Source organism: Cajanus cajan, chromosome 4, assembly GCF_000230855.2.
Source record: "Cajanus cajan strain Asha chromosome 4, NIPB_CcT2T_4, whole genome shotgun sequence".
In the NCBI taxonomy this organism is placed as follows: Eukaryota; Viridiplantae; Streptophyta; class Magnoliopsida; order Fabales; family Fabaceae; genus Cajanus; species Cajanus cajan.
Window position 1 is genome coordinate 6,759,276 of NC_138520.1, and position 144,179 is coordinate 6,903,454.

At 32.9% G+C, this 144,179-nt stretch overlaps 5 protein-coding genes, 2 long non-coding RNA genes and 2 pseudogenes across 8 annotated transcripts in view; 4 read left to right on the forward strand and 5 right to left on the reverse strand.

Moving 5' to 3' along the window:
• The first annotated feature begins 11,707 nt into the window (after positions 1–11,707).
• Positions 11,708–13,085, forward strand: LOC145957588 (polyadenylate-binding protein 2-like; annotated as a pseudogene). The gene is made up of 3 exons (XR_014433627.1): positions 11,708–12,070; positions 12,153–12,271; positions 12,369–13,085. The product of XR_014433627.1 is annotated as a polyadenylate-binding protein 2-like (transcript).
• Positions 13,086–31,627: 18,542 nt separating this feature from the next.
• On the reverse strand, positions 31,628–35,269 carry LOC109792560 (polyadenylate-binding protein 2). The gene is made up of 9 exons (XM_020351981.2): positions 34,865–35,269; positions 34,664–34,782; positions 33,930–34,577; positions 33,757–33,834; positions 33,578–33,667; positions 33,175–33,318; positions 32,803–32,919; positions 32,477–32,608; positions 31,628–32,393 (listed from the first exon to the last, which is right to left on the reverse strand). Exons 1-9 carry the CDS (start codon positions 35,076–35,078, stop codon positions 32,178–32,180), a joined length of 1,758 nt encoding a protein of 585 aa, XP_020207570.2. The 5' UTR covers positions 35,079–35,269; the 3' UTR covers positions 31,628–32,177.
• Positions 35,270–36,801: 1,532 nt separating this feature from the next.
• Positions 36,802–37,436, forward strand: LOC145957124 (uncharacterized). The gene is made up of 2 exons (XM_083073339.1): positions 36,802–36,961; positions 37,087–37,436. The coding sequence occupies exons 1-2, from the start codon at positions 36,802–36,804 to the stop codon at positions 37,434–37,436; spliced, it is 510 nt and encodes a 169-aa protein (XP_082929465.1).
• Positions 37,437–39,148: 1,712 nt separating this feature from the next.
• LOC145957589 (uncharacterized) lies at positions 39,149–40,480 on the reverse strand. Its single transcript, XR_014433628.1, has 3 exons — positions 39,439–40,480; positions 39,287–39,359; positions 39,149–39,206 (listed from the first exon to the last, which is right to left on the reverse strand). It is a non-coding gene; the product is annotated as an uncharacterized LOC145957589 (long non-coding RNA).
• Positions 40,481–45,682: 5,202 nt separating this feature from the next.
• Positions 45,683–46,878, reverse strand: LOC109792561 (WUSCHEL-related homeobox 4). Its single transcript, XM_020351983.3, has 3 exons — positions 46,601–46,878; positions 46,137–46,442; positions 45,683–46,030 (listed from the first exon to the last, which is right to left on the reverse strand). The coding sequence occupies exons 1-3, from the start codon at positions 46,829–46,831 to the stop codon at positions 45,872–45,874; spliced, it is 696 nt and encodes a 231-aa protein (XP_020207572.1). The 5' UTR covers positions 46,832–46,878; the 3' UTR covers positions 45,683–45,871.
• An 18,843-nt stretch (positions 46,879–65,721) lies between these two features.
• LOC145957125 (uncharacterized) lies at positions 65,722–71,908 on the forward strand (annotated as a pseudogene).
• A 21,588-nt stretch (positions 71,909–93,496) lies between these two features.
• Positions 93,497–94,641, reverse strand: LOC109818492 (ethylene-responsive transcription factor RAP2-1). Its single transcript, XM_083074035.1, has one exon. It carries the CDS (start codon positions 94,466–94,468, stop codon positions 94,010–94,012), a length of 459 nt encoding a protein of 152 aa, XP_082930161.1. The 5' UTR covers positions 94,469–94,641; the 3' UTR covers positions 93,497–94,009.
• A 38,509-nt stretch (positions 94,642–133,150) lies between these two features.
• On the reverse strand, positions 133,151–135,034 carry LOC109813365 (uncharacterized). Its single transcript, XR_014433629.1, has 2 exons — positions 134,641–135,034; positions 133,151–133,657 (listed from the first exon to the last, which is right to left on the reverse strand). It is a non-coding gene; the product is annotated as an uncharacterized LOC109813365 (long non-coding RNA).
• Positions 135,035–142,689: 7,655 nt separating this feature from the next.
• LOC109818490 (uncharacterized) overlaps positions 142,690–144,179 on the forward strand; it is a 2,788-nt gene continuing 1,298 nt past the window's right edge. Inside the window, exon 1 of the mRNA XM_020383971.3 lies at positions 142,690–143,953. Coding sequence (XP_020239560.2) covers positions 143,023–143,953 — 931 coding nt within the window. The 5' untranslated portion in view covers positions 142,690–143,022. The remainder of the gene's footprint in view (positions 143,954–144,179) is intronic.

Sequence of the window (144,179 nt, forward strand, 5' to 3'; positions counted from 1 at the left end):
GAGAAACCTCAACTCACGCTCTCGGACTCAAAATCCCCAACAAGAGCTATCAAAGCAAGATCGACGACATCCTCAATGGAAGTACGATCACCCAAGCAGAATATCCAAGTCAAAGGACTTAAACTTCCTCAGTGAAGATAGCTCTCCAACTCAAGTGTCGAGTGAGGCTAAGCCTGTAGAGGCTTCCTAAATAATACTCTGGGATACATAAGATCCCCAAATCCCCAGTCGCCTACTCAAGAGGCATCCCTGCAGAAGGAGAAGAAAATAAAAATCAATAATCATTCCCCAAGTGGAATCTGGCTCTCAGCCAATCATTGAACGTCAAGCTGATATGCCTAACAGAAGAGGCTAATCAAAATCAACGACAATATCCCCCAGTGGATAACAGCCTACACAGAGGCAGCAAAATCAGAAAACCAAAAGAGACACCCGAACAAGGATAACCGGGATACTCCACCAACGTCGAAAGGACGTCAGCCAATCATAAGGCACCGCTCACATCAGAAAGAGCATCTTTGTGTCTGCACCCAAAGGAATCAGAAATTCCCCAGTGGGAACCAACTACGCAATGGAAAGTTGGGACACAAGAACCTATGAGTAACTGCACATCCCCTAGACGGATCCCTGCGTTATCCAGCCCTTAGTGGCACAAAATCAAAAAAAAAAAAAAAAAAAAAAAAAAACAACCGTCGAAGCAGCATCGTGGACTGTGGAGACAAAATCATCACGAATCCCTGGAAAGGAGATATTCACGCTACCCCGTCGTCACAAACACGGAGGTATGCAGCTTCCGGCTCGGACAATGAGCGAAGCTATCTCTGAAAAAGGGTACTCACCGCCTACCGTTGTCATAAAGGTACTTAGCTTCCGGCTCAAACAAAGAGTAAAGCTAAGCCTGGAGAGACGGTACTTACAGCTTCCAGCTTGGGCAACAAGCAAAGCAAGGCCTGGAGAGGCAAAACTCATACTGCTCACCGTCGTCACAAAGGTGTTTAGCTTCCGGCTCGAACAAAGAGTGAAGTTAAGCCTGGAGAGACGGTACTCACAGCTTCCAGCTTGGGCAACAAGCAAAGCAAGGCCTGGAGAGGCAAAACTCACACTGCTCACCGTCGTCGTAAAGGTGCTTGGTTTCCGGCTCGAACAAAGAGTGAAGCTAAGCCTGGAGAGGCGGTACTCAACCATCAGCGTCATCAGAGGCGCGTTGATGTCCAACTTCCAGCTCGAGCGTCGAGTGAAGTTGACCTTGGAGAAGGTAAACTCAGCTACCGAGGATGTCAAAAGCGCCGAGGTATGCACCCACCTGGAGAGGCTACTCAACATTTTTCCACCGGAAGACGCTACAAGTCAGAAGGTCGGCACAATACCCGGACAATTGGGTCAACTCCTTTACTTGTCAGCCGATACACCAAAAGGCCGTCCGACTAAGTAAAGGGGGGGCAGCTGTAGACCCCTAAAATTGTCCGGGTCGGAAATAAAGCTTGAAGACTCTCGAAGACTGAAGGATAATCAGCCAGAAGGACTCCTGGAAAGCCCTAGGAGGGTTCTCTGTAGGTCTAGAGGTCTTAGAATAGCTAAAAATAAGGAAGTGGAGGGAAAAAGCCCAATACGGCCGTACTGAACTTAATACGGCCGTATTGAAGCTTCAATACGGCCGTACTGAAGTCAGTACGACCGTATTGACACTTCAATACGACCGCTGCGAACTCAATACGGGCGTATTGAAATTTCTGACTTTCAATACGACCGTATTGAACTCCAATACGACCGTATTGAAGTTCAAAAATTTCAATACGGCCGTATTGGCCCTGTAGGCCGTACTGCGCCTATTCCCTATAAATATGACGTCAATTGGACGTCATTCGACACTTTTACACACAGTTTTGACTCCCTCCTTGAGTATTCTGGGGTTTTTGAGCAGTGTTCTGCCCTAGAAATCTCTCTGGGAGTCGATCCGACGAAGTTCTTGAGCCCCGAGTCATTTTGCTTGAGGATCGAACCTAGTCGAGGGGAAATCTCTTTGATTCCCTTAGTTAAAATTTTGTTCTAGGAGAGCGAGGAGCGGGCTTGTAGAGCGAGGGAACGCCAAAACGCTTCCCAATTCATTTTTATAAAAGCACGCTTCAAGAGGTTTCCCTTCAATCCTTCCTTTTACTGCTTTCTGTGTGAATATTTAAACTGTCATCATGTAGATAGTCAATTTATAATTGCTTAGAATAAATAGGGGTAATTTAGTAATTTTATACTGTTCTGTTAAAAATAATCTGTCATAGGGAACCCGAAAGGGGCGCTGTGGGGTGCTAACACCTTCCCCACGCGTAACCGACTCCCTTACCCAACTCTGGTTGTAGTGGCCAAAGTTGATTTTTAAATCAATTGCCTTATCCCTTTTTCCAATGTTTTGAGTAAAACATTGGTGGCGACTCCACGAACCCTCCTTTTATGAAAACCACTAATCCATGGAGGGTCCCGCTTGGGATTAATATGGATTAGTGAGCCTTTTAATAAAATTGCTCGTTTGACGAGGTCTCAGTTTGAGAATAAGTCATTCTAGCAATCCACATTTTTCAAACAAATAAACGAGTCCAACCATCCTTCGCGAATGCCGAAAGCCCGTTTCGGGCCGGTGGCGACAAACGTTACCTACGGAATTTTTCGTAGATAACCCACGAATAATAATAATAACAATAATAATAATAATAATAATAATAATAATAATAGTATAAGTATGAGATTGTATAGTTGAGGATGACTTAAATGAATTAATTTGTACTACATATACTAATAACATGCATTTGCTTTTCGGTAGCTTATCTCATCAGAACTCCACAGTTTAATGTGCTTGACTTGAAGTAATATAGGGATGGTTAATCTTCTGGAAAGTTTCCCAGAAAATGTGCAGTAAGGACAAAACACGTTGAAAAGTAAAGTGTCATGAAATAACATCCTTGAGAGGCCAAATATGAGGATTGTTACATTAATAAATTTATTAAAATTAAACAAAAATTTTACGAAAGTTATCTACGGATAAAATCCGTAGATAACAACTTTCGTGAGTTATCTACAGAAAATTCCGTAGGTAACGTTATCTACAACCTTATTACCTACAGATTTTTTTCCGTAGATAATCTGTAGATAGTTGACAGTTACCTACGGATTTTCATGATTATCTATGGAAATTTTCGTAGGTAATGTTGATTTTTCTTGTAGTGTGTTATAGTCACCTGCATGTACTCGCTTCTACCTTACCTCTTGTGATGATTTTCCAAAGATGATATTGGGTGGACTTGATAAACATCTATATCCTGTCTTTCTTATATGAGTAGTCTACTCCATTAAAGGTTGGTGGTCTTGTAAGAAAAGCTCCTTCAAGTAGGTACTAACGTTCACTACTTCCCATCTTATGATTGTTTCCTTTAACATAGTTAGATGTTCAACCCTATCAAAGGTTGAACTCTGATATCAAATTTAAAAAAATAAAGACACTAGAAAAGGGGCGTTAAATAATGTCAATTTAATACTCAACACTTTTTTAAAATAATGAAGTAGCTAAAAAAACCTTACGAGTATAGACGAATAGTTAAGAAAAAGAACACGGTATTTTTATATTAGTTCATTGAGACTACATCTACTTATTGATCAATTCGATCAAGTTTTACTATCTTCTACAAAGATACAAGTATTCTTTCACAAGTCACTTCAGACTCAACCTAAATATTCTTTAACTTGCCTCTTCAAACAACTACCTAGATATTCTTTAAACACAAAGTCTCTCCAAGCTTGAATAATCAAGTATTCTTTTACAGTTAAGTCTCTTCAAACTCAACCAAATATTCTTTTACAATCAACCCTCTTTAGGCACCAATAATCAAGTATATTCCTTTACAGTCAAGTCTCTTCAAGGTCAAAGAAAGAATACAAAGTTAAAGCTAGGAAATCACTTTGTTGTTTCATCTTACTATCAAGACATGGTACAACCTATTAAGTACAAAGCTTTTACAGAATGAATGTATATACTTTTTTACAATTGATGTTCTCTTTTCGTATATGTCTCTCTCTTTCTTTGTTCTTTCTGAATCTTCAAGTTTTATTATATATGTTTCATGAAGATGACTATTACAAATCCTTAAGCCTCACAGATATTTGTTTCCTATGTCTTCATCATCTTTGTTCCTTATGGAGAGAAGTGTCTATTGATGCATTAAATGTGAGCAATAAACGTGTCTCACCAAATTGTCACTTCTTATTTGATTAAAGAATCTACTTATCACCTTTTAGGTACCAAAAGAGAGAAATTGTTGCATAAGTCAGTCAAAAATAACTTTTTCTAAGACTTTGCATACTTCAAAGAATTTGTTTTTCCATTCTATGATGTAAAGTATGTTTGTGTTCCTTTTTAGTGTAAGTACCAAAAAAAAGCTTTCTATTCCTTTTGATATGTTAAGGAATAGAAAATTTAGTTATTAGACATCATAAATGATATATATTAAATATTTTTGCCTTATAAACAAAAACATTATTTTCAATAACATTAGATGATAAAAAATATATTAAACCCATTATTGTATATTTTAATTTATAATTATCTATAAAAAAATTTCTATTACAAATTAAAAATAAAAATAATTTAAACTTATCAAAATATAGTTAAATACATTAAACTAATAAACACATAATTTTTTATTATATTTATAAATTATTACCATAGTAGATGTGTTTTAAATTAAATAGCTCGTGCATTACCTGAGTAATAAACTTATTTCTGGAGTAATCAATTATCACTCAAAATAATCGATTAAATTGTTGTTGGTGGATTTTCATATTTGCGAATAACAAAATAATCAATTATTCATAACAATAATAAATTATTTTAGTAAGAAAACTTTATATATACTGGTTTTCATTCTCAAAACTTCTTAAGAATTGAAACTTTGTGAAATTAACTTCTGAGTGAGCTCTAGAAAAGGAATTTCATAAAGGGAGGTTTGAAACCCTTTGTGGGATTTTCAAGTATAAATCAAGAGTGAATTATCGTCATCATCACCTACTTGAAGATATTGGCTAAGTAATTTGGTTTGATTCACTTACTCTTATTTGTTTTGTACTATAGGTGAAATATTTCCTTCATTTTTTTGTGTATAGTAGATAAATTCCTAAAGTAGGTTTCTCAAGAAAGAAAGAAAAAAGAGTTTGGATGCTACAAGAAAGTGTTTTTTGGTATGCAATAAGCAGTTTCTTTAATGATGTAGGAGTAAATTGCATGTGATATTGTGATCGTAAATCTTTTGACATTAATGATTAGTGAAAATCTCAATCAAGTTAATTAAGAAATAGATGTAGGTCACAAGTAGATGTTGTGACACCCTCTACCCCAACATATATATATATATAATAATAAAAAGAAATATCTTATTGGATAAAAAAATATTTAAAATTGAAACGACAATTTCAATAATCATGTGAGTAGAGAATTCACATTCATGTACTTAATCCAAATAGCAAATAAAATTACAAAGAATAAAAATTAAAATTTCCAAAATATATACTTTAATAAAACATAAACAACATCATATTCTAATTCTATCTATGTCCCGATGTCACATGTTCTATCAGAGCAAAGCCCTACTCTGAAGCCTAAGCTTCATCACCTACATCCTCAACCTCATGCTGATAATGGTCTCCTGTACGTAACAGCCCAATTTTCACTGGGCCGTGGGCCCAATTCGTTTCCCGGAACGGGCCGTTTCAAAAGTGAAACGGGTCGTTCTGGAATAAAGAATTTGCCTAAAAATGTATTTGAGAACGGGCCGTTTTGGTTGGAGAACGGGCCGTTCTGGTTTGGAGAACGGGCCGTTCTGGAAGTGGCACGGGCCGTTCTGCTGGGATTGAGAATGGGTCGTTCCGGTTTTGGAACGGGCCGTTCCAGTTGAGAATTTTGCGTAATTTCGAAGGGCCCAGAATGGCCGTTCCACTTTTGGAACGGGCCGTTCCGGTAGGTGAGCCTGAAATCCTATAAATAGCGCCCCTCACCTCTCATTTTCACACATCTCTCATTCTCTCTTCCTATTATTTTTGTTCTCTCTTCTTTCCCTCTTCTTCTCTCTGAAGACCAAGGGGAATTTAGAGGAGGAGACCAAGAGATCCCTGTTTTAGTTCAACTGCTGTTTATCCAGGTACGGGAGAAAAAGGGAATTATTTATATGTAGAGTTGCATGAGGGAATTGGGTAGAGAAGAACCCTTAAGATTTTGAGTAATTTTATAATTATTTCTGTTTGGAGAATTATTGGTCTTATGTGATTCTGTATTAATTTTAGATTATGAATATATATTTTATTTGGAAAAATGATGCTCTGGGAGAGAGAACGAAATTATAGAAAAATGTCTGTTAGTTAGGTTGTGAAAAATTAGATGATTTCTGTTTGAGGAATTGATGATCCCATTAGATTCTATATGTGTTGAGGATTATAAATATGCTAATAATTTGTAAGAATGATGACCAGGAAGAGAGAACGAAATTGTAAAAAAGTGCCTGTGAGCTAGGTTTTGGAACAATTAGGGGTTTTGCTGTTTATGTTGAAATCATATTAAATTGATAATTCTATTGATTATTTTATTAATTTATGAATGTTATTGTTATGAATTGATGATCTAGATGTGAATTGCTTGAAGGGTGTCTAAACCCATTATTTTGAACTTATCTGATATGGAATTGAACTATGAGATGTTGTGTGGATATGATTATGATTTTGACTGTGGTACCTCACATCAATGACCAGGGATGGCACGACCCCTGGGTAAGTGATGCTACAGGGAGGGCGTGACCCTGACATGGTGTGGGATGAGTGAGACAGTTAACACGTATCACTTATGTCAAATATGGCAGCCCTGGCATAGGGTTAATTGCAAGAGATTGTGTGGATTGTGATGTGATTGTGGTTCCTCACATCAATGACTAGGGATGGCACGACCCCTGGGTAAGTGATGCTACAGGGAAGGCGTGACCTTGGCATGATGTGGGATGAGTGAGGCAATTAACCCATATCACTTGTGTCAGTTGTGGCGTGGTCTTGACATAGTATTAATTGTAAGATTTATATGGATTGTGATAGATTGATGTGATTATGATTGTGATGTGATTGTGGTTCCTCACATTATGACTAGGGGTGGAACGACCTTGGGCAAAGAGATGCTACAGGCGTGACCTTAGTATAGTGTAGGATGTGTGATTTCTCATGCTTATGTCGGGGGTGGCACGGCCTTGGGCAAAGAGATGCTACAGGCGTGACCTTGGCATAAGGTGGGATGTGTGAGGCAATTAATACTTGTGTCGGGGGTGGCACGACCTTAGGCAAGAGATGCTATAGGCGTGACCTTGGCATAGGGTTGATTGCAAGATTTTTGATGATTGTTGTGATTGCGAATTGTGACGTGATGACGATGCGTGATTGATAAAGTTATGATACATTGAAATGTTTATGAATATTTTGTTAAGTATCGAGATATAATGAGATGACATGTTGTGTGTTTGCATGTACTTTTCATATAAATGTTTTCTTTTCTCACCGTACAATTTTGTGAATGTTTTAGGTGAAGAAGATCCGGCTGCGAGTGGCATCTAGAATGCCAACAGTTAAAATAGGGGTATGCTCTGATATTGTGACATCGGGGCAGAGGACTTTTAGAACAAATTTTTTATATGGATTTAGAATTGTAAATATCATTTTGAAAATAATTTGTAAATTCTTGTGTTTCATTTTCTAAATCTTTATTATTGTGATTATTAAAGAATGATTTTTGAAGTTTTTCATGTGAACCCTTTTACCGAAATTTAAAATATTTATTTGTAAAGTTACAATATGTGTTGGGGTAGTAAGAGTGTCACACTGTATATCAAACAAGAGAAACAACACAAAAGAAGGGAGTGAGAAACATCTCACTTTGGCTCACGGTGTAGGAACGCACATTGGATAGCCAAACACAAACAATACAGTTACCTCATAGATCAATCAACAACAATAGCTTATCTAATCATCCAAGTCATACAAATAGTAATTTATCACCATTTAATAATAAGAATGTACATGCATGGACACAGACTTCACATTATCATGCATGTGGTGCCAGTAAAATATCACATGGCATATTGCCGCTAGCAATACACGAAGAGTAGTCTAGGAGTACATGCCGGGTCACACCCTCTGCACACTCTCACTAGAAGGATATACTACCAGAGTCTCATCGGGATAGTTAAGCCGCGCAAGATACATCCCATGCACACAATGGGCGAGACTAGGACTTCCAAACCGAGCTATCCCCAAGGACTAATGTAACGAGCATAAGGCTAAGGAGGGGAACCAAAGCTTTTACACTAAGGGGCCTTCTCTGGCGGTGTATTCCATATCGTATCCTTAAAAACATTTATGCATATGATGCATGTCAATCAAGACTCCATGTTTTTCTCATATCACATTTTCATGTCTCAACACATCTCATCATCACATATCATTACATTTCATCATCACATTTCATCATCACATTCGCATTATCACATCATATTCACAATTTTTACAGAGCACTTTTATTCATATCAGAACTCATCTATTTGCGAAAGTAAACATATACTCATACATCTCATACAACAAGGAATACAACAGAACAATCAGAAGGTAAAACAAAAAATATTATAAATATGCCTGTTTCTCATAGGGTTCCCACAGGAACCCACAGAGCATTCAAATTCATATCAAAACTTCTTTGTTTTCAAAATTAGACACATATTTACACTCAGCAAATATCAAGAAACACAATAGAAAACTCAGAAGGTAAAACAGAAAACATTTAGAATTTGCCTCTTACAATTATCAATACATTCTCTTAGGGTTTCTCATAGGAACCCATAGATCTCAATTCATACAATTAATTACATATAAGAAAATAATAGGCAAAACAGATACAATTGGGGAAAATCCCTCATACATAAGCATACAAAAATACAACAAATATAAGATTGGGGGCCAATCCCACTACCCAGAATACAATCCCACACCTAGAGCGAGGTTTCTCACTCCCCCCTTACCTCGATAAACAGGGGTTGAAACTGAAGCAGGATCTCCTCCTCCGGGTTCCCCTTGGTCTCTAGAAAGTGTGGAAGAAAAAGGTTAAAAGTGACAAATGCATTTTTCTGAAGTGCCAGAACGCATTTATAGGCATCAGGATTTGTCCAGAACGGCCCATTCTGAGTCAAGACTTTGTTCTTTAAAACCACATCCGGAACGACCCGTTCCGGGGCTATGAAAATCCATAATTAGTAATTAATAAATAAATTAATAATATATATATATATATATAATATTAATACAATTTAAAACATGATTTTCTTCAAATAATAATTATAACAAAATATCATAATTAATAATATTATACAAAATAATTTTCATAAATGAGTATTAATAAAAACCTTTAAAAATTCAATCAAACCCATTTAATTAATCAAAATAATTATAAGGAAATAATCTTCATAAATACAAAAATAAATAATAATTATTCGTAGTATTAGTAGAAAAATTCGGGGTGTTACAGATGTGGCTGAATCAGTATAGAATATTGTGCAATTTTCTCTTATTCTTACACTTGTTTTTACATTATTGCAAATCTAATAGCATGTTGAGTAATGTGTTATAATTTATAAACAATGCATGTAGAATAATTATATTCTAATAAACGCACATTATCAACAACCTTCAACATAATATCTCACATAGGTCAAAAATCAATTTGAATCATTAGAAAGTTTTTGTCAAAGAAAATTGAATATTTTTTTGTAAAATCCAATTCACCCTCTCTTAGACCAACCATCTTTTCTAACACATAGCACCTGCATAAAGTACATAAAATATGAAGGCTCTCATGATCTATGTTATACCAATTAATGGTCATTTAGACAACTTTTCCACAATAGGTATATTAAGATCAATTTCATACACACCCTTGCAAATCGACCTTTATTCATGTTTAAAATATCGAGGTCAACTCTGATGGGTTTCCCAACTAACAATGGTATATAGTGAGGTGGATATTCTCATCATAGAAAACTCTCTTAGACTAGGAATGCAAATCCATATACAAGATTTTTCTCCACTTTTGCTTTCATAGCATAAATTATAAATGTGATTTAACAAACTGTAAAAATATATTTTATTAATTAAAATAATCATATTTATTCAATTGAAATTAATTATGAGTCGATTATTAACATGGGTAAAACCTTTTAATAAAATAATATTATATTTTAGAGCACCCAATAAAACATAAAGTTATCTATAAAAGTCAATTATATTTATTTAGTTATTAAATTAAATTCTAAAAGTTGACAAGGAGATTAACTTTTGAAAATTATGTTATATGTTTTACTTTAGTACTCTCACAAGAATACTTAAGAAGTAATTATATTTTTTCATGTTGTATAATAATAATATAATTGAAGTAATTACATATATTGTAGTGTGTTTTACTTTGTAAATATTGCAGTAATAATAATTACTAAATGATATTCTTTTTTCTTCTATAAAATAATAGTAAATAATTACAAAAGCAAAAGTGTTGGTTGGACAACATTTCAAAATTCATGAAGAAATCAATTTTTAAAGATCATCTTATTGTCCTTTATTAATTATAGAAATTAGAAAATAGAAGTAAAATCCTTATAATTCTCTCCATAATATAAGTTTAAATTTAGTAGGTCTAATAAAAATAAATCAATTAAAATAAGTAAAAATTTTCATCAATAGCTATCAAAGAAAATAAAATGCATATACAAATACACATTAATCTATTTTACATAACATGTATTACACAAATAAATTTGGATATAATATATCAGTATAAAGTTATTAAATGTTTTTAAAAAAAATTAAGGGAAAATTGTGTTGACTTTTCCTCGGGTCTTAATCACACACACCTTAGTTATAGTTTTCAAGTGAACATTAATATCTCTTATTTATTTATCTAAGTGGCACATATAACCCCTTATATTCAATAATATCATTTGTACACTATTAATAGAAAATAAGTTATTAATATAAGTGACGATGACACTTGATCTCTTATTTTTAAGTTTCAAATTATAATTAAATATCATGTGTGTTGATTTAAAAATATACCAACTTTAATAAACAATTTCAAAGAGAAAACTGAGAAATTATTATTTTTTAAATTGAAGAATAATGAAAATTTTCTTAAAGAAATCATAATATTATTCGTAATTCAAAAATAAAGGAGAAACATGTATATGATAATAAAATACGAATTAATTTTTTTTTTGTTTTCTTACTTTTTAAAAAAACAATAACATTATTAGTAATTCAAAAATAATAAAGATACATGTATATGATTATTAAAATATAAATTAAATATTATTTTTTTTTCTCATTTTCTTACCATAACTAATGATACTATTTTAAAGGTAATGAATGATTTTTAAATGTGTCATTTAAACACATGAGAGAAAAAGTGAGTGCAATTTTCCAAAAATAAAAAAATTAAAAATTAAAATAACCCGTAGAACAAGTCAACCAACTAATCGGTACATAAATAGTTACACCCTTATTTTCATTAGGGCATCCGCCTAGAGCGGGTATTTTTTTTTAAATATATATATATATATATATATATATATATATATATATATAAAGTATAAACCAAAAAATATTCGTTCCTTGATAAATTCTTGGAAAAGAATTTGTCTATAAATGCTTCCGTTTCTTGATAGTTATGTCATACCAACCAGTGTTTGAACCTATCATTGCATTGAATACTCAAGAAAAAAAAAATAAAGAAATTAACAAAGATAGCAATGGCGCATGCAAACTCAAGAAGTTTCCGGTGCAAACCACTGGCAGCAGACCAACACCGCTATGTATGTCGGCGATCTTCACCGCAACGTCACCAAATGCCAGTTCTACAATCTCTTCAACCAGATTGGCAAAGTTTCTTCCGTTAAGATATGCAAGAACATGTTAACCAGAGAATCTCTCAGTTACGGCTACGTCAATTTCACTGACCCGCTCATCGGTTACTTTCTTTTTACATTCGTACCATTATTCTCGTTTCTTTCTTGCTTATCACTATTTTAACCTTTGTTACAATCATGCAGCGGATAAAGCAATATAAGAACTGAATTTCTCTCCGCTGAATGGTAAACCTATTAGGATAATGCACTCTAACCGGGACCCTAGCGTTCGGAACAATGATGAAGCTAATCTTTTTGTGAAGGTGACCCTTTTGTTCATTCTTGAACCTTTTTTGTATGATCAAGGAACTTTGAAACTTTCTTGTTGAATCTTGATTGGTGGTGCGAAATTTGAATTAGGCAGTGGATCACAAGGGTTTTTGGGATATGTTTTCGCCCTTTGGGACTATTGTTTCTAAAAAGACTGCGACAGATGATTCTAGCGAGTCAAAAGGCTATGGTTTTGTGCAATTTGAGAGTGAACAATCTGCTAAAAACACAACTTACATGCTAAGCGGCACCATGATGAATGGTAAACAGGTGTATGTGGGTCCTTTAATTTCGTGCGGAAGGAGAGTAGAGGGAGTACTAGTGCTCCAAGTTGCGACAACTTTAGCAATGTCTATGTGAAAAGCCTGTCCAACTCAACTACGGGTAATGACTTGAAGAGAATTTTTGGAGAATATGGAGCTATTACAAGTGCTGTAGTGATGACAAATTCAGAAGGTGTACCGAAATGTTTTGGTTTCGTCAATTTTGCAAGGGCAGACGATACCGCTAAAGTCGTGGGGGAACTAAATGGAAAGAGATTTGATGGTAAAGAGTGATATGTTGGAAAAGCCATGAGAAAACCTGAAAGGCTGCTTGAATTGAAAGAAAAATACGGGGGGAGTAAGGAGGAGAGTGGTACAAACTTGTATGTAAAGAACTTGAACGATTGTATTGGTGATGTAAACTCAAGGAACTGTTTTTTGAATTTGGTATGATAACCTCGTGCAAGGTGTGAATATGGTCTTTTTCGTCCAATCTTCATCTTTAATACGTAAAATGTGTTTCTTTTTATCTTTGTACGTAAAATGTGTGTTTCTTTTCCCTTATCCGCATGTTATGTGAGATGAAAAAGGAATTAGTAGAGGATCAGGATTTGTTGCATTTTCGACTCACATGGAAGCAATTCAGGCTGTAAGTATAAAATTGACAAGAAACTTTATTGCTCGTATACAACATATTGACACTTTGTAGCTTGCTATGATGAACGGTACAATCGTTGCGGGCAAACCTCTCTATGTTTCCTTTGCAAAGAGAAAAGCAAGATTGCAGGTTATATACCATGCGACAACAGGCCAACTATAAATTTTATTAATACATTGTGGTAATCTTTAAGATCAAAATTTTCTATCATTAGGTCCATAATTAATTGTATAAGATATGGAAGTGACAAGCAGCAGACCTTAGGTATGATAGGGCCAAACTTTTCTAAATTTATATATATATATATATATATATATATATATATATATATTAATATTATATTTATATATTATCATATTATTAATTATAATAAAACTAAAAAAATTAAATAAAAAAATTATATTATTTTTTTAATTAATAAAAAATCTAATTTATAATTATATATATATATAAATAATTTGACACTCCCAAATTTTTTATTCTAATTCCATCACTGGAAGTGACTCCTAAGATATTATCTGAGACACATTAGAAACATTATTATAAGATACGATTGTTGATAACATGAGATATATATATATATATATATATATATATATATATATATATATATATATATATATATATGTTGGTCAAAAGTTGCGGTGCCAACTTTCCAACTTTCGATGGCTCAAATTTTCAGCCAAACTCGGTGCAGCTTTCTTTGAATACAACATATTGTGTTCACACACATTTTCTTCATTTGTTGCTTGATTCTCGGTGCATTCTTTGCCTATAAAAGGCACTCATTGCTCACCACAATACACACCGAAGTTGAGAGAAAAAAAGGAGAGTTTTTTACTCATCTTAATATCTTTCTAGTTCCATTTGAGAGAGTATTTTTAGTCAGAAAATTTGAGAGATCATTTTTGTTTTAAGTCTTCATATTATTGGGGATTTATTAACTTTCTGTTCTCATCATATTAGAGAACTTTCTTGTACTCTCCTTTTTACATAGTGAAATAATTTTGCTCTCGTTCTTCCATGGTTTTTCTCCAAATTGAGAGTTTTCCACGTAAATATTTTGTGTCAATATTTTTGTCTCTCTACTTCCTTCTCATTATCTCCAATTGACGCGATCCAGCGCTTCCGTATCACGCTGATTACATAACAAGTGGTATCAGAGCTGCTTGTTCAATTGGAGATTCAAGATGTCTACAGTCACCAAATTTGACATTGAGAAGTTTGACGGCAAAATTAGCTTTTCTATTTGGAAAGTCCAAATGAGAGCCGTTCTTATCCAGAACGGATTAAGGAAAGCTTTATATGGAAAGTCAGAAAAACTGGATTCCATGACAGATGAGCAATGGGACGAGTTGGATGAAAAGGCGCTTTCAGCAATCCAATTATGTTTGTCTAAGGAGGTTCTCCGTGAAGTAGCCAACGAAACCACCGCTGCTGCTTTGTGGTTAAAGTTGGAATCTCTATATATGACTAAAAGTCTCGCAAACAAACTTCGTCTCAAAGAACGACTATACACACTCCGTATGATCGAAGGTACTTCTATTCAATCTCATCTTGATGAATTTAACTCTATTATTATGGATCTGGAAAATATCGATATTAAAATCGATGATGAAGATAAAGCTGTTTTGTTGGTTGTCTCTTTACCTTCTACCTATAAACACTTTAAAGAAATTATGTTGTATAGCAACAATGATACCTTATCCTTTGAAGATGTTAAATCTAATTTATTGTCTAAGGAAAAGTTTGATCTTGATATTCATTCTGAGGACAAGGGTGAGGGATTAAGTGTCAGAGGTAGAACTCAAGAAAAAGGGAGTACCAGTAACAAGAAGAGCAGATCCAAATCTAGAGGGCGTAAATCCAACAAAACCTGTCACTATTGCAAGAAATATGGGCATGATATCTCTAATTGTTTTATCTTGAAAAAGAAACAAGAAAAACAAGAGAAAAATAAACAACCTGCTGAAGCTGCTAATATTGAAACTGATTCCGATGGTGATGTTATGTTCTCTGTCTCTTCTGATAAGAGGAGCAAAAATGAGTGGATTCTTGATTCTGGATGTACTTTTCACATGTGTCCTTATAAGGACTTATTTACCACTCTTGAACCTGTTGATAGTGGTATTGTCTTAATGGGTAATGATACCCAATGCAAGATTGCAGGAATTGGTACCATTCAGATCAAGACTCATGATGGCATTGTTAGGACTCTTTCCAAAGTTCGCTTTATTCCTGACTTAAAGTGGAATCTAATTTCTCTTGGCACCCTCGAATCACTTGGGTGCAAGTATTCAGCTGAAGGTGGAGTACTAAAAGTATCTAAAGGTGCCCTTACCTTATTAAAAGCTAACCGTGTTGGTAGTTTGTATATCTTGCAAGGATCTGTAGTGACAGGATCAGCAGCTGTTTCATCTTCTATGCATGATAAAGATGTCACCAAATTATGGCACATGCGCCTAGGCCATATGAGTGAAAAAGGCATGCACCTTCTGAGCAAGCAAGGTCTTCTTGGTAATCAAGGTATCGGTAAGTTGGAGTTTTGTGAACATTGTGTCTTTGGGAAGCAGAAAAGAGTTAGCTTCTCCACTGCAACTCACCGTACAAAAGGTATCCTTGATTACATTCATTCTGATCTTTGGGGACCTTCTAAAGTTCCTTCTTATGGAGGACGTCGCTATATGATGACCATTATTGATGATTTTTCTCGAAAAGTCTGGGTTTATTTTCTAAGGCATAAAAATGAGACCTTCCCCACTTTCAAGAAGTGGAAAACTCTTGTTGAAACTCAGACAGGAAAGAAAGTCAAGAAGCTCAGAACAGATAATGGTTTGGAGTTCTGTGAAGGTGACTTTAATGAGTTCTGCGCAAATCATGGTATTGCTAGACACAAAACCATTCCAGGCAAACCCCAGCAGAATGGTGTTGCAGAACGTTTGAACAGAACTATCCTTGAGAGAGCTCGTTGTATGCTTTCAAATGCTGGGTTGTGGCATCAACTTGAGTTGTGGGTTGAGGCAGCATCCACAGCTTGCTACTTGATCAACCGATCACCACACTCCTCACTTAACTTCAAAATTCCAGAAGAAATTTGGTCAGGTAATCCTGTTGATTATTCTAATTTAAGAATTTTTGGATGTCCTGCATATGCACATGTCAATGATGGAAAATTAGCTCCAAGAGCTATTAAGTGCATATTTCTTGGTTATGCATCTGAATCCAAAGGATATCGTTTATGGTGTTCAGATCCTAAGTCACGAAAAATAATTCTTAGTAGAGATGTGACTTTTAATGAGGATGCATTATTATCTTCTGGGAAACAATCTTCTGTCTCTTCTTCTAGTACTAATAATCTACAGGGTACTAGCGAGAAGGTGGAGTTGGAATTGAAGTCTGCAGCTCCTAATGTTGATGTTTCATCTTCCTCTACCACTGAGTCTAGCACTGATGATCATATTGATGATCACACTACTCATCCTATTCAACAACAGGATGATTATAATATTGCTCGAGATAGGCCAAGAAGACAAATCAAAAGGCCAGCTAGATACACTGGCGATGATAATTTGACTGCTTATGCATTGTCTATTGCACAAGAAGTAAATGATGATATTGAACCTGCCAGCTATACTGAAGCTGTTTCTTGTGCTGATTCGTCTAAGTGGCTAGTGGCTATGAATGAAGAAATTGAAAGTCTTCATAAGAACAACACTTGGAGTTTGACAAAGCTCCCTGAAGGCAAACGACCTCTAAGGTGCAAATGGATCTATAAAAAGAAAGATGGTATTCCTGGTGTTGAAGATCCTAGATGCAAGGCACGATTAGTTGTCAAAGGCTTTTATCAAAAGGAAGGCATTGACTTTAATGAGATCTTCTCACCTGTTGTACGTCATACCTCCATTCGTGTTTTGCTTGCTTTTGTTGCTCTGTTTGATTTAGAATTGGAGCAACTTGATGTAAAGACAGCTTTTCTACATGGAAAGCTGGAAGAAGAAATTTATATGCATCAGCCTGAGGGATTTGTTGTTCCTGGTAAGGAGCATCTTGTTTGTCGATTGAAGAAATCTTTATATGGACTCAAGCAAGCTCCTAGACAATGGTACAAAAGGTTTGATTCCTTTATGCTTCGGCAAGGTTATTCCAGGAGTCAATATGATGACTGTATATATTTCCAACAATTTTCTGATGGAACTTTCATATACTTGTTACTTTATGTTGATGATATGTTGATTGCATCACGTGATAAGTCTTTGATCAGGAAATTGAAAGCTCAACTCAACAATGAGTTTGAGATGAAGGAATTAGGTGCAGCTAAGAAAATTCTTGGCATGGAGATTCACAGGGATCGTCAAGCTGGTAAATTGATCTTATCTCAACAAAAATATATTGAGAGATTGCTTGACAGATTTAATATGAGCAACAGCAAACCTGTTTCCACTCCACTTGCTGCACATTTCAAGTTATCATCAGACCTTTGTCCAGAAACAAAAGAAGAGATGGAGCGTATGTCACACATTCCATATGCTAGTGCAGTTGGCAGTTTAATGTATGCTATGGTGTGCACTAGACCTGATATAGCATATGCTGTCAGCGTGGTGAGCAGATACATGCATAATCCTGGAAAGGATCACTGGAGTGCTGTCAAATGGATTTTTCGGTATCTTAAAAGTACTACAGATATTTGCTTGGTATTTGATAGATGCAAAGCTACAACCAATGATGTTCCAGGTTTTGTTGATTCAGATTATGGTGGTAATCTTGATAGAAGAAGATCTCTTTCTGGTTACATCTTTACTCTCTGCAATTCTGCTATTAGTTGGAAAGCATCACTTCAATCTATTGCTGCATTGTCAACAACTGAAGCAGAATATATTTCTGCAACAGAGGGTGTGAAAGAGGCTCTTTGGATTCGAGGTTTGGTCAATGAACTTGGTCTCACACAAAAGGTTCTTATTGTGTTTTGTGATAGCCAAAGTGCTATTCATTTGACCAAGAATAGTCGTTATCATGACAAGACCAAACACATAGATGTAAAACATCACTTTATCCGAGATATTGTTACTGTTGGTGAAGTTGTAGTAAAAAAGATTCATACTTCTGATAATCCAGCAGATATGCTTACTAAGCCACTTCCAAATGCTAAGTTTCAACATTGTTTGAACTTAGTTGGTCTTTACAGCACTTGAATATCCTTTGGGACTTTATCTTACGATGAGCAACTTATCAAATTTGAGCCAAGGTGGAGATTGTTGGTCAAAAGTTGCGGTGCCAACTTTCCAACTTTCGATGGCTCAAATTTTCAGCCAAACTCGGTGCAGCTTTCTTTGAATACAACATATTGTGTTCACACACATTTTCTTCATTTGTTGCTTGATTCTCGGTGCATTCTTTGCCTATAAAAGGCACTCATTGCTCACCACAATACACACCGAAGTTGAGAGAAAAAAGGAGAGTTTTTTACTCATCTTAATATCTTTCTAGTTCCATTTGAGAGAGTATTTTTAGTCAGAAAATTTGAGAGATCATTTTTGTTTTAAGTCTTCATATTATTGGGGATTTATTAACTTTCTGTTCTCATCATATTAGAGAACTTTCTTGTACTCTCCTTTTTACATAGTGAAATAATTTTGCTCTCGTTCTTCCGTGGTTTTTCTCCAAATTGAGAGTTTTCCACGTAAATATTTTGTGTCAATATTTTTGTCTCTCTACTTCCTTCTCATTATCTCCAATTGACGCGATCCAGCGCTTCCGTATCACGCTGATTACATAACAATATATATATTATTTTTATATGTAATGAATTGAATGAACTACCTTACTAGATACATATGTTATGCATTAAAAATGTTCACAAATGAGGCCAATTCCAATGGCCGCTTCAGTTGCACCTCGACTGCTACCACAATATTTGTATGGGCCTCCATTCTTGAACCTCAACGTCCATTAATTAAAAACAATTTACTTATGTTGTTTTCACTATTGAATTTGATGATATCATGTCTTAGAATAAGCTTGTGAATTCTCCACAGTTCAGTTGGTTTTAAGTTTTCACTCGTTCATAGGGCCTAAAACAGCGTACCTACATTTGAAGTTTTAATGTTTGAGTTGGTTTTATTGTTGTGGTTTTCGGATGCTTCCTGGTCCAGTGGCTTATGGCACAGGTGGATAGGCAATGTCCTTTCAGCGCTTGGCCACTGCCCTAATCAATGCTAGTCCTGAAGAGCAGATTATTACACATGCAGTAGGAAATTTTGATACCTACTCTCTTATGAATGGTTTTGTTTTATAGATGCTTGGTGAAGCTTTATACACGTTAGTAGAAAAGGTGGCGCATGACTCAACCTCAACAGCAAGGCTACTGGTATGCTTTTAGACTTGGACCAGCCTGAGGTATTATTTTTTTATCTGCTTGAGGCACTAGATGCTCTCAGGATCAAAGTTGACAAGGCCATAAATACCTTCAGAAACAAAACAATTGATGAACTCAATTCACTCTCTTTCTTTGATTAATTTACAGGATAGTTGGAATACCTTTTTCGATTCTCTTCTATACTATATATAACATTTCTTCATTAAAAAAAGAAAAGGAGTAGATTTCACCCATTTACCCTGTTTCATGATAACTTTAATTCCCCATGTTTCATTTGTTTATGGTTAGCAGAGTTTATAAAAAAAAATTAAAATTAAAAATAAAAAAAGGAAGAGGGAGAGAAGGGGAACAAGGCAATATTTTAAACCCAAAAATAATATACCAAGATTAATCTGGTATAATATTTATGCATATGAAATAAGTTTATATATATATATATATATATATATATATATATATATATATATATATATATTGTACCTGTTTAAGGGCACACTCGTAGTCTTCTAGTAACTGGAGGGCCGAACGAGAGCTTCGGGTTGATGCTTCAGAGGGGGGAAGTACCTGCAAAAGGCACTCCGACGCTCAAGTCAGGACAAACATAATTTTCGAGAGTAATAAATGAACTGTCATACCTCGTTTCGTGTGACTTATTTATACTACCTGTCATGGGCCTGAGCGGGGTGGGCCTTCCCTGACATTTACCAAATTAGGTAATACGATGTTAATCGGCTGGTTACGCCTTAATTGCATGTTGTCTTTCGTTAACCATGATTATCATCCTAACTATTCTCTTGATGGAGCTAAGTTGAAGACGATTGATGAACTTCAACTCCTCCATGCTTGGACCGAATGTTCTTGAGGTTAATCCCTTGGTGAAACTTGAATCTCCATGAAAGAAGCTTCCATGGAGGGGAAGCCTTGAAGAGGAGGTTCGGCCACTTCCTAAAACTTGTGAAGGAAGATTGTTGAACCAAGGCAAAGTTGAAGAACTTTGCTAGAAACCTTAGAGTGTAGGTGCTCACGGTTTTGGTGACTCTTGTTTGAGAGAGAAAATTCAGATTTTATTTCTCATATTTGACAAAAGTGAGTACAAGTGTAGGAAAATCAAATATATAGGGGAAGGTAGCTTGTAGGAGAAGCTAACCTTAACCATGGTTCACTAGGAACCATGGTAGGGTTAGTTAAACTCCCACGGTTTAGCTAGCTGTAGGAGAAGCTAATCATTGACCATGGTTCACTTAAGAACCATGGTAAGGTAAGCTAACCTTACTTGAGTTTAGAAGCTTGCAAGACAAGCTTCAAAACTCAAGAAGGTTTACTTAAGAAATTCGGCCAAAGAGAAAGAATGAGCTAGGCGGCCCATGGTTCAAAATGCTCCATGAATTAATTTGAAAATCTTTGATTTGGTTTAGTTAGGTTCATCATATGATGATGAAACCTAGCTAAATCAAATCTATGAAAAATTAGGAGCAAAATGAGTCCAATATGCAAAATTTTGCCTAGGCCCAACTCAGGCCCAATTTCTAAGCACACCCTCAAGCATTGCTAAATGTCACCCCCTTTTCCCTACTGAAAAGATACAAAATGAAAGTATCAACTAGGGAGGTTAAATGGAGTTAAACTCTCCAAGTAGCCCACCTTAAAATCAATATACAAACACTAGAAAAAGCAAGTAAAGTGTCTCACAAATACAAAGGCAAAAATAACCTATACAAAAGACTATGTACAAAATATATGAAAAAGGTCTTTAAGATCATCCCATTCCTCTTGGTTCTTTTAAGGTATCACCTCTTGGATTCCTTGGCCTGGGCCATAGTCTATCATCCCCTCCCTCTTGAAAAGGATTTGACCTCAAATCTCGAGGGTCTTCATGATTATTGGCCACACCTACAAATATATAATAAAATTCATGAGAGGTGATATTTTCAACAAATAAATGTGAAAGGTATATCCTAATAGGAATCCTTTCACGGAACCTAAAGAAATCTATGATACTAGACCTACTAACATAATGAATAGGATCCTCTCCTAAACATAGACTAGGTATATTTCTAAATCCTAAAAATGTGCTAAAACTAAAACTATAGCACACTAAAGACTTAATCCTAAAAACTAAAATATCTTGCCTAAAGTACCCTATGTGGTAACCTAGGCATTTCTTAGAAAATAAGGAAAATACTACTAAGAAATTTCCTAAACAATTTTGGATTATATTATTTGTTGGATAGTTATGAAAAGAATTGGTCACAAGGAACCTTGAAGGTTCATATGTTATATCCGACAAATAATATATTCCATAAATTGGGTGCATTATTGACACAACTAAGGTAGGACAAGTCCTACAAAAAGGAAGGCTATCTACCTTGGGCACCACCAAGGAAGTAGCATGAGAAGTAGAACTAAATGAAGTCCACTTCTCCTTCACAAAATCTTGAGGTTGAGATTATTTTTCTTTAAAAATAATGGATTTGTGAATCTCTTCTTCAAGACTAGTGGCAGCGTGAGGGTAAGAGTTAAGGTCTTTATGAATAAAGAGAATAGTTTTCATAGGTTCTTTAGTGATAAAGCAATTCTCTTTAGACATAATTCCCTTAGAGGATATTTCTTCCTCTTTACTCTTCCCTACCTTTTCTCCTTTTCTTTTGTTTTTCATTTGTTCTTGATCCTCAGCCACTTGTTGAGGTGAGAGAGGATAAAGTACAAATTTCTTTTCCTTGTGAGTGAAGGAAATTTCATTAGTAAGACCATTATGTTTAGTTTTCTTTTCAAATTGCCATGGTCTTCCTAACAAAATATGACAAGCTTCCATTGGTACTATATCACATAAAGCTTGGTCCTCATACTTCCCAATGGAAAACTTGACCTTCACTTGTTGGTCAACTACTATGTCACCATCCTTATTAAGCCATTGCAAATGATAAGGTTGAGGATGTGGCATAGTAATTAAACTCAACTTTTTAACCAACCTAGTGCTACAACAGTTGCACCATGAACCACTATCAACAATGAGAGAACAAGCATTATTTAAAACATTACATCTTGTATGAAAGATGTTCTCTCTTTGTGATAGGGTACCACTAGGTTGATTATGAAGGATTCTCCTAAGCATTAGGAGCTCTCCTTCATAAGGATAAATTGGCTCCACTTTGGATCTTTGAAGCTTTGTTTCAACCTCACTCTCACTAGAAGAGGAGGTAGTAGTCTCTTCTTGACTACTATAAGTGTCATGCCCCCTTAAGATCATGACTTTCTTTGTAGGGCATTGAGAAGCAATGTGGCCTCTCCCTAGACACTTGAAACATTTAATATCACTAGTCTTTGTGCTAGTGTGTGGAGTGATGAGATCTTTATCCTTATCTTTATTTTTCTCTTTCCTCTTAGCCAATTCTTTGGAGGGTTCTGAAATAATTTTCTTTTCAAAAGGTTTTTCTTCCTCCATGTAGTCTTTCTTAAGAGATCTAGAGTGGGAGCTTTCTCTTTTAGAAGATTTTCTCAATATTTGTTGTTCTACCCTTACACAAAGTTGGACCAAGTCATTTAGGTCCCTGTAGGGTAGTAACTCCACTTGGTCTCTAATCTCTAAGTTAAGACCACTCATGAATCTGGCTACTGTAGTGGCTTCCTCTTCCCTTATACAAGCCCTCATCATGTAAAGCTCCATTTGTTTCCTGTATTGTTCTACAGACATATCTTTTTGTTGGAGCCTTTGGAGCTTATTCATAAGCTCCCTGCCATAGTAAGAGGGAATGTGTCTCCTCCTCAATGCACTCCTAAGATCATTCCAATATTGGATAGGAGGATCATTGTGGAGACGTCTTTCTCTTTCCAAAGAGGTCCACCAATACATTGCATGCCCTTGAAAGCTAAAGGTTGCAAGAGGAACTTTCCTTTCTTCACTTACCCTATGGCAAGCAAAGAGTTGTTCTACCTTCATCTCCCAATCAAGGTAGGCCTCCACATCATCCCTCCCAAAAAATTGAGGGAGATCCACCTTGGATTCCCTAGGTTTAATAGTTCTTTTTGGGGAAGGTTGATAATGGTTACCTACATTAAGGCTTTCATTAGGAGATGTGTATTGTGAATGTGAACCCCTACTCTTTTTTCTATGTTTCTTCATATCTTCTTTCAATTTTTCTTCCTCTTGCCTTAAAATTCTCAATTCTTCCTCAAGATAAGCAAGTTGCCCTTCTCTTTCAATTCTTTCCTTCTCTCTTTGAATGGACTCTTGCTTTTTCCATAGTTTAAGTGATTTAAGCTCTTTAGTGATGTAAGAAAGACTTTTTGGAGAGCCATCACTTTCACTATTGGAGGAATTTTGAGACATTTTAATTCAAGAGATTTTTCCAAACAAAAATAGTTTTTATGAAAATAAAATTTTTGAAGTGCTTAGACTTGGCACTTGGAGGTCTAAGAGTACAAATTGAACTTTGGAGGGAGGTGAGCTACTAAAGAACCAGTTAATAACCAAGCCTCTTCAAGTAAAAATCTCTAAACCCCCTTGTACTTTTGTCTTGCACAAAACAATTTTCACAAAGAACTTTTCTTGAAGAAAAATAACAAACAAGTGCCTATTTGTACAATTTATAAGATGCTTGAAAACATAAAGAGCATGAAAACATAAATTGCTTGAAAACTTAAATGACTGAAAACATAAATTGCTTAAAACATAAACTAGTCGTTGAAAGCAATTAAACCTAAGTGAGAGCTTGAAAGGCACCAAAGACCTTCAAGGACCACTCTCACAAGTACTACACGTGATTAGCTATAAGAGTTCTTAAGGAGAGATGGAGATACACCAAAGGCACTCCAAGACACTCCTTAATAAAGGCCTTGTACAAAAATTTAGAAGACAAAAATTTACAAGGAAAATGAAATTCAAATTTTCTTCAAATGAAATGTAAATTCACACTCCAAATGAAATGTAAATTTACTCTCAAATGAATTTAGTGGCTGCACTTAAATTCAAAGAAAACAAATTAGCCACTAATTTAGAACAAATTTAGAGACGGATTTTTGTAAGGAAAACTAGTTTTAGTAACCAAAATTTCCGTCACTAAATTTAGTTCTAAATTTTCACAAAAATTTTCACAATTAGTTTCACTCATTCTTGCTCCAATTCAGCCACCAACTGCAGCCTCACAAGGTGTTTCACTCCTTTTAGAAGCAACCTTGATGTTAGTCACTTCTAGGTGTTTCCAAGAGCCTAGCCACCAAGAGAGAACAAACTCCCTAAGCAACCACCAAAGCCTTCAAGTGGATGTCCTTTGCTTTGGCCTCCTACACCTTTTAAGAAGCACTCAACCACCTTCAAGACTGAATATTAGTGCTAAAAACTGAAAAAGAACAATTTAGGAAAGCTACACCAATTGGTAGAAGAGAAATGAGACAAAACTAAAAAGAGTTCCACAAAATTGACAAGCAAAAAAAATTAAGGCAAGTTTAGAAAGCTAGCACACAAAAGAATAACCTATGAATGGCACTAGAATGGATTACCAAATCAAAAGCTAAGATTAGAAAACAAAATAAGACTCAATGATATGGCTGGACCAATGCAAACATGTCACAAAAATTTTCCAAATCCGAGAGCACACAACACCAAATTTTCACTCCTATGGCTTTTTCTTTTGCTATTTTCTTTCTTTTTCTTTTGCAAAATATTTTTCTCTTATTTTTATTTTGATGTTCAGGAGTTTCAATGCCTTTTAAACACTTATAAGTCTCGGATTTAATGTAGAAAAACTGCAGCAAAATTTCTACACAAAACAAAGGTGTTCACATGCATGTTTCTTTTCTAGTGCTTCACAATTTTGTAGTATTTTAGGTCAAATTTTTAAGCACTTTTTCCTTTGTTTTTCTCATGCATTTAAGACACTCACACCTCTGTTTTGGCTCTGTTTTAAGGCTAAAAAAATTGCACAAAGTTTCAGCCACAACACAAGACACAAGGAAACCTAATAGGAAAGTGTTTAACAATTTAATTTGACAAAAACTTTTAATATGACATAATAGAAACCTAACTCTAGGAAATTTGCTAGAACTAATAGCAAATTAAGAACTCAAACATGTAAAGCAAAAGCACATATAGGAAGGTTCGGATTTAATAAGAAAATACACAAAAATTTCGGACTCAAGAACACAAAACAAAAATTAGGTTAAAACAAGCTAGTCTAGGATTCAATGACATTCAAAGGACTACACATGACTCTAGACAAAACATATGATTCAAAAACAAAAACATACACTAAGTATTGTCAATGTCCAATCACGGACTCATGCTTATAGGAATAGAGAGACTCAAGCAAAAATAAAAGCACAAGCACATGAACCTAAAGCACAAACCGAATTGATTCAAGGAATTAGGAACAAGCAAAAATCATGAATCAATCATTTCATATGTGACATAAGGATCCATCAAAATTTTAGAAAACCTAGATCCATACAGAAAACACAACAAGACATGTAATAGGAGGAAGATACAACACGGATTCTATTTGAAAAAAATTAGAGACAAAAACCTCAAGAGCACTAGGCTCTAGATACCAAAAATGATGGAGCTAAGTTGAAGAAGATTGATGAACTTCAACTCCTCCATGCTTGGACCGAATGTTCTTGAGGTTAATCCCTTGGTGAAACTTGAATCTCCATGAAAGAAGCTTCCATGGAGGAGAAGCCTTGAAGAGGAGGTTCGGCCACTTCCTAAAACTTGTGAAGGAAGATTGTTGAACCAAGGCAAAGTTGAAGAACTTTGCTAGAAACCTTAGAGTGTAGGTGCTCACGGTTTTGGTGACTCTTGTTTGAGAGAGAAAATTCAGATTTTATTTCTCATATTTGACAAAAGTGAGTACAAGTGTAGGAAAATCAAATATATAGGGGAAGGTAGCTTGTAGGAGAAGCTAACCTTAACCATGGTTCACTAGGAACCATGGTAGGGTTAGTTAAACTCCCACGATTTAGCTAGCTTGTAGGAGAAGCTAATCCTTGACCATGGTTCACTTAAGAACCATGGTAAGGTAAGCTAACCTTACTTGAGTTTAGAAGCTTGCAAGACAAGCTTCAAAACTCAAGAAGGTTTACTTAAGAAATTCGGCCAAAGAGAAAGAATGAGCTAGGCGGCCCATGGTTCAAAATGCTCCATGAATTAATTTGAAAATCTTTGATTTGGTTTAGTTAGGTTCATCATATGATGATGAAACCTAGCTAAATCAAATCTATGAAAAATTAGGAGCAAAATGAGTCCAATATGCAAAATTTTGCCTAGGCCCAACTCAGGCCCAATTTCTAAGCACACCCTCAAGCATTGCTAAATGTCACCCCCTTTTCCCTACTGAAAAGATACAAAATGAAAGTATCAACTAGGGAGGTTAAATGGAGTTAAACTCTCCAAGTAGCCCACCTTAAAATCAATATACAAACACTAGAAAAAGCAAGTAAAGTGCCTCACAAATACAAAGGCAAAAATAACCTATACAAAAGACTATGTACAAAATATATGAAAAAGGTCTTTAAGATCATCCCATTCCTCTTGGTTCTTTTAAGGTATCACCTCTTGGATTCCTTGGCCTGGGCCATAGTCTATCATCTCTATTGGTCCTTGGCCGAGCCGACAGAGCACGGCCGAGACAACCTCTTTGGCCGAGCCGATAGGGAACGACCGAGACAATCTCTGGCCGAGCCAACAGAGCACGACTGAGACAACCTACTGAGACAACCTCTCTGGTCAAACCGATAGGAAGAGAGTTGAATTCTCCATGGTTCTCGGCCCCTTACCGAGCCCAAGTAGTGTCCAAACTACGTCAATATCTGATAGGACATGATGTATCGGTCCATGTGGCCTTAATCGCGTGCTTCCCCTTGTTAATCATGATCATCGTCCTAACTACTGTCTGGCTCTGTCGGCCTTAGTCGAGCCGATAGGAAAAGGTCGGGACAACCTCTTCGTTCTCGGCCTTTGGCCGAGCCGATAGAAAAAGGGTTGGGTTGTCCCTAGTTTTCGGCCCTCTGCCGAGCCGAGGTCGTGCCGAGAATTGTGTTAAAGTCCAACAAGACATCACATGTCGATCCTCGTGCCCGATAGGACCCTTCTGGTACACAAGCCCCCCAGCCTTGAGGAGCGAAGCGACGTAGAGGGTAATACTTGTCTGGGAGGTACACTCGTAATCTTCTCGTAATCTGAAGGCCGAATAGGTTTAGGCTGCCGAGGATGCCGAACAGGTTCAGGTTGTCGATGGTGCCGAAACGGGTTCAGGCTGTCGAAGGTGCCGAATAGGTTTGAGTTGCCGAGGGTGCCAAAACGCTGCTGAAGGTGCCGAACAGGTTTAGGTTGCCGAGGCTGCCAAACGGGTTTAGGCTACCGAAGGTGCCGAACGGGTTCAGGCTGTCGAGGGTGCCGAACGGGTTCAGGCTGCCGAAGGTGTTGAAGGGGTTCAGGCTACCGAGGGTGCTGAATAGGTTGAGCCTGCCGAGGGTGCCGAACGGGTTCAGGCTACCGAAGGCGCCGAACAGGTTCAAGCTGCCTAAGGAGTCTTTCAATGGTAACCGAACGGCGAACTGAGTGACGACTCAGTAGGGAAACCTTTTCAAAAAATCCAAAGGTACATCCTTGGCTGAGTGACGACTCGGGAGGGAAACCTTTTTAGGAAAATCGAAGGTACATCCTTGGCCGAGTGACGACTCGGGAGGGAAACCTTCAAGAAATCCAAAGGTACATCCTTGGCCGAGTGACGACTCGGGAGGGAAACCTTTTCAAGAAATCCAAAGGTACATCCTTGGCCGAGTGACGACTCGGGAGGGAAACCTTCAAGAAATCCAAAGGTACATCCTTGGCCGAGTGACGATTCGAGAGGGAAACCTTAATAAGAAAAATCGAAAGTACATCCTTGGCCAAGTGAGGACTCAGGAGGAAAACCTTTTCAAGAAATCCAAAGGTACATCCTTGGCCGAGTGACGACTCGGGAGGGAAACCTTTTCAGGAAAATCGAAGGTACATCCTTGGCCGAGTGACGACTCGGGAGGGAAACCTTAATAAGAAAAATCGAAGGTACGTCTTTGGCCGAGTGACGACTCGGGAGGGAAGCCTTCTTAGTTAATATTCGAGCAAACAGTAAAGAAGAAAGTCCTGAATGAGAGTGAATTGTACTTCATTGATTGGTGTCTCGTTAAAAACCTTGTCGGCCAAAATCCCTTTTCACATATTTATAAGGGTAGAAATGACCGATCAAGGAAAAGAGTGCACCTTTGTGTATACATATCATTTCAAACATACATCAGCTTCTCTGTCTCTCCCATAATTTCAGCTCGAGCTTGGTTGCGGAAATCAGCTAGCTCTTCCATTTGCATGTACTTGTCGACTCGTCGTCGTAAGTCGTCCATGTCGGTCGGTGGCTTCTTGCAGATACTGTTGGCAAAAGGTCCCGGCTTCAACGCTGTGGTGAGGTGGTGAAGTGCCACCGCCGGGTTCAGGTCTCGGATTTCCAATGCCGCTTTATTGAATCGGCTCATGAAAGTCCGGAGAGATTCCTTCTTCTCTTGCCGAATGCTCACCAATGCCAGGGAGGTCAATTGATGAGGCCGGCTAGTGGCGAATTGAATGGTAAATTGGGAGGCCAACGTGTTGAAAGAGTCAATCGAGTTGGCCGGGAGTCGAGTGAACCAGCTTAATGCTCGGCCCTTTAGCGATGTTGGAAAGATTTGGCACAGGGCAACGTCATCGATAGTGCTAGGGTAACTTGGGTCAAAAAGATGTCGACATGCTCGTCTGGATCGGTCGTCCCGTCATACTTGTCTAACGGTAGGGACTTCCAATGATCAAGAAGTGAAGATTGCATGATGTTTGGGGTGAAAGGGGTGTCGGTGTGCTCCGGCCGGCACGGTGTGCATGGGTCAGCCAGGTGCCTGAGCAGTCGAGGCATGGTTTCCCGGGGCGGCAGTAGAAGTACGAGGGATGGAGGTATGATGTCTGAGTGAGTGGAATGACCCCTAAGTGTGGGTTGGCTCGGAGGGTTTCCACGTGGGATCTTGATTTTGGTGTTTCAGGGCGGCGTTCTCTTCCCTCAAGGCGGCCATTTCGCGAGCATCCTTCTCTCGTTGTTGCTTCATGGCGGCCATTTCCTCCTTCATCTGCCGTACCACTTCGGCCATGTTTGTCTCGTCAACTATCTCGGTATTGTCTGCCTCGGATCGGTGTTCGTCTTCGGATCGGTGGTCTTCGGTGTTGGCCTTCCTTGTCTTTGCCATAATGCTCTCACTCAGTTGGTCTTCTTAAGTCTCTCGGCTCGGCCCCACGGTGGGCGCCAAAATGTACCTGTCTAAGGGCACACTCGTAGTCTTCTAGTAACTGGAGGGCCGAACGAGAGCTTCGGGTTGATGCTTCAGAGGGGGGAGGTACCTGCAAAAGGCACTCCGACGCTCAAGTCAGGACAAGCATAGTTCTCGAGAGTAATAAATGAACCGTCATACCTCGTTTCGTGTGACTTATTTATACTACCTGTCATGGGCCTGAGCGGGGTGGGCCTTCCCTGACATTTACCAAATTAGGTAATACGATGTTAATCGGTTGGTTACGCCTTAATTGCATGTTGTCTTTCGTTAACCATGATTATCATCCTAACTATTCTCTATTGGTCCTTGGCCGAGCCTACAGGGCACGGCCGAGACAACCTCTTTGGCCGAGCCGATAGGGAACGACCGAGACAACCTCTGGCCGAGCCGACAGAGCACGACTGAGACAACCTACCGAGACAACCTCTCTGGTCGAACCGATAGGAAGAGGGTTGAATTCTCCATGGTTCTCGACCCCTTACCGAGCCGAAGTAGTGTCCAAACTACGTCAATATCTGATAGGACATGATGTGTCGGTCCACGTGGCCTTAATCGCGTGCTTCCCCTTGTTAATCATGATCATCGTCCTAACTACTGTCTGGCTCTGTCGGCCTTAGCCGAGCCGATAGGAAAAGGTCAGGACAACCTCTTCGTTCTCGGCCTTTGGCCGAGCCAATAGAAAAAAGGTTGGGTTGTCCCTTGTTTTCGGTCCTCTGCCGAGCCGAGGTCATGCCGAGAATTGTGTCAAAGTCCAATAGGACATCACATGTCGGTCCTCGTGGCCGATAAGACCCTTCCGGTACATATATATTTACAAATTTGTTATATAGATATATTAACTGACAAAATCATTAATAGAATATAACAACAAAATACATAAAATTCTAGTTCCAAATCAATGCTTCCCCTTCCTTCATGGCCTACGTATGATGACACTTTTCCATCAAATTTGTTGGCATAGCCACTTTTAACCGCCACCGCTTTCCCCATTCATTAACAAGTGAGGCAAGCTTCTTGTAAAGAAGTCCCTCCTGGATGTAGTGCGGAGACAGCATATGCATGGTATCCCAAGGTGTTAAATTGCATAGTTGGTTGGACTTGGACTCTGTTGGACGATGTGAATTCAAGTAGTCACACTGAATTCAAATTTGTGTCGCATAGAGCTTAGAGGTGTACATACCCTGTTATAAAACACTTGAAACACTCATAATTTACTTTTTGAGGTCAACAATTTAAATTAACCACAAAAATTTAATAGGAATTTAAAAGATACCCATACAGAATTGTGAGTCAATGGCAACCATAATGATAAAATTGCTACCGATATTTGTTTTAATTGAGGATAACATTTTAGAAAATATCACTTTTTTTAGAGTAGTCAATAACTTATTTCAGAAATTGTGTCAAACATGATAATATGACATTCACTTCATAAATAATGTTAAAAATTAAAATAACGTTACTTCAATTCAACTTCTTTAGAGACATGTAAACCGTAAAGTAGAAAATCAATCTATTATTAATCCAAAACGAGTTAAAGAGGAAATTTAATGAAGTTTTCACCCAGAGAGGGAGATTTGGTTGATACAGTGAATTTTCAAGTCTACTCCAGAAATTTGTTTCTTTTTAGTCTTAAAGGAATCTGGTTTTCATTGATTTAGAGAAAATGGAAAGTGGATTTGCAGATCTTGTTTGGAAAATGGATTTACAAATCTGGATAACTAGAAAAGAGAAAAAAAAAAAAAAAAAAAAAAAAAAAAAAAAAAAAAGATAAGAGAGGGAAAAGGCGTTCATGAATGATGAATCACCTCTCGTCGTGCAAAACAAAAATATAAATTAATAAAAATATCTATATATTCTCCATTTGGAACCAGACAGGGAAATACGTGGAGGTATCCTATTGTGCCTCTTCTACGGTGATACACACGAGACGAAGTTCAGTACTTTTCATAAAATTTTTTTTTTCATATGTATAAATATTATACCAGATTAATCTTCTGATATATTATTTCTGGGTTTAAAAAATATTGCCTTGTTCCCCCCCGCCCTCTCTCTTTTGTTTTTAATTCTCCTAACCATAAACAAAGGAAACATGGGAAATTAAAGTTAGCATGAAACAGCGTAAAAGGGTGAAATCTACTCGTTTTCTTTTTTTCAATGAAGAAATGTTACATAGAGTATAGAAGAGAAACGAAAAAGGTACTCCAAGAAGTGTTAGTACTATACTACAAGTCTACAACTAATCCTACAAAGAGACAGAAACATAAATGTGACTATCCTGTAAATTAATCAAGGATAGAGATTGACTTGAGTCTATCAATTGTTTTGTCTCTCAAGGTATTTATCATCTCGTCAACTTTGATCCTGAAAGCATTTGGTTCCTCAAGCAGATGTAATACCTCAGGCTGGTCCAAGTCTAAAAGCATACCAGTAACCCTTCCTGTTGTGGTTGAGTCATGCACCAGATTTTCTACTAACGGGTATAAAGCATCACCAAGGATCTATAAAACACAACCATTCATTCACAAGAGAGTAGGTATCACAATTTCCTACTGCATGTGTAAATGAAACAAACAGCTCTTACCTGTCTCTGCATTTCAGGACTAGCATTGGCAAGGGCCGTGACCAAGCTCTGAAAGGGCATTGCCTGTCCACCCGTGCCATAAGCCACCGGACCATGAGCATGATGATAGACAAAGGGTCCCCTTGGAAGCATCTGAAAACCACAGCAATAACTGTTCTTATAACGTGTATATGAGTCTAACTCACTTTACAAAATCATATAAGGTGTTTTCTCTAATCGAATATATTATTTTGTTCCTCTTCCTCTCGTTGACATTGGACATGGCAAATACAAGGGGTTAACAAAGAAAAACAGTACAGAATCAACCAAGGTGTGCATAATAAGACCTGTTGTTGCACCAATGGTTGAAGTGGCATTGGAGCACCTGCTCCTCCGTGTCCTCCTGGCTCCTGACCAACTAGTCTCATTCCAGGAACACAATGCTGCTGGTAACCAAATTCACCCTGTAATCAAGGTCAAATGTTCATCTAATATTGCATTGCAACATTAGTAATGCAAGAGGAACAGAATACAACACAACCAACTCAAACATTAAAACTTCAAATGTAGGTACGCTGTTGTAGGCCCTGTGAATGAGTAAAAACTTAAAACTAACTGAACCGTGGAGAATTCACAAGATTATTCTAGGACATGATAACATCAAACTCAAAAATGAAAAAAAAAAAAAAAAAAAACATAAACAAATTGTTTTGAATTACTTGACGTGGTATGATGAATGGAGGTGTTTGCCCGTACAAATATTCTTCCCCCATCGAGTGAGACCCCAGGGGGAATGGTAGCAGTCGAGGTGCAAGTGCAACATGAGGGGCCGTTTGAGTTGGCCTCATTTGTGAAAAGTTTTGCTGCATGAAAAAAATTACCATACGTATATAATAAGTTAATTCATTCGAGTCAATACATATAAAAAAAATATTTATATATCTCATGTTATGAACAATCGTATTTTATAGTTTTCAATGTGTCTGCGATGATATCTTAGGAGAGTGACTTCCATATCTTATACAATTAATTATGGACCTAATGATAGAAATTTCTGATCTTAAAGAAGACCACAATGTATTAATAAAATTTATAGTTGGCCTATTGTTGCATGTATATTACCTGCAACCTTGCTTTTCTCTCTGCTTTTCTCTCTGCAAAGGAAACATAGAGACGTTTGCCCGCAACGATTGAACCGCTCATCAAAGCAATCTACAAAGTATCAACATGCTGTATATGAGCAATAAAGTTTCTTCTGAAATATTAAAGGATAGTCCCTAACCTAACAGTATTATACTTACAGCCTGAATTGCTTCCCTCTGCTTCGAAAATGCAACAAATCCTGATCCTCTACTGAAGCCTTTTTCATCTTGCATAACCTGCGGATAAGGGAAAAGAAACACATTTTACGTACAAAGATAAAAAGAAACACACTTTTAGAAGATGAAGATTGGACGAAAAAGACCATACTCACCTTGCACGAGGTTATCGTACCAAATTTTAAGAACAGGTCCTTGAGTTCTGCATCACCAATAGAATCGTTCAAGTTCTTTACATACAAGTTTGCAGCACTCTCCTTCTCACTTCCCCCGTATTTTTCTTTCAATTCAAGCAGCCTTTCAGATTTTTTCATGGCTTTTCCAACATACCACTCTTTACCATCAAATGTCTTTCCATTTAGTTCCCCCACGGCTTTAGCGGCATCGTCTGCACTTGCAAAATTGATGAAACCAAAACATTTCGATACACCTTCTGAATTTTTCATCACTACAGCACTTGTAATAGCTCCATACTCTCCAAAAATTCTCTTCAAGTCATCAGCCGTAGTTGAAATGGACAGGCTTTTCACATAGACATTGGTAAACTTGTCGCCACTTGCAGCACTCGTACTCTCTCTATTCTCCTTCCGCACGAAAGGACCCACGTACACCTGTTTACCATTCATCATGGTACCATTTAACGAGTAAGTTGCGTTTTTAGCAGATTGTTCAGTCTCGAACTGCACAAAACCAAATCCTTTTGACTCGCCAGAATCATCTGTTGCAATCTTGTAAGAAACAATAGTCCCAAAGGGAGAAAACATATCACGTAAAGCCTTGTGATCCACTGCCTTATCCAAATTCTGCACCACCAATCAAAAGATTCAACAAGCAAGTTTCAAAGTTCGTTGATCATAAAGAAAGGTTCAAGAATGAACAAAAGTGTCACCTTTACAAAAAGATTAGCTGCATCATTGTTCCGAACTCTAGGGTCCCGGTTACAGTTCATTATTCTAATAGGTTTACCATACAACGGAGTGAAATTCAGCTCTTCTATTGCTTTATCCGCTGCATGATTGTAACAAAGTTCAGAATAGTGATAAGCAAGAAAGAAGCGAGAATAATGGTATGAATGTAAAAAGAAAGTAACCGATGAGTGGGTCAGAGAAATTGACGTAGCCGTAACCGAGAGATTCTCCGGTTAAGTTGTTCTCGCATATCTTAACGGAAGAAACATTGCCAATCTGGTTGAAGAGATTGTAGAGCTCGTCTTTGGTGACGTTGCGGTGAAGATCGCCGACATACAAAGCGGTGTTGGTCTGCAGCCGGTGGTTTGCACCGGAAACTTCTTGAGTTTGCGCCATTCTATCTTTGTTAATTTCTTTATTTTTTTTTTCTTGAGTATTCAATGCAATGATAGGTTCACACACAGCTTGATATGAATTAACTTTTAGAAAAGCATTTATAAGCAAATTCTATTCAGATAAACGGGTTTTTTTGGGTTTATATATATTTTTTTGAATAAACCCGCTCCGGTGAGGCTGTGGCGGTAACGGAAATAAGGTATAGCTATTTATGAACTAGTAATACCTGTCTTTAAAGTTTTCTTTCTAGAATTGTATTTTAGGAAATATTGTTTATAAAATCTCAATTAAATAAAAATATAGATTCATACTATGTAAGATAAAAGTTATTTACATATTTATATAAGCATTACATAATATTTCTTCTTATGTGTAGCTTACTTATATATAGAGATATAACATTATTTATATGCTGAATGTTTATATTCTTTGTTTTTAATTTATGTTCTAATAAACTAGTTGGTAAAAATATACTTTGAAAAATGATTTACAATCTCATGATTGATATTTTTAGCAACTTTCCTAATTATTGTCCTAAAAAAACAGCTATTATAATAATTAGATAAAAGATTAAATAATATTAATTATGTTCATGTTATTTGTTTTGGACTCGTGAACAATAATATTTTGTGTTTATATATTGTGTCATGATAATTTTCCTCCATACTAATATCTAATTTACACGAGTGTGTTCATAAATTTGTTTCTACTGTTACTGTCCAAAAAAAAAAGTGTTTCTATTATTGACATCAATCAATACTCTTGTGACTAGCTAGCACTAATACCGTGTAAGGGGCCAATAGATCAGGTCACTATAGATGAGCCTAAAACCCAATTTTTAACAGAAAAATATGACAAACTTTTTTTTTAAATGATGTGGAATAACTCTTATTATAAATTCATTCAGAGAAAAAAAATTATAATAACGAAAGATTTTCCATTTTTAGTTCAATATTATGAGATTTTACTATCACAAAAAGATGGTAGGGACAAATTTAGAGAGATGGGCTTACCTTTTCCCTTGAGTATTTTTTCAATATATGTGTAGTTAGGTTTTTAAACTATATTGCAGGCATGAATTCTTTACTCTAACTATATGTATTATTGTATTATATTAATAGTATCCTGGGTGTACAGAAGCCAGATGGAAAAAGATATTGAATTGATGAACTTTCGTGTGCAAAATGAATTGGGTTAGAGAGAGAGACTGATGAACTTTCATGTACAGAATCCAAATTTGACATATACGAATCTATGGATTCACCTGATTCGATCCAATGGAAAATGAATTGGGTTACCTTTCAGTTCTTGGGTTTGGAAATCCTAGGCCCCAAGGCTCAATTTCGACAGGCTTGCCACGGGATGTGAAAATCTTTACGAGGCGTTTGTCTTTGCAAGTGATAGGTGCCCAGGCCCAGATGGCATAAACTTCAAGTTTATCAAGAAATTTTGGGACATTATGAAAAAGGACTTGGTGCTCTTTGTCCAACAGTTCCATGAAAATAGCAAATTACCTCGAGGGACCAACTCCTCTTTTATTTCTTTGATTCCAAAGGTTAATACACCGCAAAGTCTAAATGAGTATAAGCCTATTTCTTTGATAGGATGAATGTATAAGATACTCGCAAAGATTCTAGCACTTAGACTCAAAGTAGTGCTTCCTTATTTAGTCGATGAGAGGCAGATGAGCTTTGTGGAAGGAATGGGATTATTACAAGGCGCTATGGTTCTTAATGAGACGCTTGATGAGGTTAGGCGAAAAAAGAAGTCATGCATGTACTTCAAGGTTGATTTTGAGAAGACGTATGATTCAGTTTTATGGAGCTTTGTGTTATATATGCTAAGGCGCTTTGGGTTTCAAGATAAGTGGATAGGTTGGATTGGTGAGTGCTTAAGAACCTCTTCCATGTCAGTTCTGGTTAATGGAAGCCCTACAACTGAATTTTCCATGCAAAAAGGATTAGGCAAGGGGATTCGCTAGCCCCTTTCCTATTTGTTTTGGTTGCAGAGGGACTTACTGGCCTGGTTAGAGAAGCTTCGAATTCAAATTTGTTCAGAGGTGTTAAAGTGGGATCGAAAGGTGAATTAGTTAACATCCTCCAATATGCAGATGATATAATCTTTGTGGGAGAAGCATTGGTGGAAAATGTGAGGACCTTGAACGTAATATTGCTGAGTTTTGAATTGGCAAGTGGTCTTAAAGTTAACTTTTACAAGAGCTGTTTAGGAGCTATTAGCGTGGGGAGAGAGACCTTAATTTCCTTTGTAGAGATATTACATTGCAAGTTGTCCAACATTCTATTTGTATATTTGGGCATACCTATTGGGGCCAACCCAAGAAGAAGTAGAACTTGGTAGCCTGTGGTCTCGAGTTTTTAAAAAAAGTTGTCGTCTTGGAGAGCATCAACATTGTCCATTGCGGGAAGGATTTGCTTGATAAATTTGGTGTTGACCTCCTTGCCATTATACATTATGTCATTCTATAGAATGCCTAAGATGGTCACCAAGCAACTGACAACTATTCAACGCAACTTTCTATGGGTGGTAAGCTGGATGAGAAGAAAATGGCATGGGTACCTTGGGAGAAAATTTGTCGACCTAAGAAGGAAGGGGGTCTGGGAATTAAGAAGCTGGATGCTTTTAATGAGGCGCTATTAGCTAAGTGGCGCTAGGGACTTTTTCAGCAACTAGAGTCAATGTGGGGTAGAATTCTCTTATCTAAGTACGGTGATAGAATCATGCACAATACTCGTCTGAGAAGAAGCTCAAATTCTATGTGGTGGGGTGATGTATTGAAGGCTTCGGGTGAGGACACCAGTGACTCTTGGTTTATGAATTCATTGTCATGGAGGTTGGGGGTGGGTGACCGAATCCGATTCTAGTTTGATGCATGGGCGGAGGCAGAGCCTCTAGCGAATAGATTCCCAAGGATTTTCTCGAATTCACTGCAAAAGTCAAGTGTGGTGGTGGATATGGGTCATTGGAGTAGGGGAAGTTGGCAATGGAGATTTCAGTGGAGAAGAGCTTGGTTCACTTGGGAATTAAATGATGTGCAACAGTTCATGAATCTAGTGGAGGCAGGGGTACTAAGAGAGGGTGTACAGTAAGACTCAAGGCTTTGGACACTGGATAATTCGGGATGCTTCTCAGTAAGATCTAGGTATCGGGCTTTGATGGATCGTGGCTCTTCATCACAGTTTCCAAAGGTTGTTGCTGTAGCTTGGGACATAAAAGTTCCACCTAAAGTTAAATGCTTCATTTGGAGGTTATTTATGGGTGCTTTGCCTCACTAGTACACAAAGGGTCTTTTACGTCGGGTATTTTGAGCCTTTTACGTCGGAAAAGGTTTCGACGTTAATACGGAAGACGTAAATTTACGTCGCCTCTAAAACGTGACGTAAATTTACGTCGGATATTATCCCAGCCCGACGTAAAAAGGGACAAAAAACATGCCATAGTTTTACGTCGGACATGGCTTGTTCGACGTAAATTTACGTCGGCCATTGCAAGACCCAACTTAAATTTACGTCGGACAGGCCATGTCCAACGTAAAATTATGGGGTTTTTTTTTAAAACGTTTATAAATTTTTTATATACCCAACACCTACATATATATAGTCCAGAATACCAAATCTAAACCAGGCAGTCCAGAATAGAAATTCAAATTATATTTTAAAATTGAATGACAAAAAGAAAATAATATATAAATCTTAAAAAGCATAAATTATGACAATGTAAATCGTATTATCCTAAGAAAGCTATAAAACATATGTTTGTCAATGCTATCTAACTAACTAAACTAACTAACTATCAAACTATAAACATAATATCTAACTAACTAAACTTAGAAATCTAACTATTATATACTTTGAAGAAAAAAAGTTGCCCATTGTTCTCTTATCTTGAGCATCTCATCTTCGGGCAATGGAGATGGATCTTGAAAGACCTTAAACATTAATTTAAGTGTCATTAATATGCAATCTTAATTATCCTAAAGGTAAATATACTTAAATAAATTTTGATATGAATTACCTGCGCCCAAGAATCAATAATACCCGCAGAAACTATGACTCTCATCCAATACATGATGTAATAGCCACATTCAAACGAGTCTTGTTGCCTATTACACTAAAATGAGAAACAAATAACTATTATTTCCAAAGTCAATAAATTTAAATATTATTGACTATATGAATTAATTTGCTAACCTTAGGGTATATGAAATGCAATGACTTTGATGATCTGGCTCTTCCACTTAAAATATTAACTCCAGACACGATTCTAATTAATTGAAATAAAAACAAATGTTAGCCAATATATATAATTACAGTTTTAAAACATAATGAAAAAATTTAGTTACCCTTGTAATTGGCATTTAATTTCGTGGCTTGGTTTTCGATGTAGTGAACAAAACCACACCACGGTGTATTCCTTAGGAATGATTATCATTAACTGCCAATGAGACCTACATTGTATGACAAACAAATTAGTTATAAAATTACCATGATTAAAAAACCAATTAAAAAACTAACCCGTCAATGTATAGAGCCATGTATATATCTCTTCTTGAGTCACTCATCCATGTTTGCATATATTGCTGGATCTGGACTTGAGTGTTTCCTGATTTTTGGATGGATTGAGGCTCAATAAATACATATACTTCTGCTTGTGCATGCTCCACACTCAATTTTTCCATGTACCTAACACAAATAATTATTATAAGTTAAATGTAATTATTGTAAATTTAGACTCATAAAAGAAAATATGACTTACATGGCCCACAACTGTATGATAGAAATATTTAACATGGAGTTTCCCCCAACAATCTCTAATGCATCAAGCATAGATATGTATAGTAGAACAGCAGCGCTATCAACTCCAAAAACTCTAATGTCCCACTGCAATTGAATTGGCTTCTTCTTTAATCGTGGTAATATGATTAGAAGCTTAGATATGGGATCATCCTCAGCTGCTGCGATATTAGCATCATCAACATGAGGTTCTCTCATGACCTCCTTACCACGATTGATAAAATCCTAAAGAAATAATCACAATTAGTTAAACAATAATAGAATTATAAGAATATAAAAGAGCAATAATATAATTACCTTTGCCCGTGCTGAAAGCAGCATGACCAAACGTTTTGGCCAAGCTAAGAATGTGCCGGTTGCCTGCCCCACTAGTTGAACCTCTGTATTGGGCAAAGGCACTGGAGCAGCAGCATCTTGAACTTGGTCAACCACAACCCGTGTCCAGTCTGGCTGTAGAGGGACACCATGGATGGTTGAGCCACCCTCAAATACTCGGCCAATAGCCACTAACCGTGGGGGGTCATCCTCAACATATAACTCACACTGGTTTGGTACATCAGTGTGAGTCTGATCCGGTGAGGGATCTGGAGCAGCACAACTCCTTTTAGTGCTGGCTCGAACACCATCATGAGCAACTGCAGTTTGTTGCTGAGAACGAGCCAAAAGTTCAAACTTCTGTTCAAACTCTTTTTGAATATTCTTCAATTTCTCTTCAAACTGCATCTCCAATCTTTGCTCCATTCTCTGCATAACCTCTTGACTGCAAGAGTCAACAGTGCTCCTCGATGATCGGGCACCAAAGAAATCTCGGTGGCTCCAAGAACCACCAACACCACGCACACGGCCTCCGTGCTCTAGCCTTCCTATGGCCATTGTGAGGATATCATTCCGACCATCGGAAACAAATGAGCCATGGGTGCTCTGCTCAACTAAACCCTCCTACAACATATTAACAATAAGTATACCCTAAACTACACTTATGAATTAAATGAGTTGAAATAAAGAGTCTTAGTTTGTATATTTTTACTTACTATTTTATCAGCAACGACCCTTGCAGACTCAGAAGTCATTTGCCCATCTGATTTTGTCCAAGCTGCTATCCACATCTCATGGCGGGGAGGTGACTCCACACGGTCAGCAGACTCAACCCCTGCTGCCTCTGCCCTAGCCTTCTTCATTTCCTTTTTTTTCTTTCATATCCCCCTCTTGACAATAGATGGGGTGCATCATTCTTGGCCTGTCGTTCTTGGGCAACTATTCTTTTAGCCTGCAATAATACAAAAAAGAAAATGAGATTAATTAAAATATACCTTAAGTATTTGTGTTAATGTAAGAGTTATCAATAACTAACCTGCCACGAAGGGTCCAATCGAGTGGCACGAAATTGCATCCACTCCTCATCAGTGATCTGGTACTTTAGACAGGGAGTCTCATTTTGTCGCTCTCCAAATACATACTCCCGTGTCAAGAAAGTCTTGAAGTCTCTCCACCTGGTGGCCAGGGCAGATAACATCTTCCTCCTCATGACCTCAGTGTTGGGAATGTCAAAATTTTGCTATGAAAATAACAACAATTAATAAATAATGTATTTAAGTTATATAATATTCAAGGGATGTGAAAGTATATACCTGAATATCTTGCCACATGAGGTTCTTGTCAACCTCCTGAACGTCATCCCATGATGGAATGATAATAGAAACATGTTGTCGAGCTAGGACTCCCAAATAGCTCTTAAACTTGGCAGCATTTGGGCCTGATGCCTTGCCAGAACGAGGATCCACCTCAATCGGTGTCCTCTCCTTGGCAATGCGTCCAGCTGTCAACCCAGACAATCGGGTGACAGATCTACCTTCCCTCCTTCCACTACTAGACCTAGAATCCTCCATAATCCTGAAAAAATTAAACTTTCATTATTAAAACAATGAATTAACTGAATAGACAAATAAAGTAAAAAAGATAATAACAATATAGCAACAAAATAACTATTAAAAAAAACAAATAATACACAAACAGAAACCTATCTGGAATAGCCCATACTAAAATCAGAACGGGCCGTTCCAGATAAACAATTTACAATACAAAAAATTTAAGCAGAACGGGTCGTTCTGCAACCAGAACGGGCCGTTCCAGATGAACAAATAGCAGAAAATAAACCAAAAATTTGCGTAGACAAGAAACTAACCTCAAACGTGTAATGTGTAGACACTTAGAGAGTTACAAACGTGCAATGTAGAAACAAACGCATTGAGAGACTTAGAGATTGAGAGAAAAGGGATTATTAGTTTTCGTAAACAGGGAGCGCGGGAATGAAAAATTATGTCGGGTGAGGGTGGTGCGACGTAAATTTACGTCGGACTAGGGGGGGTCCGACGTAAATTTACGTCGGACAGTGAGAGCTCCGACGTTAATGGGCTAATTTACGTCGGACCCCCCTTTGTCCGACGTAAATTAGTTCCCATTATTTACCATTCTGCCACCGCGTTTTTATAACGTCGGTGATGCCTTGTTCCGACGTCATTTAGGTGACGTAAAAGCGTCTTTTTGCACTAGTGCCTACAAAGGAAAACTTGTTGAGGAGAAATGTGATAGACTCGAGAGATCAAGAAAACTGCCCCTTCTGCAATGTGGATATCGAGTCGGCAGAAACACATATTGTTATATTGCAGCGGCACTGACCCGATCTGGAAAAAATGGTTGTTGTGGTTGGATAGCCTGACTCCTCTATCTAGCTCATTTGAAGGAAACTTCTTTGCTCATCCAAGTATACTATTGTCTAAAAAGAGGGTTGATCAATGACATGTTATATGGGCTGCAATATTATGGTGCACCTGGAGAGCTAGGAACAAATGTGTGTTTGAAAGGGAGCACCTCGACGGGAACCGCTTACTGCAGCAAACTGTGTTATACTCATGGTCTTGGCTTACCTGTTTAAATAATTCATTCAACTATTCATTCAGTCAATGGGAAGCTAATCCTGGACTGTGTATCATTTCCTAAGATCTTTGGTTGGGTTTTGAGGAGTCTTTATAGTAGTCTAGTATCCAAATAATAGGTTTTGGACCTTTTAGTTGGAGGCTAATTTGTAATTTAAATTAGGCTCAACTTCGTTGTGTCCTCTGCATGCAAACTTGTATTTGAGTTTGGTATCTCTTGTACCATTTCATTATATAAATTATTTCTTTGTTGTTCAAAAAAAACAAGGTAACTCTCGGAAGTGTAATAATAATGTGAATGTAATATTTCTTTTTACAAGTTTTTGAAAAATAATTTTCAGGTATTATTTATTTTTAAGAAATTTATCTTAACATATTTTCTAAATTTTTATTTCCATGTTGAAGGGGAGAAAAAAATGATATTTCTATGAAAATATAGAAAGTTATATTTTAACACACTTGTAAATATTTTTAATTAAACTATTTTTAATTGTCAAAATATCAAATAAAATACTAAGATACGACAAAAAAAAGTTTTTAAAATATACTAAGAATAATATTCTAATTAAAATATCTTTGAGAGTACAATTCTTAAGAATAAACTTATAAACCGTGAAACAAATGTCTCGGATGGGAGTAAGAAATAAAACACACTAAAATACAAAATACTAGCTATAAATCTTGTATATTGTACGAATTTATTTAAATGCTAAAAATAATATAATTTAAATATATAAAATATATGTTAAGAAATGAACATATTTTCTTACTAATTAAAAGTGGTAGAACGCGAAAAAATACTCCAATACTAGACGCCAATAATATTTTAGAGTTGCTAATTAACAAGGACTCACCTAGAGAAATTTCAATGAGGTGAAGGAAATTGAATCCTTATGCATAGAAATGATGAGAGTTAACTTTAGATTCTTAAGCATCTGTATTAATCCACGCTGGCTAATAATATCAATAGTTGTTTTTGTCAATCTCGATAAACCTTTAGTATTATCTTGTAAATCTTTTAGTTATATTATAAGAATTAATTATTGATCCTGATATCATTCTCGTTTACGATGGGGAAGTGAACATTTGTTTTTTCTTTACTTTTTTAGATGAGTTTAAAGTTTGGATATGTAATTTGAATAAATTATTAACTTAAATAAATATTAGTTTGATATTTTTATCCTCTTAGAATATTTTCTAATTATTACAATGTTAGTATTTTTATTGTCAAAGTGTATAAATCATTTATTAAATTCACGTCATACAATTTGTTTCGGTTTCATATAGTGTCGATAACTTAATATATTAATACTTATTTATTGTTTCTTCTATGTGGCTAGCGATAATAATATCTTTGAATTATTTGTATTAAAGCATTTCTAGTGAGAGTTGCTTATAAACAACCCTGCCACATCATGTTACATCAGTTTTTTTTTCACTTTTTTTTAAGTAGTAGAGCTTCTATAAGTAACTTTACTAAAATTTAAGCAATCCATAAACATTAAAAAAAGCTGATGTGTTTTCTTTTAAAAAGTTGATAAAAATTTATTTTAAATAAAATGTATTGATTTTAACGACGTGTTTTCTTTAATAATATTTAGCATATATCTACTTATTAGGAGTTGTAAGTAAAAATAAGTAAAAGACAATAGATATAAAGTAAAACACACACAAAAAAAAACAAAAAACATTGCATTTGACTTTTATCTGTTATATTTTTTATATACAAAACTAATTTTTACTAAGTCTTTGTTGTAAATAATTTTTTTAATTTTTTTTCTCTTTCTTTAAGGGATTAAAAAAAAATTCAAAATCCTCATAAATTTGCACAATTAAGTTGAACTGTTGAAGTAACATATTTTGAAACAGGTTCTGTAAAACTCACTACAAATAATTTTTAGTTTATTGATATAAGGAGTATCCCGTCAAGCACCGGAACTAATCTTCGGAGGAGGATTCATAAATACTTTTATTCTCAAGAACAAATTGTCTCTTTATTTTTATGCATCAAAATTTATAAATGTGCAGTGAAATTTGCAAAAATATTTTTCCAATTTTAATTCAAATATAACTTCATTGTTTGCCATCACTTTGGATGAGACTTTAAGAAACTAACTAAAAAAATTCCCAATTATCAATGTGATTGGAAGAGTTTTAATTAAGCAAACATAAATCACCAGTAGCGCCGCTGGTCGTGTGTGTTGTTTTGTTCTTTCTTCTATACAACGAATAGAGGTTTTCTCTTTGGTGATTACATATATTTTGTGAGGAGAAATGGTAATTTTACAAAAGAAAATAAAATCGAACACTTTATTCTCTAGTATCTCCTATTTTATCGGACATTTTTATTGTAAAAATAATAATAACCGTGGTGAGAATAACAGTACTCTTTCAGAGTATGCATACACAGTAAACGAGATGAAACTGGTGAGTACTTGTATTTTCAAATACTTCCTTTCCCTCTTATGTCCTAGTTCTCGTGGCCCTACGAGAGGCACTATGTGCTAAAAAGAAATTTGCATGTCAATGGTGAAAAAAAATAAAATGAGCCCTACTTTATGAAAGTGTGATTTGTGATATGGGTGAGTGGAGTATCTAACATGATTATTTTATAAGATTTGAGGTAGAGGACACTTAAGCTTTTTCAATTTGAAACTTAAAGGCGTAAAAGGATAGGGTTAAGAAGAAGAAGATCATCGAATGAAGGAGTAGTAGGTGCGTGGACTTATGCGTCCGTAGCTTCTCCTTTTAACCTAAAAGCTTTGTTTGATTTACGCGTTACTGTAGTGAAAAGGATCGATCCATCGTTTTCAGTCACACACAGGTAGCTGAAATCAACAAATAAAAGGAGACAAATCGCTTTGGTTTGGTTCCAAAGTCAGGAATATGTAGCATTAAGTGGAACAGTACAGATCAGAGACAACTTTGTCTTTCTTCTTTCCCAATACAGAGAAAAAAGGAAAAGTAAAGCAAATTAAACCACATTGATTCATTCGGAACTAACGCAAAGCAAAATGATGGATGCATGGTCAAACAAACTCAAACCCCTTCATCTGCCTTCCGGGTGCAATGGGAAAAGCTCCAGAGTTCTATGTTCCTCCTCTTCGCATGCTAACTTGCTTTCGCCTTCCAAACACTCAAATACCCATCTCCTACACTTCTTCTTGTACGGACTATCTTCCTCATAATCTCTCTCTACTACTTCCCCCTGCAATAAAATTTCATAATTACACTTAGGTTAATTAAAGTAATACTGTAATATCAAGTTTTAGGTAGGTTAGCGTGTGGAACATAACAAAGTACATACTACATACCCTTGTGGTCTCCAAAGTAACGACACTATGAATGGAGGGAGTTGGAGGAGAATGAGAATGAGAATGAGAATGAGAAAAGGTAAGGCTGTTGCGCTTCTGCTTTTGTCTCTCGCGTGCTTTGTGATTCTGAAACCAATAGAACACGTTCTTCCCTTCGATCTTACCGTACTTGCCAAGCTGGACCGTGATCTGCTCTATCTGTTGAGCATTCGGAGTTCGCATCCCTCCTTTGTACAACATCTCCAATATCCCTATCTGTTCTTGCGTAGGATTCCACCGTGTCCCTCCAGGAATATGCGTTTCAACCTGTTCGTGTAGTATATCATAATTAATCAACAACTTGTTTTTCTTCAAATAAATTAAAATTAAATGCATGTACATATATATATATACGTGCATGTGAATTATGTTACTCACTGCATGGTCAATAATTTAGAGATGAAAGTAATAGTGATAATAAGAACCTGGGATTGGGGTGAAGGTGGATCCTTCTTATTGTCATGAGAGGAAACGTGTTTTCTGGGGCCACTTTCTGGCCTGATGAAGCTCTTAAGATCGAAAGGAACAGAAGGAGTAGTAGTGTCGGTGTTGGGAAGCTTGGGAGCAAGAGGGCGTAATCGCTTGAAGCCAAGCGTGAGGAAAGGTTCATGCTCCCAGAATCCACGTGTGAACTGATGCACCTTCATGCTGCCCATGGTGGAGAGAAGAGGGTGAAAGGGAGATCACTCATTATATAGAGCAGGATCCATGAGACACTATTGACTATACTATACTCATTAAAAAGTGGACAAAGTGGGAAATGAGGTGTTGCCTGCAACAACCAAGACCAAATCATGAGATGTAGTTGACTTACCAATTTCCTCCTATAAATTAAAGCAAAAGGCATTGCAACTCACCCAATCAAAAGTATAACTAAACAAAGAAAGGCACAATCAGAGACATGCACCGTACACAATAACTTATTACCATAACAAACAGTACGCTAATAACATATTTTTATTATTGTTCAGAATTTATTAGATTAAAATTATGTATGATTATACGAGACTCAAGTAAAAATTATAAATTTTATGATTTTAATAAAGAATGTATACGTATTTAGACGTGGAAGTAGCTAGCGCGCGTGTGGACAGGGGTTGGTATATATGTGTGGATTGTGCGTGTGTGTTGGCCCGTCAAATCGGGTCTGTTTATTTTTCTTGCTTTCATGATAAGGTATCCATGCTTTTCGGTGGCCTCTCTCTCTTTCAAAGCTTTTGTTGATCGATAAAGTGATGTGAGGAATGCAAAAAGATTCCTCCAATCCCAAAACTTGAAAATGGAAGCCCTTTGATCTGCTTTTCAGGATACGGATTTTTATATAAAAACGGATGAATGGGACGGATATGATGAATGCCGTCTTTGTCCTTTTTAAGTGCTAGTGCTAGTGCTAGAGAATGTCCAAGAAAACACTCACTCGCTCAACCATTTCCCACTCTTTTCGGAACTGTACCTCAATTTCCCAAATACTACTTTACACTCCACATATATATAATCTATAAACCATGCACCCATCATCTACCCTCCATTTATTAAGCCCTTATATTTATAAATAATTTTGAAATCACTTATAACATACTTTTATTATCTATCAAGGTAAACGAGTAAAATATTAAATAATTTTTAAAGTATTAAAGCATATTATAAAAAGATACAACATATTCTACTGCTAGCTAGCTAGCGAAAATATATCCATTTAAAATCATGAATATATAAAAGGAAAGGTTCGTGAGAGAAGAGGGCATTGCAATAATTCAGAATTCCCGCGTAGCATATATATGATTGAGTGTTGAGTGCAGCTGGCAACTGGTCGGATAACTAATCAGTAATCACAGTTCTTTAACCAACCCAGCTCGGCACGTGAGTAAACATATTTATTCATGTAACTCCAGCCTTTAGCTATACACGTGCCATTCAAATTGGGTGCACGACAGTGACACACTGCACACGTGTTTCAGTCAAAATACATGATGGCCAATCATCACAATCATGCACCTGCAAGCTGCGCGTGAGTTTTTCCTGTTTCACTCCAATGGATATGATTGTGAAAGCCTTTAAGCCTTATTTAGGACAATAATTCATCCTGAGTAGTTATTTATTAATGTCATCTCTCTCGTTACTTCAAATCAATAGCCAAGACTCTTGCACCCACTAATTTTCATGTCTTAAAAAACAATTTATAATCATTTTGCACCAGTCATTCTCAAGCAATATAGCTAGCGTTTGCAATTTTTTTATATCACGAAAATAACCAAACGCATAAACATCCCCTTTAAACTTAGTTGACAAATTTGGAACGATAAACCGTAATTTTTAATTTCTGCAAGTTTCAATTAATCACACCCATCTTTACACACAACATTGTGTTTTGATGATTAATCGAATACACTTCTCCATTCATTTTTTTTCCTTTGTTTTCCAAAATAACCTTAATATTATGATATTTGAGCAATAAATATTTACGGAATGTTTAACAATATTCAAGTTATTCAAAAGGAATGATAGTAATGGAACACCTTTTTTTTAATTCTTGTAAAACTTGCTAAATTAATAAGGAGACGAGATCCAACCTAATTTAATAAATCCTTCGTGAATTCAACGAACAATAAATATTAAGTGTGTATTATTTAAAAAAAATATATACATGTTAGTGTCATTTCTTAAATTTCAATTTTTTAATCACTATCTCAAAAATTCACTTTTTTGTTTATTAGAATTAGAAGGATGGTAACAAGGTTCAAATGTAAGACTTTGTATATACTACTCTAACCTCCTATCAGTATTAGGCCAACCCTAGTAGTATGTCTCAAAAAAATTTATTAATAAATAATAATCATTGAAAAGTATAAATATTTATATGTTGTTTGCATATAAAAATGTATCACTTTTAATAATTTTTGTTAAAAAATATTTATTAACTCCTTGACCACAATTAGACCAATGGTTAAAAAAACTAAATTAGTTTTAGTGCTGCCTAAAGAAAAAGTAAGATTATATTAGAAGAAAATCCAAGTTGTCTCGGACTCTATAAATAATATATGGGAGCACATCCACGAGGGTGGCAATATCAAATTATCAATAGTAATATATCCATGGAGGAAAATATGTATACACAGATTTTACAGCAATTAATAGTATATAAACATAAGGTTTAGGCAAGTATCATTATTTGAGCTCAATAAGAAAATGGTTAAGAAAAATAATTAAATATAATATTATAAGTGCTTTTTTTTACAACAATATTATAGGTGTTGTTCTTCTTAAGAAAAGTATTAACAAAAGGAAAAATCTAATCACTATTAACTTTAAGATTTACCTATCATCTGTTTTGAAGGACATGTGATTGGGCCAATAAACATCATTGCAGAAGCTGGCTTTGTTAAAAAGTATGATCGATGGCTCCCTTTCAACGTAGGATAAAATCACTTTTAAAGCTAAATGTAAAGAAAACAAAAGGGGACTCCAAAAACATGATGTGAATATAGTGTAACTTCCATTAATCCAACCTTTCTGATTTCCAAAATCCGGGAAAAGAAATTGATACCATATATATTAGTTGTTAGGATTCACTTTTCACATTATTTTTAATCATGTTTGTGATCCTTGTATTCATACATTAGATGAATTTTATAATTTCTATGTGGATCGATAAATCTATTTTTAAAAATTTCATGTCTTGAATCGAATAAAATATTATTTAAAATTATGCTCTTAAATTAAAATAAGTACTGTTTCAAAAAAAAAATCATATTAACTAAAATTTAAGAATTAAATGATTAAATGGATATTTTAAAAGATAAAGAAACAAAATAATTTTTCTGATAAGATAAAAAAAATATTTTTTATTATATATTTTACTTTTTAAAATATTAAAAAAAAACTAATTAATGATAGCCATGCAACCCATACAATTACAAACATTCAATAGTTCAATTGCATATCTCGCTGGCCCCTTAGCCTCATGACGTGAGTTGTGTTATATATGGTATGTGGTGTACGTGCCTTTTGCTTACCAGCTCATTTGTACCTCAATGCTTTTCAAGTACCACCAAATTTTCAGTATTTTTGTACTATAGTTTTTTTGATAATTCTTTTTGTATTTCGCAGTTTATTTATATAAAAGAAGCTTAAGATTGATAAAAAATAAAAAATAATCATTATATTAATTGTCTTGCTTTAAAGAAAGAAAACATATTAATTCTAATAGTACTTGAAGAAATTTCCCTCGAGCACACGTGGAGATGGTGCTTTTATTGAAGAATAATTATTACGAAAAATTATTGAAAATTAATTTCTTAAACTATTACGAGTAACTTTCAATTGGGAAAGAAAATATTTAACTTGAGTTGCATGTTGAAACTTACCCAGTTGCGTCGATTCTTACCTTGGTATTATTCAAATTAAGTTGAAAAGTTTGTTTTAAAAGGTGGCTTTTTAATCTTTTATCCCATTGGGCAGATGTCACTATATATGAAAGTCGAAATCGTGGGATAATGATATCAAGGTTGACAATTTATAGATTATGAGCTTGAGGCCATGTTTTTTGGCCTCACATTAATTACACAGATCTCGTATCTGATTGCACCACATTTATCTCAACTCCCTTCAATCACGACAATACAACAATTTCCCTCTAATGACCCAATGTCGTGCCTATTTACACGTATATAGGTTTTCATGATTCTGTTCCTAATTTTACAGTAATTTTTATTATAGGATTTAGGTTTTCCAGCTAATACATTTTGAAAGTCTTGATCTCATTGCAAAATAGACAGACAACAGCCCACGTCATCACCTCATATGATTCATAAATGTGTCGGTCCCAGAATTGCACATTACCGAGTTGGGGATTTTTCTAATATATCCAAATATAAACATCTAAACATTGTTTCTCTACGATTGTACCCCCTCCCCTTGGAAAGGAAGGGGACAAAAACCTTCAATATCGTATTTCAATCACTTTCTCCTTCAATTTTCGCTATTATTTTTTTATAAATACAAAAAAAGTCAATAAAACTATAGTAATAACAAGGAGAAAAATTATCAAAATTTTATTGAAATTAATTTTGATGTATTATTGATATAAATATTGCACTACTATTACAACATTTTACTTATGATTTTGATATATTAATAACTCTAAAATATTAAGCTTTTAAAATGATATACAATATGTTATAAAATGTAAAGCTTTTCACGATTACAATCATATTATATATATTAGAATTTAAATTATTTAAAATTTTATGAAAGTTGATATACATGAGAAAAATGACTTAAATGAACTATTATGGTCGTTCTATTTAGAAGGAACAAGATTCTAAATAGTGTCAGGATTGTAAAAAATAAATATATGTAACATAAATAATTTAAGAGTTCTCCCTTTTATAAATATGAAAAAATACTTAGAATTTTATATTACTATCTAATCACAAACTATTATTTATAATTAGTTGTTAATTTTTATAATAAATAAGTAAAAAAATTATTCTAACAAGTTAATTAGTTGACAATTAAATTATTAGTGCATTATCATTAACCTTCTCTCTCTCTATATATATATACATCAAAACAAGTCATTTCTAGTTGATCATCCATTAACAGTCAAGTCATCCAAGTTAATCCTACTTTACTCTTATTATACAAAGTATAATCATTGTAGTTCAATCATAAGAAAAAAAAGGATAAGTTTATGAAAGAATCAACATAACAACAGATAGTGAAATTATAACTCAAGCAACAAAAAATAACTTAAAAACATCATGTTAGTCCATAGCATAATCAATTTACTATCATCATTTATAACATACAACAACTAGTACAAAACTTGCATCATATGCAACATTCTTAACATACACAACTTTAAACATAGCTTAAACAACACTACAAGAAAAATCAAGATTATCTACGGAAAAATCCGTGGATAAACATAAAATTCCGTAGATAAATGTCAATTATCTACGGATTATCTACGGAAAAAAATCCGTAAATAAAATGGTCGTAGATAACGTTATCTACGGAATTTTCCGTAGATAACGTTATCTACGGAACATTATCTACGGAATTTTCCGTAGATAATGTTATCTACGGATTTTTCCGTAGATAATGTTATCTACGGAATTTTCCGTAGATAACTCATTTCAGGAAATTTTTATTTAATTTTAATAAATTTATTAATGTAATAACTCTCATATTTGGCCTCTCAAGGATGCTATTTCATTACACTTCACTTTTCAACATGTTTTGTTCTTATTGCACATTTTCTGGGAAACTTCCCAGAAGGTCACCCATCTTTATACTACTCCAGGTCAAGCACGCTTAACTGTGGAGTTCTTATGAGATAGGCTACAGAAGAGCTAATGCATGTTATCAGTATAAGTAGTACAAATTAATTCATTTAAGTACAATCTCATACTTATACTATTTTTGGATCCCTCTCATTTTGGTATGTTCTGACCGCTATAAAAATATAAAAATATATATAATAATTATATTACCAATAATAATAATAATTATATTATATTTAATTAATATTTACTTATAAATATACATACTTGTATAATTAACAATCTACTTATCTATGGAAATTTCCGTAGATAAGTTACCTACGGATTTTTCCGTAGATAACTTATCTAATAACAATATTAAAAATATTTATTTTAAAATACTATAATGAATTAACTAAATTTTAAAATATATTTTAATGAAAAATATATTTTTTGGTCGATACGGTGACTAAAAGTATTATAATAAATAATTAAATTGAAAAAAAAATTAAATCTTATAATGATTATTTTTTTTAATGATGCTAAAGTAAATATTTTAATTATTTTACAATAAATTAAAATGAAACGATAATAAAATATGTTAATTGATATTTCAAATAAAATATTATATCTACGAAATTTATTTACTAAATTATCTACGGAAAAATCCGTAGATAAGTTATCTACGAAAAAATTCGTAGATAAGTTATCTACGGATTTTTCCATAGATAAGTTATCTACGGAAATTTCCGTAGATAACTTATCTACGGAAATTTCCGTAGATAAGTTACCTACGGATTTTTCCGTAGATAACTTATCTAATAACAATTTAAAAATATTTATTTTAAAATACTATAATGAATTAACTAAATTTTAAAATATATTTTAATTAAAAATATATTTTTTGGTCAATACGGTGACTAAAAGTATTATAATAAATAATTAAATTTAAAAAAAAATTAAATCTTATAATGATTATTTTTTTAATGATGCTAAAGTAAATATTTTAATTATTTTACAATAAATTAAAATGAAACGATAATAAAATATGTTAATTGATATTTCAAATAAAATATTATATCTACGAAATTTATTTACTAAATTATCTACGGAAAAATCCGTAGATAAGTTAGCTACGGAAAAATCCGTAGATAAGTTATCTACGGATTTTTCCGTAGATAAGTTATCTACGGATTTTTCCGTAGATAACTTACCTACGGATTTTTCCGTAGATAACTTATCTAATAACAATTTTAAAAATATTTATTTAAAATACTATAATGAATTAACTAAATTTTAAAATATATTTTAATCAAAAATATATTTTTTGGTCGATACGGTGACTAAAAGTATTATAATAAATAATTAATTTTTTTAAAAAAATAAATCTTATAATGATTATTTTTTTAATGATGCTAAATTAAATATTTTAATTATTTTACAATAAATTAAAATGAAACGTTAATAAAATATGTTAATTGATTTCAAATAAAATGTTTTACCTACGAATTTTATTTATGGGTGAAGTTTTCTACGGAAATTTTCGTAGATAAATTATCTACGGAAAAATCCGTAGATAAGTTATCTACGGAAATTTCCGTAGATAACTAAATATTACCTACGGAAATAATTCCGTAGGTAATATTCCGTAGATAACTAAAAATTATCTACGAAAAAAATTCCGTAGATAATTTTCCGTAGATAACTAAGCATTATCTACGGAAAAAATTCCGTAGATAAGAATCTTTTTTCTTGTAGTGCAACTTTCAACAACTAATATGTCAATCACGTCTAACATAGCTAGACCTACATTCAGCCTCATCCATGAAGAGAGCTTCTACCTGACCCATGTTTGGTGCCACAAAACCTACGCTCAACATCATTTAAGCAGGGAACCACTAACTTGATCATGCTTAACGCCAAGGACAGATCCACATTGTCAATAGTGGGGGCACTTGCCCCCACTACTATTTGACACATACATATTTTTTTCAAAAAATAATATATTTTAAAAAATAAAAATTATATTCTAATGAAATATATATATATATATATGTATATATATATGCTTAAATTATCGTATTTATAAAATATAGATTTGAAGAAGATGTTCATTTATTTGATGTCTGTCAAACTTTTGGACGAGATTAATTATCTTAATGATAAAGAATACTCCTTAAAAACGAACTAATTTTTTTAAAAAGGTTTAATGATTATATATATATATATATATATATATATATATATATGTATATATATATATATGTATATATATCTTAATACTCACATATATAATGTAATATATTAAAAAAAATCAATTTTTAATAAAATAAAATTTGTAGTATGCATGTTTACCTTTTGTGTTTTCTATTTATTGTATACATTGATTAAAAAAATCAAAATAAGAAAGATTGTAAGATTTATGTTCCATTTAGAATTGTTATTATAAAATATTTTAAAATAAATTATCATCTAAAAATATATACTAGATATTAAAAACATGTTTATAGCATAAATAAATTAAACTTGATTTTTATATAAAATTTAACATATTTATTTTTATATTTTTAATAGTGTTAAATTATTATAAAATAAGTCTTTAAGATTGTAGTTCTAACTAAACATTTAAAAAATATCTATGATAAATAAATAAATCATACTTAGGATATATATTTTTAAAGAAAGTTAGGTTCAAACCTATTAAATTATAATAAAATCTAGTATGACCTAATTTATTTTCATCTTTAATTGTAATCATAGATATAAAAACTTTTAAAAAATAATTGACATATATTTATGTTTTTAAAAGTTATATGTAAAATTTTTAATACTACAAATATATGAATAAGTATTGTCCGTATTATCTAAAATATTTAGATCCATTATTGCTTGATGCTACTCATCTTGAGTCCAAAGTCACCAAATCAAAGGGCTCCTTAAGTAATCATGCCCGGTGCCTCTCATTCTGCATCTGGCATGACCATGGATATAAGCACACAATGTTAGACATTCTAAGGTGGTATCAAAACTATCTAATTCCACTTTAAAAGAGTCACCCACCATTGATATAAGTACATAAGTCCAAAAGTGTTGGACGTGAGGAGATGTATTGAAAAAAAAAATTTAAGTCTCACCTATCCTAAATCATAAAAATAAAAAATAAAATAAAAGATCACCCACCATTATTTATCTATGTGTCTAGCCTAACAATGCAAGATGTGAGGATGTATATTCGAAAAATCTAAATCTCACATTAACTATAAATATGACATATAAGTGAAAGACAACTCTCACCTTATCAGTTAATTTAGTAAGATTAAGGTAAACTCAAATCTACCATTTTAATATGGTAAGTTATATATATATCTATTCTAAAAAAAATTCATTCACTATTGATACATATACCATAACTCATTTTTCTAATAAAGTATCATAGCTACCCTAAATTCATTCTAAAAAAATTATTCAACATTAATCTACAAAACAAATCCAATAATACTAAACATTAGAGGATGTATTGAAAAAAATTTTGGATCATCCAATACCCAATGTACTTAAACCTCTTCCAAATATTTAAGTCTTACATTTCTCCAACTCACCGTGAAGACCATTTTAAAGTGAATTGTATTCCACGAATATGTTATCCAACTAGTATGATGGATGGAATATATCACAGAGCTAGAGTGTAAGAGTATTTTTATTGATTGGTCATAAACATGTATATTTTTTTAAAGCCGAAGTAAAATGCGATTGAATGTCCGTAACATATATAAGATTACCGGGGTTGCGCATTTGTCGCTTAGCAAATTTTTATTTGATAAACTCAAGAACGTATAGGAGAGATTTGATTTTAAAATTGTGAATGTTGTTGGTCAAAGATAAAGGGTCACACGATAGGATAGAACGTGGATCCCACACAGTGGACGAAGCGGTGGAAATCCATCATTAGGGGAAAGACAGTGCCATAATTTGCACGTGTCCATGGACCATATACTTCACTGAATCATTGTCCCACAAACTCACGTAATTAAACTCAACATCAACAAAATTCTAGCACACCAATCATACCTGGCCACGAGTACATTAAACTCGTATATTTCCCTTCTATATATTGTTATACTATCTATCCCACACACATAAATATTGTTTAATTTGATTAGATAGTAATGTTTCCTTTTTCAGAGAATTAACGATGGATGCATCCTCGTAGTATTTTAAACTTTTTTTTTTATCTGAGGAGAAATAAGAACAAACAACAAGGAAACCAATTTAGACTTCTTCTAAACTTAAATAATTATATCTTAATATTTTTTCTATTAGAGAAAATTTAGATAGTATCGTCAGTTACATAATTTTAATATACGATATGGTTACTTACAAAAAAAATTGTCTTATGTAATATTATGTATTTATCATTTACTTTTTCATCGTTATGTATTTGGCATTTAATTAAAAATACGCAGTATAATTTTATGCATTTTTTATTATTTATAATTATATTATGTTATTAATTTGTCATTGTTTTGAACTAATTATGGTAAATATTAATTAAAATATAAAAATACTTTATTATTTATTTTTCTACTATTTAATTAAAATTATTGAATTAATATCTCATACAAAATTGTATACAAATAAAAATATTAAAATGTAAGCATCTTGTATATCGCTTAAAAATTTTAAATATATAACAAATTGATTATAAGTTGCTTAATTATAAATGATGTCATAATATGAGATTTAATAAAATGAAATAAAATATATCTTTTATGATATAACTATTGGATGCTTATTATGTAGTAAGTAATTTTTTTTTTTACAAATTTAACTTTATCACTCATCAAGCCACGAACATTGATGATATGCATGTGTAGATTTGGTAGGAATTTCAATTTTTTTTAATACGTAAAATTTAGGGGTAGAGAATGGTGTGCACCGATCTATGGTAGAAAAAAGCTTATAGGTTCAAAAATTGCTTAATATATACCTATATTTACTTCATACTAAAGAGAGGAATAGAATGATGAACATATAAAGATGAGACAATATCTTACTCCATTTAACAAAATTTTTAAGAGTTGTTTGTTTTAACTTTTATTTTTGAAAATACTATTTTCAATAATATAATAATGGGAATGATATTTCAAGAAAATATTTAGTGATGGGAACAATTTTATGAAAATTTATATGAATGTTTAAGTAGATAAAAATAAAAATTTTAATTATCACATATTTGTATAATAACTAGTAACGATAGTTATAATGATAATAAAATAATAATAATAATAATAATAATAATAATAATATCAATAATATTGATAATATTAATAATAATAATAATAATAATCATCGATGAATGTAATAATGATATTAACAATGATTAGAATAGTAATTGTCATAACGATAGTCATAAAAAAATTATTATTAAATGTAATAATAATATATTTTTATAATTAAAAATCAAATTTATATTAGTATCTCTTTATTTTAAAAATAAATGTAAAAGTATTTTTAAAATTGAGTTAAATCATTTCAATTTCATTTTAGTCAAACAAATCTTATTTTTAAAATTACATTTAAAAAGAAAAATATAAAAAAAATATTAGTAATACTGACGATAATGAAAATTCTCATGCTTTTTTTTTTTTTTATTTTTTATTTCACGGCTAAATCAACTTAAGTGATTATAAGGCTCTAAAGTTTTTAGTTTGGATTTTATAAATGAAATAAAAAGTTATGACTAAGCCATCATATTTATAGAAAAATTTAATAATTGATAAACTAATAAATAATGCGTATCTATTAGGGATGGCAACGGGGCGGGGCGGGTACGGGTTTCATGATACCCGTCCCCGTCCCCGCGAGCCAAACCCATACCCGTCCCCGTACTCGTACCCGTCGGGTATGTGATTTTCATCCTCATTCCCGTCCCCGTCGGGTATCGGGTATACCCGTACCCGTACCCGTACCCGTCAAATTTTTTATTTTATTATTATTTTTTTAAAATATAATATTTTTAAATTATTTTTTTAATTATATTATAATTATAATTAGATTATTTCTCTATCCCATATTATAATAAATAATTACACATAAAAAATACTAAAATTCTTTAATATAATTAAATTAAAAGTGAGTATATAATTAAAAATGGGAACGGGGACGGGTATGGGTACGGGTACGGGGCGGGTAAGTACATACCCGTACCCGTACCCGTACCCGATTTAATATATCGGGTTTTACCCGTACCCGTACCCGTACCCGGTCAAATCGGGTATTCCCCGTCAAAGTCGGGACGAGTTCGGGTATTACCCGCAGGTACGGGTATATTTGTCATTTCTAGTATCTATGTCATAATAACATAGACAACACACTTGCATTGTTATTAAAATAATAGTATCACCCATTTGAAAATATGTGAAGGTATATTATGAGAGCCGTCACATTGAGATCACGACGACAACAATTAAAAGGTAACAATAATATTGCTCTCTTTTATATATACTATATAATAAACACGATATCACTTCTCCTTTCTATCATTCGTATTTATTTTTATGTGAAAATATTTGTTTCTATTTACATTTGTAGTTTTCTACTATTTTTTAAATACTCATAAATAACTATTTCCCTTAATTCTATTTAGACCTTTTAACTAGTAATCGGTTGTTCATATTTAACTTCAATTATTTTTAATTGTCTCTCATTTTATTTATATCTTGAAATAAAATTCATGAAGACACAAAATATCTCTCACACTAATTTATTGTAAAGTGAAAGCTTTAGTTTAACAATATATGATGGGAAAATAAAACCCAACAGGCGTGTAAATAATTATATTTTTCAACCAAATTAATAAACTGTCAAAATTAATTTTCTGTGAGTTTATAAGATAACATATAATATAATCTCACCCAAAAAAGAAGAAGAAGAAGAAGATAACATATTATGTTTGTTACCTCCATCAGTAAGCTTTGTTGGTGAATTTGAGAGTTGAAACTACGCTTATGGTCTCGGGCAAATCATAAAATCTATATTCGGTGGTGAAAAAGAAAAATACAGAAAGATGTCACGTCCAGAAACTTTAATTTGTTGTGGTAGAAACTTTATATTTCTATACTCCTAGTCCTCATTTTGTTTGGAAGCCTTTTTAGCTTGGAAAATGGCGGAAAGTGATTGCTGATGCTAATGGTTGCTCAAGCGTATAATGCCAAATAAAGTGAAATGCGAGTATCATCATTGTTCAGATAAAAATATACTCTTAACCAAATCTAGATGCGCCATCTTTATGCACATAACTCATGACTTTGAGTTCTACAGTTTAATTCCCTTTTCCTTTTTCTCGAGAAAGAGAGAAAGTTAAGGAGAGGGCATGATCGCATGGTGAAATATTTGTCATTTCATGTAAGGAAAAGTGGGTACAAAAGAGCAGAAAAAAAGAAAAGGATTTTGTTTTGAGGGAGGGAAATGAATGGAAGACAGTCCAAACATATGTAATTAAATGAATTCATGCCACTCAATCATCCCCTCTCTCTTTTTTTATTTTTTTCTATTATAAAGTTTAGGTCAGTTAAGTTTTTTTAATCAGAATCACCGTAAGTCTTAAAACTTTATGAATGCTTATATCAGATTATCCACCAATTAAACTTTAAATCGATAGTAAAAATAAAACACGCCACATTTTTTAAATGAGGTACGATTAACTAAGTAGAATGGGTAATCATCCCTCTTGTACAATCTTTCTCACTTATATTCCTTGTTTGCCTTTTCTTATTTTCTTTTGTCTCTTCCTTTATTAACCTTCTTTTCTTTTACTTCTTTGCGCTAGCTGTTTGCACTAACTCAGTTAAAGTTTTGACTATTGTTTGTTTCCGAGTCCAAATGTACTGTCTCCCTTAAATATTATATATATACATCTTCTTTTACATTTTAGGAAAATAAGTAAATATGCTAAGAAAAAATAAATTTAATAAATGAATATTCTCATTTTCTAAAAACCTCCCAGTGTTCATAATTTTATAATTTTATTGAAAGTGTTAATATATAAACCCTAAACCATAAACACTCGAACTCTAAGTCCTTTAAGGTGAGGGAGTTGTAAATAAGGTTATTTGATCGAGCTAGGTGGTTCATAAACCCCCCAAGCTCCAACCTCTTTAAGGTAGAGAGTACTTCTATTTTGGTTTTATTTAATGCATGGTTGTTGATGATTTTTTGCATGTACTAATGTGCAGTAAATGCAATATGTTACGTTGGGATTTTGGACCTTTTGACCAATTAATAGTTCTTATGTTAAATACAGTGGGGGTTTTGTGTTTGCTTGTAGTTTATTAGCATTTTGGTTCGATGGGTTACTTCTTGCATCTTGTAACTGTGAGGTATGTTGTGGTGATGTTTCTATTGGTGTTCTTGCAAGGTACTTCTTGTGATGATGATCTGATTGATTGTTGGATGCAGGTTTCTACATATGTTGTCAAAGAGTGACAATTCTGGGATCGAGGCTGACGATAATATTGTCCCATGAGATGATGGTTGAAAGCATGAGGAAGTTTAAGCTTTGAGGGTAGAGATTAATATTCTACGATCTGATTTGGATAGTAGTCGGTTGGAGAAGACAATGTTGGTAGTGAATTGTGTGTGTTTAGATGTTGAGAAGGAGTGGTAGAACTAAGAAATGCGTATTTTTTAGGAGGAGGGGTGAAACACTGGCAACCCGTGTGATGAAGCTAACTGTTGAAAAGAATGTGGATTAGCCTACATTTGATAAGTATGTTAGGGAGTTGGAAAGTTTATCTTTGGAGCAATCATTGATGATGTCTCAAATTAGGAGGTTTTAGGCTCATGTGATAGTGATGGAGGCTAACGCAATTGAGGAACATGTGCGTGGTTTCCAAAGAGTTATGCGACAAGTGCTTCATGCACCAGATTTCCCTTGTAGTAAGTTGAGTATTGACCTTAATGTTATTGATGGTGAGTTGTTGAAGGAGGATGATCTTCCTAGCGAGGATGACACGGATGAATCACCTAATGAGTGAAAAAATGTGTTGACTACTAATGCAATTGGTGGTACATCAGCTGGTAGGGCTTCGACTTTAGGAAAGAAGGGTGTGGATGGTGGCTCCTGACTAGGAATGGCAACAAGGTAAGGCAAGTATAGGTTTCAATATTCCTATCTCTATCCACATCCTCACTCTTGTACCTATACTCATCCTCATCCCCATACCTAATGAGTATGAAATGTGTGTCTCAGCCTTATCCACCAGCTCAAAAATTAATTAATTTGTTTGTAAAAAAAATATTAAAAAAAAAACAAATTTTCAACATATAGAAATAATTATAAAATTACATTAATTAAGTTTCATTTGAAATGATTTTAAATAGAGTAAGAATTACATAAATGTCAAGTAAACTGAGTATTACCTGTACTAGTGTTTGGTCAAATAGGATATCCTTCGTCAAAGTCAGAGTGGATCCAGACATTATCTATGAGTACAGGTTTACTTGTCATTCCTAGTCTCGACAATTTAGAAGGTGGAAAAGAATTCCCCTTTTGTTTTTTTTTTTAAATTGTTTTTGTTTGTACTTGGTGATGATGTTTGATATATGTGAATCTATTTTGGTGTTTAATTTTGTTGATCATTTGTGTTTGTGATGTCATTTTCTCACAAAGATGCTAGAGCTAATTTGCTCGGTCGTTGTGTAAGAATTCGTAAGAAGGTGAGAGCTCGTCTACATCATGTAAGAATGTGAGAGCTCGCTCGAACTTCACATGTAATTGTGTAAGAACATGAGAGCTTATTTGCTCAAAAATAATGTATGAAATCATAAGAACATGAGAGCTTGTTTGCATGGACATCGCGTGAGAGTTCGTAAAAATGTGAAAGCTCATTCACTCGGAAATTGTGTCCAACTTTGTAAGAACGTGAGAGCTCATTTGTTCAGACATCGTGTGTGAAATCATAAGAATGTGAGAGCTCGTTCGCTCGAATATCACATGAGAGTTTGTAAGAACATGAGAGCTTGTTTGCTCGAAAATCATGTCTAATTTTGTAAAAACGTGAGAACTTGTTTGCTCAGATATTAGAAGAAGAGAAATGGAGAAGATCCTAAAACCCCTCATATGAAGACTTCTCACTAAGATTTATAGCTTCTAAGCTTAAATATCCAACTTAGCTACTCAATCTCCACCTAAAGGAAAGATTTAGGTTCTCTAAGTGAACTCAAAAAAAAGAAATGACCTTCCTTGGCTCCAAATCTTATCTCTATAAAACATCTCTCTTGAATTCAGAGAAACGAGCTTATGAAGTTCAATTCATATACAACTTAATACTCAAGGTTCCCTTGACTCTTAAAGTTCTAAAACAACATTAATCATATAATAAATCATCAAAGCACCCAGTGTCACACAACGCATTAATATCACAATTAGGAATTTTTCATCGTGAACATTGAAAGTGCACTTCTCTAGGTTGAAGTGCATGTTGTGTTTCCTAACCTAGGCTAGGATTTCACCTAGATCATCGAAATGGTGGTCGAGTTGTGTGGATTTTATGATCATGTTGTTGATGTAAACTTTTATGTTGTGACCAATTTCTTCTTGTAAGACCTTTTCCATTAGTCTTTTGTATGTCGCCCCCAACATTTTTTAGATTGAAAGGCGTCATTTTGTAGCAATAGTTTGCATTGTTCATGATAAAGGCTATTTTTTTCTCGTCGGGTGAGTACATCATGATTCAGTTGTAGTTAGAGTAGGTGTCTAAGAAGTTGAGCAGTTGGTGACCTGAGGCAGTGTTGATGAGGCAATCCATGTTGGTAATTGGGTTTGCATCCTTTGGGTAAACCATGTTCAAATCAATGTAATCGATGCACATGTGCCACTTCCTGCTTTACTTTTTAATTGTGATAACATTGGTGATCCATGTTGTGTACGTGAATTCCCTAATAAAGTCAACAACTTTGAGTTTTCTTGCTACTAGTTTGGTGATGAGGCACCTTTCATTGCCCAACTTTCATCTTCTTTAGGCGATCAATTTTTCTTGTTTGCAAATGAAAATTTTATGGTATATGAAGTCAGGGTCAATCTCTAACATGTTGGTGCTACTCTAGGCAAATAGGTCGACAATTTTTAGTAGAACTTGAATGATGCTCGTGCGTGTGTCAAGGGGTTGTTTTGGACTATTTTGGACTACTTGTAATCATGGTTACTTGGTCAGGTTTTGGACTATTTTGATGATCCTTTAATTTATTGTTAACATTAGGCGATTGTCTTCATATCCAGATTGGGAGTCAAAATCGAGACTTGTTAGGTGATGGGGTGTGTGACCTACTAATTGTTCATCGTTGGTGGAGACAACTTATTTTGAGAATGTGATTTCAAGGCTCATGGCATAACATTGTCTTATTGTGCATTGGTCAACTCAGACGATAGTTATAGTGGCATTGTTGGCTAAGAATTTCATTAAAGGTGAGGTATGGATATTATAATGCTCATGGTGCTAAGAATGTGTGATCATCTAATTATAGCATTATATAAGGTGGTTATGTTTATCAACAAGTATTTGACGTTTAGTGACTTGGCATGTTTATCGTTCCTAAACTTGGTTAAGAGCTCCACATGGCCTCTAGCATTGACCATGGCTCCTTTATTGTATGGCTTGATGATATCCTAGGGTAATTGCATCCAGTGGAAAGTATTCTAACATAGGATGTCAGTCGAGCTCCCATGGTTTATGAGGGTTTTAGGAACCTCCCAGTTGGCGATTTGGATCGAGATGACCATGGGATTGTTGTGGTTCAGGTTCATCCTTGAGAAATCTTCATTAGTGAAAGAAATTGGGGGTAGAGATCTAGATGTCTTATTGTGTGTTGTGGCTACTTTTGTTCAGGATCTTGAGATCTCTTTTGTGAGATGAGTTAGTAGGACCACCGCTAGCAAAGCCACCAACAATGGCATGTATGTAGGTTGGATCATTGTTTTTGTTGCCTTTTGATGGGTAGGTTGTTTTCCAAGGAGGGTTCTAATGTGCAGTTGTGATAATCAAGGATTGTTGCATTAGGATTGGTTTGGATAATTAGTCATCATGAGAACCTTCAATGTTATGTTCTCGTTTGTCTCGAGGACTCGAATGAAAATTATGAGTGATCGAAGAAAATTTTCACTTCGATCCCACTATGGTTGCTAAATGTTCTTATTAAAATTTTGCAAGTGCTCTGACGATGAAATGACTTTCTTGCTACTCAATATCCACGATGGCTGGTGGGGAACACCTGCAAAAACACTCTAATGCGCAAATTAAAGAGAAGTTTAGGTTAAGAATTAAGTTTCTTTCTAGAATGATACTTGGTACTCCATATGTAGATGATTGATCTTATCTCTAGACTTAGAGATAATGTGTGATTTTATAAGTTGTTTTCACTGATAAGTATAAATAATGTTATTGATAATGTGATCCTTAATTCAAGGGGATATGATATGCGAAGATTATGTTGTATAATATCTTAGAGATATATTCTGCTAATTGTGTGAATATACTATATGTTAGGAGTTTAACCGCTTAAAGTTTTACTTTATGATGATTGGTTAAAGGTCTAGTACGGAGAAGTAGGAGAAGGTCAACTTGATTCAATTAAGAGTTGAGTAATATACTTTTCTTTTTTATTTATATTTTTCTTAGTATATGATGTAGATTAACATGTTTTAACAGCCTCTCATTTAGTATTCATCAATATACAAATATATTTACTCACTTAAGCTATTTAATAATACTTATTTGTAAATCACTAGTACAAAAATGACTTTTAAATCGGGGTTTTAAAATCGGTCATAAGGCAACCAATTTTAAAAGTGACGCGGTAGCAATTTTATAAATAATGACATTACTTTTAAAATCGGCTACCTTATGACCGATTTTAAAAGTCTGTGATGCTACTTTTAAAATCGGCTCCTCAATAGCCGATTTTAAAAGTATCACTTTTAAAATCGGTTATTGAACAGCCGATTTTAAAAGTAGCATCAGAGACTTAATCTACTATCTCCGCTCCCATTCTCCCTCTAGCTCCATTCTCTACTCTTTGACTTCAATAGTTCATAAATTCTTCTCTTTACTCTCTCGGGCTCTCATCTAAAGTGTGAAGCTTCTCATTTTCTCGGAAGAATACAAAATCAAGGTAACATTCTCTTCTCATGTCTCTTATTTCGTTGTTGCTAGGCGAATTTTGAGTCTGGAACGGCCCTAGAATGGCCTGTTCTGCAAGCAGGACGACCCGTTCTGCTTGCAGTACGCCCCGTGCTACTTGCAGTGTTCTGATTGTAGAACGGGCCGTACTGCTTGTAGAACGGGCCGTTCTAGGGCCGTTCCAGACTCAAGTTTTAGGCATTTTTCCAATCACCAGCTACTGCTACAGCTGCAGCTTGTTACTTCAGCTTATGCATTGTCTAAATCTGAGAAGTTGGATTTCATGCAACTAGATGATATAAATTCCAAGTCATCTGTAAATGGTCATCTTAAAGATGATGTCACAGATAAAATTGAAGCCATTAAAGAAGAAAAGTGGTTATTGGAATTGTCAATTGCAGAAGTCGGGGCTGAAAATTCTAAACTTGGAGGCGAGATAGAAGAAATTAATAATACTCATACTGAGTTGACCAAGGAATGTATTGCAATTTTCATATGAGGGTGTGCTATAATTAAATATGTAGCTGGTTTTTTTCATAATTAAATATGTATTTCAGGAACTCTAATCAGTCCAGGGAGAACTTGTGGCCGAGAGATCAAGATGCTTTAACTTGGAGGTACACATTCAATTTCCTACTTTAAAGCATAATATGGATTTATGGTTGTTGTGTAAGATTTAAGTATATTAATAATGTTTGTTTCCAGGCCAAAATTGCAGAACTCCAGAAGATGCTGGAATCAATGCAGTCTGTGGAAGATGAGGTACAGGCTCTCCGTGAAAAGAAGTCTGCTCTGGACCAGGAGATGGAGCTCGCTGCAACAGCTCAGAGCTAGGTAGGGTTCTGGTTGAGTTTGGCGATTGTTTGGTGGGGGTGAGAAATGAGAACTATGTAGCCATGAAAGCAATGTCAACTAAAAGTGGCTTAGAGTTGAGTCTCTGAGGAACCTCAATAGGTTATATATATATATATATATATATATATATATATATATATATATATATATATATTTTTTTTTTTTTTTTTTTTTTTCATGCTGAAAATGACATTTTCTCATTACAGAACTTTTACGGTGTCATCTTTTGAGTTGAAATGCATGATGGACATTTTACTCATTTTGTAGTTTAGGATGCAAAATAATTTGTAAGTTACTTTGATTACATATATGGTTGACATTTACCAAGTCTTATCATTTGTATGTAATTTGATCTATTAAAAACATGTGAATTGTCTGGTATTTTATTAATTTACAGGTTTTGTTCAGGGATCTTCCTAAAATAAGTCAAATATTTATAAAAAAATTAACCACTTTTAATATCGGTCAGTCTTGACCGATTTTAAAAGTGAGACTTTTAACATCGGTCAGTAACCGATGTTAAAAGTCTCACTTTTTAAAATCGACTCTTTTAAAATCGGTCACATAACCAATTTTAAAAGTAAAAAATGACCGATTTTAAAAGTTTTTTTTTCACTAGTGAATATTATATGTAAGTTTATTAGCATTTTGTTAATTTTCTTTTATTTTTTATTTAAATGTGTCCCTCCTTTTCGATCTTTAATATACAAAAGTTTTTCAATTGTTTTGTAATTACATGCATAAAAATCAATTGATATGAAAAGTATATATTTAATAAATGAAATATATATATAATAAGTTAAATACCTCTTTTGGTCCCTTACAATGTTTTTTGTTTCAATTTAGTCCTACTTTAATTTTTTGTCTCAATTTTGGTCCCCAATAACTTAAATTAGTGCAATTTGGGACTTCCGTCCAAATGATTTAGATGGAGTTAACTGTTGGCCATGTGGCATCTACGTGGATGCCACGTGGATGCGCACGTGGACGCGAAAATTTCGGAAAAAAACCTGAAAGCAGAACGGCCCGTTCTGAAAGCAGAACGGCTCGTTCTGAAACCAAAACGGGTCGTTCTCAAACTAGAATGGGACGTTCTGATTTTAGAACGGGCCGTGCTGCTTTTAGAACGGGCCGTTCTGCTTTTAGAACAGGCCGTTCTGAATTCAGAACGGCCCGTTCCAGAACGCCATGCTTTTTATTGTATTTTTTTTGTTATATCTATATTAATAAATATATAATAAATAAAAATACAATAAATTAATATTCATTTATGAATAAAACTAAAAAAAAATCAAATAAGATAAGACCTTTCAAAATATTTCTTTGATTTGAATTTATCCAGTTCAAAATCTTGACTAAAATGCCGCAATGTATTTCAAAAATTGAAAATAAAATTCAGGGTTTAGGGGTACCTCCTCAAGAACAGGTTGTTATTGTTGGGGTACATCGTCAATGACTTCAAGGAAAAACACTGTTTCGTTTTATCCTTGACTGTATAGTGTCAATTTGGTAATAAGTGGTTCACTCTAGTTTGACTAACAATGAAATGAAACTAGTTACTATTGTCCTTAGTGATACACTGCATCATCCTTAACGATATATTGTATAGCCCAAATGTTTAGCAATTGAAGTTATTAATCCTCATTAACAATATTACCAAATCTAGTGTTTGAAATGCTTTGTATTTTAGTTTTTTTGTGCACGAAATTCTAGACCAGAACGGCCCGTTCTGAAACCAGAACGGCCCGTTCTGGTTTCACTGTTGGTGTGTTAATTTTGGACCTGGAACGGCCCGTTCCAGGTGCAAATTTTACACACCAATAATGTAACCAGAACGGGCCGTTCTGGTCCCAGGTGTATTCAAGTATTTTTTGATCTACCTACGTGGCATCTACGTGGCATCCACTTGGCATCCACGTGGCCACCAGTTAACTCTGTTTAAATCATTTAGACGGAAGTCCCAAATTGGAACGATTTAAATTATTGGAGACCAAATTGAGACTTAAAATTAAAGTGAGACTAAATTGAAACAAAAAATATTGTAAGGGACCAAAAGAGGTATTTAACCTATATAATAAATTAATTAATTAATACTATATATAAAAAAAGTTGTTAAACTCATCCAATCAAATTATTCACATATATCAAAACTCTTATTTTATTATCTGTGGAATGGATAGTATGTTAGGTTATTCCATATCTTTTATGCTAAGATATATTGTCACCCTTTAAAAGATATTTTTGGGTAATGAGAGAAGTAAGATTACATGTTAATGAGTACTTTGTTTTTCATTTTTTTTTAATTGAGTACTTTGTTTTAATGTATATATATAGTAAGTATGTATATAGATAACATTTCGTTCCTTAAAACATTTTGTTAATGATTGAATTTCATTTCATCTAATTGGACATTTTTACCGTAGGACTTTTAAACTTAATGATTAAATTTTGGAAATAAATTGAGATGAAAATAATATATGAACTAAAACACACAAGGAAATTATCTAGAGGCATATATATTGGAAAATGTTTGGAATAAAAGTAAACTAAAAATTTAAAGATGTCTTTTAGATAAGAACTAATAAAAGTTTGCAGCATAACATGTCAAAGGACGTATAAAACTGGTCCATTGAGGGAGGAAAGAAAAATATAATCCTACAATAATTACATAAATGTTCATGTTACATTTTTTTGTTAGAAGAAATATTTGTTCGGAAATATGAGGATGACGGTAGCAGGATATCTTGAAACACTGAATAGAGTGTTAGAAGAAAAAGAATTAAAATATATGATGACACTGAACTCAAGAATTTGTTCGTAATATATATGCAAATCTTTCAAGATATATTAGGAACGTAAGTCAAGAACTAAAGAGCGGAACTAGAACAAAAAAATCACATTTCACGATTAAAACTTTTGTAGTAATAATAGTTTTGTCAATTACAATATAATTCATATAAAAAGATAAAAGACAAAGAATAATTGATTAAAATGCGAGATTAATTTATTTTAAACATTGAAGTAACTATTTATTGTCTCAAATCTATTAGGTATTTTCAAATCTATATATTTGATCACATAATTTATTGTCTCATTGTATTAAGCCTGAAAGTTGGTCGTGGTTAATGGAACACACTGGTTTTCAACTTTAACTCATGATTAGCTTGAAGTCTTGAAGAAGTAATTGTATAAAAAACAATCATGAGCAATATGAACATTATCAAATGTATCTAATGTAAGTATCTATTGTGTAGGGATATCATCAAAACAAATGAATTTTTGCTTTCCCAAAAATTAGTTTTAACTTGTAAATCATTCATTATGTCAATATATAAATTTGTTGGCTGACGTTGAAATTGCCTTATCATGGAATGTGGACCATATATTTAAGATTTTTCGTGAATAATGGATAAGTAATGTTTACAATAGAATATACAAAGAGGATCACCTGAATATATTATACGTAACCCTAAACCTTCATTTAATTAGTATTTCAATTTTAACTTTGCCATTATTTGTTTCTCTAATACTTCCATTGTTAATGCTTAACACATAAAACTCATTTTAAATTAGATATTTACAATTACATAATTTATACTCAATATTTACTTCTATTTAATTAGTATTTCAATTTTAACTTTGCCATTATTTGTTTCTCTAATACTTCCATTGTTAATGCTTAACACATAAAACTCATTTTAAATTAGATATTTACAATTACATAATTTATACTCAATATTTACTTCTATTTTTTAAAAAGTATATTATACAATAAATTTAATTTATTAAATAAAGTATCAAATAATTTTAAATTTTATAAAAAAGATTTTGACACGATCTGTGAAACCCTTCCCTCTCTCTTTTCTCCCCTCACCTTCATTCACTCTCTTTGACTTCATTCTTCCTTTTTCCTTAATCTTTCCTTGTGGTGATCTCTTGGGTTGAAGGTGCTGAGTAGGTGATTCGGAGCTAGCTGAACTGGTCTCTCTTCTCCTCTCGTTTCAAGCTTTCTTCTTCTTCTTCATTGTCTCCTTCTTCCCGGAAGCTCAGAATTCTTCACCGAGGTAAGGGAAACTAGTTTTCTTGATGGCTGGATGCAAATGGGTGTAGCAACTCATGGATAGTTTGATGTCGAATGATTTTGGCTGAGATTGATGGCTGTTTTGGTGAAAATAAGTTTTCGGGGTTTTCGGGATGTTGGAGGAAAAATTTGGGTTTTTCTTGTTTGATGATTGCATGTGTGAAAAAATTATATTTTTGAACTCTTGGATGAAAATGTGAACTTTTGGCTGGTTTGCATGTGCTGGATGAGTAGATTATTGAAGGTTTTGGGAAAATTTTCGAACTTGGTGGGTTGCTTCTAAGCCTCGCGCTGAGCGCCGTTCTTCGCGCCGGGCGCGAGACCACCTGGAGGCTCCTTTTAGGCAAGCCCGCCAGGCGCAAAGATGTGAATGCCGGGCGAGCTTGAAAAGGTGAGTCTCTGGATGGCCCACGCCAGGCGTGACATGGATCGCGCCGAGCGCGCTGGCAGGATGTGACATGTTTTGGGGTTCTGGTTCCACGCTGAGCGCGACCCTCTTTGCACTGGGCGTGGGGCTCCTTAGGAGTCTTTGCCATGGGGGCGCTGGGCACAATTTAAATTGCGCTGGGCGCGAGACCTTGGGAGAGCTCTGCCTTCCCCGCGCTGGGCGCGGGTTAGGGCACGCCGGGCGCGTGAGATTCCTTAGAATCTCTGCCTGGGCTTGTGCTGGGCGCAAATCTGAATTGCGCCAGGCGCGCGAGAGCCTTGGGCTCTCTGGGTCACGCCGGGCGCGGGCTTTCTTGCGCCAGGCGTGCTGGCCCCTGGTGCTCTTTGGTTGAGCCGCGCTGGACGCGACCATGAGTGCGCCGGACGTGTATGTTGATGATAACTTATATGCTGAAATTGTTGATAGATGTTGTTTTATGCTGAACTAAGCTGAATTTGAGGAATATGTTGTGCTGACTAGATGATAATGTTGAATACTAGATGTATATTGTCGTGCTGAGCTGGGCTGTAATTGATGATCTTAAATGCTGAATTATAATATTGTTGTACTATAGAATGTTGAGCTGAGTTGTGAGTAGTAAGCTGTGTTGAATACTACTTAGTTGTGCTGTATGCTGAATTGTCGTGTTGTGTTGTGAGCTGTGTTAGCTGGGTTGTGAGCTGTTTGGCTGTGTTGTATATTGCTGAGCTGTATGTTGGTTATGGCCACTATTGTGGTGCTGTTATAGTCGTTATGTCGGTGTCATTATAGCCACTATTGTGGTGCTATTATAGCCGATAAGACGGTGCTGTTATTGCCGCTATGTGGTGCTATTATAGCTACTAGAGTGGTGCTGTTATTGCTGCTATGCAGTGCTGATATTGCCGCTTTGTGGTGCTGATATTGCTGAATGCTGTGGTGTAGTATAAGCTGGTTGTTTCGCTGATAGCTGTAGCTGTTTACCATTCATATTGTTATATATGCATGTTGATTTGTTTTCACTAGCTTACCCTTTGTTGTTTCCATGGTGTTTGGACTGCAATGATCATACTATGTATGGGAGCAGAGCAGGGATAGGTTGGTGGCTGGTGGTGAGTCTGCAGCTGGCAGACGGAGCTGATATATTAGGATGTTTTGTTGTTTTAGCTGCTTGGTGTAGTAGCATTTGATGTATTTTGTACACTTTAACTCTATCCAGACTTTGACCTTGTATATGTATATATTCTAGACCCTATATGTATACACTTGTTCCTTTCTGTGTGGTGTTTCTAGTGTATTGTGCGGTGTGTAGTGACCAGCTGGGTCGTTACACGATCTACTCAATAAATTTTTAATTTCATAGTTGAATTAATAAAATTTATTATATAAAAAGAATTACTAAAAAATAACTTTACCAATAATTACTTGATTAACTTGATCTTAGTCTTCATGTATATATTTGTGATTTTAATTTCCTCTTCCACAAAGCATAATATGTACTTATATTATTCTTGACATATATTAAGGTTACACTTTTGAATAAGATGGTAGATAAAAAAATAATATTCATATAATAATTTTATTAAAAAAACTAAAAATAGTTAAAATAATTATCTTTATCTTTTTTATCAGTCAAAAAATGTAACAACAGCAAACTATATCTTTTAACAAAAGCTATGCCATATGCCAATAAAAGAAAATAAATCTACTAGGACGAGAATCCCATATGACTTGCAAAAGAGACACCACATTAGCTAACCAATTTGTACTGATTTCTCATTTCGCATATGATAATTTTTTTATGCTTGGGAATCTTAAGATCATATATCTTTAACGAAATGTCATAAAAATAAATAAATTACTGTATTAAATAATTAAATAAATGTAATATAACATTTTTCACGTATTAAACTTTATTTTTATCTCATGAAAATTAATTTCTTACCTTCTCATGAAAATAATTTCGTGAAAAATTCATGTAAAACCTATTTCAAGAAAATAACATTTTTTATAAATATTATTTTTTTGAAATAATAAACTAGATGCAAAAAATTAGCATTTTCAACGTGAAATTTTTTAAAAATAAAAATTTTTCATCTATCAAAGTGTTGGCATGATTTATGTATAAAAGATCGATATAGACTAACAACTCAATCATGATGATGCTAAGAAGAGTGGCTTTCAATCAAAGCCTTAATTAACGTGGCTAAGAAATTTCTATTTTATCTTTACACGCGCATATGATTTTTTTAAGAGTAAAATTCTTTTTTTTTCCTGTTTATACATAGTCAAATTTGATTTTAGTCATTTACAACTTTTTTTTCCTAATTTTTATTTATGTTTTTGGTAAAATAATTTATGTCGTTGTTTAATCATGAAATAAAACATGTTATACATGAGATATGTCACTTCATAATAATTGTAGAGATAACATAACTAAATATATGGCATATAATCATTAAATAATAATAATAATAATAATAATAATAATAATAATTTTCATAACTTAAAAATTTATGTTTACAATTGAAAAAAAAAGAGTAAATACCTAACATTAATATTAATCATATTTATAAAAGTTAAAAATATTTAAGTTTCGTGTTGGGCCTACTAAAATGTTTGTTGGATGGACAAAGTGGAGCTCTGCCATAGGCAGATAGGCTTCAAAGACTGAACAGGCTGCTGCAGCGCCTCCAATAAAATTGGGCTACGAGTCCACTACGTCTCCTATATTAACTAAAGGGCTTCTTCATAATCATAACTATAACGTTGATGATATATACACCTCCATTTTTTTATACATACACTCCCTTTTTTTTTAAAATATTAAATTCCTAAATTATCTTTAATATTATTTGGAATAAAAAAAAAATATTTTGGAAAGTGTTTTTCAAAGGTTGATAATATATACACCTCCTTTTTCTTATAAGTATACCTCCTTTTCAAAAAAATAATTAAAATTTTAAAATTTTCTTAATTTTTTACTTTTTTTTTTTTTTTTACATTCATAACATTTAATTTAGTTCTTTTTTTTTTACAGATCTTTCTTTTTTCTTCTTTTTTTCTTTTTTCAATTTTTACATGCACTCCGTTATTTTTTCTTCACCTCACCTATTTTGGTAGCATGTAAAAATTGAAAGAGAAAAAAAAAGTGTGTGAAAAAAAAGAAAAAAGTAGAAAATTGAAAGTTAAAGGTATAAAATTAAAATATATATATATATATAATAATTTATAATTTTTTTAAAAAAATAAAGAAGGTGTACTTATAAAAAAAAACAGGAGGTGTATATATCATGAGCCTTCCGAAAAGAACTTTCCGTCAGAATAATTATGGAAAGTACTTTCCAGAATACTAAAATTACTATTCCAGAAATAACTTTCCGTCAAAATAATTATGGAAAATACTTTCCGTAACACTATAATTACTATTGCGAAAAATTCTTTCCGGAATATTAACAGTGTGTGTATTTGTTACCATAATTCCGGAAAGAACTTTCCGCAATAGTAATTTTAGTGTTACGGAAAGTACTTTCCAGAATTATTCCGACGGAAAGTTATTTCCAAAATAGTAATTTTAGTATTTCGGAAAGAACTTTCCATAATTATGTACAAATACACCTCCGAAAAAAAAAATTTCAGGATAATTTTTTTTATTTCAAATAATATTAAGGATAATTTAAGAATTTAATATTTTTTTTAAAAAGGGGGTGTATGTATAAAAAAATGGAGGTGTATATATCATCAGCCTAACTATAAATAGTGGGGCTTCATAATCTTTATGGTTCGCCATCATTTTTTTTACCGAAACACGTGTTCAGTGTTTACCTCTCTATTGAGGGCCCAAATCCATGAAAATTGAACAAATATTTTAAAACATCAAATTGGTTCATGATATATACACCTCCTTTTCTTTATAAGTACACCTCCTTCTTTTAAAAAAAAATAAAATATTATAATTTTTTAAAAAAAATTTAATTTTATATTTTCAACTTTCAATTTGCTACTTTCTTCTTCTTATTCATACATTTTTTTTCTCTTTCAAATTTCACATGCTACCAAAATAGGTGGGGTGAAGGAAAAATAAGGGCATGCATGTAAAAATTGAAAAAAATGAGGAAATATATATTAAAAATAAGTATTAAATTAAATGTTGTTTATGTAAAATTAAAAAATTTTAAACAAAAAATTAAAAATATTTTAAAATTTTAATTATTTTTTTAAAAGGAGGTGTACTTATAGAAAAAAGGAGGTGCATATATCATCAACCTATGCTTTTCTTAATGGCGTCGTTGCCCACATATATAAACAACAAATTAGTGCACAAAATTTCGTAGAGTAGAAGCAGAAGTTATGGGTTAAGTAATACAGAAGCCCCAAGATGCCCCCAGAAGACATAGTTGGTACAAGCAACACAACTTTCTTAGCTCAACTCGTGGGTTATGCTGCGTGAATCTTTGATTTTTTTCACGATGAGCACTCATTAATATGTGGACAATGAGGGTGCTCAAAATCCTTCCAATCCATTCTAACATTGACACAATTAACCAAAGTTTGTATCCAGGGATATGAGTTTGTTAACTTGAAAAACTAGCTTGAGCATTGAGCCTCGAGAAGATGACCCCATTTCCCTTTTGGCAGTGATACAACATCTTGATGTTTTTCTTGGGATGGTTGATCAGATCCATGCATCTTGAGATCACTCAAGGATCCTTTGGAGGGACAAAGAAGTAGATGTTTGGGGGAGAAGTTAGAAAGAATCACGTAATTTTTTGTGTTATATTATTTCTTTTGTGGTGTATTTTGTGTTCACATCTTCAATCCTTGTTATTTGTGATTTTTTCTGCAACATTGGTATTGAATCATTCGCAAGAAACACACTTTGAGATCTCAATATTCAATGGAAAATAAATTTTATAATTTGATATAGTACCATTTCTAGCAAAATCGTGATCAAGCTTTAGATGAGGGAAGCCAACCTCCATCAGTGAAGTAGAAACCAACGAAAGGTTATGAGCATTATGTGGTAAGCTCTAGTTCCCGAAGCAAGTACGATGTTTTGAAGGAGATTGCACCAAAGTCCTTTGGGGAAAAACTCAACATTCGTGCACTGAAGTTGCTAACTAAACCATTTTGTCTAAAGATGAAGTTGTAGTAAACCATAATAGGGACGGGTTTTTTTTTTCTTTCATAATCACATTAATTAATAATTAAACTAATTACTATGTCCATTTTCTAATGAGTAACAAGGAGCATAGATTATTGATTTATTGTTGTTGATTTCACATAAGAATATCAATGACAATGTCTATATACTAATTTACTGAAAAGTGAATCGTTCAAAAAGATAAATTAATAAGAATGATAACAATAGGTGAATCTTCAAATAAAATGTTCCTCCCCTCCCATCCATTGCAGTGTTTCTTATGTAAATATTAACAAACAGAAAATAGATAGAAAACAAAGTGATAAATTTTATAAATAAAAAATAAGAAAAAAAAATGAAAATAAGAAATCAAAACAAAAATAAACATTCTATAAATTTTTCTTAATGATTTTGAATTTTAATTTTTAGAAAATTTTATACTTACCGAAATTTAATTTTTGGAATATATTAAATACATTTTGAAAATAAATTTTTAAAAATTATCATATTTTTAATATATCAAATTAATATAAAATAAAAAAGGGAGTGCAAAGAGAAATCATAGAGGTGCAAAAAGAATTAGCCAACAATAAAAGATACGAGCAAAAAAAAAAAAGAATTAAACCCAAGCTTACAATTCACGAAAGACTCATGATATATACACTTCTTTTTTTTTATAAGTACACCTCCTTTATTTTATTTTATTTAAATTATAAAATATTGTAGGCTTTTTTTAAAAATTTTTAATTTTACACTTCCGATTTTCAATTTGCTACTTTCTTTTTTTTTTCACACACTTTTTTTTTCTCTTTTAATTTTTACATGCTACCAAAATAGGTGTGATGAAGGGAAGGTAAGAAGGTGCATGTAAAAATTGAAAAAAGAAGGGAAGATGTGTGAAAAAAACTACTAAATTAAATATTGTATATGTAAAATTAAAAATCAAAAGCAAAAAAAAAATTAAGAATATTTTAAAATTTTAATTAATTTTTCTAAAAAGGAGGTGTACTTATAGAAAAAAGGAGGTGTATATATCATGAACCCATCAAATTTAGAAGTTAAAACAATTGAAAATCGACCAAATTGATAATATAAAAATTAAAAAATATTTTTTTCATTGTGTTTAGTTTGATTTTTTTTATTATAAAAAAACTGAATTAAATCAAACAAAAAATAAATTAAAATTAAAATTTTATATTAGTTTCCAAACTGAATCGTAAAGAACGGTTTGGATGATTTTTTATGTATAGAAAATAAATTACAATGAAAAATATAATTAAATGTCAGATTCAATATAGATTCTTTATACAAGCAAAGGAGCAGTATTATGTGACTATTATTTAAAAAAAATATACATGAAAACAGACAATAATATTTTTATATATTATTATAGATAAATTAAAGATTCTCACTTTCCTAATTAGTTTCGTCTCTCTCTCCTTCTCATATATATATATATATATACACGAGAAGGAGAGACGAAACTAATTAGTATAAATAATAGTTTTATATTAAATGTGAATTTTGTAAATCCAACTTTGAAAGTTCATATCACTTTATATGTTTATATCAAATTTTATTAAAATTGAATAACTTGAAAGTAATCAAAGTGTTCATATTTTAGTATATTTTGAAATAGATATATTACATCAATTTTGTTTGATAGAAATGAAGTATCAAATCATCTTAAATTAATATAAAATTTTGTATATATGATCTAAGAGTAAAAACCTTTCAATATAACAGTTAGATTTACAAAATTTACATTTAATATAAAGTTATTAAATGATATAATACTTAATAAAAGTTACATCGATGTTATTATAACTTTTATATATATATATATATATATATATATATATATATATATATATATATATATATATATATATATATATATATATATATATCATTTGTTTTCTATTATTTACATACGGACTTTCACTCACTATTTAAAAGTTCTCTCACTCTACACGCTTTTTCAATGTTATTTTAAATTATAAAATCATGATAAAATTTATTAAAAAATTACCAAGTTTCTTACTTGTAAAATTTAAATATACTTTAACGAATACTACATTCTTCCCTAATTATAAGGTATTTTCAATTAAATTGTATTATTTAAGAAAATTAGCTTTTTTTCCACCAAAGAAAATTAGTTAATTCAGTAAAAAAAAAAGTATTAAATTTGTCGATAATTAAAATTATTTTTCAAAATTAATTTTCTCTTTTTTCACTTAATTAATTAATATTGGCAAAAGAAAGATATTTATGTATCTATTTATCTTCTCCAATCCTAATAAGAGAGGGAGTTTTTATCGAATTAATTTTAAACATTTATTATTTTTTATCTATAATAATTTTTAATTAAATAAAAATCTTTTTAGATAAGATATAATTAATGAAACTAACAATTGAGGGGTGTTTTATAAAAAAGACAAACAAATGTCGCTTTTTGGTCTAATTTGTGCTTCCTCCTCTTGTGAAACCCCCAGCAATGGTGTTGATCACTGTCGCCACCGGCCCGAAACGGGATTTCGGCATTCGCGAGGGATGGTTGGACTCTTTTATTTGTTTAAAAATATGGATTGCTAGAATGACTTATTCTCAAACTGAGACCTCGTCAAACGAGCAATTTTATTAAAAGGCTCACCAATCCATGTTAATCCCAAGCGGGACCCTCCATGGATTAGCGGTTTTCATAAAAAGGAAGGGTTCATGGAGTCGCCACCAATGTTTTACTCAAAACATTGGAAAAAGAAGTTTAAGGCAATCGATTCAAAAATCGACTTCGGCCATTACAACCAGAGTCGGGTAAGGGAGTCGGTTACGCGTGGGGAAGGTGTTAGCACCCCACAGCGCCCCTTTCGGGTTCCCTATGACAGATTATTTATTAAATAATAGCTCAAAATTACTAAATTACCCCTATTTATTATAAGCGATTGTAAATTAAATATCTACATGATGATAAATTTAAATATGCAACAATCAGAAAGCGGTAAAAGAAGGGATTTTTAGAAAAGAAACCTCTTGAAGCGTGCTTTTTATATATCAAGTAAAACTGGGAAGCTTTTTGGCGTTCCCTCGCTCTACAAGCCCGCTCACTCCTTCCTAAAAATAATTTTTGACTATGGAAATCCGGAGGATTTCCCTTCAACTAAGTTCGAATCTCCAAGCTAAATGCTCGGAATTCCAGAACTTCGTCGGATCGACTCCCAAAAAGATTTCTAGGGCAGAACACTGCTCAAAAACCCCAGAATACTCAAGGAGGGAGTCAAAACTCCGTGGAAAGTGTCGAATGACGTCCCATTGACGTCATATTTATAGGGAAGAGGCTCAATACGGTTTCTGGGGGTCAATACGGTCCGTATTGAAGTTTTGAACTACAATACGGCCGTATTGAATTCAATACGGCCGTATTGAAGTTCAAAAAACTCAATACGGCCGTATTGAAGTTCAGTGCAGCCGTATTGAGTTTAATGCAGCTGTATTGAACTTCAATACGGCCGTATTGAGTTCAGTGCGGCCGTATTGTAGTTTAAAATGTTCAATACGGCCGTACTGAACTCTTGGGAGGCCGTATTGGGCTTCATTCCCTCCACTTTCTTATTTTTTGCTACTCTAAGACCTCTAAACCTACAGATAATCATCCTAGGGTCTTCCAGGGTCTTCCAGGAGTCCTTCCGGCTGACTTTTCTTTGATCTTCGAGAGTCTTATTTCCGACCCGGACAATTTTAGGGGTCTACAGCTGCCCCCCCTTTACTTAGTCGGACGGCCTTTTGGTGTACCGGCTGACAAGTAAAGGAGTTGACCCAATTGTCCGGGTGATGTGCCAACCTTCTGACTTGTAGCGTCTTCCGGTGGAAAATTGTTGAGTAGCCTCTCCAGGTTGTTGCATACCTCGGCGCTTCTGACAACCTCGGTAGCTAAGTTTACCCTCTCCAGGGTCAACTTCACTCGACGCCCGAGCTGGAAGTTGAACACCAACGTGCCTCTGACGACGCTGATGGTTGAGTACTGTCTCTCCAGACCTTGAGTACCGTCTCTCCAGACTTTGAGTACTGTCTCTCCAGACCTTGAGTACCGTCTCTCCAGACTTTGATTGAGTACCGTCTCTCCAGACTTTGTTTGAGTACCGTCTCTCCAGACTTTGTTTGAGTACCGTCTCTCCAGACCTTGATTGAGTACCGTCTCTCCAGACTTTGTTTGAGTACCGTCTCTCCAGACTTTGTTTGAGTACCGTCTCTCCAGACCTTGTTTGAGTACCGTCTCTCCAGACCTTGTTTGAGTACCGTCTCTCCAGACCTTGTTTGAGTACCGTCTCTCCAGACCTTGTTTGAGTACCGTCTCTCCAGACTTTGTTTGAGTACCGTCTCTCCAGACCTTGTTTGAGTACCGTCTCTCCAGACCTTGTTTGAGTACCGTCTCTCCAGACCTTGTTTGAGTACCGTCTCTCCAGACTTTGTTTGAGTACCGTCTCTCCAGACCTTGTTTGAGTACCGTCTCTCCAGACTTTGTTTGAGTACCGTCTCTCCAGACTTTCTTTGAGTACCGTCTCTCCAGACATGTGCATACCTCGGTGCTCTCGACAACTGGGTAGCTGAGTACCGCCTCTCCAGGCTTGTGCATACCTCGGTGCTCTCGACAACTGGGTAGCGTGAGTTTTCCCTCTCCAGGGATTTGTGATGATTTTGTCTCCACAGTCCACGATGCTACTTCGACGATTGTTTTTTGATTTTTGTGCCACTGAGGGCTGGATAACGCAGGGATCCATCTAGGGGATGTGCAGTCATTCATAGGTTCTTGTGCCCCAACTTGCATTTGCATAGTTGGTACCCATGGGGAATTTCTGACTCCTTGGGGTGTAGACACAGATGCTCTTCTTGAATTGAGCGATGCCTTATGTTTGGCTGACGTCCTTTTGACGTTGGTGGAGTATCCCGATTATCCTTATTCGGGTGTCTCTCTTTGATTTTCTGATTTTGTAGCCTCTGTGTAGGCTATTATCCGCTGGGGGATTTTGTCGTTGATTTTGATTAGCCTCTTCTGTTAGGCATATCATCTTGACGTTCAATGATTGGCTGAAAAGCCAAATTCCGCTTTGGGGAATGATTATTAATCTTTTTGATTTTTCCTCTTTTTGAAGGAGTGCCTCTGAGTAGGCGAATGATCTTGATGTTCGGTGTTCGGCTGAGTGCCGGATTCCGCTTGGGGAATGGTTATTGATGTTTTTTTTTTTTTTTTGATTTTTTTGCTTTTTGAAGGGGTGCCTCTGAGTAGGCGAGTGGGGATTTGAAGTTTATATATCCCAGAGTATTATTTAGAAAGCCTCTTCAGGCTTAGACTCACTCAACGCCTGAGTTGGAGAGCTATCTTCCACTGAGGAAGTTTTAAGTCCTTTGACTAGATATACTGCTTGGGCGATCGTGCTTCCATTGGGAATTTTGTCGATCTTGCTTTGATAGCTCTCGCTGGGGATTTGTTCCGTGAGCTTGAGTTGAGGTTTCTCTGGGGAGTATTATTTCTGCGAGCCTCTCCAGGCTCATTTATTCTGTACAGTTTGTCGAGTATTATTTCGGTGAGCCTCTCCAGGCTCAATTATTTTGTATGAGTAATTGTTTTTTTGTTCAGCCCGAGAATGCGAGCTGAGACGTCTTTTGGAGAGTATTATTTCGGCAAGCCTCTCCAGGCTTAATTATTTTGTGGCAGTATTATTTCAGCAAGCCTCTCCAGGCTCAATTATTCTGTGGGAGTATTATTTCGGCAAGCCTCTCCAGGCTCAATTATTCTGTGGGAGTTATTATTTCGGCAAGCCTCTCCAGGCTCAGTTATTCTGTATGAGTATTATTTCGGCAAGCCTCTCCAGGCTCAGTTATTCTGTACGATGAGTTGCTTTTCTTGTTCAGCCCAAGAATGTAAGCTGAGATGTCTTTTGGAGAGTATTATTTTGGCAAGCCTCTCCAGGCTCAGTTATTCTGTATAATTTGTTGGATTTTCTGTATTTTGCCTTTTTGTTGATTTTGGCTTTTTCTGTGTTTTTGCCTTTTTTGTTGATTTCAGCTTTTGCTGTATTTTTTGTTGATTTTGGCTTTTTCTGTATTTTTGCCTTTTTTGTTGGTTTTGGCTTTTTCTGTACAGAAATGTCTCTGAGGAGTATTATTTTGGCAAGCCTCTTCAGGCTCAGTTATTCTGAGAGAGTATTATTTCGGCGAGCCTCTCCAGGCTCAATTATTCTGAGAGAGTATTATTTCGGCGAGCCTCTCCAGGCTCAATTATTCTAAGAGAGTATTATTTCGGCAAGCCTCTCCAGGCTCAGTTATTCTAAGAGAGTATTATTTTGGCAAGCCTCTCCAGGCTCAATTATTCTGAGAGAGTATTATTTCGGCGAGCCTCTCCAGGCTCAATTATTCTGAGAGAGTATTATTTCGGCGAGCCTCTCCAGGCTCAATTATTCTGTATGATGCTGTTGATTTTCTGAATTTCTTCATTTTGTTTGCTGCTGTCATACACAAGCAATTTTTCCTATTTTTCTATTTTATGTGACTGCCTCATGATGAGGTCTTTGAATGTGCAATTAATGTGCGTGATGCACAAATGCAAGTTTTATTATTTAATGTTTTGTTGTTTTTTAGAAAAAATGAATGGCTCCCCCTATCCTCTTCTTCTTGGAGGAATTTTGTCATCGACGTGAGGGAGGATTTCTGTTATTGCCAATACGGCCGTTATTCATTTCAGTATGCCCGTATTGAATTGAAAATTTGTTCATAACCCTAATTTTGGTACGGGCGTACTGAACATGATACGGGCGTATTGTTTTTCTGAAGTATATATTTTTTTGTTTTTTTCAATAAATAGAGAATAAGTGATCTTCCATTACACCTATCATCTGTATGCATGTATGCAGTATGATGCACCTAATTCTATTTGATTCATTTTTCAAAAGAATTAACCGATGCATTTTTTGCTTGGATTTTGCCATTCCTCCAGACGGACTGTGCGCTGCCGACTTTCTGTAACCGAGGAATGATGCATGTTATATTGAGATTTTGGTGTCATCAACCAAATGATTTTCCTTTCCATTAGAAGATGTGTCAACCCTCCTATTGACTACTATATCTCCATGTTTCCACTAGATTATTCAAAAATCGTTTGGGACAAGAGAGAAAAGAAGGAAAGGATATATTTTTTTCGAAAGTTTGTGTTTTAGAGGGGATTATTTATTTTTTGAAAAATGGATTTTGTAAGAATGGCTTGGCCAATGGTAGGCTTAAGTGTTTAGGCTTGTTTGATTAAACACTTATGAAGTTAAGCACGTCTTGGTTATTAACATTTGTGATTTGACAACTTGGATAGCTTTTCTTGAGCCCCTTTGTTGAATTCAGTTGGTGGTACCATCATGGATTTATTCTGTTTTTCGATTGCCCTAACTTTTGCCTAAAACACCCATTTGTGGAGTTTTAGCGGGCTTTTGTTTTTGTTCATTATTTTGTAACCCTAATTTTTGCCTAGGTCACCCTTTTGTGGGATTCCTAGCGGGTCTTTTGCTCTTATTTTTGCGCAGCCCCCTTTTTGGGTTTCCTGCCGAGCTTTTTGTTTTTTAGGATTTTTGTCCTGAATGGATTTCTTTTTATCCATGACGGCACTTATTGAAGCCAAGAAAAGGTGCTCCAAGTTGTCGTGCACACTTCCACACAAAATGATGTGGGTTTATTTTTATTAAGACGATTTTAACCTCATTTATGTTTATTCAAACAGGGTTAAAAATAATGTGGTCTAGAATTTTATTGCAAGCAAGAAAAGAAGCAATAAGAAATAATGAAGAATGATTTTATTATAATCATAGTGGAAACATGTGCCCTATCGAGGCTCGGGGGTCGGGCTGTCCCCGAGGAGTAATCTCTAATAGTCATCAGGTTTACACATCCCTATCGGAAGGAAGAGAGCACTTGATGACGACGACCGGCCTTGATGCTTGTGAACCGGCCTTCCTGAAGATCTGGCTTAAAGAACGTCGAGAAGGATCTTGATTCCTCTTCGTTCTTTGATCTTTAACAGGGTTGTATCTTAACCCTTGTTTCCCCGGATTATCCTTGATGATGGGTAGCTCCGGGATTCCTTGGGAGTCCTTGCCTAATCCTTGTCCTGGCAAGTATCCGTTCTTGGTGAGCACATGGGCTACCTTCTTCATTTATCGGGGAAACGTTTCAACATTGGCGATCTCCAATGCTTGGAAGGCGGTTTCTAAAGCTTCCTCTGTTGCATCCACATAAGGTATGTTGGATGGCTTGCTGATGAGTATGTCATCTTCAGCTTGAACAGTCACCAGTTTGTCACCCACTATGAACTTGACTTTCTGGTGGAGCGTAGAAGGAACAGCTTTCGCATCATGAATCCAAGGTCGGCCAAGGAGACAGCTGTATGCAGGAGTAATATCCATTACTTGGAATTCGACATTAAAGATAGTGGGCCCAATTTGGATTGGAAGACTGATTTCTCCCACCACTTCTCTTTTAGAGCCGTCGAAAGCTCGAACGATCATGTTGCTCGGGCGCATTTGGACTCCCTTGATTGTCATTTGGTCGAACGTTCTCTTTGGCATTACGTTCAAGGAAGATCCATTATCCACCAAGACTTTAGCGATGTGATACTCCTTGCACTTTACAGAGATGTGCAAGGGCTTGTTGTGGTTCGGTCCCTCAGCGGGGATCTCTTCATCGGTGAAAGTGAGGTGATCATTAGCCGTGATGTGACTAACAATCCCCTCAAACTTGTCTTGGGAGATGGTATGCGACACATATGCCTCGTTCAAAACTTTCGACAGAGCTTGCCGATGCGGTTCGGAGCTTAGGATCAACGACAACAGCGTAATCTTTGCTGGCGTCCTATGAAGTTGATCCACGATGGAGTACTCGCTCTGTCGGATAAACTTTAACAGCTCGTCTGTCTCCTCCTCGGATTCTTTTTCCTCGATTTTATTTTCTTCTTTTTCTTTATTCTTGGGAGCTTTATCATGAAGATCTTCGGGAGTGTAGATCCTGCCACTCCTAGTCATGCCCCCAAGTCCAGCGATGTTGGAGATATCGCTGTCGGCAGAAGAATGGATGTCGTATATCCATGGCACAGCCTTATTTGATTCGTAGGGGAAAGGCCTTGGAGCGATGATCCTTAACGGTGTCGGACCTTCCCCTTTGTCTGTCTTGATTACCAACAACGGAGTTGACGTGTGCTCGCTTGGCGCGGTTGTTGGCTTACACTTGATAACAAATGGCGTGCGATCCATCTTGAACATACGCATCGATTATTTCTTTCTTTTTATTAATGTTTATTAATGATTTATTGGGAGGGATGTATGAAATGCAAACCTAGATCCCTCCATGATCTTTGATAAGAATGCATGATATGAGATGATGGCGATGAATATGCATGCATTGTATTTATTCAACTAAGCATTATCATGTTTTTAGGATGTCCCTAAGATGATGCATGATATTGCTTGGTTTGGATAAATATCTTTGTTTTTTGAATATATATATATATATATATATATTTTTTTTATTTTTAGGGTGAAAAGGGAAACTACCTATATGAATGTGATGAAGGTAGATGTTAACACCATGCAATGGAAGATTCTTATTCCTATTTATTCTTATTTTAAAAGAATAGGAATGTTGTATGTTTAAAGAAATGCAATGTATGCTCATACAATGTCACATAATCAATGCACAAACAATTCACTCATCCACGAACAGTCACGAGCGAATCACGAGGTAGGGGTATCCTGCAGAAAAGTGCATATTCAAGGTGGATCTAACTGTTCTCACCGGTCTAAGGCCCCCAAGGTGCCCCCATTATAGGGACCCAATTCCTCTCGTCGTAAGCCGATGGAAAGCTCCAACGCACTGTCGGACTCGAGTTCATGGTTATCACCTTGAGTGATGCTTTCCGACAACGGTCTACGGGCACCTATAGACCCATTCGACAACCGGCCGTACTAACATCCACTCCCTATGGCTTACCACTCATGCCCCCGGGTATAGAGGGAACTGTTGTGTGCAATGGTTTGTGTGCAATTTATATTTCAGACAATTGCGGAAAATTAAACATACAACAGTTATTAAAGCCATATAAATAAAGCATGTTATCATACAAGCAAGGGGTAATGAAGTAATTTTAACTATTATTTGTTAAAAATAATCTGTCACTAAATGGGACTGACTCTCGAGGATTCCCCAGCGGAGTCGCCATCTGTCGCCACCGGCCCGAAACGGGCTTTCGGCGTTCGCGAGGGATGGTTGGACTTTTTTATTTGTTTAAAAATATGGATTGCTAGAATGACTTATTCTCAAACTGAGACCTCGTCAAACGAGCAATTTTATTAAAAGGCTCACCAATCCATGTTAATCCCAAGCGGGACCCTCCATGGATTAGCGGTTTTCATAAAAAGGAAGGGTTCATGGAGTCGCCACCAATGTTTTACTCAAAACATTGGAAAAAGAAGTTTAAGGCAATCGATTCAAAAATCGACTTCGGCCATTACAACCAGAGTCGGGTAAGGGAGTCGGTTACGCATGGGGAAGGTGTTAGCACCCCACAGCGCCCCTTTCGGGTTCCCTATGACAGATTATTTATTAAATAATAGCTCAAAATTACTAAATTACCCCTATTTATTATAAGCGATTGTAAATTAAATATCTACATGATGATAAATTTAAATATGCAACAATCAGAAAGCGGTAAAAGAAGGGATTTTTAGAAAAGAAACCTCTTGAAGCGTGCTTTTTATATATCAAGTAAAACTGGGAAGCTTTTTGGCGTTCCCTCGCTCTACAAGCCCGTTCACTCCTTCCTAAAAATAATTTTTGACTATGGAAATCCGGAGGATTTCCCTTCAACTAAGTTCGAATCTCCAAGCTAAATGCTCGGAATTCCAGAACTTCGTCGGATCGACTCCCAGAGAGATTTCTAGGGCAGAACACTGCTCAAAAACCCCAGAATACTCAAGGAGGGAGTCAAAACTCCGTGGAAAGTGTCGAATGACGTCCCATTGACGTCATATTTATAGGGAAGAGGCTCAATACGGTTTCTGGGGGTCAATACGGTCCGTATTGAAGTTTTGAACTACAATACGGCCGTATTGAATTCAATACGGCCGTATTGAAGTTCAAAAAACTCAATACGGCCGTATTGAAGTTCAGTGCAGCCGTATTGAGTTTAATGCAGCTGTATTGAACTTCAATACGGCCGTATTGAGTTCAGTGCGGCCGTATTGTAGTTTAAAATGTTCAATACGGCCGTACTGAACTCTTGGGAGGCCGTATTGGGCTTCATTCCCTCCACTTTCTTATTTTTTGCTACTCTAAGACCTCTAAACCTACAGATAATCATCCTAGGGTCTTCCAGGGTCTTCCAGGAGTCCTTCCGGCTGACTTTCCTTTGATCTTCGAGAGTCTTCGAGTCTTATTTCCGACCCGGACAATTTTAGGGGTCTACAATCACCCCCACGAATATTTCTATTGTCATTGGTGTTTTATTTACCTTATTTTCTACATTATTAGTGGTTTGGTGTTCTTCATTTGTCAATCATGACAACCATGGTAATTTTGATTACATCCACGATCTCTACCTCTTCCACAGTAGCCTCCACGATGTGATTGGTTACATTGGACATACTAACTAAGTTGTTTGGCTTGAATGAGTTCCTCAATGCAATCTTTTAATGTCCAACATTCTTCAGTTGCGTGACCATTATTTCTATTGTAATGACAACGTTTATTCTTGTTGCATTTGTCGGATTATACCCAAGTGGGGGGTAAAAAGATTAGATCTACATTGTTAGTCTCTTCTACAATGTTAACTTGAGGTGCATTCGACGGAGTATAAAAATCATACCTTAGACCTCATGTTGGATGAGATCCCTTAAACTTTGTTTCATTGACCACCTTCAATATTTGTTTACCACTCACTTCACTTTTGTTGGTTTTGCTTCCTCTGACTTTGCTTATGAATTTACCATGTTCTTCCATCTGGATGTATCTAATAGCATGTGCACAAAGTCCATCCATGTTACCTAGTTGCCTACGACAAATGTTGTCAAAAAAGGTCATGATTTGAGAGCCATAAGCATGGAATGCAAGACGACTTTTAAGACTAAAATTAGGAATCTTTATAGAGATGCTAACAAAGCGTTTATAAATTTCCTCAATGATTCATCATTTCCTTACCGCAAGTTTGAAAGGGCAATCGAGGTGATATATATGAGGTTTACTTGTGGCATATTATGATGTGAAGCATCGAATAAGAGCATCATAGTTGTTTATAGACCTTGGTGATAGTTGAGTATACCAACTCAACATTGCTTCTTTCGGTGACTTCGAAAACACACAGCACATGATAATATCTTCATTTGTGTAAAGATTCATTTGAGTCATGTAGACACAATGTGCTCATCAATATTGGAAATGTCATCATATCATTTAATGTTTAATGTTTTCCAACCTACAAGGAGGAGAACTTTTATTATTCCATCAACTAAAGGGTGTCAATGGACAATGTGATGATCTTGCGAATGGTGAGATTGGCTATGAGTGGTTGCATGTTCACATTGGTGTGTATGATCACGAGAAGAATAATATTCTTCTTCTTTGATAAGGGCATGATTGGATGCATTTTGTGGTTGTTGTTGTAATATTTGATTTGTAATGGTTTCATTCTCAATGTGTAATGTCTAGAGATCAACTTCATGCTGGTGACAAATCATTTCTATTACTTTAACATTTTGTTGTCATATAGCTTCAATTTGGTATACCAATCTCCTCCATGTTGCACGATCTTCCATGGTTGATGTTCTTGATTTATTGCTCCTGTAACACACGTAGTATGACTTTGAGTTGAATCCATAGGCAATCAAAGGAAATTTACTTGGACCCCACGGTTGGCGCCAAAAAGTTCTTACTAGAATAGACATGGATGAAATGGTTATTCTATAAGATCTCCTTATTTACTCGTCTTTGGATGTTGGATCAAATTGTCCTCAATCTTCATCTAAAGCACGTTGGAGGTGCATGTAAATAAGACTCTGATGATCAAGTTTGCCTATCTAGTCAATATTCTTATATGTTATATTATACATACCTTTACATTAATTAATCGTACTTGTCCATTTTCATCAGTTCTATAACTATCACGATTACAATATGAGAAACCAATTTGAATTGGACATCGAAGTTTTCAAGTTGGTATACGATTAGTATGATCGAGTTCATATATCGGCTTGATTAACATCAAGTTAGAGTTTGGTATATTAGCTTAGTAATATGAATATATGATTGAGTTTACATCATCGACTAGGTTAATACACATGCATTAAGATTGAGATTATATCAAATAATTTAATAGTAAACTTGTTAAATTCATATTCAATAAAAAAAAATTAAACAACTTTGGGGTTCATTACTTACTTTAAGAGGATTCATTTCTTTTATAAAATATATTTTAAAGATATTTGATATTAATAAATTTACAAAATTAGTACAAGCCATTCATTCATGGTGTTTTTTTTTGGTACCTTTTGTACATTAATAGATTTAAAGTACAGTAATTATAAGGACAAGAAATATTAAAAAAAAATTATAAAATATATTTTAAAGATATTTGATATTAATAAATTTACAAAATTAGTACAAGCCATTCATTCATGTTGGTTTTTTTGGTACCTTTTATACATTAATGGATTTAAAGTACAGTAATTATAGAGACAGGAATAATTTTAAAAAAAGAAAGATGTAGTACGTGATATGATTAAAAACATAGAAAGAAACAAAAAAGAAATATACATTCATAATTACTTTAAAGAGTCGTTTGTTTCAAGGCATGATATTATATTTTTGGGAATCATATTCCTAGGAATAATATAACCCGGAAGCCCGACCGAGCAAGCAAGCTTGGCCCGAAGATAATAACATCGGAAATTAAGTCACATTAATCTTTAATGGTCACGTCATTCATCAACTAAAAATACGATCTTGCCATCGCGCCGCAATCACAATAAAATCCTAAGATTGCTAATGCGCCGAAATGGAGAAATAACCCTAAAATCATCAAGGTACGCCTACTATATATACGAGGCATTTACACTATCAAAAACTAACTTAAGCTAGAGCTGTTAAAGTGGGTTCAACCCGGTGAGTCAACCTGGCCCACCACGGGTTTGAGCCGAGTTAGGCCAAAAAAATTAAAAATTTTGGTACGAGCCAATTTTGAACCCAGCTCACTAACAACTCGGCTCACCCGGGTTGAACCTGTGGTGAGTCGGGCTGACCCACCAACTCGTAATAAAAAAAATAGTTATTGGGCTAATGCAGCCCATTAGGGTTTCATTTGAACTTCAGAAATCACTTCAGAGTTCAGACCCTCTCACTCTCACACCTTCAAACACACCCTCTCACTCTCACACCGCACTGCTTCGCACCAGCCACCACACTGCATAGCTGCCATCGCGCGCACTGCGAGCCATCGCGCGCACCGTTAGCTGTCGCACGCACCATGAGGCACCGCAAGCCACCGTGCACAAATCGGACAGGTATATTCTGCATCATTTTTTTAAAATTAAGTAAGCCAACTCGTTTAACCCACCAACCCGTGGTGGGCGGGATCGGGTTCAATTTTTTTGAGCTCACTAATAAATGAGCCAGGTTGAATTGGCCCACCAAATGATCAACCCGTGGTGGACCAGGTCAGGCCGGGCTGAGTTACCTGTTTTGACAGCTTTAACTTAAGTATCAGAGTCTCTTTTACAGGTACCACCCTCACCTCGAAGTGACCAACATACACTAGTGGAAAATTAGGATATTACGTCACCCATTTTACGTCGGAAATACAAACACCCGATGTAATAAAAACGCGGTGGCATGTTTCGTAATTTTTATGACTTTTTTACGTCGGACCTTAAAGGGACCGACGTAAACAACCCACTGTCTGCTTAAAAGAAGGTGTGCGCGCATGGTTAGATTTCAAAAATTTCTCTCTCCCGCGCGTTGTGCACCTTCTTCTGCACCTCATCCCTCCGAAGCCTCCTCAAGTTTCTTCTTCTGTTTTTCTTCTTCGGAGGTTTCTTCTTCACGTTGGTTTCTTCTTCGCGTTGGTTCCATACATCCATCTGTTTTTCTATGAGGTAAGTTGTTTCTGTTTAGCTAAGGGATTGGTGGAACTTATTTTTAGAGTGATTATTTGAGGTTATGTTTATGACCAATTTCAAGATTTTTTTTGTAATCAACAGAATCAAGCTCAGATAAAAGAGGAGAAGATGAAGAGTGACTGTCAGCAAGTAGCATAGACATCCACGGATCCAACTGGGTTAGGCCGACAATTTGTGTCGAAACTTGGGCTCTAAGAAGAAGATATAGGAGATGAAAGGAGCTCTGCGCTAAAACAGTTAAAAGATGAAGTCCGGATTTGGAGAACCTGTTCCTGGGTTTATCAAGAAGAACGGGCCGTTCTGCAAGCAGAACAGGCCATTCTGCTTGTACTCGTTTTTCTTTTTCTTTTTTTTTTTAATTTTTATGACTTTTTTACGTCGGACCGTGGCATGTCCGACGTAAATTTACGTCGGTTTTCGCGCCCCAACGTAAAGTTACGTCTCCCGCTTCTACGTCGGAAGCTTTTCTACGTAAAAACCCCTAAAATAGACGACGTAAAATGTGTATTGTGTACTAGTGGTACGAAGCAAATGAGACTCACCAATCTCACCAGAGAGGTCGTCATCGAACCAATCTCAGGTAAGAACACCAAGAAATATAAGAAAAGATGTTTGATTCATTTTAATATTTCTTGAAATATTTTCTGAAATTTAAAATGATTTAAATAAAAATAGAAGTTACATGATTATAGAAAATAACTTCTAATATTTTAATAGAAATATCATTTATATCCACCCTTTCACCATAAAAATAAAATTTCCTTACTCATGAAAATATGACTTTTCCAAAAATAAAAAATACCCAAAATTATTATTACATAACCTTCTAACAAACGTGAAAATAAACATCTTCACCTTCATATTCCCGGAAATAGCTAAAGATAATATGAAACAAACGCATCCTAAGAAATATCTGTTCTTCTTACCGGAGTTAGTTTGAAGTTTGAAATTTGGACTTGATGAAGGAGAAATTAATCAGTGATTGGAATTTGGAAAGGGACAGTGCCGCATAGCATAGTCGGATAGAGGCGAGGCATCGCACGCCCACCCCTAGCTGAAGATAATTTCTCAAATATTATACACTTTGACATATAACACGTAAGATTTTGGAGCAGATCGAGGAGTGCATATATCATTCACATGTTAGCTGAGAAACGTTACCATTCGACAATAAATAAATAAAAATATCAATACGAATTTGTTTTTCTACTACGTTTCATCTAAAAGAGGGAAAGTGTTTTCACGTGAGAAACGAAAAATATTTGACAAATAATATTCACCTGATTCTGTGTGGTTTTTTTCTTCTTCTATTTTTCAAAAATAAAAATAAGAAAATTTTAATTTTAAGAAATCGATATTAAAGAAGTTAACAATAATTTCCGTATCTTGTTCAACCAAATTGAGATAGGCTTTAATCGGGTAGGATCATTATAAAATAACGTATGTGTGTACATTAATGGTTAAAACAATAAGTTAAAAAATGAAAAAGAAAAAAAAGGACGAAAATTATGTATAAGATCACATCATTTATACGTTATTTGTTGAAATGTTTACGCAATACGCGCTATGCAGTATGAAGCGGTTTTTCTGGTTTTTGAAGGAAATGTGTTTCACAAGAATAATAAGGGGAAAAGAAGAGGAAAGTATTATTGAAAACCAAAGATAAAATTGAAGAGGTGGCTGAGGCACTAATCTTAGGATGTGTATCAAAATCAAGTATCCTAAACAACAACTTTTGTCATGACCCTGACTAGTGACAACCTCACTTTGAGATAGAACCCCACTGTTCTCCGCCTATCTCGCATATTCTTTTAAGAAAAGAATAATAAGATAGAAAAGATTTGTGGGGTGTCATGGGCAACTGCTGCTTTTGGTGCTCAATTCTTCCTTATCTCTATATCCACTAGTAAGTACTGTTCCACAGCTCAAACATTAGTCTTTGTTTGTTTGTTCAAATTAATGCGGCTTTGTTGGGCCACTGCTGTTCCTATCTTTATCTCTTCACCCCTGGCCCTTGGCCCTTTTCACACTGCATACCTTGCTAGCTCTTATTTTGACTAATTAATCATCAACAAAACACACATATATGCTTCACACACACAACCCTCGAGTCCACCCTAATTAGCCAACATCGATGCATTAAACAACTTTCAAATAAATAACCAGAACATAGAAAGAAAATCTGAAACAACGAAACACGGTTAATTTGATTGGACTGTGTCTAGCCCAGCCAATGGATATATATATATCTGATATTTTGTTACAAATTGCTACAACACACCGACCTGAGAAAAGACCACATGAGATATAATCTAGTAGCTACCAGTCTATGAGTACTCCAGCATACAACAACAACAAGTTCTAAAGTGATCAGTTTCTTCATGAGGTGCGCAAGAGCGACTAATAATATATATTATGCCCCTTAATTTGAATTACTCACCTCATAAAAAAGTTAGCCTCATCTGATGAGGTGTGTGTATTTGTTTGTTCCTACCCGTTGTGATAATTAATATAAATAAACTGGAAGAAAATATTTACTGAGAAGGATGATATATGATAAATTAATATAAAAGTTTTGAAGCAACAGACGATTGGGTGGATGGGTGGATGAATATTTTTGTTGGCTTAGCCCTTGAAAATATGTGGAGATTTATTTAAGGCGCTAACCTTAATTTGGGTCTCTGGAATCTGGAAATATGTTATAGGGTTGGATATTAATCTTCAGGTTTTGGGAACTCGTTCAAGTCTGGTTTTTCGGAAGTGATGTGGCTGGAAGCGGAGTGGGAGGAGGAGGACTGAAGCGCGGTTTGGAGGGCGTCGACTCTGGCGCCGACTTGGGTGGCTTTCTTGCGTATTGAGTCGGCGGACATGTTGCCTTGTTGGGTGGAAACGTCGTCGTCTTGGGAGAGCAGTTCGGGGAAGTTGAGGCGAGCGGAAGGGCCTCTGAGGTAGAAGACGGCGGTGTCGTAGGCGCGTGCGGCGGCGACAGGGGTGGCGTAGGAGCCCAACCATATCCTGGACCTCTTGTTGGGTTCTCTTATCTCCGCCACCCACTTCCCCCACTTCCTCATCCTTATTCCTCTGTATGGCTTCTCTTGCTGCTTCCGTTTCTCGCTTTTCCTCGTGATCGTCGAATTCGAGGAACAACAATCTCCTAATCCTTCTTCCTTCATACCTACCTACCTATCTCTATCTATCTATGTGTTTCTCACCATCTATCTTTCTTCAAATCATGTATTTGTATTTATATATATATATATATATATATATATATTTGTATGATGGAAGGCAAAGGCTTTGTGATTGTGTTCATACCCTGAGCCTGAGGACACTGGAAAGTATGTTGCTGTTGTATTGGTTTCTATTTATAAGGAAATTGTTTGTGGGCGATGGGAATGAATATTATTATTAATATTGATATTATTATTATTATTATTATTATTATTATTATTATTGGTTTCGGGTGGAAGCGAAGGGAATGAGTTTCTTTTGTTTTCCCACTTGGCTGCTAGTCTGTCGTCTGGTACGGCCGCCACGTTGAGCTTTCTTTAAGATAAATCCAAAGATGGCCGACACAATCCATCACACACACACACACCTATCTTAATCTCTCTCCTCTCCTCTCGGTTTCAAAACTCTTTCTTGTTCCTATTTTATACACATTTCACGTATCCTTCTGTGCCCACTACCACCGCCGACGTGGACGGGGTGCGCCTCTATGTACCTTCATGGCAATTTAACCCAGTTTCGTAAATATCCCTCCAAATTTACTTCAATTTAGATGAGAAAAATTTGTGCCTCCCACTCAATAATATAATTAAAAAAGTATTTATATATAAATTTAAATTTAAAATTTTTATATATAAAAAATTTATATTATCTTATTTTTATTATTTTTCTTTTTATATTTTTTTTATATTTATTATAAATTAAAAAAAAGGTTCAAGAGCAAGGATGAGGACGAAGACAGGGACAAGCCGGGAAAACCCGAACCCCGTCGAGAATGAGGATGGGTATCTAAATTTTACCTCCAACGAATATCAAGAACAAGGGCGAGGGCGATTTAAATCTCGGGGACGAGAGCGGAGAACATAAAACCTACTCCTCTCCTGCCCCGTTGTCATGCCTATCCTTCACGCCCAATACATAACATCTTTATCTACCACTAATTTCATAACTGTCATATTGTATAAGTAATGATAAATTATTATTTTACAAAACACTCTTTTAAAGTTCTGAAAGATTTAAATTCACTTTATTAAAGTTTATCATATTGATTATTGATTATTATTGGGTTTATGAAATTACCTACTATCAAATTATTATTGGATTAATTGTAGATGTTTCGCATATTTTATGTTTGACATATCCGATCTTCTATGTGAAAAATTGTGTTGTATATCTCACATCAACCAGTGATAAGATTAACAAAATATATATATAAATGAGTTTATGCCTAGTTATAAATTAGTATGATCAAATTAATGTGTACAAGTGAAGAGACAATCTTCACCTTATAGGCTAATTTTTTAAGGTTGAGTTAAATTCATAATCCACTTCTGTAAGATGATATTATAACTTATCCTAACTAATTATTATTGATTATTGTTAAGCTTGGATCACTTCACCTAACACAGTCTAGTCCAATCAATTAAAGACTCTTAGAAAAAACAACATTGACATTACATCAAAATAAGATATTAAGAAAAAATTAGTACTCGATCCCTAATAGATAAATTCAATGATGAGAATTCAAATTTAGGAATTAATAAATTCTTCATATTGTTATCAGATCATCTACAAATATTTTCAACATGAATGGTGAGAGATGCGTTAAAAATCTCATATAAACCAATATTTATGTTTGTAAAGTTGAGTTAGAATTCGATCTACTTTTTCAAAACTTATCTTTTATTCATATACCATTTCTATTTTTTAATTAATACTTATATATTCTAACCAATTAAATATATATATATTACACTATTTTTCTCCCCAAATTAATAATCATCCTTCTCCTAATTAATTAGAGTATATATTTAATGCATTTTATCAAATTAAAAGAATATACTTTAATTATGAGTATTTTAATTTAAAAAAAATACTTCATCTAATTCTTCTTATAAGACATTTTTAATCAAATTAGACGAACCGATGTAAATAGTTATATTAATTAATTTTATTAAGTTTATAAAATAAAATTATTATTTATCAATTTTACTCTTTTTATTTATTATTTTATAAAAGATAAAAATATTATTTTATATCAAAGTATATACACCAATACCCAAAAATAATAATAAATATCAATTAGAGAAAATTTATGAAATGAGAAAAAAAATACACGGAATTCTCACAATTTTTAATATGCATAAAAAAAGTTAATTTAATATTTTTAAAAAATTATAAGATATCTTATAAAATATCAAAAAATTTATATACTAATAATAATGAGTAAATATTATGAATAGTGTTTATATATTTGCTTGGGAATTGGGAAAGGGGTGGCATCGTTGCTACTTGCTAGACAGTTGACTGCGCAGAGAATTAAGAATTAAGAATTATTTTGTGTACCATAAGAATTTTTTTAAATTTGGTTGTGATTTTAAAAATTGTAAACATTGAAAACGAGAAGATCACTTTTACTTTGAAATTATTTTAGTTCATCAATATGGCGGGTAAATCTTATTAATTTTTGAATAATTTTAAAATTCATGAATAAAAGTGTTAAATACATTTTATTTTTAAAATATGCATTTAATACCAATACTGGTTGACACACATGATAATAACTTGTGTTTAATATTTCTTAACTAAGTTATCAAAAATCTGAATTCTAAACTTGAATATAAAATATATTATGTTAGGAATCGAATATCTCCTTCATGTGTATTCAAAATCCAAAATTAGTAACTACTTTTGAAGTTAGATAGTCTATACTAATATCATGATTAGAAAAAGGAAAAAAAAGATACATTTAATTTAAAATGCACTAACAATATACATTTTTCTTAGAAATTTGTCTAATTATAAATATTTATAAATAAAAAAGTATTTAATTTCTAATAATATTTTAAAATGTTCATATTTAAAATTATTTTTTTTATATTAATTTACAGCATAATATATAAAAATATTTAATCAATATTAGAAGTGTTATTTAACTTCATTCTTATTTATAACTCCTAATTTAGAACAATTATTTATTCTTTTATATAAGACTCAATTCATATGATATCACTTTCATATACTCCTTTAATTAGTTTTAGACTAAAATATTCTTAATTAAAGTGTATTATATTAATTTGATCAAATGCATTAATTATAAACTCTTTAAAAAGCATACACTTTAATTAATTAGAAGAAAAATGAATATTAATTAAGAGATAGAAATAATATAAGGGTAGTCTTAGAAAAGAAATATATATATATATATCTGTGTTTGTGTGTGTGTGTGACACTTTAATTAATTAGAAGAAAGATGAATATTAATTAAGAGATATAAATAATATAAGGGTAGTCTTAGAAAAGAAATATATATATCTGTGTTTGTGTGTGTTCGCGTGTGTGTGCGTGCGCGCGTGCGTGTGTGTGTCTGAAAAATTTATTGCTATCAACAAAATTAATTATTTTTCTTAATCTTAGTAAATTAGACAATTACTCCCTCTATTTTTTATTCATAGTCGATTTGTCAGAATTTGTCATTTTTTTTTCATTGTCATTTTACTAAAATCAATGACTTATTAATTTTTTTTCCTCATTTTTACCCTTGATAATTAATGTATGCATAACAATGTGCCTATTTATTTCTAATGTCTACCTATTTTTTCTCCAACCACTTATGTGAAGTTAATGTTGCATTTAAGAGGGCAATATGTTTTCAACGAAATACTATAAAAAAATAGAGGGTAGAATAGGAAAGTAAGTAATAAATATTTTTGAAAACTAAAATATCAATAATTTCTTTAAGTCTTGTGCAAAATCTTAAACGACTATGAATAAAAAACGGAGAGAGTACATCTTATATATAAGAATCAAAATAATCAATAACCATCAAATAAGTGATCAATTTGTACAAATTTATTCTAATATAATTAATGATCTTAAATTTAAGTTATAAATATGTAATTATATTAAATATTTACAAAAATTGTTATCACTGTAACGACCCGGCTGGTCACTACACGCGGCACAGCACACTAGAAACACCGCACAGAAAAGAACACGTGTATACATATAGGGTCTAGAATATATACATATACATGATCCAATCTGAACAGAGTTAAAGTGTACAAAAATACAATCAAGTGCTACTACCCCAAGTAGCTCAACAACAAAACAATCACAAAAGAGCTCAGCTCCGCCGGTCCGCTAAAGACTCACCACTAGTCACCCACCTATCCCTGCTCTGCTCCGATACATAGTATGATCATTTCAGTCCAAACATTATGGAAAACAACAAAGGGTAAGCTAGTGTAAATAAAATCAACATACATATATACATATATGAATAATAGAAAACAGCTACAACTTATACCATTCACAGCATTCAACAACATCAGCACCGCAATACAGCAATAATCAGCACTGCTTAGCAATAATAACAGCACCACTTAAGTGCTATGACAGCACCGCTTAACGGCAATAACAACACCACAATAGTGGTTAAAACAGCACCGACATAGCGCTAGAACAGCACCACCATAGTGGCCATACTCAGCATACAACTCAACAATTCACAGCACAACATAATACATCAGCATACAGCACAGTCAAATATCATTCAACACAGCCTACTACTCATAACTTAGCTAAAGCACATCAATATTATAAATCAGCATTTCGAAATCATCTATAACAGCCCAGCTCAGCACAGCAATATACCACTAATACAGCTACACATTATTTTCTCAGCACTATCACCTAGTCATCACAACATATTCATCAAATACAACTTATTTCAGCATATAACAACATTGATTAACAATCTCAGCAAAATTCAACAGCTAACAGCATATATGTCATTATCTCCTTGCGCGCCCAGCGCACTCGAGGTCGCGCCCAACGCGGCTCAACCCGAGAGCACCAGGGGCCAGCGCGCCCAGCGCAAAAGTACTCGCGCCCAGCGTGACTCAACCCGAGAGTCCAAAGCTCTCATGCGCCTGGCGCAATTCAAATTGCGCCTAGCGCCTGTCAGGTAGAGACTCTAAGGAGTCTCGCGCACCCAGCGTGGGGAAGGCAGAGACCTACCAAGGTCTCGCGCCCGACGCAATTCGCATTGCGCCCAGCGCTCTCTTGGCAGAGACTCCTAAGGAGTCTCCGCGCCCAGCGGGTCCAAACGTGCGCCTAGCGCACACCAGAACACTCCAAACAATGTCACCATTGGTATCGCGCCCGGCGTAGCTCAAGTCACGCTCGGCGTGGGCCAACCAGAGACTCCCATTTGCAAGCTCACCCGGCGCACACAGCTTTGCGCCCGGCGGCCTTGCCTAAATAGAGTCCCTTGGAGGCCACGCGCCCAACGCGAAGAACAGCGCCCAGCGCGAAGCTCAGCAGCAACTCTCCACAAGTTCGAAAATTGCCCAAAACCTACAAAACTTAACAGAAAACCAGCATGCAATCCAGCCAAAAGTTCCCATTTTCATCCAAGATCAGTAAAAACACTTCATTTTCAACATGCAACCATAAAACAAGAATTTCTCAAAATTTCCTCAAAGACCCCGAAAACCCCAAAACATCAATTTCAATAGTTCTCAGCTCAAATTTAGCAAACATTATACCACCAAAGAGTTCTTAGAACTCATTTTCAGCCGAACAAATCAAAGGACTAGCTTCCCTTACCTCGGTTCAACGGCTCCGAGCTCCGGGAAGAAGAGTATGAAGAAAAGAAGAAGAAAAGTTTGGGAAGAATTCCACACGACTCAGCTCCACTCAGCACTAGGTACCAGCACCTTGAATTCTAAGCAAAAGGAAATGATCAGCCAAAAATGAAGATTTTTGAGGGAAGAAGGGAGTTTGAGTGAGTGAGGATAGAGTTGGGAGTTAGAGAGTGAAGTGAGTAAGAGAGGGTGAGGGTGAAATGGGAAAAGAAAGGTAGGGTCTCACAATCACGTTAAAATCAAATAAAATTATCTAGAAAAACATGTTTTATCTCGAAGTAAAAATTTACTCCCTCTAAATTTATATATAAGAAATACTACAAAAAAATTGTCATATAGTAACACACACTCTATAGTGACATAATACATGTTACTAAGAACTATTTTTACTCACGCAATAAATATAATATATGTTAGTATATTATTAAAAATTGTGAGTATAGACTATATTGACATGCCGTTAAATCTCATTCAAAATTAAATAAATATATACATACATATATTATATCTATAATAGCATTTTTTGTATATTACTATATATAGTATTTATTATAGTGAAAAAAATTAATTTGACACAATATAAAAAAAGGAATTTAAATACATTTAATTTTTACAATTTCATATAAAATATATACTTCATCGATTAAAATATAATTAATTATATATATTATAGATAATATTCTTATTTATTATTTTAAAGATATTTTTTGATTAAAAATAATTAAATAGAGTTGGCTTAGTTCGAGTTAATTTATATTTGAGTAAAAAATTTAAGTGCTTGTTATTTATTGATAAATTTGGGAGAAGTATCGGGGTAATTTAGAATAAAATATTACTCAATATTTAAACGGGGATTAACAAAAACATTGTTAGTTTACAGTTTGTCGGAATGATAATTATTAGATGATGTTGGTGGATGGCTTGACGCTTAACTTAATGGACGAACGAATGAGTGGATGAAATAAAAAGCAGCACACAAGTCGGTGGTAATGGACGGATGGATGGGTGCCAATTCAGGAAGACTTTCCGTCCACGCAATAAAAAAGACTCTCTGTTGTTGAATTTCCCACTGACAGCTATAGTTTCAGTTTTAATAAGTTGGATTAAATAAATTTAACATATTTTAGTCTTTTAAATTTTAAATTAGTATTTTTAATTTTTATAATTTTAAAAAATTTGCTTCAATTTTATATTAAATTTTTTAAAAAAATATATTAAATATTATTATATAAAATTTATCTATTAATATTTTTATTAATAAAGATATCATATTAAACTCAAATCATGTATATAATTATCTCAATATATTATTTTCATATATGTTATTAATAATTTAAGAAATAAAAATAAAAATTTTAAAATTATAAGACTAAAAATAATAATTTTAAATTTAAAAGATAAAAATAAATTTAAAAAATTAAAAATTTATTTAATCTTAATAACTTTATCAATTTAATTATTTACTAATCGTATGCAAAGATCACTCCGCAAACAATCAAAACAGAAAAATATTTAATAAAAATCTCATATTTAATAAAAACAAAATTATTGTATTATGTTAAACACTTAATAAGCGTCTTAAGGATTCTTGTTAATATTTATCTAATATAATAATGTAAATAGTTTCTTATTTAACTAGGATGTACCTTGTGTATATGAACGGTGTTTTTTTTCTTCTTCTGATCACTTGTAAAATAAACATTTTTAAAATAATTTTATATTAAATTAGAATTAAAAAATATATGAAAATATGTATAAAATAAATATAAAGTAAATTTTATATTTACAAATAAAATTCATATTTATATTATTGTAATATCACAAAATTTCGATCATTCTACCTTTAGTCAAAATCATTTAATTGATAAATACAGAATATGATATGGAATGTAAACAACAAACTCTATACAATTATGTAAATGAATTGTAAAAGTCTGATCACAAAATAATTCAAATAATTTTAATACGTATAATATTGTATTCCTCAATTAACTATTTTAAATAATTAAATTATAAAAAAAATATATTAAAAATTAAGTAAATATATAATAATTAGACTTCTAACAAAAACCTGCTTTCTTTTTAGACATGCACTTTTGTTACGGATAAAAAAAATTCAATTATGTAAAATTATTTGCCAAACAAGTAATTTATTTGAATTTGTTAAAATGTAATTATACATGTATGAAACAATTAATGCATAACTAAAAAGAACATTGAATAATTCAAGAGCTTTAAAATATTTATAAAATTATATAACAAAATATTGTTTAAAATTAAAAAAAAATGTTATTTCAAATTGAGAAATGATAAAATAATTCAATTAATTTATAACTATACTGGAAATAAAATAAAATTTATTAATTTTATATGTTTGGTTATACAATCCTAGTTATTAGTTAAAGAGACATTATGATTATGTTTTTAAAAAAATTGTTAAATGATTGTGCAAATTTAAATATCAAATGATAAAAACTAATTATTTTACAATTGTGTTGTAAATAAAAATAAAAATAAAAAATATTTAAGTTTCACAAATTTAATTCTTTTACATATAAGCTTTAAGCCATAGTTTCAACCCATTATTGATAATTTTTCTATAGAGTTAATAATTGATTTGTAACTGTAGAGCTAAAACTTGAATCAGTTTTTCTTTAATATAGGTTGTCCTTACCAGTTTTAATATGGTTATAGAATATATGATGCGTATAATATTATAAAATTTATATAAAAGTATTTATTTAACTAACATGATATCAACTATAATAACAAAATAAAAATATGTATACTATTATGGATAATTTTTAAAGATTTTTAAAGATAATTGATAATTAATTTTATACTCACGTAATTAAAGTTTGATCTTAACTTATTTTTAATATAGGTTTTCTTTAGACATTTAAATATACATTATGTGAGACATTTCTAAAGTTGATTTATAATATGTTTTTTAAAAGTCAATAATGACAAAATTTTGTTTATATTAATTGTATCATTTAGTTGATGCTAAATTATACTAAAAATTTTATATATAAAAAAACTTATTAAAAAATGCTACTAAAAGAACTAGTAATCCCAAATTTTACATGTAATATAATATAGAAATAGTTTTATAATATAAATTTTTTAGTCTATATACATCTCTATCTCTATATCTCTATATATATATATATAGAAATACTTATTTCACTAACATGTTATCAACCATAATGGCAAAATAAAAAAATGTATATTATTATGTATACATTTTTAAAGTGGATTAATAATCGATTTTATAGTTATAAAATTAAAGTTTATCCCCGAATTATTTTTTGAGACATTTCTAAAGTTGTTTTATAATATCTACTATATATATAAATGGAATAAGCTAGCAATTTACAAAATTAGACTTTCTTATATTTTGTCACGTGTAAAAACTGACGTTATTAAATTCCTATGTTATGTCCCTTAGTGTTACATCCTATTAAAGCATACACAACACACCACAAGAGTCATGTCTCACTGCTTATATCATCAACATGATAATCATTATATGCAATACACTAAACATGAAACGACAAAATAGAAAAGAGCGAGAAATGTCTCACCCTAATACAATCAACATATACTTAATAAAACAAAGTAATAATTTATAATTCACAATAAACAATAATTTATTTTCGTCGCTATATAGCTTTGCGACCAAGGTTTTTGCAATTACTTAAATTCAGTTGTTAATTTGGTCACTAATTCATGTAAATAGCAATCGATTTTGGTGGTCGCTAAATGCATTTTTTTTGTAGTGACTCGTAGTTCCATGACATGTCCTTGTGGCCTTAAGACTTAGTCTCATGATACAAAGGCTTAATCTCATGTTTGTCATACATATTTCATACTCATGACACATATCTCATACTCATATAGATATATTATATGCAATCGTTACATATATCTTATACTCATGACACATATCTCTTACTCATAACACACATATCATACATGATCGTTACACATATCTCATGGATCCAAATCATACTCATCTCATTCGCTGACATATTATGTTAATGTAAATCTCATGTAAACACATCGTCATCGTTTCATTCTCATCATGTCACACATTATCATCATGTCATATCTTATTGTTCACCAATGTTTCAACCATTGCACAAACATATTCAAAAGTCAAGCATCAACATCTCATCATAATACACATAACCATCTCATATCGCATATAATTTCCCATGCTACGCATAAACATATCACGTCATGACATCTCATATTGCATGCAAACACAAAGCTTCAAACATAAGGTAACACAAACATAGTTTTGTATTTTCATCATAACTTATTCACAAATATCCCCTTTCATTCTCTCTCCTTCTCAACCATTTATATAAGTTTCTCAAACCATCTCCAAGATTAAACAATTAAAGGGTAAAACAACTCACCATTATAATCCTCAAACTATCTCTCATAATCTTAAGCTCCTACGCCATTTTAGGGTCTAAATGTAATACATGGAGTTATACTTATATATCAAGTTGATCTCAATTTTTTAGAAATATAATAAAATTATCTACAACTTCTATGTTGATCTTAAAAATTAATTCTACCATATATTATTTTTTAAAAAAATACAAAATTGCAGTGTTTCAACCTAAATTTGACAACTTGACCTCCGCTCACTAATTTAATCATAAGTTGAGTTCTATACTTTTTTTCAGTGTTTCTAATGACATTGAAAAGTTAACATACAGTGGTACAATTCATATGAAGACCACAAAATCTAATTATAAAGTTATCATTCCTAGGGTGATTTTTTTGCGCTCGATGCAGTGAGGACAACACCCTCTGTGCAACACTTACGCTTGGTGTGGCTAAGGTCACACCTGATGTAGAACTACATAGGAACAACGTCAAATGAAGCCCAACATGACCCATTTGATGCTGATGCAATATGAGTTCATGGGGAACCTACTAGTTGTGCTGAAATTATATAGTAAGAACCCAAAACTCCAAACCAATTAGTAAAAGTCACAATCAAAGCTTAGTACCATTATATTATACCATCAATTATTCAAATCCAACATCAATTCCACATAATCATGTATTTAACATCAATCTTTACTTTGTTTTATAAATTAAAAGTTTCCCATAAGAAATATAGGCGCTCATAGATTCATGACCACAATTCTCAATGCGAAAGCAATCATATGTACAACTTAATCATAACATCTCATGCTCATAAGAAGAGTACAAAATCATAACTCTACTTCTCAAGTCAAACTATGAATTTTCTCAAGAATTGTATAGATGCATACACAAGCAAAAAGGGAACCTAAGCACGACCCAGATTATTGTTATATTTAAAATTTTAATTTTCAACGTGAACATGCATACATAAACACATGACTTTTCATTGTTTAAAATGCATTTCAAGAATATCGTGGACTGGACTCGGGGCAATCCGGCCGTATAATAATTCTCCCAAGCAAAAATGCCTTGGGAAGCTCAAAATTACACATTTAATATACATTATTGTGTTGTAATATAATCATTATGTTCCTCTAAAATAAAGAAATTTGACTTAAAAAAATATAATAATAATTTTTAATTAAAAACTATAAATTTTATAATTAATTTTAAATTTTATTATATATATATAATTTTATCAATCATTAATTTTTTATTAATAATTATTTTATTTTATTTTTAAAAGTGCACTCAAATATTATAATTTAATATATACTTTTGTTATTTTATTTTATTTTTAAATTTATTTTTTTATTAAAATTAATCACTTTTATATTATCTTTTGTCTCAATTTCATTAACTATTTTTATTCAATATATCGTTTCTATCTTGATTGTAATTATCGATATTATTATTTAATATATTATATTTAAAAAAAATGAGATACTAAACAAATTAAAATAATTCAAAATTTAACTCAAATCTATCTTTAAAAGTTAAACATCTTGTTGTAAGAAAAAAAAAAGAAGTTAAAACATCTCGAACTTAATTTCTAAAATTTAGATATAGCATCGTTGGTACAAAAAGATAAGTGATGAACCTTTATTTTTTCCACAGCATTATGAAACCTTTTATTTTATTTTTTTTATTTAGTAATTTATGTTTTGTAGTTCGTAATTTTGATCGACTAAAATTTATTTTAATATAAAAGAGAGTTATCCCAAGAGTATGATGTTAACACCTTGTGACTGGGAACCTCCCTTCCGTTGTTGTATTCGTCCCTAATTAAAGTTTCTTGCTGATTAACGGTCAGCAGCATTAAATTTGTTGACCCTCCAATCCCGTGGAAGCATAGCATAATATTCTCACCGACACATTGCTAAATATGTTGACTTTCTCCTTTTATAAACAACCGCAACCGCCTCCCTAATAAGCTACTCAAAACAAAACTCTAATTGGAAAAATGCTTTTTTTTTTTTTTTTTTTTTTTTAAATAGAAAAGTTTACAAAGATGATTGCAACGAGGATTAAACTTAGGTTCTCATGCTTCTAATTAACTCAATCCCTTCCATCCAATCACTATGCTAACCCTAATGGTACCATTGAAAAAATGCTTTGGTCAAGGAAAACCAAAAGCAGGGAAAGGAGCTTATAACTAAATTTTTAAAGTAAGATAGGCAAAGAGAGCTTTTGTTAATAATCATTTTCAAATTTAATATAGTTTGTTAATGTGCGTCGATTCAATTTTTTAAAAGAATTCCAGCATCTTCTATAAGATTTTATGAACTCATTAATGAATGAATATGCCATTTATTACTCATCGTAAATTTATGAGGATAAAATAATTTAATTTTAATAAATTATTTGTTACTCACCATAATGTTATACACTATAACAAAATTTGTTATTTGACAATTATTTAATAACAATAATTTAATTACCGCCATATATAAAAATATTAATGGTTAATATATAATAGCCACTAAAAGTGTATTTATATTACACTAAAATTTACTATTAGCGATAAATATTTATTAGAAAAAACTTAAGTTCCACATCGATTAGAAATAAGATAATTAAATAGTATATAAGTGAGTAATAATTATCACCTTACAGGTTCATTTTATAGGGTTGATTCTTAATTCACTATTGTAAATTAGTATCAAATCACTCATTATTACCAAATTCAATAGTGTTATAAAATAATTAGAGAACAACTTTTACCTTATAAATCTCACATTTTTTAAGAGACAAGACAATTAAAAAAACATAAAAAAAATATACAAATAAAAGACAACTCTCATCTTATAAATCTCAGAGTAAAGATAAAAGAAGTATATAAGTTATGAAATTAGAAAAGAAAATTATAGGAATAAATTATTTAAAGTAAAGGAGACAATTAAAAAAAATAACTTTTAATAGCCTTTAAAATGACTACTAGAATTGTCACTAAAAAAAATAAGTTTTTCCGACAATTTAGTAGATCTTTACCAGTATTTTATATAAATATCAGTAATAGTATTAGCGATATTGGATACACAAACTTTTAGTTAAATGCTAGTAAAAAAAATAATGACCATTTATTATGGTCGCTAAATAATAAATTAATTGCCACAAAATTAATTTTGGTGTAGATATCACTATCTAATATATATATATATATATATATATATATATATATATATATATATAATATTTATGTTTTAATTTAATAATCAAGAGTATTATGTGAATGATTGGTTAAAACAAATATTTATTTTAATTTTTTAATAAAAAATTTGATCTTGAAGTAATAAATATTAAAAATTGTAGCGAAAACATGTTAAGAGTTCAAAATTAACTAAAAAAATCTAAATCTAAAATAAATATATTATATATCAACTAGTTCAATAATTAATTTTATCAAATGCGTATTTTAGATAGCATTATGATAAGAGTACACGTAAACCACATTTAGAATAAGTTTGCCTCTAGAGAAGTATATTTTATCTGCCTTTAATTTAATTTTAAACTACGTCATCGTAATATTAGTTCATTAATTGAAACTAACAAAGTTTAAAATAATCTGATAAAAAGTATAACACGTAATACCTATTAATATATTGCAATCAATTAAATATAAAATCAGATTTGGAGAGGATTACAAACTAATTATAAGGATTTTTTTTCTCAAAGACGGTGGTTGGTTTTCCTCCGACGGCATGTAATGATTAATGAACTCTAATTGGTCCAACATGATAAGGACGACTAGATAATTTCGAAATCCACGTTCCACTAAACGACAACGAAAAGGGTTAGCTCCACTTGTAGGGGGCATTTTGTTTAACTGAAATATCGTTTGTGTTCATATTGGCATTTCATTGTTCTGGAATTCATTCCTTTGGTTTGCGAGTGCATTGTTTATACTGTGGGGAAGTGTATATACCTTTATGTTGCCTAGTTTGGAACGTGATACTAATAAATAAGTTGTAACTTTAATAATGTGAATTCTATTGCTCAAGAATAAATAATTATCAAATTGGCCGAATGGCAAATGTTTTGATGTTGGGTCCTTATCATCATCATGATAGAGATTCATGAATATAGGATCACTCCGAACAGCTGACATCCTTTTCTTGAACTCCATTTAGAACTAGTGAATATACCATCTAGTTTGGTTTAGTTTGAATCTTTTTTTTTCTTTAGATTTTTAATTTCTTTCTCCGTTAAGAACTTGACAAATATTTTTCAGAGAAAAAGAGAGACGGGAGCAACTTTTACACTAGGGTTTTGGGTTTGTCGACTCGCAAAAGAAATCAGAGCATGTATACAAAAAGATAAACCCTATCTAGTTTGTAATTTCACACATTTTTACGAGGATATTGAGAGATTGAATATTAATTCAATGAATGATAGAATAGGCCCGAAGAAAAAATGATGGAAAATTAGCTGACGCAGAAAAGGAGGGCTCCACCTAACTGCCCTAGATGAAGGAAGTTTAGTCGGCAGTCCAAGTTGTCCACTACTAATGACATTATTATAATAAGAATTACTACTATCAAATTATTTTGCCTTGATATAAATCATCACGCATTTGACATTATTATCTATGACTAAAGGAAAACCTAACTTGGGCTTCTTCATAATTTTTCATCAGGATTTGCACTACAGAAGAATGATACTACATGAATTGGACATTAATATATGGTCAAGAAGTATGCAACTGGCATCTAATTAAGCTCCTCCATCCATTATGGATTAAGCAGGATGTACCAATCAACGGTCATAAATATAGCAAAACACATGTTTTGCGGCGACAAGACAATCAGCAAATCCCATATTGCTATCGGGACAGGGATTTAACATCAGTAGTCCCCACCGAGGTTCATGTTAAATGTATCCCCCCAGTTAGCTAGCTACAACGGTGTGCATGAATATCTATTTTGTTTAGTTTTTCAGTAATCTTCAGTTTAATAGTACCATTAAAGGCCTTAATTCATGTATATGTATATCCACGCACTATTTTTGCTTATACATTCACTTAGCCGAGTTATTTCCACATCAGTAACATCAATTGAAAAAAAATCATATTATTTTATGCTGCATATACTAAAATAATTAAACGACAAGAAAAGAAGACACGTTGCGAGATTAGTAGAGACAAGATATTCATATGGACATTAAATTAATGGAGATTTAATTGAGTAATGCAATATATAAAATATTAAACGTACCCCGCGTTTATAAGGTGTACAGGTAAAAAAAGAGAAATAGAGATTAAAAAAAACTGATAAATATAATAAATGGTGTACTAAAAAAAAGTAAAGACATAAAAAAATGAGATACGAGTGAGTTGAACTTTTGAACAATAAATTAAATAAATGAATATAATATAATAATTCAATAATAAGTATACGAACATATAATTGCAACTGATTAATTAATCAGAATAGTAAACTGAAAAGCTTCCATCTCAAATGAACTTCCGTTGAGGTTATTTAAAACCATGTATCAACTGAATATATAATCGACACATATTTTATAATAGTTTCATGATTTGAGCATCAAAAATAGACATTACATTTTAGACAGCCGCCACAAGTATGCAGCCATTTTGATTGCGGCACGTCAATAGGCATTATGACTAGAACGGAATATGAAATTGATTCACACTCTGTGCTAGCTGATCATTTTTTGGTGAAGCTATGCAGGATGGAACAGTGCATTTGGAGTTCGGATTGATTCTCTCCGAACAATATTACAAATAATTAATGGAATATTGCCAATGATTTTGTAATTTTTTTATATCAAATACTTCGATAGGAATAATTCTTCAATAAAAATTGATTCTCCCATAGTGAAACTTGAGGAGATCAATCTCCAATAAGCTCACAACCGTATACTTATTATTATTGAAAGTAAGCATGATAAAATAGGTTAATTTTATCTATTTAAACTTAACTTGTCATTGATATGTAAAAAATAGGTCAAGTCAAGTTAGTCTGTCGGAAAAAATGGACCGTAAATCCTTATCCATCTTATATAAGAGTGAGTTAGCGAGTCAGCCTGTCAGTCCAAAAATAAATTTATATATTTATTTTGAATTATTTTTTAATATTTTTTTTCTAATATCTAAATGATTTACATAAATTAATATATTTAAATAATTAAAGAAATCTCAAATTATATATAATCAAATAAATCAAACGTATAAAAAAATTATTATACAATAAATCATAAATTATACATAAAATAAATTTAAAGGGTTTTAATTAAATTTATATTAAAATAATAAATAAACAGAAAAATATTTAAAGAAAAAGGGGCTGACGAGAAGTCTTGACCTACCATTTATCCCAACAGACCGATAAGTTAGACAAAATAAATGAAAGGAGTTAATGGGCCAAATAAATACCTAACCCAACCTGTGAATTTTTAGCGAATCAGTGTGATTACCATAATTCCATAATGGACCGATATTGAAAGTCCAAATTCCAGTATAAATGCTACTAGAAAACTCATTACCATAATTTTTCAGATTTATGAGTTTATCAGGCTACTACAATTCCGCAATCGTTGTCGGATAATATTAATAACTACTATATTTTGCATATATTATATCATAACAAATATATCAAAATTCAAGAAAATATTTGAATTATAATATTTTAATAATTAATAATCATTTACATTTTACAAATATTATATCAAAATAAATATATTAAAACTAAAAAAAATAGATTAAAATATTATAATAATTAGTAATCATTATTCAATTTTTGCAATATTATAAAATAAATTGCTATCGAAAATAAATATATCAAAATTAAAAGAAAATTTTGAATAAAAATATTTTAATAATTAAAACAAACAAATATATTTTTCGTCAATACACAAAAACAATTTTTTAACAAAATAATTTTTTTTCAAAACTCTCTCCAAATATATTAAAATAAAAGGAAGAAAATAAATATATTTATACATTATATTTTTATCAAAATATATATTTATAAATAATTAAAACAAACAAATATATCAAAAATTTTATTGAATGTAAAATTTATGTTATTTATTAATTCTTACTAATTACTAATAATTATAAATATCATTACTAATAATTATTAACTATTTTAACTCAGAAATTATTATTATATATATTTAATATATATTTTATTTAATATATTTCAATTTAATTTAACTTCTCGCATTTCAATTTTAGTTTTGATAATGTAAAATTTAATATAATTATTAGATTTCTGTTTCAATACATTATTATTGATTACTATTTTTTTTCTTTTAATTATTAATTACCGTTGATTCTACATTTCTCATTTTCTTCCTACATTCTATAATTTAATAATTTATATATGTTAATTAAAATAATCAGATGCTAAAAATTATTAAAATAAAAAATATCTAAATATATAAAATGTATCGACAAATGAACTAAACAAATTAATAAAATATATTAATTAATAACTACAAGATTTAAATTTTAAATCTATTAATTAATATTAATGGTATAATAACAATAACTTCTTCCTCTCCAAAATTTCCTCCACAAATTTTATATATAAATTTTATTATAAAAAAATAGATTAATACAAAAATTAATTAATTTATCAAAAAAATGTATCAAATAACTACTACATTTTACACATATGAAACTTGTCTCCCATTATTCTCTCAAATAACAAATCTCTTATATATATATATATATCAAAATAGAAGGAAGAAAATGGATATTATAAAAATGTCCCTTTTTAATAAATAATTATTAATACTTATGTAAATACCTTATTGCGTTGGGATGTTCAGAAGGTAGTTGTACTATTTGAACTTAATCTAACTGGGTCACTAGTGGCCCAATCAGATTAGGGTAAGCTAGCCCCAAATCACATGACAGGTCATGATTTGTGGATACAATGAGCTGTTTCGAAACAAGATAGGAATACCTTCTGGACCCAAAAAACAAAAATGCCAGCCTTATTTTCTTAACATTTTAAACACAATTCTCTGGTCAAGATCAAGATAGAAATACCTTCTCTGATATATTTTACACACAATTTATTTATTTTTAGTGCTCAAAATAACTATTTAGTAAACTACATATTAGAGACTTATAGGTCAGGGGTTTGAATCCTGTCTTGTGTATGCAGCCGCGTTAAATTTTGGGGCCAGCTATCGGCGGTAGATACTTCAGGGACGAAAAAAAAAAAAAATTAGAAACTTACAGTTAGCAATTATTGATTATATGTTAACTAAATTAATTTGTTGCCTTAATTGTGTACAGTTAGATATCATAGTACTTTTAATTTAGACAATTTTTTAAAGATTATTTTTCTCTTAATTTTAAGAGTTTTAATTGGATATTTAAATAAAGTATTTTAATTTTTGCAGACCATCAATCAAAGTGAAAGTAAAAATGATTATTCGGTTAATGATCTTTCTATTTTCTTAATTTTTTTAATTAATGTTAAAATTATTATAATTAAAATTAATTATAATATATATATATAATTAAATCATACATATTTCTTTTAACAATTAAAATTAAATTTTCAAAATTTGTAAATTACAAAATTTGAATGATCGAATATTTTATACATTAATTTATATTTTTATGATCAGTAAACTAAAATTTTAAATACTTTTTAAATGTATTTTTTTTTTCATACTTCTATGATAAATTTCATTTTTTTTACAATCAAGAAAATTACACATTACAAATAACAATTACGTATTGAATTTAGCTTTTATTTACAACCGACATTTAATTATTGATTAGCCACTAATTATGTTTAATTAAATCAATTAATTGCATTTAATTACTTTAATTTCCTAAAAATTAAATCACCATATTACTTTTAATTTGGAAAAGTTGGTACATTAAATAACTAATTAATAAATTACATATAATAGACCATCTACACTACCTTTAATTTAAGCAATTATTTTGGTGTTGAAAAAACAAATTGCCCAAATTAAAGGTAATGTTGGTATTTAAATATTATCTTAAGTTTTTAATTAAATATATCAATAAAATATCTTAATTTTTTTTATCTATCTATTAAAAAAATAAATTGTAGTAATCTTCTCCTAAAAAACAGGAGTATTACGTTGTCTTTCTTTCTTATGTAAAAATATACATTTAGTTCATTTAACTTATCGTTGTTAAGGTAAATTAAAAAATGAAAAAAAAAAATTATCTTTTTTGAGACATGTAAATATTACATTATTTTCCCTTTATATGTTAAAATATAGAATAAATTACACTTTTATTTCTCATAGATATGAATATTATATATTATCACTTGTTATATTAAAATATATAATTTAGAGTATTTAACTTTAAATCACTAAAAAAATATTTATTATAAGATTTTAAAATGTGACATTCTCTATTCTGCATATCATAATACACGAATATTAAATAAAATCGAATCAAGAAGTCTATTATAAATGAAAATGCAATGGTTCAACATAGAAGGTACCACATTTTAAATCAAACAATTGACAACTAAAATTCAACTGAAGCTACAATAAACATAACAACTATCATAAAACATAATAAAAGAAAGTAAATTCTAACTAAGTTCCGATATCACATCCTATTAGAGTATAAACCTAACCACAAGGAATAGGCTTCATTGCCAATATCCTCAACATCATAATGTAAATCACCTATAACAACATACAAAAGAAATAAACACAAAACAAAGGTAATAAGAAACATCTCATTCTATCTCACGACGTAAAATATAGTTGCATAACCAAACACAAGTAATAATATACAGAACATAATTATAGTAACAATACAATAATAATACAATTATCCAGAACATAACAAGATGTAGTTCAATTAATATCACAATATAAGTTCTCATAGCCATCATAAGCTAATACACAACTTCATTCACATGCATTATGCAATGGATACATCAATTATGCATATATGTGGTGCCAGTCAAAATCACATTGCGTACGTATTTCCATAAGACAACAAGCAGAGTAGCTTAAGAGTCATGTTGGGTCACACCCTCGTTACACTCTATACTAGGAGAAGATACAACCAGGGTCTCGTTAGGATAGTAGAGTTGTGCAAGCTCTACCCCAAACACACAATGGACAGAATCGAGGTTTTATAAACTTGACTATCCCCAAGGACTAACACAAGGGGGTCTTTCCTACTAGTGTATTTCATATCGTACTTTTCCAAAACAAGTATGCATATGACACATGTCAAGCAGGACTCATTATATAAAGACATCAAGGTAACACATCATTTAATTCATATATGGTTTATACACAAGTATCATACCTTGTATCTCAAACTAATAAATATGACTTATCTTAAGCAATAGAGGTGATAATAGGGAGAAAGGACAAGAATAGAATGAAAAAAAAAGGGCAACAACATGAGTCATAATTATGACTCATGGATCACAGTCATGAATGGCTTCACGAAATCCAAAAAGGGGTTGAAATCCAAACACACGTCATGGTTATGACTCACTAGTCACGCTTGTGTCTAACCAATCACTAGGGGTGGGCAAAATGAATTGAACTGAACTGAACTTATAAAAACTATACTGAACTTAAAAATAGTTCTTATGAACTGAACTAAACTAAATATTAGTTCAGACTAACTGAACTGAACTATTTTTTTGTGTCATTGAACTGAACTGAACTATACTATAAAAACTTGAACTGAACTGCAGTTTAAACTGCACTGAACTGTTATGATATTTTGAATTGAACAATTTTGACTCATTGATCTATCAAAATAAGACACATTTACCAATATTACTTTATTTTCCATTTTATTTAAATTTTTCAAAAAATATATATATATAATTAAGTCAAACAAACTCATTGAATTTTAAGTCTAAAAATAAGTAGTCCAACATAGCTCAATTGATCCGTTAGATTCGACAAAATTGATACAATTTTTTTTGGATCACTTTTTTTTTTTTTAAGTTTTGGTTATTAGACTATCGAGTTAATCCATTAAGACATAACATGTTAGACACATTTAATTTTTATCCTTTTATAAAAATAGTTCAATTTTTATAATTCAGTTCAGTTTTATAGTTCAATACAGTTAACTATCCAACAGTTCAGTTCAGTTCAGTTTTTTTTTTTAAACAGTTCAGTTCAGTTTTTTTACAAACAGTTCAGTTTTTTATAGTACAGTACAGTTCAGTTCACCATCAGTTTAGTTCAGTTCAGTTTTTTTTGCCCACCCCTACCAATCACAATCGTGACTCACCAGTCATACTCGTGGCGGAATTTGATAGGTGCAAATATCAATTCTTCAAACCTTGTAACTCATCTCCTCATCAAAATTTATTGAAGTTCACTAAAAGCAACCATTCAATCGATAGAAAAGTTCTAAAGGACATGTTATACTGCAAAAAGGCACAAATTATACATATCAATTACATAATAATACTATCTATTCACATAATAACCATCAAAGTTCCTTAGGGTTCGCACAAGAATCCACAAGCAACGTTTACAATATCATATCAAAACACGAATTATTTAAACACATATACATGTTGACAATATCAAATAGAACATAGAAGAATCACAACAATAAAAAGACACTTAATTGGGGAAATCCCTTTCATACAACACAATAATAGAGGGGTGATTGAGGGCTAATCCCACTATCCAACATACACCTCACGTTGAGAATGAGACTACTCATTCCTGCCTTATCTTAACGAGTACTAGAAGATGGATATGAATTTTTGGGGGTATTATTTACAAGCTCTAGTTCTCCCAAGCTTTTAGAGCATAAACACGCGATAAGAAAAAGTGAGAAGCGTGAAATACAATTATTCCCCCCTTTTTAAAACTCAACTCCCCCTTAATGCAATAGTTAAACAATTAACCCAAGTTACAAAATCCTTTTGTCACTTAATAAAATAAATAAATAATTTAATTATAAAACCTTATAATATATATACATGAATATAAAATAATTAAAACAATCATTAAAATCAACCCAAATAATTAAAATAAAAATAAAATAATTAATAATTAACAAAACATAGTTTTAATAGAAAAATTGGAATGTTACATAAAATATACTTTTGATTAAAATATATTTAATTCATTATCATTAATTAATTTGATTAAAAAAATTAAATATATAATTAAATTTAAAGTAATTTATTAAAATTTAAATTAAATTATACAATAAATTATATATGTATACCTATATATACACGTCAATATATTTTTTTATATATAAAATATAATAAACCAATGTTGACATTTGAAGTATATAAATTATAGAAAATAGTTTTAATTTCAAGCTTAGTGAATGAATTGTGATTAATAATTATTCATATGTATCTAAACATATCAAGTGATCAAATCCATTTGGCTTTACTTAATAATAAGATGGACCATTCTTTACAAAATATCCATCAAATTTGTCAAAATAATAACATTTTCATAATATTGGACGTATTGACAAACTTTTTGGCACATTCTAAAGTCATCCAAGATAATTAACATAAAAATACTCGGTGCTAACAAAAAACCCATAAAATTGATTACCATTATGAAATAAAATAAAATAAAAACCAAGTAACAATAAAGTGTTTAAAAAAAAAAACTAATAGATTGTTGATCCAAATAATATTAGACTTGGATACAAAAGCTGTATCTCTGATTCTCTATACAGACAGGGAGTGCATCCGGTACTCATGCATATTAATTAACGGTTGTGCTGACGCGCGCATACGTGACATTGAGTGACATGTCATATTCTTTTGTTCTGTGAACCCTATGCTTTCAGCTTTCTGCATGCAACTTTCGCAGATCCATTGCGCTAACTTTTGGTCTGCAACAAAGGGAGACAAAGGAGATTATGAGCTCTTAAATGCTACTATACCATTTCTTTTTATTAAAGGAAGTTTGACAGAGGATAAGGGGCGAAAAAGAAAATAAGAAAACAAATTAACTGCATTGCAAAATGTGACAAACATTTTATCAATTAATTTATAGTTTATACCATGAAAAGATAACATTTTAATTCTGCTAGTGCTAGAGGAATAGCTCTCTTTTTCCATATGCTGATCATTATCGTCAATATAATGTTGGCTTTCATCTTTCCCTTTTGCTTTATGAGAAAAAAGAACCTTTTGTTTCATTGTTTGCCCCTGCATGCATCATGCATGTGACTACGTTTCATCTTTCTTCATACTTTTGTTGGTCAGAATTCCGTTTTCAAAGGCTTGGAGGATCGCACACCCTGCTGTAAATATTGCTTTCTTTTGGCAGTAATCTATTAGTTTAAGAAAAAATCATTTAGACATTTTATATTTGAGTATAAATAAAGATGAATTGCGTTGCTATTAAAATCGTTATAATTTATAAAATGGAGATTAAAAGGTTATTTGATTAGTTTTAAGACATAATAAATAATGATTTTAATATGTGAAATTAAAACAAGTAGTTATGTGTTTAACTACTTTTTTACATGGTGTAAAAAAACTACTTTTTTTTCATACGGGAACATTTGATACGCAAATTTTTTTACTTTCATGTAGATTTTAAATCAAAAATTTGATTTTTTATGTTTGATAATTATTTAAAAAATAATATTAACTAATTAAAATATAAATAACATTAAATAATTCACTAGACATTTTATTATCACTTTTGATTATATTGTTTCTTAAGAAAAAAAAATCAGGACAATGTTTCATCTATAAACTTGTAATAAATTATTTTATTGTATTTTTTATTACAAAATATTTTATTGTTATTAGGTAAAAGTTACTATTTTTTTAATCACTTTTTTCATTAATCTAAGAATAAAAATTAAATAATTATATAACTTTCATAAGATATGATATTTTATATTTATTTAAAACTTATAAATTATAAAACTGCATTGCTAATTTCTTATTATGATTCTTAACTTCTAAATTTAACAAATTATTTAAGCAAAATAAAGTCATATATATTTTATTATTTTCTAGTTTACTTATATTTTAATTTTAAATGTTATTTTGATTGTTAATTTAACTTTTTTTTTCGTATTATGATAAATCATGAAAACTATATTTTATAATTTAATTTACTGTAATTTTGTGTATAATTTAATCATATGTAAATTGTTGATTTGTTATTTTAAGTTAAATATAATATTTTTTTTTCTTGTTAGGTTATGACATGGTTACATTCTACTAGGAAGAAAAAATTCAATTTTTTGTAAAAAAATATTTATATAGTTAGGGAAGTAATATTATAACTAAATATAAGAATCTTTATTTTCTAAAAAAATGTATATTAATATTTTCAGGAATCTTTATGAATAATTAAATAAGTTTTAATTATTATTAAAAAATATGATTTTCAAAATTTATAATTCTTAAAGATCGTTATTAATGTATGTATTTAATACTTTGACTAAATGTGACACCCTTACTACCCCAACACATATATTGTTATAATGTAAATAAACTAAGGAAATAAATTTCTCAACATCAGTAAAAGGGTTCACATAAAAACCTTTAGAAACATTCTTCAATATCCAAAATATTTTGAAAATGAAACTTGGAAAATAAAACTTAAGAGGTTACAAAATGTTTTCAAAATAATAAGTACAACTCCATATATAAATAAAATCCAAGTCCTAGAAGTTCTCTGTCCCGATGTCATAATATCAGAGCATACCCATAATTCAACTATTGACATTCTATATGTCACTCATAGCCAGATCTTCCTCACCTAAAACATCCACAAATTATACGGTGAGAAAAGAAAACATCTATATGTAAAGCACATACAAACATACCACAACGTAATCTCTTCATAACTCATTACATAATGAAATATTTACAAGCATTTATATATATCATAATTTATCAATCATTCATCATCTTCACATCTCAATTCACAATTACATCAATCCATCAAAATTCACACAAATCTTACAATTAACACTATGCTAAGGCCACGCAACAACTGACATAAGTGATACAGGTTAATTGTCTCACTCATCCCACACCATGTCAGAGTGACGCCCTCCCTGTAGCATCACTTACCCAGGGGTCGTGCCATCCCTGATCATTGATGTGAGGAATCACAATCACATCACAATCCACACAATTCTTGCAATTAACCCTATTCCAAGGCTACCCCACATCTGACATAAGTGATACGTGTTAATTGTCTCACTCATCCCACACCATGCCAGGGTCACGCCCTCCCTGTAGCATCACTTACCCAGGGGTCGTGTCATCCCTGGTCATTGATGTGAGCAACCACAATCACAATCATAATCACATCCATACAACATCTCATCTCATAGTTTAATTCCATATTACATACACAATTCCATATACACAACAGATAAGTCCAACAAAATAAGGGTTTACACACCCCTCAAGCAATTCACATCTAGATCATTAATTCTTAACAAGTAATATAACAATAACATTCATAAATTAATATAATAATCAATGGAATTACCAATTTAATATAATCTTAAACATAAACGGTAAAACCCCCAATTATTCCAAAATCTAACTCACAGACACTTTTCTACAATTTCGTTCTCTCTCCCAGATCATCATTCTTACAAATTAAATATATATTTCTAATCCTCAACACATACAGAATCTAATGGGATCATCAATTCCTCAAACAAAAATAATCTAATTTTTCGAAAACCTAGCTTCACTACAAGGAAAATGATAAATTGCGACGGAAAAATTGCGACTGTTATCTAGAAACCGTCGTCGATTTGATATTGCGACCCTTCATACGAAAATTTTTCAAAACTGTCGCAAAATTATTCAACATTGCGACGGTTTATCGTAAACCGTCGCAAAATTTGTTGAACATTGCGACGGTTTATGATAAACCGTCGCAAAATTTGTTGAAGATTGCGACAGTTAATCATAAACCGTCGCAAAATTTTCAGCATTGCGACGGTTTATCGTAAACCGTCGCAATCTACAAGACAAATTTTTTTATTTTTTTTTTAAGTATTATGTATATTATCTTAATAAACTTATATTTTATTAACAATTTTATATATACTTCCTTTAACATGAGGTACACGATTTTTTTTCTTTATATAATTTCAAAATCGTGACTAGAATATAAATTTATCTTTCAACAAACTTATGAATTTATCTTGTATGTAAGATGTGTTAGAGTATATAAATAAATATAATTACCATTTTATAACTTAATTTTTGAGTTATCAGATCACATATTATTGAATAATTTACAATGTTAAATTTTATAAATTTTATTTTAAATTCCATCTTTATAACACTATTAAAAATATAAAAATAAATATGTTAAATTTTATAAAAATCCAGTTTAATTTATTTATGATAGAAATATGTTTTTAATATCTAATATATATTTTAAAATAATTTATTTTAAAATATATCTTATAATAACAATTCTAAAAGGAACATAAATCTTCATATTTTTCTTATTTTTATTTTTTTTAATTAATTTATACAATTTTACTATTTTGATTTTTTCAATCAACGTATACAATAAATAAAAAACACAAAAGATAAACATGCATGGACAAATTTTATTTTATCAAAAAATTATTTATTTTAATATATTACATTATATATGTGAGTATTAAGACATATATATATATATATATATATATATCAATATATATATTATAATTAAACTTTTTTAAAAATTAATTCATTATTTAAGAAATTTTTTTTATCACATGAGAATTAATTTCTTTTAAAAATTTGACAGATATCAAATAAATAAATATTTTTTTCAGAATCTATATTTTATTTTATTAGAATATAATTTTTATTTTTTAAAATATATTATTTTTTAGATAAAAAAATTATGTATATGTTAAATAGTAGTGGGGGCAAGTGCCCCACTATTCCAAACGTGCATCCGTCCGGCAACACTAGCACAAGAGAAGTAGTCAACCTCCTCTTCAGCTCATCAAAACTTCGCTCACAGGCATCTGTCCAAATGAATGGCTGTTCCTTCCTCGTCAGTTGGGTTAGAGGCTCTACTATCTTAAAGAATCCCTCAATGAACCGACGATAGTAACCTGCCAAACCCACAAAGCTCCGAATGTCAGTGATAGTCCTCGGACGCTCCCATTGTAACACCGACTCCACCTTAGCCGGATCAACAGCAATCCCCTCAGCTGAAATCACGTGGCCCAAGAACTTCACCTCATCCAACTAGAACTCACTTTTTGAAAGCTTAGCGTACAGTTGCTTCGCTTTCAAAATCTCCAACACTAACCTCAAGTGCTCTCCATGCTCCTCCGGGTCCTTGAATAAATCAAGATGTCATCAATAAATACCACCACAAACTTATCCAAGAACGACCAGAAGATCCTGTTCATGTAATCCATGAACACTGCAGGGGCGTTCGTCACACCAAACGGCATCACAACATATTCATAGTGACCATACCTAGTCTTGAAAGCAGTCTTCGGTATGTCACCCTCCTTCACCCTAATCTGGTGATAACCCGACCTCAAGTCGATCTTAGAGAAAACAGATGCTCCCCTCAGTTGATCCATTAAGTCATCTATCCGAGGAAGTGGATATTTGTTCTTAATGGTCAACTTGTTCAACTGCCGGTAATCCACACAAAGTCGACTACCTCCATCTTTCTTCTTCACCAACAACACAGGAGCACCCCACGGCGAAACACTCGGCCGCACCAACTGCTTCTCCAACAGGTCCTCCAACTGACCTTTCAGCTCAACCAGCTCAGCAGGAGCCATCCTATAGGGATCCACCGACACTGGTCCCGCACCTGGAACCAAGTCAATGCTAAACTCCATCTCTCTAACAGGAGGCAACCCAGGCACCTCATCCGGGAATACCTCAGCAAAATCCCGCACTACATCAATCTTCGCAATGACCCTCTCGATCTCCACACTCATAGTAGCAAGCAGAAGACAACACTTTGCTCCATCCCTCAGCATTGATTCAGCTTGGCCAGCAGAAATCAACAACTCATCCTCCTCCTGAGGAAAGATCAACCGCTTATTGGCACAATCTATAAGGATGCGATTGGCAGACAACCAATCCATCCCTAAGATTATGTCAATATCAACCAAAGGCAAACAAATCAAGATCACCTTGTACCTCTTCCCATTTACAACAATAGGGCAGCCAACACACAATTCAGAAGCAACTACCGAAGCAGAAGCGGGTGTCGACACTAGCAGTCTCAACCCCAAATCACACACATTCACACCCAGCATAGCAGCACAAGCATAAGATATAAAGGAATGTGAAGCACCAGAATCGAAAAGAATCATCACATCCTTACCAGCAACCTTGCCCTTCCCCTTCACAAGATCAGAAGAAGTGGAAGCCTCGGCACCTGTCAAAGCAAATACCCTACCATCTATAGTGGGTCTGTCACCCCTCTGAGTATCAGCTCTCTACACACTACTCCTCTAAGTATTAGCTCTCTACACATCACTCCTCTGTGTACCCCTCTCTGGTCTGTTTCTGGTAGGGCAATTGAACGACTCATGGCCCATCTGCTGACACCTGAAACACCGACTCTCCGTGTAAGGACAATCCCTGATCAAATGGGGCCCACCACACCTGTAGCATCTAAGGGCAGCACCTCCACCCTGTCTCCCACCTCTGGCAATATCAGCAGGTTTCCTAATGACAGCACCCCCTTGTTGTTGTTGGGGCCTATCATAGGGCGTCCTCTGATTTCCTCCCTTCTTGGACCCAGCTGGTCCCTCAGCAGCTCTAGTCACACGGTTACCTCCTTCTAATCTCTCCACAACCTTCGCCTTCTCCACTAAGGCCGGAAACTCGGTGATGACAATAGGCACCACCACCCTCTTCAGCTCATATTTCAGACCCTCAGCAAACTTCCTACATTTCTAGGCCTCAGATATAGCTTGCGAATAGAAACGAGCCAAGTGCTCGAATCTCATCGCATACTCAGAAACTGTCATCCTTCCTCGGTAAAGATTTTCTCCAGCTCACAAATTCAGTGGTCAGCCACCTCTGGATCTACATCTCCCTTGAATTGAGGAGGATGGCACTTCCGGAACTCAGCTAGGTCCTGGCTCTCCTGTGACCCCGTGGGCCTTGCTGCACCAGTTGCAGCTCTATCAGCCTCCGCTCTAGCAAAATAGGGATTTTGCTGTTGCATAGCCATGACCATCATCTCCATGGCACGGGCTATCTACTCGTTTGTTCTAGTCATTGTCTACAAAAGTAACAGCATCTTTAGTACACAATAACTAAACCAAACAGCAATCAACATCACAACAAAACAACACAGTAATCAACAAAGCAAGACATCACAGCAAACAACACAGCAAACAACACAGTAAGACAACATAACACAGAGCTCAGCACAATAAAAGCCTAAAGGAACCACCCCCACAGAGTGTCCACTAGACTCGAACTGCTCTGATACCACTAAAGTGTAACGACCCGACTGGTCACCACACACAGCACAGCAGACTGGAACACCAGACAGAAAAGAACGAGTATATAAATATAGGATCTAGAATATAAGTATATACAAGGTCCCAATCCGACTAGAGTTAGAGTGTACATAAACAAGATACAACCCAAGATAGCCAACTAGTGGCCAAACATCAAAATATTTGCAAAATAAGACTCCTCTATCTGCCAGCTGCAGACCTGCCTCTATCACCAGCCTAACCCTGCTCTGCTCCCATACAATGTATGATCATCGCAGTCCAAAACACATGGAAACAACAAAGGGTAAGCTAGTATAAAGAATCAGCATATAAAACATTATAAAAATAATAATGAACAGCTACGACTATCAGCACATCATCAGCATACATCAAATCAGTATACAGCATAATCAGCAATAAACACACAATGCGTCGTCACGCATATCAGCTCGGAGATCTCCTACAATAGCTCAGCCTTACGGCCTACAACAGTTCAGCCTTACAGCCTACAACAGCTCAGCCTTACGGCCTACAACAGCTCATCCTTACGGCCTACAACAATTTATATCAACATACAGCACAACACAGCTTTACAACACAGCATATCATCTTACAGCACATCTAAACATCTTACAGCGCAGCACAGCTCATCTTGTCAGCTCACAACACAACACAACTTACAGCAATAACATCTATCACAGCTAAACATCATCAAACAACATTATCTACTAGTCAGCACATCATATTCATTAATTTCAGCTTATACTCAGCATAAAACAACTTCTAACAGCATTTAGTGAAATCTCACCTTCGCGCCCGGCGCACTCGTGGTTGCGCCCAGCGCAGTGCAACCAGAGAACACCAAGGGGCCAGTGCGCGCAGCGCAAGCGTTCCCGCGCCCGGCGGAACCCAGCCAGAGAGCCCAAGGCTCACACGCGCCTGGTGCAATTACCAATTACGCTCAACGAATGCCAAGCAGAGACTCTAAGGAGTCTCACGCGCCCGGCGTGCCCAAACCTGCGCCCAGCGTGGGGAAGGCAGAGACCTCCCTTGGTCTCGCACCCAGCGCAATTCAAATTTGCGCCCAGTGCCCTCAAGGCGGAGACTCCCAAGGAGTCTCACGCCCAGCGCGCAACCAAAAATCCTTAAATATGTTACAACTGGTATCGCGCCCAGCGCGGTCCAAGTCACGCCCAGCGTGGGCCAGCTAGAGACCCACATTCTCATGCGCCCGGCGCACTCATCATTGCGCCCGACGGGCTTACTCAAATGGAGTCCCCTAGTGGCCACGCGCCCGGCGCGAAGAACGACGCTCAGCGCGAAGCCCAGCAATAACCTACCAAGTTCAAAAATCTGGTCCAAAACCTGCAAAAATCAATAGAAAATCCACATGCAATCCATTCAAAGTACTACATTTCCATCAAATATCTCAAAAGCACCACCTTTTTACACATGCATCCACAAATCCAAGAAAACCAAGAATTTTCTCAAAAACATCAAAGACTCCAAAAACTCCATTTTTCACCCAATCAACCAAGAATCAGCAAATCATCAGTAACCAAATGAGCTCTTCGACCCATTTTCAGCCAAAATGCAGCGAGAAAACTAACTTCCCTTACCTCGGTTGAAGAATCCGAGCTCCGAGACGAAGAAGACAAGGAATGAGGAGAAGAAATGGAGAATGGACGGAGGAAGGAGGAGAAAAAGGAACCCCAAATACTCAGCTAGGAATCTGAAGCTACTCCGCACCACCACCTAGAGACAGCAATTTGAGAAGCACAACCAGAAAAATGAGAGAGTGAGAGTTTTTGAGAGTGAAGAGAGTGAGTGATAATGAAGGAAAAGAAAGGAGGGAAAAGGGGTCTCACTCTACCCATTTAAAGATATTTTGTTCTGATTCATTTGATTTCTTAGAAATCATGTTTTCGATGTGAAGTCTGAACTCGAGTTGCCATATTGTTTTGAAATAATATAAAATTCAAGTCAAGAGTCGAGATAAAGATAATAATAATAATAATAATAATAATAATAATAATAATAATAATAATAATAATAATAATAATAATAATAATAATAATAATAATAATAATAATAATAATAATAATAATAATAATAATAATAAATAATAATAATAATCGAGAAATGAAAGCTCAAAAACTGGCTAAGTGTCACACGAAGCACTTCTAGACAACTTGATGATTATATTTATGCATGTTTACTTCAATATATAGTTATTAATTAAAAAATATTTTTGATTAAATATATTTTATAAATAATATAAATTATGTGATAATTAATTTTACACACATACATAAGAAATAACTATATAAATACGAGTGATATAAAAAAAATTGTTTGTGTTGATTAAACCTTGTTATATAAAATCACGAATAAGTTAAGAGACCTATAAAATTTTTCTTTTCATAAATTTCAATTAATATTAGACCTTACATTTATCATGTATGCATATGTTCAGTTTGTATTAAATTAAATTCTTTTTGAAAATCATATATGAAATTCAATTAATTCTAATAAAAAATTATTTTTTCCACTTTCTTTATTTTTTTGAATATATATATTCTTTTTTCAGTTTTTATCAGATTAAATCAGTTTATGAACACCCCAACATTTAACATTGCTCTTTAATTTGTTTAATGTTCAAGAATGCCCACGTAAAGAAACTTTAGATTTATCAACTGTACATGTATGCTTTAACCGCTCTCATTAGAGTCGTTTTCAGAAAGGAAATTAGGATATAATTCTAGCCCAGATAAATACGTTTTTTTTCTTCTTTTCTTTTCTTCAAAGTTATAGAGAGGGAAAGAATAGTCAACATGGAAGAATGTTAGCGTGTCTCTTCCAGAAATGGGGATTGTATGAAGAAATTCTAATACAAAATTAAGATAAATTTTACGATACTCATTATAATTATAATTATGAAGTACCGAAATAGTTATTTTATTTATTTATTTTTATTTATTGTAATTATTTGTTTTATTTTTTTATTTAATATTTTTAATAACTTATCTGTATAAATTTTTTTATATTTTTATATTATTTTTTATATTTTTTAATTTATATCTTAATGTAGCATCTATTATAATTAAAAAGTTTAATATTAATATTTTGTTAATATATTTTAGTTTTTCTTTGGTGATAGTTTTTTAAAATTTATAGTATAAATTAGTTTTTTAGTTATATTATTTATTTTTTTTATTTTAATGTTTTTATAATATTATTATATTTTTTTTAATTTTTTAATTTTGTCATATATAAATAAAATTTGTTATAAAAATTGACCTTTTGATTATTTTTTTTGAATTAGTCTTTTTGATTGATTCATTTTATACAAATTTTTAATCTAAAATTTATGTTGTTTTGAATTTATTTTTTAAAATTTATTTATTCACATAATTTAATGTACCAAAACCCTTCTGTTTTCACGGGTACCATAGTAGTTCCCCAAAATTAAATTCTATTCTATGGTGAGCACAATCCCTCCAAAAAGTTCTCGACTTGTGGCGCCTATTTATATGATGTCTATACTTTTCATTTATGACTATTGATTGGATTCGCGATTTTTATTAATTGTCTCCAAAAAGTTTTTTTTTTCTTCTAAAATCTAAGACCTCCAATGAGGAGAACACACACGTCACCAGAGCATACCTTGAAAATCTTTTTTCATCATCAAGCACCTATCAAGATAGATGGGGAGTACGTAAATAATCTCGCTTTGGGGTGTGGGTTTATATTTTGGGTAATGAGATTGACCCCGTAAGATTTGATGTCTTAGTGGCTCCACCTCATAACACTACACATGGTGACACTTTACACAACTCTTTATTATTCAAAACCCTTCATGGGTATCTCTTTCTGAGATGTTCATCCACTTTTAGGATTAATGAGTGACTCTACAAACCAGTGTAAAACTTTTTAGTGTGTTTCATCCTCATTTGCACACTTTTGAGAAACTTCTCACAAGGTCACCAAACCCTGAATTACACTCCAAGTTAAGTATGCTTAATTATGAAGTTCTTTTGTGATAAGTTATCAAAAAGTAGATGTATCTTGTTGGTATAGGTTTTACAAATCAATTCCTTAAAGTCATCATCATCCGTACAATCTCACATTTTAACAAATATCTGAATCCTTTTCATTCTGGTGTGTTTGGGTTATTACAAGCCCACTAGCTTTCGTCTGATTCATTCCCGAACCACATTGTACTAGAAAAGAGGACATGCACTGATACCATTTGTAACACCTCTCACATTTATTGTCTTAGTGACTCCATTCCACAATATTTCACACAACTTCTCGTTAGTCAGAATCATTCACCAGTCAAAACCCTTTATGGGTAGCTCTTTTTTAGATGTTCGTTCGCTTTTAAGATCAATGACTAACCCCATAAACCAACAGAAGATTTTTTCAGTGTGTTTTGTCATCATTTTCACACTTTATAGGAAATTTTCCAAAAGGTCACCCATCCCTAAATTGTTTCAAGTCAAGCATGCTTAACTATGAAGTTCTTTTGTGATGAGTTACCAAAAACTAGATGCATCTTGTTGGTATAGATAATATAAATTAATTCCTTTAAATTATTCTCAACTATACAATTTTACACTTGTACAAATCTCTAGATTTCTCCCATTTCGATGTGTCTGAGCAGTTACACGCCCAATCTCTTGTTTGTTTATGTATATTATGAGGGAGAAATCCCAATTCTAATTTACAAATTGTGAATTTGTGTTCCATACTTTTCTTATGTGCATTATATGTGATGTTTGAATTATATGTGTAATTAATTTTATGTAATTTGAGTTGTTTGAAAATTTGAGTGTCTGTAGTTCCTATATGAAACTCTTATTTTTTAGAGCAAAGTGAATATTGATGTTAATTACATAAATATGTGAAATTCATGTTGGATTTGAGTAATTGGTAGTTTAATAAAATGATATTAAGCTTGAATTGTGATTTTTGTCGATAGATTTGGATTTTTGGTTTCATAATATGTGATTTTTGCACATTCTACAAGTTTCTCACAAACTAATGTCGTGTTGGGTGTCACATGGGCCTTGTCAGATGCCATTTGACATTGTTCCTACATAGTTTCGCACCAGGCATGACCTTAGTCGCGCTAGGTGCAAAAACATCACATGGGGCATGATAATATCATAATTAGGTCTTTTGATCTTCATATAAATAGTAATCCTAAATGTTAGCTTTTGAATATCGTTGGAATCTCCTAAAAATGAGGTCTAGAACTAAAGTTATGATCAAATTAGTGAGCAATGGTCAAACTATCGATTTTAAGTTGAAATGTTGTGATTTTATATATATATATATATATATATATATTTTAAATAACAGGTGACAAATTAAACCAACTTTTGAGGTCAATACAAGAGTTATAGATAATTGTATAATAATTCTAACAAAATTGAGCTCAACTTGATATTATAAGTATAACTCAATATATCACGTTTATACTCCATAATGTTGTAGGAGCTTGAGATAAGAAGAGGCAAATTGAGAATTGTAATGGTGAACTATTTTACCCTTTAAGCATTTAATCTTATAAATATTTTGAGAAACTTATATTAATGGTTAATAAGGAGAAATAGTGAGAGAGAATATTTGTGATAGAGTTTTGATGAAGATACAAAATTGTGTTTGTGAGACCCTGTGCTTGAGGTTTTATGTTTATCTATGAATGCAAAATATTCCTACATGATGTGCATGATATGAAATGTTTATGCATGACATGAGGAATTCATAGGTGATAAGCGATGATTACACATGATGTGATATGAAATGATTATGTGTGATGTGATTTGAGATGTTTGTGCTTGTGACTTATCAAGCTAAGTATCTATAGGAGTTTTATGATAGATATGTGATGTGAATGACATAAGTACATGATGAGTTATTGGTATGAAATTATGTTTGCAAGACATTTTCTTGTATGAGGTATGAGATGTTTATATGTGATGTATGTGATATAAAATGTTTATACGTGATATGAGAACTATATGTGATAAAAGATGATAATATATGATATGAGAATGACACAATAATGATATGTATGCATGAGATTGACATGAAGATGTGTTAAGTGAATATTACGAGTATGAGTTGACTCCATGAGATGAAATGATGTATAGAGTTTGGTATAAGTGACATACATCATGTGTATAAAATGTTTTCTAGTTGTACATGAGTATCAGCCTTCGAGTAACCATACATGAGTATTAACCACACATGGGTATTAATTTTTAGGCAACCGTACATGAGTATTAATCGCACATGAGTATTAACCTTTGGACAACCACACATGAGTATTAGCCTCTGGACAACTGTACATAAGTTTTACTGGTGCCACATGCATGTAGATCTAGATAAGCTTATGTCCAATTGTATCAAGTTTGTAAACTGTAATTGCTCTTAATTATGTAGTTTGATACGTCTTTGTTGTTACTAATAACTTTGATATTTTGTTTACATTCTCAATATTTATTGTATATGTTATAAGTTATGTTATGTGTGTTGCTATCCGACCTTATCTTATACCAAGAGTTAGAGTGAGACGTATCTCACTTCCCTTGCTCTATTTATTGTTCTCGTGAATGTTTTGTAGAAGGTCATCTAGATGATGATGGTGTTGGTGTTAAGGCATAGGCCTTAGCGTGTTTATGGTTGAAGCTTAGATAGAATGTGACATTGCGATTTACAACTTGGGTTTTGTTATTCTATTTACTTTGTTTATTTCACCTTATTTAAGAATGATGTTAGTCATTAGATTCATGTATTGTTTTGGATGGTTGTTATGGCCTAGTCATTATTTGGAGACATTTATATATATATTTTTTTTTTTGAACCAAATGTGAATTCTCTATTCTAAGAGGTGTTTTACAAACTATTTAGTTATTTTAGATTAAGTTTTATTCAAACAAGATTAATCTTTTGTTTTATTAGTATTATGAGTATGAGTATGCGAAGTAAAAAATGTAACTTGTCCCATGTATAACAAACACTAATGATTATTGGTACCTCACATTTATGCAAAAGATATATTGATACATATGAAAAATATATATATTGGCGCCTCAAATTAATTACATATGTAAAATATATATTGACTTGTTTTTTTTTTTTTTGGAAGGCAACAATTTTATTAAATAAAGTCAATTGCGCACAAGAAGTGTCAATTGAGATAAGTACAACAAAATCATTGAGAGTGTGTTTGGATGGAGAATTTAAATGAATTCATTTGTTTGAAGAATTTCAAATTCTTTGAGGTGAATTACTTTGTTTGGATGAAGAATTTACAAAGAATTTGAAATTCAAGCATTTGTGAAATTTTTTGAAATAGTAGAATTTCAAATTCTCCCAAAAAAGTAAGAATTTGAAATTTCTCATATTTTTTTCCTTATTTCACTAATATATTTTATCTTATCTCTTCATATTTTTAATTATTAAATGTTTAAAAATAATTTAAAAATTATTAAATATTATTTAATATTAATTTTTAAAATTATTAAATATTTAAAAATTGGCTAATATTTATTTTTATAAAATTTTATTTAAAAATATCAACATATAAATGTATTTTTAAAATCAATTTTACTATGGTACAATCAAATTATCATATCTAATTTAACAATTTAAAATTTTAAAAAAATTGAATTAACTTATCCAAATAAAATATTTTAAGAATAATAGAAATTGAAATCAAAGTAATTCAAATACCAAAAATTTCAAATTCCTTGAATTTGTAAAATTTCTCATCTAAACATACCATGAATCCATAATTCTCGTTAAACTCTCCCTCTGTGACATATTATAAAATCATAGTAAATACATAGATCCACTCACAGCAAATTGCAGTATTGTAACAAACACATAGATTAACTATGTTGCTCTGTTAGCTTCTATCTTGAACTTGAATTGTTCTCCTTCCTTTTTGATTTCACACTTTTGTTGTAAGCTTTCACCATCTTACTGAATTCGAATACAGGTTTGAATGTTGCTTACCCATTGGCTCAAGTTAAATTTTGTCCCCTTGTTTACCTTATATAACCACCACCAACAAAAGAATATAACATTCTGCATAACACTATCATAATCGAATGATGAACCATTAATCGAATTTTATATATTGACTTGGTTGATAATTGATACCCCTGAAAAAGTCTATTGATTATTTTTAGTGAGGTATATTATATTTTTTATCTATAAAATTCCAACCACTACTAGAATTTTTTCTATTACCTAAGGATTTCCTTAGGAATTTTTCATTAAAATTTGTAGGAAATAAGTTTTCTGCGAATTTCTCTACAAATTTATTTTCGCAGCTAATACCTTCGTGGATAATTGTTTCTTGCCAATTTTAAAATTCGTAAAAAAAATTTTTATGACTTTTGCTATAAAAAAATCTATAGAAAACTTTCTTGCAAAAAAAAAATGGCAGCAAACTTTCTTGTGGAAAAAAAATTCTTAGAAAATTTGCAAAAATTATTCTACAAATTTTAAAATCCACAAAATTTTTGCAAGAAATTTTCCACGAAATATAAAATTTGCAAGTCAATTTCTTGCAAAATTAAAATTTCCCAAGTAAATTTTCTGCAAAATTAAAATTTTGTAGGTAAATTTTCTGCAAAATTTCAAATTCGCAAGTAAATTTCCTAAAAAAAATCGCAGGTAATTTTTTATAATTTTTTTTTTAATATTATGATGCCCTGCAAGTTCACAATTCTTATAACTTTCACGTATAACGCAAAGTCCATAGACGCTATCCATGTCAGTCAGGCATATTCATAAGGGTATGAACCACGATTAACGAAGGCATAATTAGAGACCAAGAAATCCTCTTCACCTAGCGAAAAATATTATATAAAATGATTGTTGTATATATTATATAAAATACAATGATCTACTTGAATAAACTACACATCAAACGTAGTAACTTAGGAGACGCCATAGGGAAGAGAAAGCATAAAGATTAGCTACTTCAGTTAAAAATAAGAAAGCTTGCTACATAATCAATAAACATCAAATGCAAAATAAAAACTTCATAACGGTAATACACATGAAAGCCCCACTGAACTATTATACAAAGAATGAGGTACAAAAACATGTATGGTCAATAAAAGAAAAATAAAAATACCCTGCTCGTACAATTTCTCCCTGGCAAGGGTTGCTTTACGCCCGTTACCTCAGTATTGTAGGAATCCAGTACTCTTTGCATACACGTAATAATACGTTTAATTACATAATGAGTGGAATTACACAATCAAACAAAGGAATAATACATACAAAGGCTACAGAAGAAGCAAAGGCCAAAGTTGTAGCACTAGCACCCAACCAATGATTCGATCGCATCAAATTATTCTACTCAGATGATGACCAGCTTGCTCTATTGCTTTCAACATAAAACAACTAGGCCAAAACACATCCAAATATAAAAACCACTCTAAATGATATGATGCAAGGAATCCCCCATGACTCACTCCAGAAAGTGCTTTTCCAGGCTAAGCCATACCTTATGTAGACAATTGGAACCTGTCACTAGGCTTTTTTCTTCTCCATCCCTGATATTTCCATATTATGAACATTTTAGCATCAGAAAGATATTAACATGTACGAAAAATAGGGGGCAAAAACTTTGCAGAGGTAAACTTACAAAGGCAGCGTAATACACAAAAGTCAATCCAGCCAAAACAACAAATGCAATTTTGGTCACAATTGCAGTTGCCATGGCTGCACCGCACTGTTATATTGCACTATTGATAATTGTGCTGGATGTATGGCCCGTTTTATACACTAGAGTCTGTTTAGTGTCTATGAATTATGTTAAAATTATTGGATGGATTTTAAGTTCACGCATGCCACAATTATAACAAACTAACCAGACTAAAATTTCGGTGCTATTGCTCTCTTAGGATAGAACAAAAAGGATTGCCAATTTAAACAATAATAAAATGGCATATTCCTCTCTCTCTCTCTCTCTCCCTCTCACACACACTCACAAAAACTCTCTCTTTCACAAACACAAAATAGATATCATACATTTCTTAAATGTTATGTCTCTATATCAGAAAGTGAGTTAAAAATGGTTAGATGAAACAAAAAATTAATCAGTACACAGAACAAGGAGCCACAGAATGTCTAAAAATTTTCCTAATTTTGATATACAACTAAAGATGAAGAAAAAATTGTCAAATTCTATATACCCAATAAATCTACAACCTTCATTAATTGAAACAAACCTGTCATAAAACATCACCACATATTCTAATAGATCATGTTAAACATTACACAAAGTAGTGAGTAATATGTATAGATCATATATATATGTGTTTCAATATTCTACAATCTCCAAATCCAACACCATAGGACTGATATTTTGTAATTTACCGAATACTGACCCAAGGAATGTGGTAGAATAAACTTCAACTATCAATCATCCAAAACAATGCAATTATGCAAGTGAAACACAGCATATATTCTCCATACGTAAATAAAAACTCTAGCATTAGAGTAAAGAGCCTCAGCACACTTAAAAGAAACTTACAACAGGAGGATAAGTAAACAGAATGGCATTTTTCTCCTTAGTGTATATGATCAGCTGCAACAGCCCATTGAAGATCACGTACGTGCGAAAGAATTAAGGATCAAACAACACTGAAGCAGAATGAATAAAAATTTTAAACATCAGCAGCAACATTTTCCCTTTTCACACAAACACCAGATCCATTTAACTACGAACCTTGATAACATTCACTCGAATAATTCATGCATCCTAATCCCCTTATAAAAAACTTAAACCCTAATTCCCCTCCTTTTCCCCCCAAAAAACAAAACAGCAGTTTCCATTTCCAAATAGGCTTAATTGTAGATGTATCCACATCCAATTACCTCATGCAAACCAAAATTGAAACAAGCAAAGAAAGGACAATGTAATGAAAGGATATTCTCACCAACCGGTGCCCCTGCCGGTTCGTGTACTTGAACCTGGCGGTGTCGCCGGAGATTCTCACCGGCGGGAGAGAGTCCTCGTCGGGCTTCGGCGTCATGTTCTGGTCGAGCCAGACGGCGCCGCGCATCTCCCTAGGTCTGTACCAGAGCTTGATGTAGTTCTTGCGCTAGTTCCGGAGCTTGGCGGAGGCGGCGATGCCGAAGACGACGTGGCGGAGGGCGGTGCGGTCCTCGGGGTTGGTTTGGCGGGACTGGCGGCGGAGGAGGGCGGAGGCGGAGGCGGAGGCATTGACGGAGAAGGTGTGATTGGCGAAGGGAAGGTGGTTGCAGGCGCGTGAGGTGGAGACGAGCTTGATCGTGTAGACTACGTAGGTGACGGAAACGAAGAGGATGAGAGAAATAGTGTTGCGGAGGTGAATGCAATCAGTACGAGAAGACGGAAATGTGTTTACGTTTACGAGGAGTTTTTAAATTAATAAAAATAATCATAAATAAAAAAATTGGCAGGAAATACTGCTCACAAAAAAACAAATAACTCGCAAATTTATATTTAAAACAAAAATTTGTAGGAAAATAAAGAAAATCCTGCAAATTTTTTTAGAAATTTTTATTTGCAACAAAAAATTCATATAATTAATATTTTTGTAGTAAAATTTGCAAGAATTTTCTGCAAATTTAAAATTATAAAAATATTTGCAATAATTTGTTGGAGATTTATATTTGCAATAATTTTTGCAATAATTTTTTACAAATATTTTTTCGCATGAAAATCCTTAGGTAAATGACATATTTCTAGTAGTGAACAGCACATCTCATTTGAAGAATTTAGTGAATTTTATTTAGATAAAAGACACGTCAATAAGTTATCGTGGTTTTTTTTTTAAACAAGTTATTAGTGTCTTGAACTTCTTTCGCATTATTTTTTTTAAAGTAATTGTAACCTTGTAATTATGTATCTTCATTTATTTATCTATATATATTATACACAATTCTAAAACTTTGCAATACTTTGTAATGAGATGTGAATTTTTCTTTAAAACATTAATTGCAAGTTACAATTATCAATCACATATGACGTGATTCAATTTAATAGGGAAAGTAGCTTTTCTTTAACTTATCTATACATGTAAACATGCAAGTAACTCTCGTTGGCCAAGCCATTGTGATAGATCACCATCTTACGATATATTTTTTTTAGTTGGTTCCTGGAGTATCACTGCAGTAACTAATCTCCTCGCTAACCTCAAATCTTACGATATATATAATAACACCATAAAGTCATTAGTTATAATTTAAATAATGATGCCCACGTTTCACAGCTGCATCAATCTAAAAAAAGCAATTTAATCATGTATCATCATCAGATTAATTGGTCATAGAATGATTATCAATTATTTGGTTCATTGCTCCTTCATTCTTTCATTTTTCAAGATAAAATCAATATATATGAAGCTATACTATAACCTAGTTTTAATTAATATATAGTTTATGAATTTTTTTAATTAAGATAAATATTTATTTCTTTATTTATATATAAAAAAAACTTAGTATAGGTTTACAAGTGTTTGTGAGAAGTTAAATATTGAGAAAACTTAAAAAAAAAAATTGAAGTATACCATATATTAATTTCAACTTATATAAAAATAATTTTATTTCTTTGATTTATTTTTCTCTAATAAGTATATTAATCTATTTAAGAAATTATCCAGATTGTTTTTAAAAGGATATTGAGCAAATGAGGAGAATACTTCAACCTATAAATATAAATAATGATTGGTTAATTTTGATTTCAACATAAGATCAAAATGGGTTTTTATTTTTTATTAATATGAAAGTAAAATGATACGTTTGATGTTGAATAGTTCCACCAAAATTGAAAATAGTAATTCTTAAATTTCATAATAATAATGGAGAAGGAATTTACTTATTCTAAGAGTAAGTTTATTTACGCTTACTAGTAAGTTTATTTACACTTATTCTACTCAATATTAAAATTTAATAATCTAACTATTAAATTAAAAAAAAAATTAATGCATAGATCAAATATGTAAATTTTAAAAAAAAATTGAAAATTGGTTGATATTCTATTTTATTAATTCAATTCAGATAATCATAAAAATATTTTATACATTGATTTAAATTAATAAAATAGACTATCATATAGTTTTCAAATTTTTTAAACATATTTGATTTAAGCATTAAAAACTTTTAATTTAATGGTTGGATCATTGAAATTTGATGTAAAATATAAATTATTAAATAGAGTAAGTATAGATAGACTTATTCTTGGAGTAAGTGGATTCTTTCTCATAATAAAATTATATATATATATATATATATATATATATATATATATATATATATATATATATATGAAGAAGGATCCATTTACTATAGAAGTAAGTCTACATAGATTTACTCTGTTCAATAACTCATGTTCTACATCAAATTTCAATGATTTAACGGTTGAGTTTAAAGTTCTTAATGCATATATCAAATTTGTAAATTTTAAAAAATTTAAAAATTATTTGATTCTTCATTTCATAAATTCAAATCAATGTATAAAATGATTTTATGATTATCCGTCAATTTGAATTAATGAAATGAAGTATCAAATGATTTTTAAAATTTTTAAAAATTTGCATAGTTGATCTATACATTAAAAACTTTTAAATTCAATTGTTAGATTGTTGAAATTTGATGTAAAATATGAATTATTGAACGAAATAAGTTTAGGTAGACTTACTCCTGGAGTAAACGGATCCCTTTATATATATATATATATATATATATATAAGGAGGGTTCAAACGACACTGGTGTAACTTTTACTAAGTGTTACATCGCTCAATAATTTTAAATTAAATGTAAATTTTGTAAATCTAACCGTCAGATTGAAAATTCATATCACTTTATATGTGTATATCAAATTTTGTTAAAATTAAACAACAACTTGAGGGTAATCAAAGTGTTCATATTTTAGTATATTTAAAAATAAATATATTACGTCAATTTTGTTTTATAAGAATGAAGTATCAAATCATTTTGGATTAATATAAAATTTTGTATATATAATTTAAGAGTAAATAACTTTCAATCTAACTGTTAGATTTACAAAATTCACATTTAATTTAAAATTATTGAGCAGTGTAACACTTAATAAAAGTTATATCAGTGTCGTTTGAACTCTTCTTTATATATATGTGTATGGCTGCTTCGAATCCGGTTCCACCATGGTCCATGCATGGCCGTATAATTTGAGACACATCTTCACAATGAGCTTTGCCATCTGGAAGAACCATTATTCAGTGAATGAGACAAATTCTGCATGTGATAATGTTTTTCTCTCAAATCTTAATCAGATATATTAAACATATAACAATGAATTATGATGTCAGGTGCATTAGTGGCAGAGTGCATTCACTCAACTAAAACCCCCACTAGATTCAAATGGAATGTTGGAGGTCCATTCAAACATTGTGTTGTTGGAATCATTAAGAAAATCAAGAGGTCCATTCAAACATTGTGTTGTTGGAATCATTAAGAAAATCAATTTGATTCAGAAATAAAATTTTATACGCGTTATTTATTGTTAATAATTTTGAAATATAATCGATTATCATTTTCGATAAGATATATATGAATTAAATTAAATATAATCAAAAAAATTATTAATTCAAATAGTTTGATGAGATTTAATTCTCGATTTTGGATATGGAGTTATGTTGAAAGTATCAATTTTTCTCTATAAGGATCAATTTGATGAGAAAGAGTTATATTTTTTTACTAAAAAAATTACTACTACAAAATAAGTACAAAACAATCTATTTTATTAATTTTAAAAATAAAATAGAATATACTCGCATATTTTAATCCAGGTGTTTGTATCTCAGGATATATTATGAAATAAAAAAAAATTAAATATGTTTTTAAGTCTTTAAATTTAAGGTAAATTTATTTTTAATTTCTTAAATTTAAAATCGATCTTTTTAGACTTTGTAATTTCAAAAAAACTTATTTTAGTCATTATACTCAAATTTTGTTAGAAAGCTGTCAAATATTATCATATAAAATATACTTATTGGTGTCCTTATTAGTGAGAACATCACATTAAATCCAATTAATATCGCATAAAACAAGATTTTTGAAAATTCAGGGTTAAAAATAACAGTTTTAAATTTGAGGGACCAAAAACAAATTTATACTAAATTTGAGAGACTAAAAATATATTTAAACTTATAAAAAATTGATATGTATTAACTCCTATATATTAAACACAAACTCCTATCTTGTGCGATAGTATTTTTAGAAATTTTCTTTGACGATAGGGTTTTTAATTTTTTTTAACTTCTTATCTAATTTGATTTTTATTTATCATAATTATTTATAAATTAAATTTTAATATTTTGAAATAGATTATCAATAAATAAAAATTATTATGATACAATATAAATTATTTATCATAAATATAAAATATAATTTATGTTATTGTAATGATCCGTCATGGTTCTTACACTTAACAATTTTTACTGCAGCAAAATAATATAACATCTAATTGCCTATGATTAATATATAAACAATACTTTAATATATGTACAATAACATATATGCGTGTGTGTGTAAAATTTATAACAACAACTAAAGATATAAAATAACTAAACAAGTATATAAATTATATATGTAAAGTAATCTAGTACTAAATATTAATCTTAAATTGTCGGTCAAGCAGCTCTACCAAAAACAACTACATCATAGTAGCATTAACAAATTAGCTCTGTCATCACCAATATGGTCACACAAAACTATATCCTACCTCTAGCTAACCCTGTCTTACTCCCATGAAAATATAATCGTTGTAGTCCAATCATCAAGGAAAACATGCAAGGGTATATTGGAAAAACCCAAGTCCCACATCGATTAGAGATTAGACAATTGAATAGTATATAAGTGGAAAGCAACCCTCACCTTACAATCCGGTTTTGTAGGGTTAAGTTAGGCTTAATCCACTATTCTAAAATGGTATCAGAGCCATTTAGATCCACTTTAAAAATGAGCCACCCACCATTGATGCATGCCTCATAGGCATGAGGGGGTGTATTGGGAAAAACCCAAGTCCCGCCAATCTTAGATCATTAAAAAGGGTCACCCACCATTTATCCACGTACCAAGCCCAATAGTGCTGGACGTGAGGGGGTGTATTGGGAAAAACCCAAGTCCCACATCGACTAGAGATTAGGCAATTGAATAGTATATAAGTGGAAAGCAACCCTCACCTTACAAGCCGATTTTGTAGGGTTGAGTTAGGCTTAATCCACTATTCTAAGAGGGTAAGCTAAATTTCAAATGAATCAACATATAACAAGTATAAATGAAATACAACTATACTACCAACATGTAAACCACCCAACATGCATTTCATGGTTCACATTATACAACACTCAACATGACATTAACAAGCTTGAAAAGCAAACAACTTAAGCAAATCAAACTTACCCCATAACCATTCCATACAACCATATAATCACCAAAGCATGTGAACACCAGGTAATGCCACGTCATATGCATACATTTCAACGAATGCATTGTCACACATTCACACATGGAGATCTCTTACACCAAGATGAGTAGTTTAAGTGGCTTGACTCAACTTAACCAATTGATCTATTTTCATGCCTTTTATGTCTGCTAGATCAACAACTAATTAGGATACCAATCCCTACACATGATTTCTTGGATGTTTCCACTTAGGTTAGGAAAGTCTAGTATCATTGTCAAGTATAACATAGTTTGAGTATGAACTTACCACGACATTGACATGTATTAATCAAGTCCTATATGGATTACAATTTAGCTAATTATCCTTGTGATACCACACACCTCTCCAATAATCAGTTAAGGATAGTAGTCATCGACTTCATACTTTACTCCAACATAAACTAAGAATTTAAAGAAGATTCAACAATCTACTTTAAGAGATAATGCCTACTCAGAGGGTTTTTCAATAATTGGACTTATAAAACATCACAATAATATTTACACAATGAGACACATGTTCAACATAAAATAAGAAATTTAATAGGAATGAAATTTGTATTTTTATTTTTTTAACCGTTAAGTGTTAAATATATATGTATTTGTTTAAAAACTAATTAAATATTTTTTATAAAAAAAATAAAAATTTCAACATAAAATAATAATTATAAAATTATATTAATTTTATTTTATTTAACAAATTAAAAATAAAGTAAAAATTACATAAATATTAAATAAATTTTAAAAAGATAAATTAAATGTCCAATTTAATAAATCAACTATCACATGTATATCCAATCAATCAAAATATTTGTGTTAAAGTGGTGGCAACTTTGTACATTACCTACATAGTCGGGGAGGTCTGGACTCATACTCATGCACAAATGACTTTTATTTTTCTTTTAAATAAAAAACTTGCTTTTTATTTTATACTTTTTATGAGTCTTGTTTTTCTGGCATTCTAAGGGGCCACGCCCACGCCTTTTACTAAAAATCAAATTTCTTTGTATCCAAATTTTGGTAGTACAAGACTTGCGACCAGTAAAGAAGAACTATTGGTGCTCTGTTCGCAAGAACAAGATAACCCAACCAAAATGTTCTTCAGACGAATCAGAACTCAGAAAAAGCACCCAATTCGCATCTGCAACTTTTTGCTCTAAACTCTAAAGGCGGGATTGTCATGCTTACCACAAGATAACTACCCAAACAACATTTTCTTTGAATAGGGGAAAACTACTCTCTCATTCTCTACTAATAATTATAATTATTTTCTTACATTCTAAATTTTACATCCGTTTACGTTCTTCATTATTTCTTTCTTCTTTAATCATCGCATATATTATTATTTTTCTTTCCACGTCTCTCTTTCCTTCACGCAAGTGCAAACAATCTTTATCCCTCTGCTCATTAAAAAATTAATAATTCATCCCTCTACTAATTTTTAGATTTATTTTCCTCTGTATAAGTTTAAATTAATTTGATTAGATTAACTCATAAATTAATTTGATTAAAACAAATTTTTTTATAAAAAGTTTATACAAAATTATTTCAAAAACTTATTTAATTTCACAAGTAAGTTTCTTTTCTTTTTTATTAATTTATTTTTACTTCTTTTTTTTTTTACCTTTTTAACTCAAATTATTTTCACTTTCATTATAAATACTACATATTGAGTCATTTTATATTTATAGGTTAACTTATTGTTCAACTAATCATTATATTTATCGGTTAATTTATTATATAAACTAATCATTTTATGGAATAGTTTCGATTTAATTTGTTAACTTATAAATTTTTACTTAATTTTACCGAATAATATAACTTTTTTATTCTCTATTATAAATAAAAAAATATTTTTAAAATATAAATAATTTATTTTTATATTAGTTAATGATATTATTTTTTAAATATTTATTTATAACACATGACTTTATAATTATATTATTTTTTAATATTTATAATAAAAATAATTTAAAAAGAATATTATATAAAAATAAAAATAAAAACTGATTCATCATTCATGTGTTTCTATTTCCGGTTTTGATTTATAACTTAGGGAATGATGAGTTATGTTTCTGGAAGTGGTAGATAATGGAAATTGGAAAGCAGAAACTACTGAACCACAGTTCTGTCTTTCTCTCTCCTTTGAAAACAGAAGACACAATAAATCGTCAAACGCGTCCTTTGCTTAAGAAGGAGAGTTTGTCGGTTCCTTCCCACGGTATTAAATTATAGGGAACTGCCCAAAAAAATAAAAATTCTTAATCAAACAAAAAACGCAACCTTACCTCTCCTCTGCATGCTTTCCTTGAACCAGTCTTAGTCCACGCCCGCCACCCACCTCATTATTTCACTCATTCTTCTCTCCCCAAAAAAAAAAAAAACAACATCTTTTCTCTCATCTATGCATACAAACCCGCAAGGCAAAGAAGGAACATTCAGAAAGCGATGAGCCGGTGGATACGCGTGGCGGTGGCGGCCTCCGCCGTGGGATGCGTGGCAACCCTTCTCTTGGTCTTCCTCTGGCGTTGGTGTCACAGAAGAAGGCACAGGAATTTCGTGGAACCGACCAGAGTGGAGAACGTTCAGGGAGGGATTGAAGAGGGTTTTGAGTTGGATCAGGGAAACAAGAACAGCAAGGGAAGCTACAACAATTATTATGTTTTTCGTGGCAGCGTGTCTGGGAAAAGAGGCTTGTTCAACTGGGGTGATCATCCATCTATGGCCGCTGATGCCGTTGAAAACGGGTGGTCACGATTTGCTTTCACGGGCTACAAGAGTTACACGCCGTCTCCTTCGAAAAGATCAACGCTTTTAGGAGTTTGCGCTGCGCCGGGAAACGATTCGGGGAGAGAGAGAGAGAGGGAATCGGGGGCTGAGATAAGCTGGGAAGTGTCACGTGGATCTGCTGAGTTTATGCAGAAGGTCAGGTTGAACCCTGGGATCAAAAACTCTCAACAAAACCACAACTTATCTATGAATGTTGCTTCTATTATCAGAGGGGCTTTGCCTCTGCCTGGGCCTCCTTTGGGGCACTGTGCTTTTCCGCAAGAGGCGTATTTTGAGATTACTATTTTGTATTCTCGTGGGGATGAGGGTGAATCGGTTTCTGGGAAGAGTAAGGAGGGTGAAAAGACCAAGCTTTTGGTTCAGGGTAAGTCTAATGGTAAAGGGAATTCGGAGGCTTTGGTTCATGTTACTAGTGGGAATGGTAATAAAGTCAACAATGTTGAAGGAGAGGGTGGGAATGGGAATGGGAAAGGTCAATCTGTGATGTTCTCGTTGGGGTTAACAGCATTGGGTTCTGTTCCTTTGAGATTTCCTGGTAGCTACCCTGGCAGCATCGGCTTCAACTCCAACGGTTCTCTCTATCTTGATGGTAAGTGTAACTACTAACTCTTTAGTCTTCATGTTCATTTCGTTTGCTTCCCTTTGACCTAATTAGGTAGAGTTTTGTAGACAAAATTGGGTATACTTGTTAATGCTAACAGTTAGTAACAACTAGTATGTCTTTTTTTGTTCTGTTATTTTGTTGTCTATCGGGATTGGGATTATAATTGTGTTTTCAAAATCTCTTTTTTGTTCTCAAAATGAAATTGAACTAG

Bases quoted from the DNA above. Each gene is read 5' to 3' on its own strand.
- LOC109792560 (XM_020351981.2), bottom strand. From the start codon at position 35,078: ATGGCGCAAACTCAAGAAGTTTCCGGTGCAAACCACCGGCTGCAGACC. The intron at 33,835-33,929 runs GTGAGTATGGTC...CCTTATCCGCAG, and splicing joins GTACGATAACCTCGTGCAAG to GTTATGCAAGATGAAAAAGG. The intron at 32,394-32,476 runs GTAAGAGCTGTT...TGTGTTTTATAG, and splicing joins GTCCTGAAATGCAGAGACAG to ATCCTTGGTGATGCTTTATA.
- LOC145957124 (XM_083073339.1), top strand. From the start codon at position 36,802: ATGGTTCTTAATGAGACGCTTGATGAGGTTAGGCGAAAAAAGAAGTCA. The intron at 36,962-37,086 runs GTGAGTGCTTAA...TTTTGGTTGCAG, and splicing joins TAAGTGGATAGGTTGGATTG to AGGGACTTACTGGCCTGGTT.
- LOC109792561 (XM_020351983.3), bottom strand. From the start codon at position 46,831: ATGGGCAGCATGAAGGTGCATCAGTTCACACGTGGATTCTGGGAGCAT. The intron at 46,443-46,600 runs GTTCTTATTATC...CTACACGAACAG, and splicing joins CACCTTCACCCCAATCCCAG to GTTGAAACGCATATTCCTGG. The intron at 46,031-46,136 runs GTATGTAGTATG...ATTTTATTGCAG, and splicing joins TTACTTTGGAGACCACAAGG to GGGGAAGTAGTAGAGAGAGA.
- LOC109818492 (XM_083074035.1), bottom strand. From the start codon at position 94,468: ATGAAGGAAGAAGGATTAGGAGATTGTTGTTCCTCGAATTCGACGATC.